Source organism: Saccopteryx bilineata, chromosome 4 (genome assembly GCF_036850765.1).
Source record: "Saccopteryx bilineata isolate mSacBil1 chromosome 4, mSacBil1_pri_phased_curated, whole genome shotgun sequence".
Lineage (NCBI taxonomy): Eukaryota > Metazoa > Chordata > Mammalia > Chiroptera > Emballonuridae > Saccopteryx > Saccopteryx bilineata.
Window position 1 is genome coordinate 255,732,187 of NC_089493.1, and position 144,179 is coordinate 255,876,365.

The window sequence follows — 144,179 nt, forward strand, 5'->3', positions numbered from 1 at the left end:
GAACTGAAGAGTGGTATAATCCTAATTTTAGGAGAAGGAGAACTAAATGGAAGTGAGGGTTTTAACTCAGGTACCCTCCAGCTTTAATTTTATTTTCTGCTGACCTGTGATCTTGTTTGGTTCCATATGACATCAATAGCGGCTGATAGAAAAGGATAAAGGGTAAGTGGTGATAGAATGAGACTTGAGTTGGGTTGGTGAACACATAATACAATATATAGATGATGAATTATAGAATTGTATGCCAGAAACTTATATAATTTTATTAATCAATGTCACCACAATAAATTCAATAAAAATATATGACATTAATAGCATATCAGGAACAGGTGGGAGATTAATATATGTCTGGAGTTTGGCAGTAGTGGTTGGTGAAGAGAGCAATGAAGACCAAGCATGACCATAACAAAGACTAAAGAAACATAATTAGACACAGATGCTAACTCCTGCAAGGTGGTCCTCTATTGACTGTCCAAAGGGCACATGAAATTCAGACATGGCTCAGGCAAGCTTTGGCACCAATATGGGCCTAAACAAAAATAGAATATAGTAACCCTGTAAGCCTAGTCAGTAGCCTAGAGTCTAGTCAGAACTGGGACTAGTGAACAATGATCTCAAGTCAGAACTGGGACTAGTGAACAATGATCTAAGCTCGTAGTTTCTCCACATTGGATGGGGTTTTGGGAGAGGCTACCATTTCAATTAGAAAAGGCAACCAAAGGAGAAGTACAGTGCTGCAGACTAGGAACACATTATAGAGGATAATAGATAGGGGAGTGGCAGAGTTGGAAGTCTAGACTCTAATGCAGAGCTATTACTTGACATTCTGCATCTACATTCAGAGAACTGTGTGATTCCTATAAGTGGGAGTTGATGAGACAGTCTTGGTTATATTCAGTTCATGAGCTGGAATGAGTTACTGAGGTAGATATTGAGGAAGTATAGCGACAGGGAACAAAAGAAGACCAGGGGAGGGAAAAATTGAGAAAAGACCAATCATTATGACCATCTCTAAATCTTAGATCTATGTCCCCAGAATTTAAGCTGTTCTTGAAACCATTACCAAAAAAAAAAAAAAAAAAAAAAAAAAAGAAAATTACAAGTTTAGCTAACTCTTGCATTTATCAGAAAATAAGATTCTTTGGAGAGCTGAACTTGCTTAAAAACTGCCAAAATTCAGGACTGCTAATGGAAAGAAAATTAAATTGCCTAGCAAGAGAGAGCCACTCTTTTTGGCAAGACACCTTTACACTATTCATGGTGTTTATAGTTTTCTCTTTAGATAATTTTCTTTATTTGAGTACTTTATCTTAAGAATGTATTTTTTCCCCTCTATGAGCCTTTAGCATTAATTTGTCCACAGTTGTCTTCCTTTATTGACATTCCATCTAACTTTTATATGCCCTATTATTTGACAATATACTCTCTACATAAAAGTATTTCATTGAAGAGTGCTATGGACTGAAGTATGTACCCTACAATTCATATGATGGCACCCTAACTCCTAATATAATGGTATTTAGAAATGAGGATTTTTGGATATTATTAGGTTTAAAAGAGGTCGTGAGGGTGGGGCCCTCATGATAAAAGCAGTGCCTTTTGAAGAAGAAGAAGAGGAAAAGGAAGGAGAAGGAGGAGGAAATGGAGAAGGAGAAAGAGGAGGAGAAGGAGGAGGAGAAAAAGAAGAAGAAGGAGGAGGAGGAGGAGGAGGAGAGTGAGAAGGAGAAGGAGAAAAAGAAGAAGAAGGAGGAGGAGGAGGAGAGGGAGAAGGAGAAGGAGAAAAAGAAGAAGGAGGAGGAGGAGGAGAGGGAGAAGGAGAAAAAGGAGGAGGAGGAGGAGGAGGAGGAGTTGGAGGAGGAGGAGAGGGAGAAGGAGAAGGAGAAAAAGAAGAAGAAAGAGAAGGAGGAGGAGGAGGAGGAAAAAGAAGAAGAAGAAGAAGAGGAAAAATTGCATGCATCTGAAAGCCTGGAAGATTGTTCTTATCAGAATCAGACCATGCCTCAACCCTGATCTCAGATTTCCAGACTCCAGAAGAGTGAGAAAACAAGCTTCTGTTGCTTAAGCCAGTCTATGGTATTTTGTTACGTCAGGTGAGCTAAGACAGAAGTCTTTAAGATGTGATTGTATTAAACATTACTGAAGATTATTATAAAACACTATAAATAAAAGTTACATGATTCTTGTACTTTCATTTTTTCCATCTATGAAATACTTATAATCATCCTTTCAGACCCGTATAAACCAGTGTTTTGACCATTTCTAGATGTTCTCATGTAACAATGTGAAGGAAAGGTTGCTTAGTGACAGCTTCCCCCAAACCTGATGTATCTGCATTCTGACTGGCTTTCTCCCAGGATCCTTCCTTTTCCTTCCCTTGACTACAGGCTTGACTGGGGAAGAGGTTATTTTCCTGGTTGTAGTGAAATATGTTGCTCTGTTCCCAGGCTCTGGCGGCTATCACAATGTCTCATTTGCAATCTTCCTGTTTCAACTTGCCCATTTACTTTTTCTTAATTACATCTTTCCTTCAGCTAGTTTACCTTAAGGCTAACATTGAAAAAAGAAAGAAATTGTTTGGTAATGCCTCAGGCTTTACCCTATGACAACCAGGAAATCTGTATGCTAGGTTTAGCATTACAGTTGAACAAAATATTCAGAAGAAAATGTTTCTTTGTCTTTATTTTGAAAAGAGTTTGTAAATATCTTAATCTCATAATTTTGGATTTTACGTTAACAGGTTATCATATCACATGATCTTGGGCAAGGCAATTAGTCTCTATGAAGCCATCATTCTTCATTCCTTACAAGGAAAAAAGAATAATAGCTGGTATGTTACTTCATAGGGTTGTTGTCAGAATCAGATGTAATAATACAAAGTTTATACAAATGTTGGATGTTACATTGTTAGTTGGGAAATATCTACCTGTATTTAACTCAGCCAGCTTGATACACTGCATCAAAGCACAGTAGAATGCTAAGTCAACCAATATCAACCTTTTCCATCTCAGGGCATATGTAAAGAAATTACATTCTGCAGCAAACCAAAAAAATATATTGTGTATTTTTTAACAACAAGAACAACAAAAAGTATACATTTGATTCATTCACACCAGTCAGCAATTATTGTGCTGGCTGTTGTCATTTTTTTATTTGACAATCTAAGAGAAGAGGTTAGTGCCTCTGACTAAATAGGTACTGTCTGTTTTAAAAATTCCTGTGACATACCAGTTAAAAATTTCTGTGCTAGATTAATCTTTGGTGCTTTGTTTTTTTGGGGGTATTTATTGACCAGTTAGTACAAAACAAGTTTGACAAAGGAGAGTATTTTAATAGTATAAACAAGGTACTCAGTGAAAAAATAATTATAGCACATATCTATATGTTAGTACTCTCATATTCTTTAATGGTACACTGGAAATGTACACATAGAAAGTTTCCCTTTTGACAAAATGCTTTCTTTTCATGTCCTACATGTGCTTTACTTGAGAAAGAATGTTGGGTACCTGGCCATTTTCCCTTTTCTGTAAGCAGTTAAGACCTCAAGTGGGAGAAAGAAGGAAATGGAATAATTTTCTGCTTATATCCACTTAAAGGCCTTAGACCTACACTCCCTCCAGTTTGTGTGTGTGTGTGTGTTGGCAGGGCTGAGTAGCCAAGATGAGCATTCATTCACAGGTGGGAGAGGGAGAGAAATGGTTTATAGAAATAGTTTGTATACAAACAGAATCAAAGATGTGAGGGAGATACTGGAACATTTACACTGTCTCAGATGTAAGATTAAAGGTACCCAGAAATTTTGCTCTTTTTTCTCTCTTCAAATTCCAACTTGATAAATTGTTTTTTTAAAAAGAAATCCATAATAGTCTTAGACAAAATATATTTCAAAGTAACTCCCCCTCATTTTAATAAAATATATAGGTAAAGCTTTCATTGCTTTTCACTCTTTAAAATAAAATAGACATCATTACAGTGTTGCACGTCTAAACTGTAGAACAGGTATTTAGTTATAGCTATAGATATAAGTTCAACAGAATGAAATTCCAGGTAATAAAAAATGTGAAACTGCTTTGGAAAACATAAAAACTATTAATAGAATATAAATATCTGAAGAATGGCAATGCTAGGAAACAAGAGGTGATACAAAAATTTAAGTGTATTTGATATACAAGATAGCATATGAAAAATGATGGTCTGACTGCTTATGTTGAGACATCATGCTACAAAACAGTTTTGATAGAGATGCCTATAGATTAGCTTTTCTTTTTTTTATGAAGCTGTTTTGATATTGCTGTTTTTTTCTTACAAATTAACAGAATGACATGAAAATTTCATTGGCTTCTTACCTAGATTACTTGCCAGTTTTAATCTATAGGAGCTTCTAGGCAAAATTTTAACCAAAACAAACAAACAAACAAACAAACAAACAAACAAACAAAACAAAAAAAAAAGAAAAAAGAAAAAAAAAGTAAAAAAATCTTTACTCAAGTGTTTAAAATGTAAAAATTAACTTTAACTCATATCTCATTTTAAAATGTGATTTGACCATATATTTATATATGTGTATTTCTTCACCATTTATCAGAACTTTGAGGAGTGGGTAGATATTTTTGATTCAAACTGTGCTTTTTGAGGTAGAGGGTATAAAATGGTTTGCTGGTTGTTGATGACAATATTTATAGAGTTTCGGGTATTGCAGAAATTTGTTCTTCATTTTGAGAGTAGGGTTAACTAAGTTTCTTGTCTAGTATTAGGTCCTGGAATAGATCAGAAACTTTGGGATGTCATTTTATCAGGCAAATTATTCTCAAGTCTGAGCATGCATAAATCTTTGCTCTTTTTGAGTTTCTAATGGAATGATGGTGGTGTGATCAATTCAGAAGCAGTGCTTTAATATCACTAGTCTTTTAAGACTAGTAATACCAGTCACTTAACCTTCAGTTTGGGAAAGAGGGTGGGGAAAGAGGTTAAAAAAGAAAGGCACTGTTGTACCACGAAAACAATACAGCATCCTTCCACACTAAGATCAGTCTGTTAGGACACAGAGGGAAAATGAGATAAAACTTTATTTTAAAGCATGTTAGATTCATTAGAAACTTTTAAGGTTTTCGTGTGTGTGTGTGTGTGTGTGTGTGTGTGAGAGAGAGAGAGAGAGAGAGAGAGAGATTTCTTGATAAAGTTAATGTATCAAAATATAAAAATGTTTGATAAATGAATCTTTAAACATAGCATCAGGCTATGATTCTTCTTCATGCTCACCTTAATGTTTGACCTTTGAAAGGACTTCAGACACAGGAATATTAAGAGGAACAATTTTTCAAAAATTAAAGTTTCAGAGTCCTCCACAATGTGGATCTATTTCCACAGAGGTCTTTCCAAAGACACATATGTTCACCCCAGTTAGCCAGCTATATGAGAGAGGAAGAATGTGATCTGCCTTTTCTTTGTGGGCAGAAAGGGCGAGACAGGGGAGTCAGAAAACATCGGTTTCAGCCTGCGTTCGACAACTTGATGACTTGCGTGGTTTGGCCTCTGGGAACTCCAGGAGGTTCATTTGAAAAACATAGTAACAACCACATTACAGTATATAGTTCAGAGGATTACCTGAGCTAACAAATGAAACAGCATAACTCCTGGATACCACTGGGGTTACCTAAAAAGTTGGCGAATTCTAACCAGTGACGTCACTCCTTTAGACGAGGGTCCTAAAATTCTTTGGCACCTGGAGGGCTGTGCTTCGCACACTCGGAAAAGCCTCGGCACCTTGACTTGGCAGAACGGCGCCCTTAGGCTCTGTTCACTAAAGCCAAGGAATTTTTAGTAGCCTTCCTAAACCACGCGTTTTTCTTCTAGTTCTCTCTATAAGCCTCGCCAAGCCTCTCAACTAGAGAAACACAACTACTCCACGTTCCCGCCCCCACGCACCTCTCGTAAAGAGGTGGGCAGGGAGGAGTGGTTTGGTCTTTATAGGCCTTGCCAGCCAATGGGCGTGCTGCCTCCCTTCCGGTCGGCGAGCCGACCAATCCGAGCAAGCCGGTGTAATCTTCGGCTCCACTCGGCTCTTTTCGCTGTTGCGGGCAGCGTGGGTGCCGCCGCCGCCGCCGCTAGAGAGAGACGCTTTCCTTTTTTTATTTTTTTTCCCGTGTGTTCACTTCCGGGTCCGGCGCCGATCCGGATGCTCGAGGCAGAAGGATGTTTGACCTCCGGATAAGCGAGGCGCTGGTGTGCATTCATTCCCGGCTGCATCGGTGGCGACAGCAGCGGCCCAGGCGGCGACTCTCCAGCCGGAGGCGGCGGTAGGAGGCACCGGCAGTAGTACAGGGACCCAGTCCGAGCCTAGCTGCGTTACCTCCAACGCTCGTTCCTTCCCCCCTACCTCACTCGCTCCCTCCCTGCGTGGCTCGGTTTCCTCCTCCGGCCGCGGGCGGGTGTGATGTGCCGCCGCCGCTGCCCCCGTCGCCGCTGACCGCCGGACCGGGGGCGCCGCCCGCGCCGGGACCGACCCCGCTGCTCGCGGCCGCGCCTCAGAGGTAAAGCCCCCTCCGCGGTGGCGCGGGGCCGTGTGGGCCGGCGGCAGCGTCTCGGTCGCCGCGGCTCCTTTCTTCCCGGGTGGGGCTGGGTGGGCTGGGGTCGCGGGCTGAGTGGGGCGGAGTGGGGCGGGGGCCTGGGAGGCGGGGTGGCGAGGGCTCGGCGGGGGCGCCCGGACGCGGGCGGGGGGGGGGCGCGGCCGGCGGGGGCGCGGGGACGCGGGGGCGCGAGGGCTCGGGGGGCAGGGAGGGGGCCCGGCGGCGGGCGGGCGGGCTGCAGAAGTTGCCCGAGTGGTGCGGCGCGAGTGGGGACTGGAGGGAGGTGGGGAAAGGCAGGGTCTTCCTTCGGGAGGGGTTTGGAGGTCTGGAGCGCAGTTTCTAGCACTCCTAGATTGAGTCCAGACAATTATCTTCGGAGTGGGGGCTTGGGGCAGGAGAGGGAAGGCGTCGGGCTGTTGGAAAAGGTGGTGTCAGGGGCCAGCATTCGTTTTAGGGGTAAACTTCCCGTTGGGGCGTTTGTTTTCAGGCAGCGGGGTAGGGATGTATCTGTTTAATAGAGCTCTTGATTTAGCTCAAAACTTAACCAAGGCATTAGTCGGAGTAACAAAATTACTCTGCTGGTTACTGTTACGGCGCCGGTTTGTTTATCCCACATGCAGGGGAAGTGACACACAGAAGCGCCGGTACTCTTGGTCCACAGCCCCCACATTTCTGCGGGGTGGTGATGGAGATGTGTGTTCTCCCGGGGTGGGGGTAGTTAGGTCTGTGTTGTGATCATTCCAGTTCTCCCAGGGAAGGAGGAAAAGTTAATGGATGGGAGAGAGTCTGTGTGGGAGATGGCTACTGTTGCTGGACGGTGAGAATTAGTTTTAACTCTGTTGTAATAAGTACCAAAGCTCGTCAGTAAGTGACTCCTTTTTAACCTTCTGTTTTGAATTGGGACATTTAAAACTTCCTGTTTTTTTTTTTAATAAACTAAGAAAATAAGTCAGTATTTATTTATTTTGCTTTTCAGTTCTTGTTTTATGAATGACATTTGCCCACAGATAGTAAATTATGGTGATCTAGGTCTAAGTTGGGATACTTTTTGGAATTAAAAATATCTAATTTTTAAAGCCACATATTATTTTTTGAAGATGTTTGCTTTCCTTATAAATAAATAAATTATGGACGGATAACATCACAAAAGTTGTAAGTGATTTAGAGTTGAGAGATCTGAGGCCAGATTAAGAAAACATTTTCCACCAAAAATCAGATCTGTTTTGTGATACTCTTTTGGGGGAGGTTGTCGAGAGATGTGCTTAGTGTATATTATAATTATTCGCAAACTTTGCCCCAGCTGTATTCTGAGCTAAGCTAAATTATCTTCATATTTTGTATACATTAGCCTTTATAGTTGCACAAAAGATGAAAACTGTATTTATGGGCATTATAAGAAAGATGTTATCAAGTAAATTGCATGGCTTTGACATAGATTATTAGAGTGTATAGACACTTTTGCTTTCAGGGAGTTTTCATTTCTCGATAAGCATCAGGTATACACATACCTTTCTGGGAGACAGAAAGGTTAATTTCAGTGTTGATATGTGTGAGACATTTTGGGGGGCTCTTGGAAAATAATTATCTTTACTGATGATTTATTGTGTTCATTGACCTCTTCAGTAATAATCAGCTTAAAAAATAATGCATTATGTAGTTATTGATGTTTTCATCATTATATTTGTAAGCATTAACTATTAATAAAATCTTCAACACATGAAAGTCATTTATTCCTTCAAATAAAAGGCCTGGGGTTAGAATCAAGGATCATTTTGTTCAACCTCAACCTTTAATCTGTGCAAAGGAGTTTTACTATGTGGTGAGGGTGGAAGCGTGGGTAAAATATGAAGATGAATGAGACCCAGTAGCTGCCTTCAAGGGTGAAGCAGACTTCCACAGATATATTTGCAACACAAAACTCTTATGGGCTTTATTAGATGCATGGGAACATGGTGTGTGTGTGTGTGTTACTTAGTTTTGACTGGGAAATTATGAATGAGTTTACAGCTGGTAATGCTCCATTTGGGCCTTAAAATAGTTTAATGAGCAAAATGGGTTCTGTGTGTCTATGGGGTAGTTTTCTAGGTGAAGAGATCAGCTGGAGCACAGACACGTGGGTTGGGTGCGATGGGGCCTGTTGAACTGAACATAAGGCTGCTGTGCCAGGAGGTCTTTGTGGGAGGGGAAGCTGTGAAAGTAGGTGGAGATGAGGCCAGGGAAGTTCAGAATGCCTTGTATTTAAAAATGAATCAGTTTGAATTATGAAGGTCTAAGTGTATAGATTCTATGCTGCTAGGGAGCAGGTAAGGCAAATAAGGATAGTAAATTGAAGGAAATAAATTATAGAAGGATACTCAACTTGTTATCATTCATGGTAATGGAAGAAAAGAGAAAAGTATAAAACTAAAATAGTTCATACATGGCTTGCCATATTTCTTTACTTGCATTTGAATATGGGTGTGTCTGGTAATTTGGTAATTGGTTTTATATGAAATAAATCCAGACTGTAAAAATGTGACTCAGGAATAAATAAAAAGTAGTATATTTATTTCTGTGTCCCCTCTATGCTGGGACTAGGCCATTATTCTGGTGTAGTTTATTGGTTCAGAGTTTTTTTAGAATGAAACGGGGTTGTTCAGTTTCAAAGGGCTTACCAAAAGGATGTAAATAGCGGGCATGCTGAAATATTAAATAACAAAACAAAATACAGTTCATTGAATAGTTACATTATTGTTAATACATTTGAAGGTGAGATTTACTATGGGGAAAATGAAATGTAGGGAGTCTACACAAGGAAAATTACTCACAAAAATTAACTGCTCACAAAAATTAGGGGGTTGGGGAATGTGTAGATACTTCAGCCTTTGTATAGTGCATTTTCACCAATGAAATAAAAGTTGATTTTGCATCTCATTTGCATAATGGAACAACTTTCTTTGACTTGTCATTTGCTTTTCTGATGTTCTTGTTTAGTAAAAAAAATTAAATGCTTCTTTTTTTCCTGCTTCATATTCATTTTGAAATATCCCCTAACATGATAAAATGAGAAACTTCCACTGTTCCGAATAAATATGTATAAAGTTTTTAGTCATCTTAAATAACAGATGACCCTGAAATAATTTAACCCTAAACTTGTTATCATAGTAATGCTTAGAAAAATTTCACCCTTGCTATACCAGTGTTTAAGTCCATGTAGAATCATGTTACAGTAAAGATTGTTGGTTTTTGCTATTTTCCTTAGTCTTCAAAAGGAGTTATATTATAGCTGAATTTGTATTATTTTGAACCTCCCAGTATCAATACCTGTTAAAATTTGTTAAGTGCTGCCTGACCTGTGGTGGCGCAGTGGGTAAAGCCTCGCTCCACCTGGAAATGCTGGGGTTGCCGGTTCGAAACCCTGGGCTCTCCCGGTCAAGGCACATATGGGAGTTGAAGCTTCCTGCTCCTCCCCCTTCTCTCCCTCTCTCTCTCTCTCTCTCCTCTAAAGTGAATAAATAAATAAAAATAATTAAAAAAAAAAAATTTGTTAAGTGCCTACTTTGTGTAGGGACCATAAATGCCACTGTTCAGACCCCTCGTTTTGACCATAGGAAACAGAATCTTCGGGGGTTTAAGCAACCTGTTTTATATCTTGGAAGTAGCGTGGGACGTATTTAAATTAGTTTTTTTGTTTCTTGCTTCAAAGTCTGAAACCACCAGTGATCTATTTTTTCTCATCTTCCATCTTTTTCTCCTTTTTTTTCTTTTTGTCTTTTCTCAAACAGTTAACACTCAGTGATATTGATTGGTGTTTTGTTTTTTTGTTTTTTTTTCATTTTTCCGAAGCTGGAAACAGGGAGGCAGTCAGACAGACTCCCGCATGCGCCTGACCGGGATCCACCCGGCACGCCCATCTGGGGCATCGCTCTGTTGCAACCAGAGCCATTCTAGCGCCTGAGGCAGAGGCCACAGAGCCATCCTCAGCGCCTGGGCCATCTTTGCTCCAATGGAGCCTCGGCTGTGGGAGGGGAAGAGAGAGACAGAGAGGAAGGAGAGGGGGAAGGGTGGAGAAGCAGATGGGCGCTTCTGTGTGCCCTGGCCGGGAATCGAACCCGGGACTCCTGCACGCCAGGCTAACGCTCTACCACTGAGCCAACTGGCCAGGGCCTGATTGGTGTTTTTAATATGTGTCTGGGTATTGGTTCAAGATGTAATTTCTTTGGAAATAGTGGTTTTGGGGCATCTGAAGTTCTCCAATGGTAGAGATTCTGTAGGATTAGACAGTATGGTTTTAGTAACTTAAGCTTCTTCAGAGTATCTCTTTTGTGCCGATCTGCAGGACAGAACTATTGTACATTTGCGATTCTTAATGTGTAGAAGTCAAGTGTGTATTATCCATTAATATAAGTGACTTTGGAGAGCCTGTGAACTAACAACAGAAAATATGGAATAAGAGAGAGATATGGGGACAGATAAGTTTTAGAGACACTGGAGACTGTTGTTTAGCCATGTTTTCTCCAGCTGAGTTTTAGAAACCGTAAATGTTTGTGTTTCCTATTATTTTGGGACCTTAAGGTGTGTAGTGATTAGTTCTTAAACGATAGTAAGTGATTGGTTATATTCTCTCATGCCACTTGCTGCTAATCATCTTAGTTATCAGAAAGATTTTTAAAAAATATTTATTTGTTTTAGAGGAAGGGAGAGAGCGAAAGAAGAGACAGGAGCATTGATCTCTTCCTGTATGAGCCTTGACTGGAAATTGAACCTGCAACCACTGTGCTTTGGAATGATGCTCTAACTAGTTGAGCTATCTGGCCAGGGCAGAAAAAATTTCTAACAGTGAACTTGAAGTGTTTATTTGGTAGATAAGATACTACACATTTTGGTTATTTTCTTTACTAATGATATAGCACAGTTATAATTTAATTTAATGAAAATCTCTAGTTAAGTTATGTCCACATCTGGCTAAATCATATCCACATTATAGCTTTCATCGGAATAAGGTAAAACCTCGTGAGAGAAAATCTTTTTCTTAAACACAAACATCTTATGCCTCTATTTGTACTGAGGTAATGTCAAAATTATTACATTTATTTAGCTAATTTATGTTGAACTACTTTCTGTAGCCATGAGGCACTGTTTTGTCTGGTGTATCTCAGGGGCAGATCAACAGCAATACACATAAACACACACACACAAAACACAACACATTTTTAAAATGAAAGGGAGAGGTTATTCTTTGATTATGCTCTTCATCATGACTGAGGAAATTCATATAAAGTGCCAATGTGTGATGCCTGCACGTAGTAGGCACTGTGTAAGTTTGAGAAGCAGATTCAGAAGTTGCCGATATATAATATATGAGTTACAGGTTGATTGGTGGGTGAAATAAGCAAGGATTTTTGGAACAGCCTTTTACAGAGGAATCTCTTTTAACTCACCTCTGCTTAACTCACAAGATTAAGTGATACTCTTCATTCATTTGCTGTTTTCATGGCGCAGGCTGCGTCACTGAATGGCAGTAGACTACCCTATAGCTTGTTCTAGAACTTTTATTCCAGTTATTGTATACTTACCAAGAATTATTTGTGTTTATGCCCAGAAAATTGTTAGTGCCAGTTGTACTTGATGTTGTAATTACATTGTTTAATGAAACATTTTTCAGTGAACTGTGAAGGCAAAGATGATGAGAAGCAGTGGCCACTTTGAAAACAGATGAGTTAGCTATAATTAATTAACATTTGAAACAGGTGTGAGTGAAATAACTTTAAACAATTAGGGGAACCCCTCCAAAATATAAAAAGATTCTGCAATAAAATTGCTTTTAAGTGTTTGTGAGATGTCTTTCCATGTTTAAAAAACTGAAATTGGAAATCACAGGTGATATACTATGGATGTGGTTTTTAGAAAAAGGAGAAATTGAACTACAATCCAGAGACCCTTGCTTAAAGAAAAGGTTGTGGCCTTGCATTAGAAGATTGTCTTATACTGTATATTTTAGCAATAAAAATTTTAAGGAATATAGTTTTATAATGAGTCCTCAGATACACTGATCTTTTTAATTGTCTTAATTTTTAAAATTGGGCTTATTAAAATTATTTACTTTAAAATTTAAAGTTGATATTGGACATGTGATACCTTTTGATACAACTGTGCTTTTTAAAATTGGTAGAGTTCTGAATATTTTCTAATTATCTATTATTTAAAACTTACTTGGTTTTGACTTGAGGTAGTATCTTTGGCAGTGTATTAGAGTACAGAATATTAGAGTCAAAGTTATAGTCAGAGTTTCTTTAGTAAAAAGGGAAGTGAATATGATTTTTCCCTTACACCCAGTCTGTGTCATGTTTATTTTCTATTTCTGTGAAATACTTATTTTATAGTCTAGTAATGAATACTTTCAAATGGCAGGCAAATAGAGTAGGTAATGTAATAGGGAGAGAAGAGAGAATATTCCTGGTATTCCACTAGTCTTACGGTGTGCAAATACATGGCTACAAGGCCTTTTAATACAATCCTAATTTGGCATGCAAAATAACTTAGTATTGTTTTGGAAGTGAAACTAGTAGGTATCAGTTGTTGATGACATTAAAGAAAAAAACACTGGGGTTTGCAGACTGATATTTTCATAAGATATCATATTTTCTCGTTTTATTCCAGAGATTGGAAAGTGATAAAAACAAAACAGAAATGTGTAAATTGTAAAAGTGTGAAATCTTGTAGTGCCAATTTTCATTTAAATGTGGTAGATTATTTACTGAATCCTTTTCTGTTATATGAATGTCAGGGCATATTGTGGCTAATTTTTTAATATGTTTGAGATTCTGAAAATATTTGTGTTTAATAAACTATCAAAATGTAATCAGCTTTTTAAAATCATTCTTTTGAGTATTTTCTGATAATTTGTTGAAAGTTGATAACTAGAATGCATTTTGTGTGTATATTGTATGTTCTACTGTTTATCTAAATACCCTGCTAATGAAGATTGTCTTTTGAAAACTCATTGGAAAATAAAATTCTGAACATTGGGAATGAGATAATTAAATAAGCTAAAATGAATTTTACTATATGAACTTGTTTAAAAATTTTCATTTGAAAATTAATATTTTTCTGTGAAAGTAAATGAGAGAAAAAGAGACAATTTTATTTTTAGTGATTGGTTGGTTTTAGAGAAAGAGAGGGAGAGAAATTGATTTGTTGTTCCACTTATTTATACATTCACTGGTTGATTCTTGTATGTGCCCTGAACAGGGATAGAAACTGCAATCTTGGTGTATTGGGGTGATGCTCTAACCATCATCTACCTGGCCAGGGCAAAAAAAATGGACAATTTTAAATGTAATCCTTGCAGTCTTTGTAGGGTTGGAGCGCTACCACTTACTAAAAGTCAGAGAAAAGGGTTTATGGAGAAGACAGCTTGTGCCAGGGATTCTCAGTCTTGAGATCATGTTAACATTTTTTTTCTAGGAATTAAAAAAAATGAAAGATACTTGGATTCTACCCATGTTAACGTTTGTTTGTTTGTTTTTTACAGAAATAGAGTCAGAGAGAGGGACATATAGGAACAGACAGATAGGAAGGGAGAGAGATGAGAAGCATCAATTCTTCGTTATGGCTCTTTAGTTGTTCATTGATTGCTTTCTCATATTTGCCTTGATCCGGGAGCTGTGTATAGCAGAGCAAGGGATTCCTTGCTCAAGCCAGCGACCTTTGGGCTGAAGCTAGTGACCGTGGGGGGTCATGTCTATAATCCCACGCTCAAGCGCCCACAACTCTGTGCTCAAGCTGGTGAGTTTACATTCAAGCCGAATGAGCCCGCACTCAAGGCAGTGACCTTGGGGTTTTGAACCTGGGTACTCTGCGTCCTAGTCTGACACTCTATCCACTGTGTCACTGCCTGGTAAGGCCTACCCATGTTAATATATGTTTGAATCTGGGGATGGGGCCAGGGCACTGGTGATATAGTTTAGTAATTTCACAGGTGATTTCAGAGTTAAAAATGACTGATTTCTCCTTGTTTTTATACACGTTAGATTTTTCTTTTTTTTTTCTTTTTCAGAGACAGAGAGTCAGAGAGAAGGATAGATAGGGACAGACAGGAACGGAGAGAGATGAGAAGCATCAATCATCAGTTTTTTGTGGCGACACCTTAGTTCTTGTTCATTGATTGCTTTCTCATATGTGCCATGACCGCGGGCCTTCAGCAGACCAAGCAACCCCTTGCTGGAGCCAGCGACCTTGTGTTCAAGCTGGTGAGCTTTTGCTCAAACCAGATGAGCCCACGCTCAAGCTGGCAACCTCAGGGTCTCGAACCTGGGTCTTTCGCATCCCTGTCCGAAGCTCTATCCACTGCGCCACCGCCTGGTCAGGCCTTTTTTCTTTTAAGTGACTTCTTTTTACGTTCATGTTCTCTGTTTAATTAGCAATGGGGATATGAAGATAAGAAATACCTAAGAAGTATTTGCAAGAGGATCAGATTAATGAAGTTATTTCTTTTTATAGTTTCATACTCAGAATCCTTGAGGCCTCTATATTCGTCGTTTATTAGAAATATTTGATAAGCATAGCACCAAAATTAGAGGATTTCTGATATTGAAAATTTGTTAAAGGGAAATTTATCAAGAATAAATAAGGGCCTGGCCAGGTGGTGGTGTAGTGGCTAGAGTGTCGGATTGGGATGCAGAGGACTCAGATTCAAAAACCTGAAGTCGCTGGCCTGAGAGTGGGCTCATCAAGCTTGAGTGTGGGATGTCTGGCTTGAGTCCAAAGTCACTGGCTTGAGCATGGATGGGATCACTTACTCTGCTATTTCCCCCCCTCCCCCACATATGAGAAAGCAATCAATGAACAACTTTAAGTTGCCGCAACGAAGAATTGATGCTTCTCAGCTCTCTCTCCTCCTGCCTGTCCCGATCTGTGCCTCTCTCTGTCCCTGTCTCTCTTGCCAAAAAAGAAATTATGGCATCAATTCAGATGACCCTGTGATTCAGTGATTAAAACAATTAACATCTTTAAAGTTTAAGTTATAAGAGGGCAAGAAGAATTGTTGCTATTTAAAATTTTTTAGTTTTAGGTTATATTTATCATTTACAGTATCATTGACTTGTATTTTCCATGTAACAGAAGGACAGAAGGGGCCTTAATGTTTTTTTGTTTAACTGCTCTTATACTGTTCTATTCTTTTTAACATTGTTGACAAGGAACTATGTTTATTTTTCCCCCTAATGGAAATAGTTTACTTTAGTTATAGTTTGTTGTGTATATAGTATATTGTGTAGTACATAGTCAGTGAATGTTTACATATAAATGCATCATGATACTAGGTTATCGTATCTTGTCACATGACATATCAGGGTTCTTTTTGTGACTCATTTGATGTTGGTTCATAAGTCAGGAACATCTTTACTAGTTACAGCATTTTTCTTGTGATAAAATGAGAGCAAGCTGTTTTATGAGTTTAATATGTTAAATTTTATTCAATGAACATTTTTTGCAATGTTGCAAACTTGGATTTGGCAGTTCTATAAACTTCAAGGGTTATATTTCTGCAAACTGCCTTAGTGTAGGAGATTTTGTGGTAGAAAAATTTAAGAGTGGTTAGAATTTGAAGACATGTTATGTGTGAACCTGTGGAAGACTTTTAAAAGTATTTGAGTTTATCAAAACACCACAGTAAACTCGGTACCATGGTAAAGAGGTTGCCAGGAACATTTGGCACATACACTTAGTAAACAGGACCATAATTCCTTATCAACAATTCTAACATTGAAAAATACTCTAAAAACCAAAAAATTTCCTTTTGCTTGGCACAAATTGATTTTTTCACAAAACCTGTTGTGAAATGTACCTTTATTTCATATATTTGTAGCTTTCACTGCAGAAATAGTGAATGTGTGGTTATAGTGCAGGGGTTGGGAACCTTTTGGCTGAGAAAGCCATGAATGCCATGTATTTTAAAATGTAATTCCATGAGAGCCATACAACGACCCGTGTACGTTACGCATTATCTAATAAAAATTTGGTGGTATCCCGGAGGACAGCTGTGATTGGCTCCAGCCACCCGCAACCATGAACATAAGCGGTAGGAAATGAATGGATTGTAATACATGAGAATGTTTCATTCATTTATTTATTTATTTAATTTTTTTTTTTTTTTGTATTTTTCTGAAGCTGGAAACGGGGAGAGACAGTCAGACAGACTCCCGCATGCGCCCGACCGGGATCCACCCGACACGCCCACCAGGGGGCGATGCTCTGCCCCTCCGGGGCATCGCTCTGCTGTGACCAGAGCCACTCTAACGCCTGGGGCAGAGGCCAAGGAGCCATCCCCAGCGCCCGGGCCATGTTTGCTCCAATGGAGCCTTGGCTGCAGGAGGGGAAGAGAGAGACAGAGAGGAAGAAGGGGGTGGGGGTGGAGAAGCAAATGGGCGCTTCTCCTATGTGCCCTGGCCGGGAATCGAACCTGGGTCCCCCGCACGCCAGGCCGACGCTCTACCGCTGAGCCAACCGGCCAGGGCGAGAATGTTTTATATTTTTAACATTATTATTATTTTTATTAAAGATTTGTCTGCAAGCCAGATGCAGCCATCAAAAGAGCCACATCTGGCTCACGAGCCATAGGTTCCCAACCACTGTTATAGTGTATTGTCCCAAACTTCTGTGTGCTATCACCACCTTTCTAGGGGTGTTTCAGAATATATGGCCTATGCACATTGCATCACTTGTAAAACCTCCCTAAAATTCTGAATTCCAAAACGTACCTGACTGCAAGAACTTGGGAAAAGGAACAGTGGAGCACATTAATTTCCTTCTACCCCTTTTTTCTTGATGGAAACAGCTCAGCATCTTACTCCTTTGACATGGAGTTTCATTAAAATGTTGATAAATTTCTTTTGCTTTCCCTTGTAAATATATATGTACCAAGACACACTATTTTAACCTGTGTTTGTTTCTTGAATAGCTATTGAAAACTTTTTTTTTTGTATTTTTCCAAAGTTAGAAGCGGGGAGGCAGACAGAGTCCCGAATGCACCTGACCAGGATCCACCTGGCACACCCACCAGGGGGCGATTCTCTGCCCATGTGGGGCGTTGCTCTGTTGCTGCTGGAGCCATTCTAGTGCCTGAGGTGGAGGCCATGGAGCTGTCCTCAGCGCCTTGGTCAACTTTGCTCCAATGGAGCCTTGGCTGCGGGAGGGGAAGAGAGAGAGAGAGGAAGAAGAGGGGGAAGGGTGGAGAAACAGATGGGTGCTTCTCTTGTGTGCCCTGACCAGTAATCAACCCGGGACTTTCACACGCTGGGTGGACTGGCCAGGGCCTGTTTTTCTTTTTCTTTGACACCAAGTTATTAACTCTGGTACTTGCGAGTCCCATTGTGGTCCCAGAAGCATTGTGTAGTTAGGATGGCTGAGATGAAAAATGGTTTGGGTAATTTTGGCATAGCTGAATGTTCATCACACACTCTCTTTAGTCCTTGAGGTTATATGATTTTATCTCTGTACATGATAACTTCATGCCAAAGCACCTGCAGGCCACCCTCTTTTTACATGTCTTGGCTTCCTTTTTCATAACAGAAAGAAGCAGGGGTGTGGTTCAATGCTTCTGTTTTAGTTTCCTTAAACTTCCTTAATTTGTTTTGAAGACTTCACTGCAAAAATCTTTATACCTATTTTGGTTGCTCCCTCACCCCCATCCTTTCTGTTGTTTTGTTTTTCCTTCTCCTTTTCTTTATCACTCTCTTCTCCTTTAAAATAATATTCCTCAGAGAAGTTCATAATTATAGTATTCTGTATCAGAAAAATGTCTTGCTTGTTGAAAAAGCAACAGAAATAATTCTGCATATTCTGGTATTTCCGTCACGAGGCCCTGACTGTCGAGAAGTGATTATTGTACTGCTTGTGCAGATATGGTGTTCAGTGCATGTGGTCTTTGTTTTCTTCCATCCTTAAACACTGAAGGGTGATAGGGTGGTGAGCATTGTGAGGCATACTTTTTAAACTGTGTTTTTGAGCTCACCATGATACCAGGCACTAGGTACAGACCCTAATGGAACATTCAGAACTTGATGTGGTTAGGTTCTGTATACTTCTGTGTGCCCTGAAAGCACTGTAATTCTCTTATAGTGTATATCACACTTTATATTATTAAGTGATGTGATGTCAGGAATTGTGATTGTCTTCTTTGCCATTTGTATTTCCAGTCTTTGGCACATAATAGGCCGCTTATGATTACTTGTTTGTTGAATACATGGATTAATCATTTTATCCTTTTTTTATATTGGGGAATATTGACATGGTACAATCTTGATTAAATTCCCCTCAGGTACCATGCTCATCCAAACCACTTTAGTTTGCATCGTTACAGTTTTATGACACAAATCTCAAACAAATACATTGGTCCTAACATAAATAAAATAATCACAGCATCTGACATAGTTACCTAGGCTTAACAGTAAAGAAATAATTATAGAGAGGTTTTTTTTAAATTGAAGAAGTTGAAATTAAATGCACTTATGGGCTATTTAAAGAAATTATTACATTCTTTGATTATTTCAGTTAACTATGATTTTGTTGTAAGACATTTTTATATTAAAGTTTTTCTCTTTTTCCTGTCTTTAAATTTTCACACACTAAAATTCTCTCCCTCCGCAATCAAGATACAAAACAATTCCATCACCCTAAAATATTCCCTCATGCTGCCCCTTTGTAATCAACCCCTTCTATTCCCAGGCCTTAGCAACCAACCACTCATCTATCAGTTCTCTGCCCTATAATTTTGCCTTTTCCAGAATATCATGTTTATTGAATCAGGTAGTATGTAGCCTTTTGAATCTAGCTTCTTCCACTTCGCAGAATGCATTTGAGATTCATCCATGTTGTAGTGTGCATCAGTAGTTTCTTTTTGCTGTTGAGCAGAATTCCAGCATCTGGACATCCCCCAGCATGTTTATCCATTCACCAGTTTAAGTATTTCCAGTTTTAGGCAATTATGAATAAAGCTGCCAAAAACATATGTAGGCAGTTTTTTTGTTTGTTTTCTGTTTGGTGACTCTTAAGTGTTCATTTCTCTTGGGCAGGTTTCTAGGATTGGAATTATTGGGTCATATGGCAAGTGTATGTTTAACTTTATAAGAAACTGCCAAGCTGTTTTCCAGAACTACAATTTTGCATTCCCACTGGCAAAGTAGAAAAGTTCCAGTAATACGCCACTCTTAAATAATTGGATACATTGAATGACTTTTTAGTAATTAGTTTGTTAGTTTGCACACCAAAATATCAGGACAATAACATTAATTCTAAACATGATAGTTTTATTGCTGGAGGTCTGTCATAGGGAGATAGTGATTTAAGGGAATCTTAGCCTCACTTTTCAGTGAATGCAGTCCTTCAGTATGTTTTGGAAGTGTTCTGTCTTGCTCAGGTAATGCAACCCTGATTGCTACATGTGTATATATGAACAGAGTAGGCCTTTAATTTCTTGCTCATTTTAGGGATTAATATACCTTTGGATAAATTTTGGTCCCTGTCTTCAAGCTACAGCACTTAATTTTGGGAAGGATTCTCTTGGTTTAGACTAGACAGAGGAAGAATTGGTAGTACTTTCAGCTTGTTTCTATCATTTGTTTCATTCTAGAATTTTGTAGAAGCCAACTTATATTTATCATTTACTGTCAGTTACACTGTTAACTCCTTTAATAAGAGTTGACAATTTTATGGTTGTAATTCAAATTTCCAAATGTTAATAGCTTTGAATAAACCTTTTAAATTTGTGACCTTTGCCTACACTAGACTATTACTTGTAATTATTTTTATAAATTAGGAAATTAGCACTGTAGCTAAGAAAAAAAATGTAACTTTTAAAATAAAACCGTGTGTGAAACAGTGTTGACTTTTCTGAGATACTTTCTCACTTATCTATCATTATCAGGGAGTGGCCTGTTAGATAAATTAGAAGATTGAATTTAAACAATTTTCTTTTTTGTTTGTTTTTAAGTGATAAACTTTATAAGTTAGTACTGTTTTCTTCTGCTGATTCAGGGCTCTCATTCTGAACATCGGTGGTAAAGCACTGTTATTCATAGTGTCTGAATTTTTTGAGGTATGTAAGATTGTCTTGTTTTCTGTCATATTTTTACTACTGACCTCACTTTTCCACTTTAAGTTTGATTTTTAGTATAAGCTTACTAGAATTATTTTAAAATTAAAGTAGAGTTTAGGAGGTCCTTGTTTAATGAACAGAATACGCACTTTGTGACCTCCTTTAGTAAAATTTTTTCTTCTGTCTCATAGCTATGTTCTGGAGAGTTGAAATTACAGTATAAATGACCATTGAGGTATGAGGTGTTATTCCATTTCTTGTAGTATCTCTTGGAGCCTACCTGTTCATACTTTTCTCTTTCCTCTATTTGAAAAAGAGATGATCATATAAATTACCATTCCTAAACCTCCAAGAGGTAGTTCATTTGTTCATTAATTCAATTATTTCCTCATTTATTCAGCAAATTTATAACCAATGTCTGTGTGCTATGGGCTATAATAGTTAATGGGGAAACAACTGAATAAAATATATTCCTTGATCTTGAGGACATCAGATTTAAAAAATGGGCTATTTTAAAGATAAACAGTAAAAACACTGTCGTCTGTCTTTTCTGTAAATTGGTAGTGAAATGGAGAGGTTTGACTAGATTCAGTTTTCACTTTTTATGTTCCACAGTAGGAAGATCAGAGGGGTTGTCTTCCTTTTTGTGATGTTAGCCGCAATTGAGGGTCCTTGCCTAGTTTCATTAACTCATTAGGAATTGCATAGTGATTACATTTGAATTCTTTAATTTTTTACTAGATGGAATACATTAAAGAGAAAATTCTCCCTATCAGGGTTGCTCCTCATAATTCCCAAATTCCGTATTTGCAAATTGCCTCCTTGCTACAGTTTGTGTTCCTGATGCTTTCCCAGTCACTCACAGACATGTGCTTGTGCAGAATGGCAAAATATTTGAGTCACCTGATGGGCAGGTTCCCAGCTAAAGTTTAACAAGGTGATGAAGCTCTGCCTTCTTGTTTTACTTTTGGGATCTATTAAGTTTTTTTTGTTTTTGGAGGGGGTGATTTTACTGTTAAAATGGTCCCCAAATATAGTGCTGATGTTCTGTTTACTGTTCTTAAACTCAAGCGCTGATGTGTTTTATGGAGAAAACGTGTGTTAGATGAGCTTTAGTTCAGGCATGAGTTATATTGGATGTGAGTTCAACGTTGATGACTCAGCAATACATATTAAATAAGGGGTCTTTAGACAGAAACACACATTAAAACAAGGTTCTGTATTGATTTGCTTATGAAAATGTGACCAGAGGCTTGCAGGACCCTAGTCTTGTATTTTTCCTAGGAGCAATGGCTCAGTGTTGGCTATTTCAATATTTGCCATAACTTTATGGAACCTAACTACTGCAAAACAACTGTTTTTGATTTTTGCTGAGGTCAGATGAGTATCCCCTTTTATTGATACAAAACTATACTAGAGAAAGCTGGCAGTCATGGAGGTAGGTAGTCATTAAGAGGGTTGGTGAGACCTTTTCTGGAGCAAGTTTATTTATTGCTCTTCCCAGCACCTTGGACCGTGTCTGGTACAGGCTAAATACTCAGTATTTGTCTAAAGAAAGTAGGTGTCCCCAAAAGGAACATGACTTTCCCTTGTGGCTTGGAGTTTAAATTTAATATTTCTGTGATTGGAGTTTGTAATCAAGTTTATGTTTATAGATAGTGAGAAGACCTGTGCATAGAGCTTGATATGATGAATATTTCAGTAATATAAATTGAGTATGGTCTCTGATTGATTTTTGATTCTTATTATACTTAAAGGAGCAGGAGATGAGGGTGATCTATGCTTTTCTTGGTGTACATACCATAACAAATGCTTAAGGGGCTAGATATTTTCAAATTAAACATTCCTTTTTTACCAAAGCTTTTTAATCCACTCATCCACGGACGGACACATATATACTTTGGAATACTACTCAGCCATAAGAAATGATGACGTTGGATCATTTACAATAACATGGATGGACCTTGATAACATTATACTGAGTGAAATAAGTAAATCAGGAAAAACTAAGAATTATATGATCCCATACATGGAACATAAAAATGAGACTCAGAGACATGGACAAGAGTGTGATGGTTTGGGGGGGGGGAAGGGAGTGAGGGGTGGGGGTAGGGGAGGGGCACAAAGAAAACCAGATAGAAAGTGACGGAAGACAATTTGACTTTGGGTGAGGGGTATGCAACATAATCAAATGTCAAAATAATCTGGAGATGTTTTCTCTGAACATATGTACCCTGATTTATCAATGTCACCCCATTAAAATTAATTTAAAAATATTAAAACATTTTCTTTTTTTAACTATTTACTCATTAGCTTTGATAAGGGGTATTATCAATGGAAGTATAAATTCACCTGTGAAAGTGAAAAGAGGAGGCACAAGACATTTTTAGAACCTTTGAAATCGTCATATCCTATTTACTGGCTAACAGCCAGATCTGGATAATTATAAAATTTATTTAATTAGACTTTCAGATTTATGTCTATTAAGAAAACATTTTAATAAAAGTTCTCATTTAAAAATTGTTATAACCAATTATAATATACTGTTTTGATGATACTCCTATGCTAAGTTGCTTTCAAACTTAGAAATATTTTTTTGACAATTCATGGAAATAAATTCACCACAACCTATAGAAATGTATTTTACATTGTGACCCAGTGATGTATATTCATTCATATAAATAACCAAAAGAAAATTGTATTAAATAGAAGTGTTTATATTGCATATGTGCACTCCATTTTCTTTTCTGTTTGAAATTATTTCATTGAAAAGAGCTGTTGCTTGGGACCTATTAAATTGGTTTAATGACCCACGAATAGGTAACTTTTAAAGGCTAGACTATCCTGGATCTTAATAGGAATATATAAGGGACCACACTCAAGTTAGGTTTCAAAAATGTAAAATGTTGTAGATGATGGTTACTAAATATTTCTGAGACAAAATAAGTTCTATAGGATGTAGAGAACTTGATCTCCATTTTTGATATTACAGTTAATGATTTAGCTTTTAAAGTAAGTGTTTAGTCTTTTCTTAGACAATCACAGTTGAGCTCATGCCAGAAACCAGTATCTGGGACACTTGCTGCTAATAGAAGCATGTGATGTAACAGCTAGCCATCACATTACAAATTTCCTTACTCATTTAAATTTAGGAGAATTGTAGGGACATGTATTGTAATATAATTTTTATAGGGACTGAATAAAACATTTGAAACAATAAACTGATCATTTCATATACTAAATATGGACTGTTTCATTTAGGATAACAAAGCAGTGTGAAATCAGTGCTTTGACAAGTAACAAAGAAAATTAATTTTAAAATTTCTATTCACTTGTAATTTTGTATTTACAAAGAACATTGAATAACATGCTGAAAATGAAAAGAAACCTACAGAAACTTTTAATATTTAATTTTAACAGGTACATAGAACAGTTCTATATTTATTGCAACAATAGTTTAGCAGCTAGGTCGAGTATTAATAATAATTTTTAAATTTGGAATTGCTCCTTAGTGTTTACTTGAAAGCTCTAGCTAGCTTTAGGTGGTTTAAGAGTTAGAATAATATACCATACTGATATGTTGTCTGACTACTTACTCTGTTTTATGTAGTTGCAACCTAAAGGAGGTCAGTTGGCTCTGTAATATCCTAAATTATTGGGCCATACAGATTAGAAAGTCTGATTTTCTAGTTTATGTTTTGAAGGTGGATCAGTGCTCATCAAATGAGAAGTATGCCAGTGGCCTACATTTCTACACATATAATCAGATTGTCTAATGTTTTTTGTATTTAACAGTTCATCTTTATCTTTTTTAGTGGATGTTACTACAGCAAAATTGTAATTGTTTATGAAAGCAAGGCAATTGATTATTCATATTTGTTCATCTATTCTCAGGATAATTTAAAAATGCATCCTTTTGATAAATTTAGTCTTTTTAACATATACTTTAATAAGTCAGTATGCTGAGAATAATTATAGAATCAAACGTAATTTATAAATGTTTTGTTACAATTTTTGCACATTCATGTAGTTTTATGCACATTAACTAAATGCATGTTCATTCTTTTTGGTTGTAAAAGGTTTAAAATTTTAGTTAGCAGTATGTCTTATAAAAAGTCAAATTTCCTTAAGCCATATAAATCACTATTTTATTGTGTTAGAAAAAATTATAAGCTACATACGTTTCTATGAAAACTTTCTTCCCTCAATAGTTTTTTAATTCTATGGATGCCTAATTTTTAAGTTTTCAAGCTGTATTTTTTCCATTAGTTTTGAATTTAAAACTTTTGAGAGAAACTTGATTGCATCTGTAAGTATAACACAATACTACAGATGATAATTACTGAATTATTAGTGAGTTTTTTAGCAGCTGGTGTAATTTTAATGGGCACCAAATCTTGTATCTACTTATATTTCTGTTTTTACTTGACTACTAGAATGAAGAAAAATGTGTTAAGTGCAGGTACTGTACTGCTGGTATTCATTTCGTAAGTTTATATAGTTTTATTTCCAATATTATTTTACTTCCCTCCTGATTTTCTTACTTAAAACTTTTCTCTGTCCTTTTGTATTGTGTGTGCCTTTTGTAAACTGCCCTAAATACTTTTCTATAACAAAGTTGGCTTTTAAATGAAGTACAGATGTTATTTAGTTTTTAGAAAAGATTGTTTCTAAGCATGTATTTATAAAGTAATTCAGTAAGAAAATCACAATATTCTTTTCAGTAGTTCTTAACTTTTTTAGGGTTATATAATATCTTGACAATTTGTCGAAAGCTCTGGATTTTCTCTTAGGAAAATGCTCAGGAGATTCATGAATTTCAGGTTAAGAACTCCACAACTGTCTCTAATATTGGTGACTATTTTTATTCAAAGCAAAGAAAAACAAACCAAAACAAAAACTATGATTTGTAGAGTCAATTAATACTTTAGTATTTAATCATTTGAAAGTGTTTTATTTTCTTTTAATTTATTTTAGGATGAAGATGACCAGTTTGTTCATAGAATTGATATTTTTATTAAATTAATGCCTATATATAGTAAAATATTAAAGTAATACAGAAATACCTATAAGCAATAGCCTCTTGTTTTATATATCCAGTCTTTGAATTTTTTAATAAAGCTACTTGTTTTTTGAGAGAACAATTAAAAATCTCTTTATCAGACCATACAAGGAGAAAAGAATGTTACTTTAGGATCATTTAATCAGGATTGTAGATAGAAGAAAATTTGATATTTAAAGGAATTATTTATATATATTTTAGTAAGAGAGAGACAGGAAGAGAGATGAGAAGCATAAATTCATAGTTGCAGTTATTATATTTTGGTAAGGAGTACTCTGAAGCTAAAAAGGAACTTACTAAGTTTTCACAAACTTTAATAGTTCTAAATTTATAGATTATAAAAACTCATGTCTAATTCTTTCTCTGAGTCTGAAGATGTTTAAAAATACATTTAATTATTTTTGGATTGAAAACTTCAGTGGTTGTTACTTTTATAACAATATAATGTGCATACACATTTCCCTGATTCTGTCATATTTTGCATTATGTTTTTAGTTTTTCTAATTTTATTCAGGCATAATTGACAAAGTTGTATATATTTAAAGTGTACCATGTGATGTTTTGGTATACATATGTTGTAAAATGATCACCTTGATCAAGTTTATTAACACATACATTGCCTGACATAATTACTTCTTTGAATGGTGAAACAGTCTATTCTCTAAGTAAACTTTTAAGTATACAATACAGTATTATTAACTGTAGTCACCATAATCTACATACATTATATTCTCAGAACTTACTGTTTATAACTAAAATGTGTCTTTTGACCAACATTTTCCTATTTCTCTCAGCCCTTAGCAAAGACTATTCTCTCTATATAAGTTGTGACTTATTTTTTAAGATTCCACAAATAAGTGATACTGTACAGTATTTGTCTTTGGTTTATTTCACTTAGCACAATGCCCTCAAGGTTCATTAATATTGTCTCAATGTTAAGACTTCCTTCTTTGTTATGTTGTAATCATGTTCCACTGAGCACACCATGTTTTCTTTATTCATTTGTCTCTTGACAGTTTGTTTTCATATCTTTGCTAATCTGAATAAAGTTACAGTGAATCAGACAGTGCAGATATCTCTTTGAGATACTTTTTTTGTTTGTTTCTTTGGATATGTACCTATATACCCAGAAGTGGGATAGCTGGATCATAGGGTAGTTCTATTTTTAGTTTTTTGAGGAGCATCCATACTTTTTTCTATAATAGCTGTACCAATTTACATCCCGTGAACAGTGAGCAAGGGTTCCCTTTTCCTCATATCCTTGCCAACATTTGTTATCTCTTGTCTTTTTGGTAGTAACCATCATAACAGGTATAAAGTCCTATCTCACTGTGGTTTTGATTTGCATTTCCCTGGTGATTAATGATGTTGAGCACCTCTTCATGTACCTGTTTGCCATTTGTATATCTTCTTTGGAAAAATGTCTATTCAGATCCTTTGCCTATTTTTATTTTATTTTATTTTTTTAATATTTATTTTACTGATTTCAGGGAGGGGAGGGAGAGAGGGAGTAACAGGAACACGATCTGCTCTTTTATGTGTCCTGACCAGGGATCAAACTGCTGGCAACCTCTGTGCTTTGAGATGATGGTGAGCTATCTGGCCAGGGCAGATCCATTGACTGTTTTTAAATCAGCGTTATTTACTTATTATTTATTTTTGCTGTTGAGTTATATGAGTTGCTTATATATTTTAGATATTAACCCTTTATCATAATCTTGGGTTGCAAATGTTTTATTCCATTTTGTAGTTTTCTTTTTAATTTTGTTAATGGTTTCATATTAGTACAGAAGTTCTACTTGTTTGTTTTTACTTGTGTAGTCTGTGCTTATGTCAAGAAGCTTTTTTCCTTATGTTTTCTTCTAACAGTTACATTTAAGTCTTTAACCCATTACAAGTTAATTTTTGTGAGTGATGTATGGTAGGGGTCCAGTTCCATTCTTTTGCATGTGGGTAGTATCTAGTTTAGTTTACCCAACATCATTTATTGAAGAGACAGTTCTTTGTGTATTCTTGGTTCCCCTTTAGTTGACCATATATGCATGGATTTATTTATGAGATCTGTATTCTGTTCTGTTGATCTGTGTGTTTATGGCAATAACATACTGTTTTGATTAGTATACTTATGTCGTATGGATAGAAATCAGGAAGTGTAATGCTTCCAGCCTTGTTCTTCTTTCTCAAGATTGCTTTGGCTATTGGGGGTTGTTAGTAGTTCTATACAAATCTTGGGATTTCTTTTTTCTATTTCTGTGAAAAAAACCATTGAAATTTTGATAAGGATTCCAATGACTTTGTAGATCACTTTGTGTGGTATAGAAATTTTAACAATATTAATTCTTTCAATCCCAGAATATGGGATATCATTTGATGTGTTTATATCTTTCTTCTTTACTTTCATTATTTTATTACAGTTTCACTGTAGAGGTCATTCACCTCCTTGATTAAATTTATTCCTAAGCATTTTATTCTATTTGATACTATTGCAAATGGGATTGCTTTTATAATTTCTCTTTCAGAGAATTCATTGTTAGTAATGTCAACCAAAATAAGGTTTAAGCTGTAATAAAGAATAAGAAGCATTTATTCGAGCAAATAAAATAAAAAATGAAAGAGGAGCTATTACAACTGACACTGCAGAAATACAAAGAATCATAAGAAACTACTCTATTATATGCCAACAAATCAAATAATCTAGAAGAAAAAATAAAGTTCTAGAAACATAGAGTGTACCCAGACTAAAGCAGGAAGAAATAGAAAATCAGAATAGACCTATAACTGAATTAGTAATAAAAAAAAATCTCCAAACAGAAAAACCCAGGACTGGATGGCTTTACTGGTGAATTCTACCAAAATTTAAAGAAGAATTAACACCAGTTCTTTCTAAACTCTTCCAAAAAAATTGAAGAGGAGGAAATACTCCTAACTCATTTCATGAAGCAAGCATTACCCTAATACCAAAGCCCCAGGTAAGGGCACTCAGGGCAAGACAAGAATATTACAGGCCAGTATCCCTGATGAATGTGCAGGGTGGGGAAAAGTAGGTTTACAGTTCGTACAGAAAACAGTATAACAATTAATAAATGATAATATAAGAATAAGCTCTCTGTTTTGTGTACTTACAACTGTAAACCTACTTTTGCCCCAGTTTGTAGGTATAAAACTCAACAAAATACTAGGAAACTGAATTTAGAGGAATATTTAAAGTATCATACACTGTGATCAAGTGGATTTCTCTCTGGGATGCAAAGATGGTTCATCCAAAAAATGATACAGTACATTAACAGAATGAAGAATAAAAATTGTGTGATAATCTTAATAGGTCTAGCCTGATGTGTGGTGGTACAATGGATAAAGCGTTGACCTGGAACACTGACGTCATTGGTTCAAAATCCCAAGCTTGCTTGGTCAAGGCGCATATGGGAGTTGATGCTTCCTGTTCTCCCACCCCCCCATGAATAAATAAAATCTTAAAAAAATAATCTTAACAGGTTCAGAAAAATTATTTGACAAAATTCAGCATTTTTTCAATAAAGAAACTCTCAATATAGAAGGAATGTATGTCAACAAAGTTAAGGCCACCTATGACAAGCCCACAGCAAACACTTTACCCAATGGCAAATGTTGAAACCTTTTCCTCTAAGATCAGGAACAAGAAAAGGGTGCCCACTCTCACCATTTTGACTCATCATAGTACTGAGAGTTCTAGCAGATTCAATTAGGTAAGAAAAAGAAATAAAGGGTATCCAAATTGGAAAGGAAGAATTAAAATTGTCTTTGTTCACAGATGCATTGTTTTAAATCTATACCTAAGAATGATGAGATTTTAGCACATATACTCCCAATTTCCCTTCTGTCTTTAAATGTTTGAGTGGTAATGTTTACTTCATCTATTGCTTAGTGAGAGAGGGAGAAGGAGAGAAAGGGACAGACAGGGACAGGCAGGGACAGTAAGGGAGAGAGATGAGAAGCATTGACTCATGGTTTCAGCACCTTAGTTGTTCATTGATAGCTTCTCATATGTGCTTTGACATGGGGGTGGGGAAGGTTCAGCAGAGCAAGTGACCCCTCGTTCAAACCAGCCTCCTTGGGCTCAAGCCAGCCACGTTGGGCTTCAAGCCAGCGACCTTTGGGCTCAAGCCCCGTGGGGCCATGTCTATGACGCTTAAGCTGGATGAGCCCATGCTCAAGCCTTTGTAACCTCAGGGATTTGAACCTGGGCCCTTGGCATCCCAGGTTCATGTGATGCTCTATCCACTGCGCCCCTGCCTGGTTAGGCTATTATTGCTTACCTTTGACATTTTAAATAATGTTCTTACATTTCTACTTTTTAGTTTTAACAAATTTTACATTATCTTTTTACTTTGTACTTAGTAAGGTACAGATATTCTTATCCCTATTCTTCCTTTTACTTCTACTCCCCCTTAATCAGCTAAGTGTCTGTCAACTGTAGTGTTACTTTAATTAACACTATGAAAGTTGAAAGAGTTTATATTCTCTCCTGTAACATTTCTTTTGCATTTTTTTGATATGTTGGATTCTAAAAGCTGAAAATCAATTAAGCATGTTTACTAAAACTTTTAGAAGTACCAGATAGTACAGGGGTCCTCCCTTGGGTTACAACATAGTTGTGTTCCTACGACAGTGACGTAACCCGAATTTTGGTGTAAGTTGAAACACACCCTAGTCTAAGTCACTTACCTATCCTAATACAGTTATAAAATCATAATCTAGAACATAAAAACACAACTAAGCCACAGAAAAAGAAAAAGGACATAAATATACTGTACTGTATACTGTACTGTAGGAACAGAAAAAAATGACAAAAAGTGAGTAAAAAAAAATCGACACTGATTGTGTAAACTGAAACACTCATATCTCAATTTTTTTGTTTTAATGGAATTGAGCCATGTAAACTCAAAATGTCCTATGTTGAGACTGTCAAAACCTGAAGACCCCCTGTATTCCTTCTTGATTAGTACTTTGTGGGTCCTTTTTTTTTCTCTAGCTCAGAAATATTTTCTTGAAAGTTTCTTATATTTTCTGTCTTTCCTATTAATTTCTATTATTAATTGGAAGTTGGAGGTATTGAATACCTTCTTTCTGCCTTAAATTTTTTTCTTTTGTTTCTTTGTATTTTTGTTTTACATATTAGAATTGTCCCACTTGTCTTTGGTTATCTCATTTAATGTAGCATTATTTCCTTAGCCTGTGCATAATTATTCTTCTCAAAATCTCTGAAGGGTTGTTTTTATTTTTTGTTGTACTCTTCTTATTTTTTAACGATCTGCTTCTTCAACACTTTTTTTTTTTACTTTCTTGCTTTTTTGGGATATGTTTCTTTCATATTACTAGCTTTCTTCACAAATCGAGTGATTCTTGATTGTTTATGTTAATGATAGATTAGGTTAATATTTCTGGGTAAATGGTTTTGGTTTTCTTTGCTGTCCTTTTCTTCATAAATCTCTTGGAACCCTTTGTATATGGATGGTTTTTTTTTTGACTAGCCATTTCATAGGGTGGGCACTCGGAACCAGTCTTTAAGCAAGGAGATTTTCAAAATGCCAGTTGCGACATATATTATTCTCTGATGCCAACATATAATCCTTCCACATTATTACTCATCTTCCCATTTTTTCTTTAGAACTTTCTTTGTTTTCTTTAGAGATTTGTTTTGTTCTTTTACATAGGAGGCAGTAATAATAGCCTCCCTTCCCTTTTCACTGCTATTTACCATTTCACCTGATTTCCTTTAGGAAGCCTTTCTGGACTTCTAACTGGCAGATTTGTGCCTTACTCAGGCCTGGTCTTCCCAGGCACTTAGTTTGGGCATTAGCAATCTTTATTGTTTCATCTGTCAGTACATGCTTCTTTTCTTTCCATCTTCCAAAAGTTTATTAATATTTCCTGTCTCCCTCTAAGTCTCTTTATTGATAATATATATAGCGAATTACAATTAACTGATAAGATATCCAGTATTGGCGCAGAAGAATATACCTTAGTAAGAACATATTGCAGTTTTATAGATTCATGACTTTAATGCTCTGTGTATGTGTGTGCGCGCCTGCATGGAGCTTGTTGACTGGGGGTCCCTGCACCCCACCCCCAGATTGGTTCTAAGTAGGTTCTGGCAGCACTGAGGTATTGTATTTATTTGTAGTACAGGCTGTCAAGGGGGTGCTGACTTAACAGAGATCTAGAGAGAAGGGCACAGTCCAGACTCTGGAAGGTCACAGAATTACAAGAAAATAACTAGAGATAAAATGGATAAGAATATGACCTCAGGAATATGACTCTTTGTAATCATATTCTTTTTGTACCACTTAATAACTTTATGATGCTGGTCAAGTGGAATAACTGTTCTAAATTTTAGTTTTCTTATTGGTAATATAGGGATTGTAATAGTACTTTATTGTGAGAATTAGTGAGTTAATCTATTTAAAGTGCTTAGTATAGTAAGTGGTTAGAAAAATGCAACTGAATAGATTTTATGTAAAATCAAGGTATCTGGATTTTTTAGAGAAAATAGAATATCCAGTATACCTGAATGGTAACAATTGTTTACAGCTGTGTAATATCTACCCCTTTTAAAATGGGGTATTTGCTTTCCAGTATGCCACAGCCCCCAATATTCCTTATTGTCTTATACTTTGCTTGATTAGTTGATTTATTGAATATTTTACCTGCCTTGCCTATTTGGGCATTTGTATTTATGACTGCAGGGCTACTGGTATTAGGTATAACTAAAAGAATATCTGTAGTTTTTAGAACTACTTTTCTTTTTTTTTTTTTTTTCTTTTTCATTTTTCTGAAGCTGGAAACAGGGAGAGACAGTCAGACAGACTCCCGCATGCGCCCGACCGGGATCCACCCGGCACGCCCACCAGGGGCGACGCTCTGCCCACCAGGGGGCGATGCTCTGCCCATCCTGGGCGTCGCCATGTTGCGACCAGAGCCACTCTAGCGCCTGGGGCAGAGGCCAAGGAGCCATCCCCAGCGCCCGGGCCATCTTTGCTCCAATGGAGCCTTGGCTGCGGGAGGGGAAGAGAGAGACAGAGAGGAAAGCGCGGCGGAGGGGTGGAGAAGCAAATGGGCGCTTCTCCTGTGTGCCCTGGCTGGGAATCGAACCCAGGTCCTCTGCACGCTAGGCCAACGCTCTACCGCTGAGCCAACCGGCCAGGGCCTAGAACTACTTTTCTTTAGTGTTAGAGTGAGTTAGTACAGAAGGCAGAAACACAGACAGAATTAGAACTGTAATTCAGTCAAGAGAATGGCATCTCATCCAAGAAATAACTTCTAGGAATACTTGTAGCTCATTGGTTGGCTCATTGGGATTTACTGATGTGCTTCAGGTGAATGAAGAGCCTGTTGTTATGGAGTCTGGTGATATGTAGCTGGGAGGGCTGTAGATAGGAATCATACAACTGAAATCTAGAAATGGTTAGAGATGGAAATAACTTATTTATGAATCTATAGTATCTATCTGCTATCCTAAGTGCCCAGTGGGGTACCAGGTTCAGAGATCACAGTTACATATAATAAGAATCCTTGTCATCAGATACAATAGGCAATTATTATACTGTGCATAATATAAGAATATCTTTAAAATCTCCTTGTGTGAACCTCCTATTATATTATTAAAATAAGCTAGACAGATTAAGCCTTGCCTAAAGCTTTGTAACTAGTTGGGATTCCAAAAGTTTTTTTCTAATTCTATGCTCTTTCTAGTATCAGACAGGCAGGCAGCATATAGAGGTCTGGAAGGAGATAGAAAGATCCCGGGATCTGACAGAACTGGTGTATCAAGGAAGGGTACAAAGATTGGGACTTAGGTATGAGAGGGCAGGGTATGTTACCTCATATGAGACATAGAAGATTAGAACCAGAGTTTCTTTTTATGGGGGTTTGAAGAAGTCAGTGTCCATGTCAGAGAAGCCCACATGGCAGGGAAGTGTAGGCAGCTTCTAGGAGCTGCAGGCACCCTGTGTGGGCCGTGAGAGGGGCTGCCACCTGAGAGCTAGCAGAAAGCTGGGCCCCGCAGTTGTACACTGCAAGGTTATGAATCTGCCCACAATCCAAAGGAGCTTGAAAGAGGATTCTTGTCCACTTTAGTCTCTGGATAAGAATGTTGCCTTGCTGATACCATGAATGAAGCCTGTGAAACCTTGAGCAAATGACTCGGCTGAGCCATGTCCCGACTTCTGGTCTGTGGAAACAGTGAGCTGATAAATGTGCATTGGTGTAAGCTGCTAAGTTTTTGATAATTTGTTATGCAGCAGTAGAATACTAATAATTTGTGTCCAACTACAATTTATTCTTTAGTGTCATTATATAATAAATACAGCACTTTGCCATCTAATTTAAAATATGTAATCTATACTCCACTGTGCTTAAAAGCGTGATGACCAATGCAGTTTATGGCATGCTGGGCAGTAGTGTGAAATGATGAGTGCCACCTGTGCCTTCTCACAATGACTTAACCTATAGCACGGAACAGCTGTAACAATGCGTAGTGGATTCCTTTTTATAAAAAAAAAAATTATGAAAATTAGACAATTTTCATGTGTCATAAAATATTATTCTTTTTCCCCCCAACCATATAAAGAAGTAAAGACCATTCTTAGTTCGTAGCCTGTACAAAATAGGCAACAGGCTAGATTTAGCCTGAAGGCTGGAGTTTGCTGACCATGGCTGTAGACAAACTTGTAGGCAATTCTAGTACTGTTCGATAGGTGCTATCATAAGGAGAGTCCTAGCACTATTTGATATTCTTAATAAGAAAATATTTTAATCAGAAATTAATTTGTTAAAAATATTTTTAAAACTTAAAATTTCTAGCATGTGATGAACTGGATGGAGTAAAATAGGAAACAGCTTCATTTCTCAATAACCAGTACAGTTGACCCCTCGAACAGTGCAGGCGGGAACTTACAAATGGACTTTTTTCAGTTAACCCCTGTAGTTCAATTTCTTTGTGCCCATGGAGGGCCAATTGTAGCTATATGCAGATTTTTGGCACTCCTTCCCTTCCCCGACTTCACAATGTTCAGGGGTCAGCAGTACATACTTTGATCATTTTTCCTTCTCCACTCATAGATGATATCCTAGTCAGTTCTGCCCCATTGCCCTTTTTCAATTTATTAGGACTTTAACAACTATTTAATAGTTTTAAAATCCAGTCTTTTAATTTCAGTATCAGAGCCATCTTGGAATCTGTTTCCTTTGTTTCCTGTCTGTGGGTACATTTACTGCTTCATTGCATGTCTGGTACTTTTTAGCTGTGTGCTGGACATGATGAATTCAACATTGTTGAGAGTCTTGTTTTTTGTCTCTTTAGGTATGTTGAATTACGTTCTGAATGCAGTTAATTTAATTGGAGCTGTCCTAAATCCTGTCTAGGCTTGCTTTAGGCTTTAGTTGGACCAGTCTATAGTAGTTCTTACTCCAGGTCAGCGATTTTTAACTGGTATGCTGCAAGAATTATTGAAACTTTTGTAATACCTGACACTAGTTAGAGGCATTGACCTCTTTTCCCTTAGATTGTCAAATAAAACAATGACAACAACCAACACAACAATAGCCATTTGGTGTGAATGAGTCAAAATTATACTTTTTTTTCTTTTTTTTGTCAGATTGGTAAAAAATATATTTTTTGGTGTGCTGTAGATTTTAGCAATTAGTTTATGCATGCCATGATTTGAAAAAGGTGGAAAAACACTGCCCTAGATCTTTGCTCTTAAGGCTTGTTTTTTGTGGTGTCTCAGCTGAATTTTTTGGATATTAATGAGATTCCTCCTTAACTAGATAGGAACTTTAAGGTCTTCCAGCATTGTATAGCTTTTAGTATATCTATCCTACATTTTATCCTATTAGTAGCCATTGTCTGCTAGGTATTTCAGAATATCATCCCTCCCATGTCTGGCCTAGCCTCTGCTCTCCCTCTCCCTAGTCCCCAAACTGCACAGCTGCCTCACCATCAGCATCATGTCCTGCAAGTTCCACTCACTTCACCAGCCCCAAACGCTGATTTGTGATTACTGTGTGCTGCCTGAGCTTCACCTTCCTCACTGTAGTCAGAAAACTCTCCCCAAGGTGTTTCTCTTTTCTTGAAGATCCCTCCCTGCGTGTTATCCAGTGCCTCATATTGCAAGTGCTCCATATATGTTGTCCAGTTTTAGTTATTTACAGCTGGAGGGGAATTTCAGTGTCTAGTTACTCTATTATGGCAGGAAACAGAATAAACAGTATATGCAAAACAATTCTGTTTTATATATATATATACAAAACAGATGCTTACAGTTTAATCTGCAAAATAAGAGTATGGTAAATATAGTAAAGAATGTATAAATAGGATTAATTATATGTTTGAGGGGGTTGCTGAAAATCTGAAAACAGTGTGTTTAAACCCTTGTTATGATTACATTATATAAAAATGATTTCTGAAATAGAAATAAGGCCTTTCTGTTGATCCTAGTTTTTGTATTAGGATCTATTGAATTCAAAGCTTTTTTTTAAATTTATTTTTTTATTTTTCCGAAGTGAGAAGCCGGAGGTGGGGAGTTTGGGGGGAGGCAGAAAGACAGACTCCCGCATGCGCCTGACTGGGATCCACCAGGCATGCCCACCAGGAGGCAATGCTCGACCCCTCTAGGGCATCGCTCCGCTGTAATCAGAGCCATTGTAGCGCCCGAGGCAGAGGCCATGGAGCCATCCTTAGCACTTTGGTCAACTTTGCTCCAGTGGAGCCTTGGCTGCGGGAGGGGAAGAGAGAGACAGAGAGGAAGGAGAGGGGGAGGGGTAGAGAAACAGATGGGCGCTTCTTTGGTGTGCCCTGGCTGGGAATCGAACCCGGGACTTCCACACACCAGGCTCACAGTATTGCTGAGCCAACCAGCCAGGGCAAAGCTTCTTTAATTGCAAATATTAGGAATCCATTCAGATTTTTCAAACAAAAATGGAAACATTTAAGCATGTAGATTTGCCACAGACTTGTGATATGTTTGATGGATGAAATTCCTAGAGAAGATGAATGGGGTAGATGCCTCCAAAACCTTGAAATTTCTCTTTGAGCTTCAGCTTTTCATTGGTATATTAGGAAATTTTTTTTTTTTAATAATTTTATTTTTTTAATGGGGTGACATCAATAAATCAGGATACATATATTCAAAGATAACAAGTCCAGGTTATCTTGTCGTTCAATTATGTTGCATACCCACCACCCAAAGTCAGATTGTCCTCTGTCACCTTCTATCTTGTTTTCTTTGTGCCCCTCCCCACCCCCTTTCCCTCTCCCATTCCCCCCTCCCCCCCGTAACCACCACACTCTTATCAATGTCTCTTAGTTTCACTATTGTGTCCCACCTACATATGGAATAATACAGTTCCTGTTTTTTTCTGATTTACTTATTTTGCTTCGTATCATGTTATCAAGATCCCACCATTTTGCTGTAAATGTTCCGATGTCATCATTTCTTATGGCTGAGTAGTATTCCATAGTGTATATGTGCCACATCTTCTTTATCCAGTCATCTATTGATGGGCTTTTTGGTTGTTTCCATGTCCTGGCCACTGTGAACAATGCTGCAATAAACATGGGGCTGCATGTGTCTTTACGTATCAATGTTTCTGAGCTTTTGGGATATATACCCAGTAGAGGGATTGCTGGGTCATAAGGTAGTTCTATTTTCAGTTTTTTGAGGAACCACCATACTTTCTTCCATAATGGTTGTACTACTTTACATTCCCACCAACAGTGTATGAGGGTTCCTTTTTCTCCACAGCCTCTCCAACATTTGCTATTACCTGTCTTACTAATAACAGCTAATCGAACAGGTGTGAGGTGGTATCTCATTGCCGTTTTGATTTGCATTTCTCTAATAGCTAAAGAAGATGAGCATCTTTTCATATATCTGTTGGCCATTTGTATTTCTTCCTGGGAGAAGTGTCTATTCATATCCTCTTCCCATTTTTTTATTGGATTGTTTGTTTGTTTGTTGTTGAGTTTTATGAGTTCTTTGTATATTTTGGATATTAGGCCCTTATCTGAGCTGTTGTTTGAAAATATCATTTCATATTAGGAAATTTAAAACCTACCTTCTCTACCTCATAAGGTTGTTACTTGCCAACATTTCTTAACCTTGCAAAATTACATTTATTTTTTTAAGGCCTAGTTCAAATGTTACATGAGAATTAATTGTTTTACTTGATAAGGTAGCAAGAATTATCTTTGTATTATCATTCTAAGCACCATTCCCATGTACAGCTGGTGGGTAAAAAATATTGAATAAATGAGGGTCAAATGAGGATGTATATTAGAAAGAAGCTTTGATAATCAAGTGTAGAAACATGTGGAAGATATTTTTAAGATCTTTTACTAATTATCATAGTATTTTCTTTTTCTGCTTTTAAATTGAAAATCTTGTATCAACTTATAGGAGATTTCTTAGTATTTTTTTAATTGAATGATTTTAAGTTGGAAGGTCCAGGTTAGTGAATGTATATTGGCTTATGAAACACTCAATATATTTTTGTCACTTTTTTATTTTTAAGAAGTAGCTGAAACCCTGATTTCTTTTGTTTTGTTTTTGTGACTTCTTTATATTATGGTATAGGAATAAAGGATGATTGTTTATTTGAATCTTATGTGGTTTGTTTTTGTGGGCATCAGTAAATAGCAATAATCCATTGCCTGAAATTTTGTTGTTATCAAAGATATTTTTAATTCCCTGAGTTGACTAATTTTCTTTTCTTAATATTTTAGCTCTCTATCAATATCAGTACGTACATCATTGAAAAGAAAATTTGGAAGACATGTTTTGCTGAAAAGACAATTGAGAAAAATTTTACGAATGGGATGAACACGCACCAGTTAATTGACTACCTACTGCAATTTGAATGTTAACATAACCCAGCTGGTACAGTTACCTAGTGATGTACCTGTTCTCACAATACCCTATTTCAGTGTGCTTGTCTTGATTAAAGAATTCAAAGTGGAGTACCGCAAACTTGATATGGATAATAAAAAGAAAGACAAGGACAAGTCAGATGATAGAATGGCACGACCTAGTGGTCGGTCGGGACACAACTCTCGAGGAACTGGGTCTTCGTCCTCTGGAGTTTTAATGGTTGGACCTAACTTTAGAGTTGGAAAAAAAATTGGATGTGGCAATTTTGGAGAATTACGATTAGGTAAGACTCTTTTGTTACTGCCTTTCTGTGGGAATCATTCTTTAAAATGAAAGATACCTTTTAATGAAAATGATTCATTTAATTGTTTATTTTGTTGTCATTTTAAAGAATATATATGTTGGAAGTTTATTATGTACTTATATATTCATTAGTAAGGAATTCTCTAATATATGACTATTTACTTGAGATTGACCATCTAGCATATGAGGAAAAAGAAAGTAAATTAAAAAGTCCCAGCAGGCTGAAATAGGTGCCAGGGAAACCTTTACAGTGTATTCCTTAGGAATGATATTTAGGCTACTTTTCCAGATTTGAAAACGTTTAGTAACTGATCACTTTGGGAGGATATGTGTGGCTTAAAGTCAAGATTATATTCTGAAATTCCATAAAAATCAGTAAAATTTACATTGTAGTAATTTATTCTTTTCCCCAAAAGTGTCCAGGCTGGGGCTTAGGGTCGGGGACACAAAGTCCTGATTCAGTTTATTCTTAGAATCAGGCATTATTTGGGAAACATTGATGTAATTAGACCTCCTAACTACATATAAGTAATTTGAAACGCAGTCATGGAAGGTTACTTTCCAGATGTCACACAGCAATTTGATGAGAAGCAAGAACAAAATTTAGGTTTTTAACTCACATTAGAGATGTGGCTGTGTTTACTGAACAGAAACAAGGAGGGCAGCATGGTTATATGGGAGTCAGTATTGAGCTATCTTGAGGGTCCTGGTCAATGGACCACCAATAGTGGGAATTTTAGAAATTAAAAGGAAAAACTTGGCTTCACCGGTTTTTTTAGATCCAGCCTTACTTGTTAGAGATAAATTCAGTTGTGTGTTTATTTACTTAAGTAGTTTTCCTTTTCATCTTGTAAAACACCCTGATTTGTAGTTACTCTTTCCATCTTATTACTGTTTTGTATAGTTAATGTGTAGTGTTAAATGAAGCAAACTAGTAAAGGGTAAGGACATACTTTGTATGTAGCTATAATATGATGTAACTGGCAGACTCTTGCGTTTTAGTAGGGATTCAAATATTTTAAAGGGTGAATGACGTATTTTATGGGTATTGAATTAGATATTTTGAAGTTCTTAAACTATGTATGATTTTGGAGTTAGAAAAACCATTTTATTTTCTTGTCTAACTTTGAGCACCATTATCCATCCATTCAAAATTTATTGCAGGTTTATCATGTATGAGGCATGATTAGGCACTGATAATATACTGGGAAAATATGAAAATTACTCCTGCTATTATGCAACACATAAGTCATTTAACCTTTTTGGGCTTCAAATTCTTCAATTTTAAAATGAGATCATTTCCACTTTCTAGGTTATTGTAAAGATTCAATTTAGATAATAATATAAAAAGGACCAGCAATGTGCCTGCAGATTTTAGGAAAACAGTGATTCGACTCCTTTAAAAGATGATGTCAAGATATTTGTTCTTTTTAAAAATTAAAATTATGGCATATTATATGTATATATTTTAAAATTTATATATATTAGCTCTACAGCTATATATTATGTTATACATATTTGTGCTAGATCAATTATGTGCATGACTTTAATACTGGAGGACTTTAGCCATTTTTATTTAGAATTGATTTCATAGAATTCATTTCATTTTTCTTTAAACTTTTAAAAAATTTATTGATTTTATATAGAGAGGGGGAGACATAGATAGATAGGCAGGAACATAGGTCTGTTCCTGTATGTGCCCTGACTGGGGATTGAACCTGCAACCTCTGTACTTCAGGACAACTCTAACCAACCGAGCTATCTAGCCAGGGCAGAATTCATTTCAAAATAACTACATGTATATACATATCCATAGTGTGTATGTATATGTATGTGTGTGAGCCATTTTAACCAGGGCAATATGAGAAACTGTATGTACCATATACTAAAACTATATACAGTGTGTCCGTAAAGTCATGGTGCACTTTTGACTGGTCACAGGAAAGCAACAAAAGATGATAGATAGAAATGTGAAATCACCAAATAAAAGGAAAACTCTCCCAGTTTCATACCTATTCAGTGCAGTTCGACGTGGGCTCACACACAGATGTTTTAGGGCTCCTTAGGTAGCTAACCCGTATAGCCTCTACAGACTCGGCACTGACTAATGGCCTACCAGAACGGGGTTTCTCCACCAAACTGCCAGGTTCCTTCAACTGCTTATCCCACCGAGTAATGTTACTCCTATGTGGTGGTGCTTCGTTATAAACATGCCAATATTCACGTTGCACTTTGGTCACGGATTCGAATTTAGCGAGCCGCAGAACACACTGAACTTTCCTCTGTACCGTCCACATCTCGACTGGCATGGCCGTGGGATGCTCTGCTGTATACACAGTGTTACGTCATCATCTGCGCATGCGCACATGCTACCACACCATCCTACAGAAACTGGGAGGGTTTTCCTTTTATTTGGTGCAGATTTCACATTTCTATCATCTTTTGTTGCTTTCCTGTGACAGGTCAAAAGTGCACCATGACTTTGTGGACACACTATGCTATACACGAAAAAAGTTGTTAAATAACTCTTTTTTTGCAGTCTGTGAATAAGCAGGAATAGGAATAAGATGATTTATTAATCCATCCATCCATCCATCCATCTATCCATCCATCTGTTAATCCAATATCTACCTATTTGTCTATCTGTAACTACCTGTTGGTATTTATTGTACTTTTGTATATGTTTATTTAATTATATTATCTCTATATATGTATCTGTTTTATGTATATTTATAATATGCAATTGACCCTTGTGCAACTACTAAATAAAGGGACATTTTACTGTTTTTTGAGGCCCCGAAATGATTTCTCTGTACAGAAAAAGTTATTATAAGCATCATTCTTCCTATACCTATATAATCATGCTCATGTTAAAAGCTGGTTTAGATTCTTAAAGTGCCTTTTTAAAAACCACATTAATATACTCATCTCAAACATTTGATTACTGGCACTAAAACTTTTATGATTAGTGTTGGGTAAAAAAGAATAGAAGGTATACATATTAAGGGTTTCAACGAAGGTGCTGTTGGCATTTTGGGCTGGACTGTTCTTTTATTTTGTAGAGGACTGTTTTGCACGCTGCCTGGTGTTCAGACCTCTTGGGCACTAACTAGGAATTGCACCTCTACACACAACCCCAAATAACTCAAGAAAAAACAGTGCTACTGTTGAAACTACTCTTAGGGATAATTATTAAAAAAAATTAAGTTGGGCATAAATTGGCCTTGAGAGTTTTAAAATATAGGTAAACATTTTAAACAATACTCTAAAATTAATTTTAGGTGAAGGTTTTTGCTATTTTAATCTACTTTTAATTGTAAAATGATGAATTAATGTCATTTCATCTTTATATATATTGGTGGTAGGGCTTGCATTCTGCATATTAGTAGATATATTTCTAGCTTAGACAATCAACTGAAATCCCTAGAAATGTTTTTAACAGGCATTGAATAAGACCAAATATAGTTAGCTAAAATATAGGGTTGTAGTGTATTTATATATATTTTTTCTACATATGTTTTATATATTTTGTGTATGGTTTAAGGTGCTTTGACATCCTGCTCAGCCTGTCTGGCTGGGAGAGATTTCTCTCCTGGGGCTAGCCAGTTCTCGGTTGAGAGCATGCCTTTGATCTGCAAACTAAACTGTCCAGAGCCATACTTCAATCTGGCTTGTTAGGCTCCAGGAGGCAGTCTTCTTTCTTAGTCATCCCAGGGCCAGGTACAAGACAACTAGAGACCGCCTGTATAGCCCAGAGGCCACCAGAATGATTTGCTATCAAAATGATTCAAACTAGCCAATTCTAAACTGTTTATCCTGCCCTCCTTGCCTTTCTTTTGGAAACCAAAGGCCTTGGACTAAGCTCTTCATTGCTCCTATCTTTTACCTCCTGACCAGAACATGCTTCCCGTGACCCCTCCTCTGGGACCTGTGAGCACTATAAACTTTCTTTTCCTGAGCCTCCTCTGTGTCCCCTCTGTGGCTACACCTGCTGACCATCACATAAAAAAACACAGCACAAGGGTATGATGAATTGCTTTAAGAATTACCATCTCTGAAATAAGATGTAACTTTTCACATAATAAGTGTGCCACAGGACTTCTGATTATTCCTGTATAGCTCATAACTTTTTTACTTAACTGTTTATATTTAAGAATTATTGAACATTCTGAAGGCCTTTACTATATGTCAAATAAACATGCAGATTTGAGTGGATCCATGTTTTTTAAATGAAAATTTTAATTAAAAAATTTTATTTATTGATTTTGAGAGAGAGAAATATCAATTTATTCTACTTATTTATGCATTCCTTGGTTGTTCCTTGTATGTGCCCTGACCAAGGGTTAGAATCGCAACCTTGGAATATTGGGCGATGCTCAAAGAAGGGATTTATCATTTTTATGTTTATTGATTTTTCTATTGTTCCTAACTGAAGCATATTATAAAACTTATCTGAAGAATATAATAATAAGGAAGAGACTATGATGCTATAGCAAAGTAGTGTTAAGCAAAATTGTTTATTTTTCTGTCACATAACACAACCTGGAGGGACAGCACCTAGGACTGTCAGGGTATTTCTGCATGCTGAATAGGTGGCTTCAGTCTCTGTGTGTGAGGTGATTGCTCCACAGCTAGCAGGAAGAAGAAAAAGGGCCACGAGAGCACACATTTATTCTAGAGAGTGGAGTGACATACCACATATTCAGAATTTAATCACATGGTCACACAGTGTGAAAGAGAGGCTGAAAATGTAGTCTCTGGCTGGACAACCATTTTCAAATTTGTATGTTCTATTCTTATAGAAGGGGAAGCATGGATGTTGGTGGCTAAATAGTAGTTCCTTCTATAAACATATATGTTATTTTTGTAGAACATAGTTTTCTATAATTACCATCCATTTACCACAGAATTGGTAAAAGCATCTTTTCAAGTTTAATATGCCTAAAATTCTATTGGGAATATCTTCTAAAGTTGGATTAAAACATCAGTAAACTGAAGTCAGTCTACTTTGAGCCTTGTCTTCTCTATATTTTCTCTATACATACTACATTCCTTTCTCACTCATAGTTGGTGTATCATTTGTTAATGCATATAACAAATACTGATGTAAAGTATAACCCTCAAAGTTCAGCAAAATCCCATATTTGAGAAAGGATGATTTAAAAAAATTTTTATTTTTTATTTTTCTGAAGTGAGAAGCTGGGGGGGGGGGCAGGGGGGAAGCAGACAGACAGACTCCCTCATGCGCCTGACGGGATCCACTCGGCATGCCCACCAGGGGGCGATGCTCGGCCCCTCTGGGGCATCACTCCGCTGTAATTGGAGTCATTCTAGCACCTGAGCTGGAGGCCATGGAGCCGTCCTCAGCGCCTGGGCCAACTTTGCTCCAGTGGAGCCTTGGCTGTAGGAGGGGAAGAGAGAGACAAAGAGAAAGGAGAGGGGGAGGGGTGGAGAAGCAGATGGGCTCTTCTCCTGTGTGCCCTGGCCGGGAATTGAAGCTGGGACTTCCACAGATTGGGCTGATGCCCTACCGCTGAGCCAACTGGCCAGGGCTGAAAGGATGATTTTTTTAGGATTTAGTGCTTTCTTGCTGTGATATAAAAGTAGACATTTGACCATATAAATGCCAACAAAAACTACTTTTAGGAGTATTTGGTATATTTTGGTTTTATAGAATCTGTATTTAACCTGATTTTTTATCCTGTGATTATTTACTCCTTGTATACATGCGGATGAATAACATATACAAAATAGTTATGAAAAATGACAATGTCTTGAGAAAAATACATATTCCATCTTTGAATTTAAAACAGACTTGTTCTCTTGTTAGATATCAATTCCTCAAGATGAAGTTACTGTACCATTAAATTATTCACTGTACACTTACTGGAAGAGGAAGCCTAAAATTTCATACATAAAATATTCTTAAAAATATATAGGAAGTTACAGCTAAATGCTAAAGTAATTGACTAAAAAATATGTTTTCTAATATTTTAAAAATATTTATGGCCCAAGATTACCAGAAGACAGCTTAATGTGCACCGTTCTTAGTACCCCTATTGAGTTCCATCGTTTGGCAAACTAGTGGGTTTATGAGACTTATGCTATTTAGTATTAGTATGAATGCCTTTTTCCCCCCTTTTCATTTATTTTTATAAAATAAGGATAAAATTCAGAAAAATATTACACTGTGTGTATGAATAAACATTTTTGTACAATGGTGGCAACATATCCAAGACTGAAATTTTGGCTAGAAGTTTTACGGCCGTTTATCAGCTGCTTTATAAAAGGAAGTCAGGAATGTTATGCTAGAAATCATGTGGGTTTAAGTTGATGTCTGCCTGTTCTGTGTTCAGTAGCCAGTGTGACCAGGGCCAGTTACTATCATAGGTGTAAAAAAAAAAAAAGGCTATCATTGTTCTATTTTTCTTATTATAAAAAATAATACATGCTTATTGAAAAAATACTAGAAATTCAGAAATCACACATTTATTTATTTATTTATTAATTATTAAGTGAGAGATGGAGAGGCAGAGAGACAGACATGTACCCCAACTGGGATCCACCCCGCAATCGCCCTACCAGGTGAAGCTCGGCTAATCTGGGGCTGCTGCTTTGGTTTGCTCAGCAACCGAGCTATTTTAGTGTCTGAGGCGAGGCCATGGAGCCATCCTCAATGTCTGAGGCAAACTGTTTGAACCATTGGAGCCATAGCTGCAAGAGAGTGAGAGGGAGGGATAGAGATGGAGAGAGAGAGAGAGAGAGAGAGAGAAGGGGAGGGAGAGGAGTGTAGAAGCATATAGTCGCTTATTCTGTGTGCCCTGATCGGGAATCGAACTTGGGACTTCCACACACCAGGCCAACACTCTACCACTGAGCTAACTGGCCAGGTTTTTAAAATTTTTTTAATGTACTTATAAGAAACATTAATTTATATATCAAATTGACTTCATGCACTTATTGCTTTAAAAATTTTTACTTGGGCTACAGATGCTTACTCACTGGGCCTTTTTAGATTATTTTCAGTTCACCATTGCAAATATTACTGTGATTTATTTGAATTCCTTACATAATGTATTAAATCTTTGTTCTTGTTTGTCATTTACGTGTTCTTTGAATATGGTAGATTTTTTCACTGTACAGAAGTTTAAAATATGTATTTTATGCAATCAAATCTGTATAAAATCTTCTAATCTTTTAATTTTTTTCTATTTTTTTTAGTATTTAGGAAAGCTTTAATATATTGAACTAAGAAATATTTTTTCTTAGATACATGAACCCCTGTGTTCATTGCAGCAGTATTTACAATAATCAGGATATGCAAATAACCTCAATGTCCATTGATAGATGAATGGATCAAGATGTGGTACATACACACCATGGATTATTACTCAGCCATACAAAAGAATGAAATCTTGCCTTTTGTGAGAATATGAATGGACCTAAGGGTATTATGCTAAGTGAAATAAGTCAAAGAAAGACAAATACCATATGATTTCACTTATATGTGGAATCTAAATAAACAAAGAACAGAAACTCATAAATACAGAGAACAAATTGGTGATTGCCATGTGGGGAGGAGCTGGGGAATGGGTGAAAAAAGGTGAGGGCATTAGGAAGTACTTATTGGCAAGTTATAAAGACAGTTATAAAAATAGAAGTGGGATATAAAATACAGAACAGTGAATATAGTCTAATAATGTTGTAAAACTTATGTATGGTGTCAGATGGGTACTAGATTTATGAGGGGATCACTTCCTAAAGTATATAAATGTGTAATCACTATGTTATACAGCTAAAACTGATAGAATATTGTATGTCAACTGTAATTGAAAAATAAATTTAAAAACTAATATTTTTTTCTTGTTTTGTGCCTTATATCTAACTTAAAATATTTTAAATTTAATTTGGTTATACACTGAAGTGCTAATAATAACTCTTTTCCTCAAGATAATTAGCTAGTTTATCTGAGCCAATTATTGAATAATACATTTTTATTTTATTTTTAATATATTACAGGTTTTTCCATGTATTTATTTTATTTATTGTATTACATATGAACCTTAGTCAGATTACATCCCATAATAAAGGTTCAAAATGAGGTCATGACTGGGAGAGGAATTTTGTGTTCTCGTTTTTATGGTATATAAGAGTTTTAGTTTTGAAATTTAGTTTAGCCTGTGTTTGACTATTGATTACTTTTATGAGTTATGTACAGTATTTCAACAAAATAAGTATCTTTCCAATTTTGTTGGTAGGCTGAGATATTTATTGTATCACTTTCTACTCTGAATCCAGGTGAAACACTAACTAAATATATTGAGTTGATCGTAAATTTAGTATTTTCTCATCTTTGAGGTTTTTGCTAAATAGTTGGAAGCAACCAATGCTTCCTCTAAACATATTATGTGCTTTTTTCCCCCACTCAGAGTGTGCTGTTACATAATGTATCTTTAACAATTACCAGTAGAATCTGACATTTTTTCTTTCTTTTTAAGGGAAAAATTTATACACAAATGAATATGTGGCAATTAAACTGGTAAGTTCATATGTCTTTTCCTTAATCCCTTGTTATTTTTTTTAATAATTAACTTACATTTTAGTTACTTTTTAATTTTCATATCATTTGTAACTTGAGTATTTTTTGGGAAAGTGATATGCATAACTAATCTTTTGTTATTAATCTCCTAGCCTCATCAGGCCTCTCAAGTATATGGTAATGTATAGGATGTCTGTGTCTTTCTGTACCATGAAAACTCAATCCCTTTACTTCGGCAGCATTATAGAATTGAATTTTTGAATTTTGGCCCTATTTTTCATTTCAGGAAGCTAGCATATTGACATTTTTAATTAGCTAAAAATAGAAAGCAAGGTTACTCTTTCTCATTCAAGCATTTGAACAGAAGTGTCCTTAGTATTTAGGATTATATTTTTGAAAGCATTCCCAGGTAGCTTCCAAAGTCTCCTCTTCTTTTGATGTTTAATTATATGGTAAAGCTGGTTATTACTTGACCTTCACAGATTTAGAAATACTCAACGTGAATGGAGGATAGCAAGGAAAGCAAACTCCCATGGAACTGTTCTAAAGTCCTCAATGTGTCCAGTGTGATACCTGTAGGGTGTCTCTTTTTGGAGGAGTTGGGATCTGGGAATTTTTATAAGATACAACTTTCTTTGGCATAACTTTTCTATCTGGTTTTCCAGCCAGGTTTCCATGAGGTTAATTGTGGCTTGGTTTTTCCAGTTTGCCTGCCATTTTTAATATTGTCCCTGCCAATATTACTGTATAGAGATGATTAGAGGAAGAGGCAAGTGGGACAAATACAATAGAAAATCTTTTGGGATGAACTAGAAAACTGTACTTAATTTTAAGGATATTTGTGAGAATAGACCAAATTTTAGTGCAACAAATATATCACTGGGAAGTAAGATGTACACTAACTAGGGTTGTGGTGCCACCAAGACTGGCTTCTGACTTGTGGGTTAGGACTGGCATTTTCGTAGAGGAATCAACCAATACAATAGAAAATCTTTTGGGATGAACTAGAAAACTATACTTAATTTTAAGGATATTTATGAGAATAGACCAAATTTTAGTGTAACAAATGTATCACTGGGAAGTAAGATGTACACTAACTAGGGTTGTGGTGCCACCAAGACTGGCTTCTGACTTGTGGGTTTGGACTGGCATTTTCGTAGAGGAATCAACCTTGATTTTAAGGTCTGGTCCTTAGATTTATGTCAGAAAATCTGGTTAGGTCATCTTATTAAGATTGTCAGTAATCAGAGGTAGATTCAATCAATTAATGTAATCAAACTCTCAGATATATTTAGGAAGAGTTCATTTCTAATTTTTTAAATTGAATTTTTGGGGTGACATTGGTTATCGTAATTATATGTTTCAGGTGCTCAATTCTACAGCACAGTTCTATACACTGTATTTATTATGTGTTCACACACCCAAGTCATCTTCATCCATCACCATTTATCCCTCCACATACCTTCCTAATTTTTTTATTGACTAATTTGAGAGAGAGAGAAACACTGATTTGTTATTTCACTTAGTTGTGCATTCATTGGTTACTTCTTGTATGTGCCTTGACCAGTGATCCGATTGTCTAACCAACTGAGCTACTTAGCTAGGGCTGTAATTTTATAACAAAGTATTTTTTACTCTGAAAGATTCAGAATTCCCAAATCAGCATAAATAATATATTTTCTTTCTATAGGCTGATCTACATAGAAAGCCAAGTTAAAATGACAAGCTTCCCTCATGAGCATGAAATCAAGACAAGAGGAATTTGTTTGTATGAATCACAATAGGGAGGCTCAGGAAACAGGGACTGGACAGTGTTTGAATGGGCATTGCTGACTTTTGTTTCTTTGGGATTCTTTCTTTTCTCATGTTCTATACCACTAAGTCTAGGTTCTAGACATTGTATGGTGTCAGGAATGGGGGTGGTGCACAAGAGTAGAAGTGTGGCGACACCCATATGCTGTGTTATTGATGCAGCAGCCTGCAGTGTGAGCAGGTCCACTCCCAGGAGCTGATATTTGATATTTATTTAGGCAGATAAACCATTGTTTCAAAATAGGAGCCATTGCACTAGGCTGACCTTTCCTTGTCTATTTTAGTCATTAAGTGATGTCCCTTAAGTCCTGTTATGATCAGATTTGGAACTTTTTTACCCTGTTGATAGTTCATGCCTTGGTAAACATTTATTTGTTGTCTTTAATCCTTATGTATACACACATATCATCATCATCTTTTTAGTTGATCTTCCTGTTGTATCACTGCCCCCTTGATCAAAGAATTATTTTTCTTGTTCTTTTGGACATTCTTTCTTTGTTTACCTTTTTTTAAAGCACAGTGATCAGCACTACATATAATAGTTGTGGGTATTCAGTGTTATTTGGGGGAACTGGGAATATTTTTGTATCTGTGTCTAGTATTTTGAGGCTGAATTATGGTATAGAGTCATATTCGCCTCAAGTTCATTCTACAATATATTGTCAGGACAGAAAAATTTTCACATAAACTGTTGAATCATAGTTTTTGGTATTAGTTTTACACACACACACAATCTATCTCTGTGTTCTTATATATTTTTCATTTGTATTTTTGTATCTGTTTATAACAGATAACAAATTTTATTCTGAACCTGTCTTAAAAATAATCAGTTGTTATGTTTGTTTACCTTCAGTATTGTTTGATTTTTATATTTTGGTATAAGTAAAGTAACATTGATAGCAGTGGTATTCAGAGAGCAGATTTCAATCACTACATCCAGCTGTGCTTTCTCTTATAAAGGTTGTTACATTTATTTAATGTTATTCTAGGTCAGATTGAATATTTGTTTCAGGATAGTTTGTTCATTTTACCTCAGTCGACACCCTCATATCTTGTTTGCACCTATATAATAATCTGTATTTCATGAATAATGAAAATGTTATTTTGTAGTGAGATAACTTTTGTTATATAGAGATATAACAAAGTTTTCCTACTAGTAAAGTACTAGAATCAAGTTGAATTGACTCAACTAAGTTATATCTGGGTTTCCATTTTTACCTGGGGTATATTAGAGACTGAATAAGTTACCTGTTTGTTTTCATTTGTGATTGCATAAGTGGGCATCTTTTATTACATCTATGGTTAAGTACTTCTATACAGTTAACTGAAGAATTATAGTTCATATAGCACTCTCTAGGTGGAAGGCACTGTTTTAAGTCATATTTATATGTGTATATGAGATATATATTTTTTTAGTTCATCTTCGTGCCATATTATGTAAATATATATGTGAGAATGATGAAGTTTACCTCTTGTAGATGAAGGTACTGGAAGGTACAGACAGGTTAAGTGACTCGCCAGTCACACAGCTAGTAAGCATACTATATTTTGGATTCAAACCAAGAACAGTTTGTTTCAGTGTCTGTGCTTTTACCTGCTCTGCAATCCTGCCTCTGAAGATCTAAACTGGTTGTTTTATTTTATAATCATCATCATGATTACAATTGTTCCACTGGGATTTTACTAGTTCCTTATCTGAAGATTTTACTGTTGGTCATAGTTTTATTATGATTTATGTTGGTATAATTTTTTTAAGTCATTCTATTTGGGATTCAGATTCCTTATAAATCTGTGGGGTTTTTTTCATTAATTATTGAATGTTTATAGCAGTTATTTTTTGATTTATTGCTTTTGTTCACTTTTTTGTCTGTTTTTCTCCTGAAAATCTTAGCAAATGGATATTAGACTGTCTCATTTTATTGTCCAGATCACTAATTGTTTTTTCTGTATTTTCCTTTTTTCTTCCTTTATAATACATTCTGTATAACATATAGATGCAGTCCACATAATTTTCTAATTCCATTGACATTTTTCTGTCTATATTTCAGTGTCCAAATTCTTTCTTCTTTTGGTTAATCTGCTGGCAAACTGAATGTTAAATTTTGGGTGTTTTAAAAAAAATTTTTTTTAAGTTTAGTTGATTTTATTTAAATTTTCTTACCTCATACCTTTCTGTTGGATTTTGTTCAAATTTTCAGGTATCTTTTTATAGTTTGCTGCTTCATACAAATACTTTCACATATTTTTTATTTATCTCTTGTACCTAAAAGCTATGTTGCTTCTGTTTATTTTGTCTCAGTGTATGTATCACTTATATGAAGATCAAAAACATAGTCAATGAAAGAAACCAGACACATAGCTAAAACACATACTGTATAATGTTATTTATATGAAAAACTGGACAAAACTGATCCAACGGTGATTCAAAAAGTGATTATCTCTGAGGGAAGGATGATAAAAATATTCTAAAGGTTTTTTTGAGGTGATAGTTACAAGGGTATATATATTTAACAAATATGGACCTAATTCTTAGGAACTTTGTGCTATATTGTAGGCTATATCCCAACTAAAAATTTTTCCAAATGTTTGTCATTACTGTCAAAACTTTTGTTATTCCCAGATTTGTTATTTTATACTTTCTATGACTTCAGTTTAGCCTAGAACTTTTTCATAAGAAATATACAATTCAGAGGTGAATTCCTGGGGACGAGAAATAGAGTAAGTGTCACCATCCCCATAGTCATAAATGTTTGGAGTATTCTTCAGAGTCAAAGAATCAAGCATATTTCTCTCATACTTGACCTAATAGCCACTTAATTTTACATACATTTATGATGTTAATTTAATTTACATTGATATAAATGTACAATTGATTTAACTTTAGAGAGAAAAAATGCATAATAAAATATTACATAAGTTGACCCCAAGCTTTATAACATTTGGAACTGGGGCCTAATGATCTTTTAATAACTTGTTGTTGTTTGTTTTTAATTAGGAGCCCATGAAGTCCAGAGCGCCACAGCTGCATTTGGAATACAGATTCTACAAGCAGTTAGGGTCTGGAGGTAAAGTCAATATTAATGGTAAAATTTGTAATGGATTGTCAAAACTCTTTGGTTTCAAAGAATAGTATTTAAGTTTAAAGTGAATTGCTTCTTAAGGTTATACTTGCTAGACATTTTCTTACTAGAGTCTTAATATTCCCTTTTTATTTTAAAAAAGGACAATTTTGAAACTTTTTGTGTTGGCACCAGTATGAGCAAGGGACATTATGAAAAAATTTAATTTGAGAATGTGAGATGCATATAGCTTCCATATTTTTGGTCATTGAAATGACTTTTGACATTGTTGGTATATTGAAAAATGGCTCCATAAAAGATACCCATATCATAATCCCTGGAAACTCTACATGTTACTTTAGAGCAAAGACTTAGCAGGTTTTATTAAGGATCTTGAGATGGGATATTATTCTGGATTATCTGGTGACCCCTGCATGTAATAACAAATGTCCTGTCAAAAAGAGGCAGAGGGACATTTTACATACAGAGAAGAGAAGGCAGCGGGGCTACAGAGGGAGAAATTGGAGTGATATAGCTTTAAGCCAAGAAATGCTGGTAGCTACTAGAAAAAGCTTCTAGATTCTCTGTTATAACCTCCAAAGGGAGTGTGACTCTGCCCACACCTTGATTCAACCTAGTAAAACTGATTTTAGATTTGTGGCCTCCAAAACTGTGAGAAAATAAATTGTTGTTTTGAGCCGCAGGTGTGTGGTAATTACAGTGCTGCAGGAAACTAATACGGGTATATTTTTATATAAACTCTAAATCTAAGTGAGTATGAATATATTGTGCCACTGGAAAAGACTAATGAGAAAATTTCCTATTTTATGTTGCATTTCCTTTATGTTAAAGTTTCTCACAGCACTACTTATTCTGTTTACTCCTATTCTTCCAACTTTAATAATTTTATAGGTATGGTTTTTTACTAGGTAGGGATATTTTGTTTCCTGAGATTTATATAATAAAATGAAATTTTTTTCATTTGTCTTTTTGTAAGTGCATGTTTACATTCTAGTTGGTATAGATGTCAGTGTCTTAATTCATTATCAGTTTTGCATTCTTCTTTTCTAACAGTGTACTTTCCAAATGAGTAGTCAGTATGGGGCCAGTAAGCTGATATTTTGTGTATTAATGTTTTCATCATTATAAGCTTCTTATAATGCAGATAGGCCTTCAGGAGTTATGAAAATGATCAGTGACAATGGAGATTTAAAGGATGGGGGATAAAACTAGTTATATGTGAAACCATATATATTAGGACTAGCAAGTGACAGAAAGCTCTAAAAAGCTAGGTGAAAAAAACTGTTTATTCACTCATGTATTAGAAATTTAGGGAAAAGACCTATATATCAGGCATTGTTGTATCCAGGACTTCAAATGCTGTCATCAGGACAATCTTAAATTTGTCACTGTGTTCTGCTTTGTGTGTGTATGTGTGTGGAAGTTTCATTCTCTGATAAGCCTTTTTATGAGAGGTGGTTACTAATAGCTTAGCAATTATAAAAACACCTCTTTCCTAAACTATCCAGCAAAAATTCTAGGACTGAATCTTACTTCTGTGCCCAGGCCTTTTATTGATTTAATTTTTTTTTTTTTTTTTTTTTTTTTTTTTTTTTTGTATTTTTCTGAAGCTGGAAACTGGGAGAGACAGTCAGACAGACTCCCGCATGCGCTGACCGGGATTCACCCGGCACGCCCACCAGGGGCGATGCTCTGCCCACCAGGGGGCGATGCTCTGCCCCTCCTGGGCGTCGCTCTGTCGCGACCAGAGCCACTCTAGCGCCTGGGGCAGAGGCCAAAGAGCCATCCCCAGCGCTTGGGCCATCTTTGTCCAATGGAGCCTTGGCTGCGGGAGGGGAAGAGAGAGACAGAGAGGAAGGAAGGGGTGGGTGGTGGTGGTGGAGAAGCAGATGGGCGCTTCTCCTGTGTGCCCTGGCCAGGAATCGAACCGGGACTCCTGCACGCCAGGCCAACGCTCTACCGCTGAGCCAACCGGCCAGGGCCCTTTTATTGATTTAATCACTATGAATTTGTCAACATAAAAAACTTCCAAACCTGTAAGAATTTTTAATGAATTTATTTGAACCAAACTGTCAACAACTGCTGGTAAGCAAAGTCTCAACGGATAAAGTGCTGTGGAAAATGGCAGTTTTACCACTTATTTTATATATCAGAATCAAAGACAAAGGCATGAGGGGGTGGGGAGAGGAGGGGAAGGGGTTACATGAAATTGATTGGTAATAGATTTTGGGGGCGGAGAAAGTAAAGTGGGGTAAAAGGGAATCTCTGGGATTGGATAAAAAAGTAAAAATGTCTCTATTGAAACATCTTTTACATAGGCAGGAGTTAAGATGGTTAACAGTTAACAATTTAACATGATAACAATAACAGTGAGGAGGTTTATTAGTTCCTTCTCTGGTGGGATGCCTGCCCTGAGGGGGGCAGGAAAAGAAGATTACAAGGCATGTTATCAGGTATGTTATTGTAGATGCAAAAGACAACAGACAGGCTTGATTAAGGCAAGCATTGACTTTTGCTAGAGAAAAATACCTCTCCCAGTACATGTCTACCCACCATGAAATGCTTTTAGTTAGAAAGTTTTAATTTCAGACCATCTTGTGTGGTCTGCAAGGCCACCATGCAGACTTTCCCTGAGCTTGTCAGGTTCAGCATGTGACTCCTTTTTCATCCACAAATTTGCCCAGGTTTAGATTCTGGGCTTATTCCAAGGAGTACCTGAAACTCAGGGACTGAAAATTGAGAGAGGTACTTGCCTAATAGGAAATTGAGGTATTATTGGAAGAGGGAGATTGGATTCTGGGATATATTAATTGGATAAGAGTGAATACATCAGTTTAGATTAGAACGTAGAGAGTCATTGAATTGAATTTCAAAGGTGTACTTTTTTAACATTAAAAATTATGTCAGAAATAGTAATCAAAATTAAACATATTTTTTAATACCTAAATGCCATAGAGATGCAGTGTTGCGCAACTCCAGGGACCACCATTTACAGCAGGGGTCCCCAAACTATGGCCTGTGGGCCACATGCGGCCCCCTGAGGCCATTTATCCGGCCCCCACTGCACTGCACTTCTGGAAGGGACACCTCTTTCATTGGTGGTCAGTGAGAGGAGCGTAGTTCCCACTGAAATACTGGTCAGTTTGTTGATTTAAATTTACTTGTTCTTTATTTTAAATGTTATATTTGTTCCTGTTTTGTTTTTTTTACTTTAAAATAAGATATGTGCAGTGTGCATAGGGATTTGTTCATAGTTTTTTTTATAGTCCGGCCCTCCAATGGTCTGAGGGACAGTGAACTGGCCCCCTGTTTAAAAAGTTTGAGGACCCCTGATTTACAGGGTAGTCTATATATATATACAAGGGTACTACTCCCTGAGCTCCTAGATTAAAATATGAATGGTATTGCCTGAAGGGGTGTCTTTGTGGTGACTCAGAAACATTGGCAAGTGTGGATATTGTTAAGTATTTCACATGTATCATGTGAAATTTCATTACTTATTAGTGTTGTTATCAATAACATTTTGAGTACCCTTATGAACTTTGTGGAAAAACTAGAGTTTATATGCGGAAAGACTGCTGACTAAAATAATCTGATTTTGAAATTGATATTTAAAAGGATTATATTTTCAGACTGCTCTTGGTCATAAATGGGCCGTTCAAGGTAATTTAACCTTCTATTCTTTTTATTGTGTTTTAAGTATTAATTAAGTAGCAACTTACCTGTTATGTTCTCCTTAGAAACAGAGATTTACTCAATATCAAAAATATATAACAAATTCATAAAACTCAACAGCAAAAATACAAACAATCCAATTCAGAAATGGGCAAAGGACTTGAGTAGACATTGCTCCAGAGAAGACATACAGATGGTTAATAAGCACTTGAAAAGATGCTCAGTATCACTGATCATTAAGGAAATGTAAATCAAAGCTACAAAAAAATGTACTTCACATCTATTGAAATCACTGTTAACAAACAAGAAACAAACCAGAAACCAGTTAACAGTTGAATGTGCAAAATTGGAATCAGGTGCATTGCTGGTGGGATTGTAAAGTGGTAGAGCTGCTGTGGAGTACAGTGTAACTGTTTCTCAGAAGTTTATAGAATTAATATTTGATCCAGCAATTTCATTTCTGGTCATATACAGAAAATAATTGAAAGCAGGGACTCGAGCAGATATTTGTACATTCATGTTCATAGCTGCATTATTTGCAATAGCTAAAATGTAGAAACAAACCAGTTATCCATGGATGGATGAATGAATAAACACAATATAGTATATATTTAATGGAATATTATTCAGCCGTAAAAAGAAAGGAAGTTCTGATACATAGTACAATATAAATGAACCTTGAGGACATTGTGCTAAATGAAATAAGCTAGTCACAAAAGGACAAATTCTCTGTCATTTAACTTATTTCAGGTACCCCAAATAGTCAGATTCATAGAGATAGAAAGCAGGATGGTGTTTGCCAGGGATTGAGGGAAGAGGTAAATGGGAAATATTGTTTAATGTGGTGGATAATGGTGATGGTTGTACAACAGTGTCAATATACCTAATTTCACTGAACTGTGCAGCTAAAAATGGTTAAAGTGATAATTTTATATTTATAATGTATCTTTTACCACAATGAAAACAAATTAAAAATAGATTTATTTTTAATTATTGAATGAGATATTTTTGAAAAAAATACACAATTTATCTAGTTCTACCTGTGTGGGTTTTGATCCTCCTAAAAGTCCAAATGTCTCTCTCTTTCTTTTGACTCCCCTAACAAATATCCCTCTTTTTTTTATTTTATTCACTGAAACTGTTATATACTTACAGTAGGGTAATATAGCTTACTGTAGTATGAATATGGGAGTCTGGCTCTTTATATTGCTTACCTTACCATAGAATTGGAATATTGTTTTATACCATTATCATTTCTGTGACACCAAAAAAAATTTAATGTATTGACTAGTCTTGTCATATCCAGTCAACATTTATTGAGTAAAATGATGATCTAGATTTAGGAGTTATCAGCATATAGGTGGTTTTTCAAGCTGAAGGGGAGTGGATGAGATCTCCCAAGGGAAATAATATGAGAATGACAAGAGAAGAGGAACAGGCAGGACTATGCTGACCACTGCATTGGGTAAAAAAGAATTTGTCATTAACAAAAATCGTAACAGCGGTAGCTTAAACAAGTACTAAAGGGATGTTATGTGAGGACGAATAAACAAGTAGGTCTGGAGGACGAATAAACAAGTAGGTCTGAAGTGGACAAGGTAAGGTTGTTGAGATTACGACTCAAAAGTATGGGATTAGGCTCTAATTTACCGCTTTTATTTTTAGTATGTGGCTTTCATCATTATGATCCTGGATATTTTTTACCAAGAGGAAGAGAGGAAAGGGTGAAATTACTGTCTATATGAAGATAACTTCCACTTCTTTATCTCCTATCTTCATTCTTAAATCTAGTTATATGTGTATGTCCCTCCTGGAATCAGAAATTCTAATACACCTAGATTATGTTCCCTATCATCTTTTCCATTGTTCTTCTCTCTTCCAAAAGGCCTGTTTTCTCTTCTGGATTATCTCATTCCATTAGTGACACACCAATTAAAGCTGAAAATGTTCATCACTTTTGATTTTGGCCTTTTGGGGTAATCAGAAAATTCTGTCAGCTTTGTCTTTTCTACCAGTTTCTTTGATAATTTTCTTTGAATTTGGCTTCCTGCTGTGCATCTCATCTTCTTCTCGCATTAGATTCCTCACAGAGGGTTACCATTTATTATAAAGTCCAAATTTCTTTTCTTTCTACTGATGCACTTTTTAGTTGCACTAAACTTACTATTCCTTGAATAGACCATATTATTTTCACATCTGTTTTCTTTTTTCTGGAATGTCTTTCTTTTTCAGTGAATTCCTTCTTTCTTCAGGCTCCAGCTAAATGTCACCTCTTTTGCAATGCATTTCCTGACATCTGTTTTTCTCTCTCCAAAGAAGCTTCTTTGACATGAAATAATTTTAAATTTATCTTTATTTTTATTATATCATATTATTATTTGATTATGTCTGTCTCTTCCACTAAAATTAGAACTATTTGAGGGCAGTGAAATAATATACTTACCTTTCTATCCTTGAAACTGAGAACAATTGATAAAATTGTAGGTCCTTGGTAAATGATGAAATGATAAATTCTTAAATAAGAATAATAGACAGTTTTATTAGTTGCAAAGTTGTGATGCAAAATCTCCAAAAAAATTTTTTTTAAATAGATTTTTATTAATGGTAATGGGATGACATTAATAAATCAGGGTACATATATTCAAAGAAAACATGTCTAGGTTATTTTGTCATTAAATTATGTTGCATACCCCTCGCCCAAAGTCAGATTGTCCTCCGCCACCCTCTATCTAGTTCTCTGTGCCCCTCCCCCTCCCCCTAACTCTCTCCCTTCCTCCCTCCCCCCACCCCTGGTAACCACCACACTCTTGTCCATGTCTCTTTGTCTCGTTTTTATGTTCCACCAATGTATGGAATCATGTAGTTCTTGTTTTTTTCTGATTTACTTATTTCACTCCGTATAATGTTATCAAGTTCCCACCATTTTGCTGTAAATGATCTGATGTCATCATTTCTTATGGCTGAGTAGTATTCCATAGTGTATATGTGCCACATCTTCTTTATCCAGTCTTCTATTGAAGGGCTTTTTGGTTGTTTCCATGTCTTGGCCACTGTGAACAGTGCTGCAATGAACATGGGGCTACATGTGTCTTCACGTATCAATGTTTCTGAGGTTTTGGGGTATATACCCAGTAGAGGGATTGCTGGGTCATAAGGTAGTTCTATTTGCAGTTTTTTGAGGAACCACCATACTTTCCTCCATAATGGTTGTACTACTTTACAGTCCCACCAACAGTGAATGAGGGTTCCTTTTTCTCCACAGCCTCTCCAACATTTGCTATTACCCGTCTTGTTGATAATAGCTAATCTAACAGGAGTGAGGTGGTATCTCATTGTAGTTTTGATTTGCATTTCTCTAATAACTAATGAAGCTGAGCATCTTTTCATATATCTGTTGGCCATTTGTATCTCTTCCTGGGAGAAGTGTCTGTTCATGTCCTCTTCCCATTTTTTTATTGGATTGTTTGTTTGTTGTTGAGTTTTATGAGTTCTTTGTATATTTTGGATATTAGGCCCTTATCTGAGCTGTCGTTTGAAAATATCAGTTCCCATATAGTTGGCTGTCTCTTTATTTTGATATCAGTTTTGCTGAGCAAAAACTTTTAATTCTGATGTAGTCCCATTCATTTATCTTTGCCTTCACTTCTCTTGCCATTGGAGTCAAGTTCATAAAATGTTCTACAAAAGTCCATAGCCTTTCTATATGCCAACAATGAAATATTAGAAAACGAACTCAAAAAAATAATCCCCTTCACAATTGCAACAAAAAAAATAAAATACCTAGGAATAAACATAACAAAGAACGTAAAGGACCTTTATAATGAAAATTACAAAGCATTGTTAAGGGAAATCGAAAAAGATACAATGAGATGGAAAAATATTCCTTGTTCTTGGATAGGAAGAATAAATATAATCAAAATGGCCATATTACCCAAAGCAATATACAAATTTAATGCAATTCCCATCAAAATTCCTATGAGATTTTTTAAAGAAATGGGACAAAAAATCATCAGATTTATATGGAACTATAAAAAACCCCGAATAGCCAAAACAATCCTAAGGAAAAAGAATGAAGCTGGGGCATTACAATACCTGACTTTAAACTATATTATAGGGCCACGATAATCAAAACAGCATGGTATTGGCAGAAAAATAGACACTCAGACCAATGGAACAGAATAGAAAGCCCAGAAATAAAACCACATATATATGGTCAAATAATCTTTGATAAAGGGCCCAACAACACACAATGGAGAAAAGAAAGCCTCTTCAACAAATGGTGTTGGGAAAACTGGAAAGCCACATGCAAAAGAATGAAACTCTACTACAGCCTGTCCCCGTGTACTAAAATTAATTCAAAATGGATCAAAGACCTAAATATAAGACCTGAAACAATAAAGTACATAGAAGAAGACATAGGTACTAAAATCATGGACCTGGGTTTTAAAGAACATTTTATGAACTTGACTCCAATGGCAAAATTTTCTATAGCTTTTTAACCTCTGTGATTGTATATTTAAAGTTTGATATTTTAATATTTTACAAAATTGTTATTAAATATTTAGTTTATATCTGACAAAGAAGCAGTCATACAATTTCAAAAAAATTTATTCAATTAATTTTATTTTTCTTATAGTGTGATTAGGTAAATTTAGCTTCTTATTTTAGAGATCTAGAGCTAGAAGGAAAAATCCAGCAATATTTTTGAAATTAATGGAAATGTTGAAGCAAGGAGATATGCAAATGGTTATTTAATTAACTAAACTGTACAATTCAGTCCTCTAAAAATAATAACTTTCCAGAGTAGCATAAGGTTTTAATTAGTAGAATCAGTTTTATTTTTTGACTTGAACTTGATGAAAACCTTAATTATTGTGGATACTTTATGAAAATGCTTGGATCATATTTGGAAATACATAGGGAAACTTTCTTTGAAGATCTATGATTCTGAGTGATGCTTCTTTATATTAAATAATTTTCTTGACGTCGGATGGTTTTTAACTAGGTGATACAGAGGGGGCGGGGGGACTTTGCAGTTATTTAGTTCTTGGAATTTCTTTATCAAGTTGATATCTTTATCACAGAAAATAAAATCACTTTTTCTCTCATAAATTATTGTTTATCAAAGGAAGTAAGATAATCTTTTCTGTTGTAAATTACTGTTCATGGCAAATCTGGAACCATAGAAACAATATTAAATATACTATCTGAGACCATGCATATTTTAAATCATTGTTTCTCAAATGAGTGGCTTGACTTTTTTATGTCCCCTGAACTGTGATGTTCTAAACAATATGTAATTTGATAGTAGTGTCAGTGGTTGTTTCTAAAATTATACTTCTGTATAATATTGCCTTCTAAGAGCTGTTAAAAGAGCTTCTCATTCGTCTCTATAATACTGAGTTCTCTGCTTGCTTTGGTTGTGCCATGTTAAAAGGTTTTATATGTTTCCTGTGTGTTTTGCTCTGGTTTATGGATGTCATTATTTTCCCATTTTTTCATTATTATTTAGCTCTGTCTGCTAATGAGTGTTGATAATTCCTAATGGATGGAAATTTTATCATTTATTGTTGAGAAAGTTTGTGTGTAATATATAGTATTAGCCTTCTAAACATTGGTGTAACATTCAGTAATAATTAAAATTCCTTTTATTCACTGAGTTGCCCGTAATCAGATCATGTAAAAAAAATTAAAGAAATTCTCCTTTTTTTATGGAGAAATGTCTGTTTGAGAAAACTCAAAAAAAATATTGTAAAATCCATGAATAAACTAATTAGAATATTACCTACTGTATTTTGGTATCAACAAAAATGAAGAATACTATGTGGATAGGTGATTAGTGCAGACTTAATCTCAGCCAAGATAAACAACAGTTTATGGAGCAGAGTATTAGACTTCCTTTTGTGTCTTAGCTTAATTGCTTTTAGGAGTCATCTTAAGTATATGTAATTTTTCTAATTCGTTATAGGGGACTCTTCTATAAGAGAATTTCTGTAAGTTATGCGTTAAACTTTTTCTAATTTATATGTAAACATAGTGCATTGGTACTAGTAGAAAAAAGTTACAGTATATGGAGAATGTGTACATATAAAGAACGCGATGCTCTGTTTTTTAAATAAAAACATTTGGTTTATATGGTGCAGGTATTAGGATAGTTGTATCTTATGTAGTGATTATAGTATTTTTAGTGATTATTAATCACATAAGAATTTTAAACAAAAAAACCTCATACTTTTTGAATAGGGTATGACTAAATGGAGATGAGGATTAAATTTTTTTAAATATAGCTCCATTTTTATAATTTTCTGTTTAACAGTAAAAGCTAGAAAACAAAAAGCCATGAAGAACAACAGCATGTTGGTTTTATTTTTCATTTTTAGTATTGATTTAAATATACTGGTACAAAAATTAGAGGATATTTCAAAATGAATATGAAGCAATAAAATATTTCCTAATTTTTGTGAGCAGCGTAGAAAGTAGCACATTATGGGAAGAAAAGGTTTGTAAACTTGAAGTTTGGAGTTAAAAATCATAGGATCCACTCTTTTCTTAATTATTTAGGCACAAAGAGGATATTAACTAAATAATGAATAATGGTATAATACTTGATATTCATTGAATATTCATTATAATAAGTACTTGTGATGTTATTTTTTAATGTTCTTTAAAATTTAGAATAATCTATAAGTGTATAAATCAAATTAACACAGAAAGGACTATTGCTTTTTTATAGTGGGGTGACTTTTTTCCTTTTATTTGGGGTTAACTGGTAGAATTTTACTACTAAATGTGGGTGCTGTGATATTTTAATGAAATAGTTGTTGCCAAGCCCGGAACTTATTGCACCTATTTGTTCATATCAAAGCTTACTATTCAGCTAGGACAACAATTCTCAAATTTTTGGTTCTCAGGGTCGTTTTATACTCTTAAAACTTTCTGAGGATCAGAGAGAACTTTTCTCATTGTGGGTTATAGCTATTGATAGTTATCATTTGATAACTTAAAACAGCTAAATTCTTATATCTTCTTCTGCATTCAGTTCATTGACAAATCCTGTCGTGTAGCCTCTGGAGAACTTGACTATTCAGTAATGAGAGAACAGAGTGAAAAGTTAAATAGCATTTTGGTGTTATTATAAAAATAATTTGATGTCACTGACCTCCTGAAAGGATCTTATGGACCATCCACCCCTGTCCTCAAGCATCTCCAGACCATATGTTGAGAACTGCTGAGCCAGGAGTATCAGCATTTGTGCTAAAGGTTAAGAATGCCTTAAAGTAAAACTGCCCTGGAAAAGAACATAGCTTATGTGATAATTTTGTACTTACTATTTGTAATCAGATTTTAGGTTTTCCTAACCCGATCTGTAAAGTTCCTAACAAGAATATTGATTCTTTTGTTCTAATCTCTCCTACATGAATATTGCTGAGCTGGAAATGGAAAGAAACATCACGATATTATTTCTTTTAATGATATGCTTAACTCTCGTCTACTTATAAAGAACTGATGTACTTCCATACCTGGCACAAAGTACTAAGTACTCTTTACGAGTGTTAGACCTCCTAATGTTGTTTTGTCACTTAAATGGAATGCTGAAATATAAAAATAATGTTAAGTAAAATTAATTTGGGTAGCATAAGTGTAAGATTGTATTTACAAATAATATGTGAGTTCTGTATTCTTCCCCATCCTTAAGTTTTGCTTGGGAAAAAAAAGATATACTTTATGTCTTGAACATTAGGAATGCTAATAAGCATCCCTGAAAAATACTGATGTTGGAAATTATCAGAACTTTGATGAATTCACAATGGGTGGCTTTTTATAGTAGTTTCAAAAATAATTTTAGAACAATAGTAATTGGGTGGAGTAAAAGTTTATAGCTGAAAATTCACTAGATATAAGAACAAATACAAAAACTTGCTTTTGCCCATGAATTGGATTGCATCCATGCAGTTCAGTAGCCAAACACTTCGACCAAGAGACATAGCAGGCCCTGGCTGGTTTGCTCAGTGGTAGAGCGTCGGCCTGGCATGCAGGAGTCCCGGGTTTGATTCCCAGCCAGGGCACACAGGAGAAGCGCCCACCTGCTTCTCCACCCCTTCCCCTTTCCTTCCTCTCTGTCTCTTTCTTCGCCTCCTGCAGCCAAGGCTCCATTGGAGCAGAGTTGGCCTGGGCACTGAGGATGGCTCCATGGCCTCTGCCTCAGGCGCTAGAATGGTCCTGGTTGCAACAGAGCAGCGCCCCAGATGAGCAGAGCATCACCCCCTGGTGGGCATGCCCTGGTGGATCCCGGTCGGGCGCATTTAGGAGTCTGTCTGACTGCCTCCCCGTTTCCAACTTCAGAAAAAAAAAAAAAAGACATAGCTGGTAACTTAACATCCTTCATTACTCTTCTAAGCCTTCTTTCTGAGCCTTTCTCTACTTTATAACCCTCTTTTCCTTCACCTCTCCCACTTCTAAAAACTCTCTTCCTTGTGGTCATGACTACCATGTTTATATTGCTGTGGTTGTTTTCTTTTGTTCTTGCTTAGCAAACATATGTACCAGCTACTGTTTGGTAGCTGGCAAACTTTTCTAATTCTTAACAATTTAATTGGTTTGCTCAGGGTCAGAAAACTACCCACACCTGTCCTTGTAAGTGAACTCCTAGCTTAGTTTTTACAGAGTTTGCTTTACGTTCTTGATTTTAAAAATTTATAACTCTTGATTTTATATATCAATGACATAAAATTTGTGTAGAAAAACATTAATAGTTACCTAGAATTCATTGACTCACAAAACAGTATGTACGTCAAGGAGTCATTCAGGGTTAGGCCATCTTTTTTTTTTTTCAGTAAAGATTGATACTGAATCATGTTTTAAGGTAAAATTATTTTTCATTATAAAGCTGAGGTATTTTTATTCATATTGGAGACTAAATGTCTATTGAATTTACTGACTGAAATGTAATGCTGTTTGTGGAATTTAGCCATCTTGGATAAAGTAGAGATACATAATTTTGAGATACTTTGAAACCATTAAAGAAAGGAAATTTTGGAGATAATTGAAGTAGTTCCTATTTGTTCCTTTACTGATCTTTTTTGTGTTGTTTTAGAAACACAAAGGTATAGCATGTATATTGCTTGATTTGAATGTACATGTTAGGTCTACAGTCTCCTCCCAGTAATGAGTTGGCTTACATGAAGTATAGCAGAGTTAGTTTCTTTATGCATACCTTCCCTTGGCTATGAGAAATTCTGTGTGAATAATTATGAATTTGGGTCATGCTTAATAAAGAGTTTGAAAAGAGGAGACCTGAAGGTTGGATAAAAAGACAAGTTTGATAACTGGATGGCAGAACTAGGGTAGAAATTTTTTTGAAATGCAACCTTAGAAGATCTCAAACCAGGTAAGTCAGAGTGAATCTGGGCCTTAGGATGGATCTGTGTATTTCCTCTGTTTAGGGAGGTGTGATGGGACGGGAGAGGAAGCCAGACTTACATTATAGAGTCTGAATAGTATACTTTGCTTTGTTCCTAGGAACTCTAAAATTAAGTTCATAGTAAGAGTAGAGGTAAGGCTGTATAACTTTGAACTGTTGGAGAAATACTAGCTCAGTTAACAATTAATATACAGATTAAAAATGTGGTCTGAATTTTTTTGTAATTCAAGTTTTTCTTTGTGGTCCCAGAAGAACTTAAAAAATGTGCATTTAATTCCTGATTGCAAAAATTGCATGTTTTTCATAAGGATTTGAAAAGTTTAAAAAATATAAAAGAGAAAGTAGAAATCACCTACCTATGCTTGCAAAATGGGTATGACATATAATGTGCCTAATTAGTCTAGGATTGATGGATGTTTAGGTAGTTTTCTATTATTGTTGTTTTTTACTGTCACAAGCAGTGCAACTTCAACGTGACTGCATGCATACATACCTTTGCTTACTTTGAAAAGGTTAGGGCAAAATGCCTCCAAAAATGTTCATGTTCTCACCCAACAAGGGTTTAAGTCACAACTTTGTAAACCTTGATTAATAAATTAACTTTTAAATATCATTTTGATACTACACCCAAACTTGACAGGTGATAGTTTCTTTTTTTCTTTTTTTTTTTGCATTTTTCCGAAGCTAGAAACAGGGAGGCAGTCAGACAGACTCCCGCATGCGCCCGACTGGGATCCACCCAGCATGCCCACCAGGGGGCGATGCTCTGCCCATCTGGGGCATCGCTCTGTTGCATCCAGAGCCATCCTAGTGCCTGAGGCAGAGGCCACAGAGCCATCCTCAGTGCCTGGGCCATCTTTGCTCCAATGGAGCCTCGGCTGCGGGAGGGGAAGAGAAAGAGAGGAAGGAGAGGGGGAAGGGTGGAGAAGCAGATGGGCGCTTCTCCTGTGTGCCCTGGCTGGGAATCGAACCCGGGACTCCTGCACGCCAGGCCGACGCTCTACCACTGAGCCAACCGGCCAGGGCCGACAGGTGATAGTTTCTTAAAGGTCATTTGTAATGTAGCATTATGAAAAAACTTTTCCTGTTCTCTCTTGCCATATAATTCATTATACTTTGAATAAATCAGTTTCTAGTGTGTGATTTTGTAAGTACACGCATTGTTGATTTGGATAATACTAGTTTACTAAGTTAGGCAGATATTTCAAATACTGACACTTTTCATTACTTCAAATTAAATTGTAATAGTTAATGTTATCAGAATTTCATCAGAAAAGGTTTATTTGTTTCTATAAGAGCTGGGAAGCTCTCAAGTTCATCTTGGCAGATATAAATTTTGAAAAATTTAATTTTTACATGAAAGCATGAATTTTATTGTTGGTAACAAGTAGGAATAATACTTTAATTTTTCTTAAATTAATAGATTCATTTTAGTTTTGAGAATGCCTTTTATTTATTTATTTTTTGCTTCATTGACTTATTGAATAGAAGAGGTGAAAAGTGGACATTCTTCACTTGCTCCTAGTCATAAATGGAGAGCATTCAGTTTTTTGCCTTCAAGTATGATGTTAGCTATGAGTTCTTCTTAGGTGCCCTTTACCAGGTTGAGGAAGTTACCTTCTGTTCCAAATCTGCTGAAAGCTATGTCAGATGCTTTTTCCTCATCTATTAAGATGCTCTTAATTATTTAAAAAATATATATATTGTGTTGTTATGGTGAATCACATTGGTGGATTTCCTGGTGTTAACCTAAACTACATTGCTGGGTTAAATCATTCTTGATTGTGGCACCTTGTTTACATTTTCTTTGTAATGCCCAGCCTGGATCTTAAAAGATATAATGGATATCCAAAAAGCATTCATTTAATTAAGACATGTATCATAGAAAGGTACTCTTGAAACCTATATGATCCTATTAACTAATGTCACCCCAATAAATTTAATTAAATAATAAATGCAATTGTTTGTTCAACAGGTACTTATTGAATATCTGTTGTATGCCGGGAACTGTTTTAGATGCCAGGGAATAAGGAATAAGCAGCTAAACAAGACAGTTTTTATTTTTTTAAGTGCAATTTATTAAGTGGTTTTCCATTTCTGGAAACCTTTGAAAACATTTGGAAAAAAATTAGTCATTTAATTAAAACAAAATATATTTCTACCGTATTTAGTGAGTGTTTCGCAACAACTTCAGCTATTAGAAATGTAGGTGGTGACTCAGAAGGAAGTAGAAAAGCCCTTTGACAGTACTTCCTTTGAAGAACTTCTGAACTGTTTACTTTTCCATTCTATATATAGTTCTAATAAGCTTGATGATCGGGTTTCCTTGCACCCACATCAGAAACAACAAACTGAAGAGTAGAAACGAGTTATTAGAGATTGCTTAATTAAGAGCTTAAAATTAAAATGTCTTTCTGTGGTATAGAGGGGGAAAGTCATTGTAGAAATAATTTAAAATGCTCAAGTAGCTGAGGGCTGTTGATAAGTCTTAATTGTTGCTCTAGACTTAATGTATAAAGCTTAGTAAAAGCAGTATTTCAGAGTTGGGATAAACATTAAGGATCCTCATACACTTTTACATATATGAAGGGTAGGTCTGACGTACATATGATAAGCGTGGCTCTGGTAAGAATAGCTCACACTAAGAGTGATTCTTGGTGGCAACGGGAAGTTTGTGTTTGTGTGTATGTGTGTGTGTGTGTGTGTGTGTCAGATGGAAAGAGACAGAGAGAGTAGGGAGACAGAAGGTTCAGGGAGAGAGAGAGATATGCGGGTGCTAATATATACGCATGGGGTGTGTGAGAAACTCTGTTTCTGGGGAGGAGACCATGTATACAATTTGAACCTGTCCTCCTCCCCTCAGCCCTACTGTGATTCTATTATCTTACCTTCTTATCTTGAGATGTTCTGCTGCCTCACTCACATTCCCATTTGAGAAAAACTGGTCTTATCAAAAGTAGTAATACTATAAGCCCGTCGAAGCCTGCTTGAGAGATTGAATGGTTAGTATTAGGATGAACTAAGAACCTACCTACATAGTTGTCCTGGCTTCTAGTTTGTTTTCTGTTCCGCCCCTGCAATAAATACTATTCAAAATAATAAAGTAAACAACAAGAATAAAGTTATGTTCCTCAAACTCTTTATTTTAAAAAGTATGAGAAGGGTTTATTCAAAAGATATTTTTCCTTCTAAAAAACCAAACCACTTATAAGTAAAAGTCAGACATTTAAGATAGAAGTTTGTTTCTTCATGATGACGAATAAATAGTAAATGCAGTGTTAAGATAAATTGATCACCTATTTATATTTGTGTAATGGAAGTCTTAGTTCTAAAAAGAAAATACAGATGATTCCTATGTATTTAGACTTTATATTTGGAATTTGATTATCTCTCAATTTCCATCGGTCAGAAGTCCAGTCATAGCTTAGTTGGGACCTCTGTTGAGGGTCCTGCCAGGCTGAAATCAAGATGTAAGCCCAAACTGCAATCTTACCTGAAACTCAGTCCTCTTCCAGACTCACTGGGTATTCCCAGAATTCAGTTCTTCATGGGTATGGGACCCAGCCCTTCGGTTCCTAGAGCCTACTCATCGTGCCCTGGAATGTGACTTTCTCCAGAACATGGTAGTTTGCTTCTTTAAGGCCAACAGCAAAGCTTCTCTGCTGCTTTGAATCTGAATGTCTCTGATTTCTAGACCCTCTTTATAAAGGGCTTACCTGATCAGGTCAGGCCCACCAGAATACTCTCGATTAATTTAAAGCCCATTGATAGGGCTGTTAATTATATCACCTTTGCCATGTAATGTTACCTACTCACAAGTGAAATCTGGGGATTTTGCCCAGACTTAGTAGAAGGAGATTATATGGGGTGTGTACACCAGAGGGTGGGAATCTTGGGCTTATTTTAGCATTATGTCTACCGCAGCATTATTAAAGAGAACAGTGACTCCTTTGTTCAGTAAAATTAAATCTTTCCTTTGTGTCAGGCATTTCTCTAGGTCATGGAAATATAAGGCCAAAATGCCCAGTTCCTGTCTATGACGAGGTGGTAGAAGCCAACAATGAAGCACTGTTTTTAATGTAGTTCAATCACACAGCTGCAAGAGAGGTGTAATCAGGATACACTGTTCAGTAGGAGATGGCTGGGTCAAGAAAGTTTATTGTTTGTATGGGAAATGTAAAACTACTGCTACAGTTCTTAAAACTACAAAATTTAAAAGTTTATTGAATTTTCTAGGAAGAAAACTTTGATATTGAAAATGAAATTATTAACATCCTTTTTTTCTTTTCCCCAGATGGTATACCTCAAGTTTACTATTTTGGCCCTTGTGGTAAATACAATGCTATGGTGCTCGAACTGCTGGGACCTAGTTTGGAAGACTTGTTTGATTTGTGTGACCGAACATTTTCTCTTAAGACAGTTCTCATGATAGCTATCCAGCTGGTAAGTAAAACAGGATGCTTTGGAGTTGTTTGAACAACTGTGTGGCTCTTTGGTTACAAATTTATATGAAAAGTTTCATGTTTTACTACATTATCTTTCACAACATCCAACTTAATAAAAATGTTTCTGCTTTACATCGTATTGTCTTTTTGGGATGCATATAACTTAAAAATAACTGAATCAGGTGTATTTTATTTTTATGAAAGAATATCTTATTGCTTTAACATCAGAATGCTCTGTTTGAGAATTAAGTTGTTTCTAGCACTTTTTATTTAGAAGATAAATACTTGGAAAAGAGAACCCTCAGAAACATGGATTCTAAATCTTGGTAATAAATTCTAATGGCCAAGAAAAGAGGAAACAAGCTAATGAGAGAGTCTTCTAAATTACTTAACTTGCAGGGAATATGGTATTTGGGGAAACAGCCTAAGAGGATGATTTTAAGGCAGTTCTGAAGTAAATGCTAATATAATTGTGCTGCACAGGCCTTCAAGTTGTTCTTACACATTGACTCGTTAATTCCTCTTCTATAAATTTTTCCCATGGAAGTATTCAGATGTATATAAAGCTTTTTGTGCAAGGATATTTGTAATAAATTGGGTAACAATCCAAATGTACAGAAATAACAGGCTTAGTTATTTCTAATAAAATAACAAAATAGTAAAGTATGCGTTTAAAGTAATACATACTTTTAAGATGAAGTATGTATTAAAAGAAAGTTTCATGGCCTGGAAAATGCTCATAATATATAGTTAATTAGAAGTATAAGTCATAGAATACTGTATATTATATGATCCAAATTTGATAAACTAAAATGGCCTGAATGACTATATGTTTATGTTGCATTGTCAACCATGATTATCATTAAATGATGCAATTTTATTTTCTAGTTTGTAATGTTCTATTTTGTGACAGTTTGTATAGTGAACGTTAATTGAGAATGTGTAAAACAATAAAAAGATATTATTAGAGTTATATTAAAATTCTTTCTGGTTTCAAAATGTTTCATACCTAAGGAAAAGAGTAAAGAAAAAAAGTTACCCCCCCAAAAAAAGCATACTAAAGGGTGCTCTGTTATTTGTTTATAAAATATAATTGTAAAAGTTGCTTGATTATTGAACTGATGAGGAAGAATAAATTGCAGCTTTGTGAATATGTTTATATTTTTGAGGTCAAGATTTAGTTTTGGTTACTCTTTTTGATTTTATGATACAGCATTATCTGAAAGTGTTGATTAAATCAGGCTTGCTGATATGAAAGAAATTAGTAAAATTCAAACACTCATTTATAAATTACTGTAATAGTAAAAGCAAAGATTTTTAAATCATAATCAAATAAATATATATTTGAGAAATTGTAGACTGATATGTTACTTTTAAAGGCTTGAAATAATTTTTGATTTTTTTCCTTAAGCTGTTTTTATTGTGAAAGTTGTCTTTGCTCTATTATGCTTTTTTATGCATCAAAGCCTAAAATAAAATTATCGTCTTTTATTTTTGAATCGAGATTTCTCGCATGGAATATGTTCATTCAAAGAACTTGATATACAGAGATGTAAAGCCTGAGAACTTCTTAATAGGACGACCAGGAAATAAAACCCAGCAAGTTATTCATATTATAGATTTTGGTTTGGCAAAGGAATATATTGATCCAGAGACAAAGAAACACATACCATACAGAGAACACAAGAGCCTTACGGGAACAGCTAGATATATGAGCATAAATACACATTTAGGAAAAGGTATGTGTACCTTTTGTTTGAATTCAGTAGCTGTGTTAATAGTGGGAGTTTTTATTTGTTATTATGGTCAGTGTTTTGCAGGTTACAATTGCTTTTATTATTTTTATTTATCACATCTAGCTACAGTTTTACTTTTATTTATATTTAATAAAACATTTTGAAAATAAGTTGCTCTAAAGTAAATGAATGACCTATCCTTGAATTCACTATATCTTTTTAAAATATAACTTGAAATACTCAACTTTGGTACAGGTAGATTGATGCATTTGATTATTTGTGTTAAAGGTTATGAGAGAATACTTAATTCTAACTGAATTTAGTGTGTGCAGAGATTTTTGATCGATCCTATAGTTTTTTGCTATAGTTAGCCAGGGAGATAACAAACTGTTTACTATCTTTAATGCTTAGAGTACGTACCTTTCTTAGCAGTACTATTTACTATGTACTGGATATATGACTTTGGTTTGCTTGTTTGTAAAAAGGATGAAATAATATCAACCTCACAGAGTTTATAGTTTTTTTTCCCCTCAGTCTAAAACCACACATTTCATTTATTTTTCATATTTCTGTAGTTTCTTTTCATCTGGAATAGTTCCTCTTCTTTCTTTATGGTTCATGGCCTTAGTATTTTTGTGAAGTACAGACTATTTTGTAGAATGCCATCATTTTGGGTCTGTCTGATACTTCTTCATAATTATATTTAGGTATGCATTTGTGGCATAAATGTTGTAGAAGTGATGTATTCTCAATGCATCGTGTCAGGAGGTACATGATGTCACTTGGCTTCAAGTAGCTTTGATCATTTGTTTAGGGTAGTGCTTGCTAAGTCTCTCCACTAAAAAGTTTCTTTTGTAATTAAAAAGTGTTTTGTAAGTAAATCTTTGAGTTTATTTAAATATGTTTGTTGTTCCTCATCAAATTTTTCCCACTAGATTTAGCATCCTTGATGATTTTCTATCCCCATTTCTTACGCAGTTAGTTGATATTCTAACATAAGCAAAAGCTTTCCCTTCCCCAGGTTATTGACATATCAGTATGGACTCATGGATTCTTATTGAATATATTATAGTGCCTTACTATCATTATTTAATTTGATGCTCAAATTATTTCAGATTTTGCCACTGGTTGGTCCATCAAGTTGACTCCTCTGTACTTTTGGCGTGTTCTCATGAGTATTTGAAAACTTCTCTATTTTCTGGTGCAACAAGTTGTTCCAGGCTCATTTTATAGTTCTTTTTGCTTTAACCTGGAAATGACATTTCTCCAACAAGCCCTGGGTTCTTTTATTGGATAATTGTATATAGAAATCAAGATTTGGCCATTAGGTATACTTGTTCCTACTGGTATGTTATTGCTTGTAGGCCCTTTCTGCAGCAGAAATAGGGAATATGTGTATGTGAATATATACTCATTTGGATATATATACACAAACATACACATACACCTACACATGTATATGCACACAAACTTATACATATTAAAAACCATGTGTTTATAATGATACTTCTTTTTTAAAATTAATTAATTAATTTATTTATTTATTTATATTAAGCGAGAGGCAGGGAGGCAGAGAGACAGACTCCTGCATGTGCCCTGACTGGGATTCACCCAGCAAGCCCTCTGTGGGGCAATGCTAGGCCCATCTGGTGCTGCTGCTGTGTTGCTTGGCAACCGAGTTATTTTAGCACTTGAGGTGAGGTCATGGAGCTGTCCTCAGTGCCGGGGACCAACTTGCTCGAACCATTCGAGCCATGACTGTGGGAGGATAAGAGAGAGAAAAAGGGGATAAGGAAGAAGAAGCAGATGGTTGCTTTTGCTTTGTGCCCTGACTGGGAATTGAACTGGGAATTGTTGACTCACACACTGAGTCAACACTCTACCGCTGAGCCCACTGACCAGGGCCTTATACTGATACTTCTGATTCCAGTCTAACACCAGATGTAAAGTGTCTTCCTTTCTGTAGCATAATTCCCTTCTCTAGTCTGTATTATATCTTACTTTGCCAAGAGTGAGAAATTTGGCTGCCTCCATAATATATTTACTTGTTTTTTGAAGCCTAGGACAATAAGAATGTAGTTTCAGAATTGGTAACTGAAAATACTTTTTAAAGCAAGCTTAGTAGATTTGCAATGTTTGTAATTTTTATTTTAATTGAAAAGTTCTTTTTAAATAGAAGTAAACTTTAGTCTGACCAGGCAGTGGTGCAGTAGATAGAGTGTTGGGTTGTGATGCACAGGACCCAGGTTCGAAACCCCCAGGTTGCTGGCTTGAGTGCGGGCTCATCTTGCTTGAGCGTGGGCTCATCTTGCTTGAGCGTGGGCTCGCCAGCTTGAATACAGGGTTGCTGGCTTGAGTATGGGATCATAGACAGGACCCCATGGTTGCTGGCTTAAGCCCAAAGATCACTGGTTTGAAACCCAAGGTCGCTGGCTTGAGCAAGGGGTCACTCGTTTTGCTGTACCCTACCCCCCACTGCTGTCAAGGCACATATGAGAGAGCAATCAGTGAACAACTAAGGAGACTACAGGAGCTGCAACAAAGAATTGATGCTTTTCGCCTGACCAGGCAGTGTTGCAGTGGATAGAGCATTGGCCTGGGACACGGAGGACCCAGGTTCAAAACCCCGAGTTCACCAGCTTGAGTGCAGGCTCAGCTGGTTTGAGCAGGGTTCAGCAGCTTGAACCAAGGTCGCTGGCTCGAGTAAGGGGTCACACAGTCTGCTGAAGCCCCCAGTTAAGGCATATATGAGAAAGCAGTCAGTAAACAACTATGGTGCTGCAATGAAGAATTGATGTTTCTCTGGCCCTGACTGTTTGGCTCAGCAGTAGAGCATTGGCCTGGTGTGTGAAAGTCCCGGATTCGATTCCTGGCCAGGGCTCACAGGAGAAGCGCCCTTCTCCACCCTTCCCTCTTCCCTTTCTCTCTGTTTCTTCCCTTCCAGCAGCCAAGGCTCTGTTAGAGCAAAGTTGGCCTGAGTGCTGAGGGTACCTCCTTGGCCTCTGCCTCAGGAACTAGAATGGCTCTGGTTGCAATGGGGCAGTGCCCCAGATGGGCAGAGCATTGCCTTCTAGTGGGCATGCCGGGTGGATCCCGGCCATGTGCATGTTGGAGTCTGCTTCCTCACTTCTCACTTCAGAAAATACAAAAAAAAAAAAAAATATATATATATATTGATGCTTCTCACCTCCCCCTTCCTGTCTGTTCCTATCTGTCTTTCTCTCTGTCTCTGTCACAAAAATCAATCAATCAGTAAATAAAAGTAAACTTTATATTGAGTAAAATTTACATTTACATGTATGTATGATTTTTAGAAATTGATAGATGCACACATTTATGTAATCCACAGCTCTATCAAAATTTAGAATATGATCATCACCTGTTAGACTTCCTTCTTGCTTTCTCTCTCAATCCCCTACTTCTCCAAAAGCAGCCAGTGATTTGATTTCTACCACCATAGATTAGTTTTGCTGGTTCTGTTACTTCAAATAAATGAAGTCATCTGACTTCTTTTGTTCAGTATAGTATGTATGAGATTTATCTATCTTATTGCAAATACTAGGACTTTAAGCTAAGTAGTATTTCATTGCATAAACATACCATAAACTGTTTATTCTAATATTGATGACCATTTTGATTAACAATTTTTTACCACTGAATAAAACTGATATCACTTTCTTGTAAATCTTTTAGTAGGCTTGCTTTTCCAGTTCTTTTTGGCAAATACCTAGGGTTGGAATTGTTGGGTCTTATGGTAGATATCGTTTAACTTTTATAGGAAGCTGTTCCCTAAATCATTTGTACAATTTTTTATTTTCACCAGCAGTGAATGAGAATTGTTTGTTTCACATTCTTTAAAAAATTTGATGTTGTCGCCTGACCAGGCGGTGGCGCAGTGGATAGAGCATAGGACTGGGATGTGAAAGACCCAGGTTCAAGACCCCAAGGTCGCCAGCTTGAGTGCAGGCTCATCTGGTTTGAGCAAGGCTCACCAGCTTGAGCCCAAGGTCGCTGGCTTGAGCAAGGAGTCACTCGGTCAAGGCACATATGAGAAATCAATCAGTGAACAACTAAGGAGCCGCAACAAAGAATTGATGTTTCTCATCTCTCTCCCTTCCTGTCTGTCTGTCCTTATCTGTCCCTCTCTCTGACTCTCTCTGTCTCTGCCACAAAAAATAAAAAAAATAAAAATTGATGTTGTCTTTTTCATTTTAGACATTCTAGTAGCTACGTAATAGTATTTTATTTCTCTATAGCTAATGATTTTGAACACTATTTTATGTACTTATATTATTCATTTGTATATCTTGATTATTGATTTATAGGAATTTTTAATATATTTTGGATATAGGTTCTTTGCCAAAAACATGCTTTATGAATATTTTATTGTAGCCTGTGGATTACTTAGTCATTTTCTTAGCAGTGTCAATTGATAAGCAAATGTTGTAAATGTTTATAAAGTCTAATTTATCATTTTGTCCTTTTATGATTACTACTCTTTGAATTCTAAGAAATCTTTACACCCCCTCCATGTGGTGAAGACATGTTTTCTTTTGCTATCTAGAATTAATTTTTTTGTATTGTGTGAGATAGGGGTAGAGGTTCTTTTTATGATATCATACTCTTTCCCATTGAATTACTTTTGTGACTTTCTAAAAACAAGAAGTTTTAGGTTATGTTTAAATGGTTTATTATTAAGTCTTGAGCTATGTCAGTTTACATATCAGAGGAAATAGAACTTAAGTTTCTGCCTTTAGATTCTATCTTCAACATCTCACTCATTTGGGAGAACAGACAGGAACATAAAAGCCTATCATTATTTATCCATCATCACTGCTCAAATGTATCTTACAATGTAGGATCATAATTTGTATAGGACCTTAGAAATCATCTAATCCAACCTCCAACTCCTGGTCTTAGCTTCAAGTCTCACTGTTCTCCCCAGATTTATAAGCTGTATACTGCATTCCCCTGCTTCTGCCTCTTTCAGAATTAAATAGCAGTTGATGTCTTCCCTGACAGCTTGCCTGATTGTAGGCTCATGGTATTTTTCTTTTCAGATGTCTGAAAATACCTGAAAAATGTAAATTTGCCTTTCTTTAAGAAAAGTAAGTTTCAAACATCTAAAATTAAAAAGAACAAGGAGTGTTCTGGTAGTATTTGGGGAAGTGCTTTTCAAGTAACACACTTTCCTGATAGATTTAAAACATGATTTGATAGATATATAACTTTCAAGACTGTGTCTCTGTTAAAACTAGGCATACTTGTATTTACATGACTAGTGTCTGAGAAATTTTATTTCATGGTAGTTGTTAACAGATTGTTTTATAACAATTAACAGAGGTTCACCATCACTTTATTTGAGACATGAAGGCACAGTTTCCTTATGGCTTAGTGTTCTTTATCAGAACAGTGATAAATTGAATAGCATTCTATTTGAAGGAATGGAATCTTGATATATTTGTACTTGTTAGGGAAAGCCTTCAGAGCTTGGGAAATGACATTAAACTATTGCATTAATCTCCTACTGCTCTTTTAGGAAGAAAACAAAATATTATTTCTTTGACAAGTATTTCAAAGAACAAAAGCTTTAATCCTTACTTTCTTCCATTTATAAAAGCCCTGCTGTTGATGTAGAACTTGGAAGTAGATGGATAATTTTAACAGGAAGAAATTTTGTTTGACTGATAATATGAGTTCCTGTTTATTAAAAAATTAAGAATATGCTAAGTTAGTATAGGTTTGAGTGTTGAAGAGTGAAAGCATTCTTCACGTTTGAGATGGCTATGAGCATGGAGTGGTGATTTGAGTTTAGAGCATTTGGCTTTATGAGAAATCAGGAATAGATAAAAAAGAAAAAGGAGCAGTGAAAATGTGTTCTTTTAATGGTACTTTTCATTTGTGTTTATAGATTCTTTTTTCCCTGCTTTTTGTCTGGATGTTGGTGATTACTTTCAAAGCTTTTTCATTCATTCATTCATTCATTCATTCATTCATTCTTTTGCATTCCAGGACTTCCTACTCACATGGACTTTTTAAAATACAGTATTTGGGTTAGAGCAACATTTATACAGATATATTAAGTATTTTGTTCTGTGTGGAGACTGACACTGTATCATATGTTAAAAAGGAAAAAAATTGTTCCTAATATAAGAGTAAAGAAGAATAGTATAAAATCACATAATGGAAGTTAGCATCTTTTTTCTTGTGGTACAGATATCTATTGATCTTACCTTAACTTAATGTTAAGTCAAGCTGGATGAGTTCGTGTTCAAGCCGGTGACAGGATTTCAAACTTGGGTCCTCAGTGTCCTAGGCTGATGCCCTATCCACTGTGCCATCTCCTGGTTAGCAGTGTTGCCTTTCCAGAGTGTCACATAGCGGGAATCATACACTATGTAACTTTTTCAGAGTGGCTTAATTCATGTAGTAATATGCATTTATGATTCCTTCATGGTTTCTCATGGCTTGATAGCTCATTTCTTTATAATGCTGAATGATATTCCATGGTCTGGATATACTATAGATTATTTATCTGCCTACTTAAGGACATCTTCGTTGCTTCAAAGTTTTGGCAATTAGGATTATTGCTGCTATAAATATCCGTGTGCAAGTTTATGTGTGGACATAAGTTTTTCAAGTCTTTTGGGTAAATACCAAGGATCTTAATGCTGGATTGTATGGTAAGAGTATGCTTAGTTTTTAAGAAACCCTCACATTGTCTTCCAAATTGGATGTGCCAATTTGCATTCCTACCACCAATGAATGAGAGTTCTTGCCAGCACTGGGTGTTGTCAGTGTTTTAGACTTCTATTCTAAGAGGTGTCTAGTGTTACTTTGCTGTTTTAATTTGCATTTTTTGATGACATGATGTGGGGCATCTTATATTTGTTTTGCCATCTGTATATCTTATTTTATGAAGTGTCTGTTAAGGTCTTGGTCTAGTCTTTGTCAGGTTGTTTTCTTATTTTAAAATTTTAAGAGTTCTTTATATATTTTGGATAACAGTTCTTAGTGAGATATGTCTTCTGCAAATATTTTCTCCCACTTGTGGCGTATCTTTTCATTCTCTTGATTGATATTTCTTTCATGGATCATGCTTATAGTATTATATCTAAAAAGTCATTGCTAAACCCAAGATCATCTGGATTTTTTCCTGTGTTATTTTATAGCAATTTTATGTTAGTGTTTGACACTTACGTCTGTGATCCGTATTGGTCTATTTTTTTAATTTTATTTTAGTGAGAGGATGGTAGGCAGAGAGAGACTCCCGCATGCTCTCCAACCAGAATCCACCTGGCAAGCCCAAAGGGGGTGATGCTGTGCCCGTCTGGGGCCCTTGCTCTGTTGCAACCAGAGCCAATTTTTAGTGTCTAAGGCAGAGGCCATGTAGCCATCCTCAGTGCCTGGGGCCAACTCGCTCTAATTGAGCCATGGCTGAAGGAGAGGAAGAGAGAGAGAGAGAGAGAGAAAGAAAGTGAGAGAGAGAAGTGAGAGGAGGAGGGGTAGAGTAGCAGATGGGCACTTCTCCTGTCTGCCCTTACTGGGAATTGAACCTGGGACATCCACATGCTGGGCTGACGCAAAGACTTGTACAAGAATGTTCATAACAGTTTTATTCAGAGTAGCCCCAAACTAGAGTTTAAACAAAGATCCTTCAATAGGGAAATGGATATATTGTAGTATACTATTTAGTAATAAAAAGTCACAAATGATTATCAATGCGTGCAACAGTATGGCTGAATCTTGAAAACATTATGCTGAGTGAAAGAATACAGATTCAAGGGTACATGCTGTATGATCCCATTCATGTGAAACTCTATAGAAAAGTCAAGTTTACTTAAAGAGTGGCAAAAGCAGGTAAGTGGTTTGAGGGTAGGGGAGGGAGAGAAGAACAGACAGGAGGCATAGGGGAACCTTCTGTAGTGTTAGAAATACTTCATGATTGTGGTGGTACTTAGGTGTGTGTGTTGCCAAAGTTCAAACTATACCTTTATAATAGATGTATGATATTATGTGTTATTATACTTCAGTGAAAGGAATTTTCTTTTATTAGTGCTTATCAAGTCTGACTCTTTTTCAGGATTATCTGCTAAACTTTTTAAAATGTACATTCTTCTACCCTTGTCATACCCAAAGAATCAATCTCTGGCATTAGGCTTGCTTATTTGATGTTTTTAAAAGCTATTCAGGGGTTGATTCTGATTCTCAGCAGAACTCCAGAAATATTTTTTTGTATGACTTTTTATTTTTAATACTATCAAGACATAATAAAATATAATTTCAGTAATAAAATACATTACTGATTTTTTTCATGTTATTCACATCCTGCTTTTATTAATAGCTTTCAAAAGAACTTTAAGTCTATTTTTACTTATATTGAAAGTTTACTGTTTTCAGTGGCATATATTTACATTGTTATACAAAAGAGAAAAAAAAGTCCTATTATACCACAGTTTTTGAGTACCCGAAGTGAGAAATTGAAATGTCCTGCCTAGTCCTCCAATCACCTACCCCTGAGTACTAATGATTAGATGCATATTCTTTTAGGTATTTACCTGTACTTATAAAAAAGGGGTATATATCTGGTATTATATATTCCAAATATTTATTTATGTATTTAAATGGTATGTGTTGAATTCCTGCTCTGTGGCAGCCATTATACCAGGTCTGAGGAGAAAGAACCAAAGGGTCACTTGGCCTTCTGTGACTTACTCTGTGGTGGGAGCACAATATTGATTATATGATAACAGAAACAAAAATTTTTTAAACTTCAGAACATGTTACAGAAGACAATTATAGAATGTAGTAAAAATGAGATTACATAGTAAAAATTTTCTGAAGCTTTAACCCTAGTTCAGGTCTATGGTTTGAAGTTCGCTTTTTCAAAAGCATTTAGTACTGATTAGATAGTATGATTATTCACTTTTATAAAACATCTTGTACATGACCCCTTTTATTACAGTATTGTTTTTCCTTTTATTTTTAGTCAGCATATATGTATTATTTAAAAAAACTAAAAAATCTTAAGCATTTAACTTCAGAGACAAATATTGAAAAATGCCCTTTAGCAAATATTTATAAATACCTCCCTAAGTCTTAGTCTGTAATTGTCACTCAGTTACATGCCATACAATGTTGTTACTAAAACAATAATAGCAACTTGAAAATTACAATTTGTTTAGCATATTTTTGAAGGGGCTATTAAAGTTGGGATGTGTCAAACACGAGTGTGACTTTTTTTTTTTTAATTTTTCCAGTGAGAGAGAGAGAGAAAGAAGCATCAACTTATTTCATGTACTCGTTCTGTCTAGTTGTGTAGTTATTGACTGCTTCTCATACATGTCCTGACTGGGGGTTGAACCTGAGACCTTTGGTAGGCTGGGTCGATGCTTTATCCACTGCTCCACCCAACTAGGCTCCCCAAGTGTTTTTTTAAAAATATATTATATGAAATACTAGGTGTGTTTAAAGTTAATGACAAGTTTGTGGGAAGGAAGATTTGTGCTCATATAAGTTTAGAAAATGCAAGGTTAAAATGGAGTTAAACATTTTTAGGGTTTAAAATTTAGGTTAACATCAGGTTAACCTTTTATGAGAAATCTCTAGTTTTTTTCAGAATCTTTGATATGTTACATTCTCATCTTTAAGAAAGAGTTACTGTACAGTGACTTATTTGACCACAGAACCTTTTCCTCTTTGATTTATATTTTTATAAATAGATATCTAAGGTGAGAAGTCCTCTATCATCTCAAGAAACAGTGACATATTTTAAAGTTCTATGATGATTTTAATGTAAAAACATTGTTTAGACATGATCTTGTCACTTGTAAGCACTGATCTGCATTTTGTGTTTATATACTGAACTTTTGGAAATTTATTGATTAATAAGAAAAGAATTAGTTCTCCATTCTTGCATTTTTACCTGAGAGAGGAAAGTGAAATTTCTGTTTTTCTTGTATTTCAGAACAAAGTAGAAGAGATGACTTAGAAGCTCTAGGCCATATGTTCATGTATTTTCTTAGAGGCAGTCTTCCTTGGCAAGGTTTAAAGGTAATTGCTTTTGTATTTCCTTATTGAATTTCCTAAGTTGTTAATATGTTAAGATCCTCTCTTCAAAGTATCAATATTTAATTTAAAAATTACCACTTTCTCAAAGTTTTTATTTTCTTTTTTAGGCTGACACATTGAAAGAAAGGTATCAGAAAATTGGAGACACAAAGCGAGCCACACCAATAGAAGTGCTATGTGAAAACTTTCCAGGTAACAAAAATGCCACATTGATATGTAGGCTCATACACAGAAAACCGCAACTCTAATCATTTTTTAAGTCTGTAAATACTTTTTTAAATGTTTAAAAGAAATGAGCTCAGAATATGATTTAAAAGATGTAGCATTTGATGCACAGACACAGAAGCAATTTGTATATTTACTTTATTAAGATGGTATTAAATAGAAGAAAATCTCATCTTTTAATCATGTTGACAAATACCAGCTAAAATAATATTTTCTTCAATGACTTAACTTTTAATAAGTTAAAATATTTGCTAAGAAATACCAACTATAAAATTTTTGTGTATAATGTTAGTCATTTTAGTCTTATTGCCAAACTCAAAGTAGGTATATGATGTCTGATTTAGTCTGGTTTTCGAAGTGCAGTAAAATCTTACTACTCTTATTACTTTTAGGTTAATTTTATATTGGAGAACTTTGTGAAAATAGTTTAGCTTTCATGTAGATTTTCACAATTCAAACCAACAGAAATTTATTTAAGATTTCAAATCAATTAAGAAATAAGAATTAAAAAAAGAATAATGCGTTGCTAATGTTTAAAATACCTGCTGTGATTGTGCAATAACATTGAGTGAAAAGAGAACTAAATTTGAATATAGAAGACTGAATTTATGTCTCATTTTGATATTCACAGGTTCTCTTTGTAATGCTGGCATTATTATTGTAATAATAAAAGTATAATTTCTGGTAGCTCTTTCTCAAGTTTGCTATATTATTCATTGTCAGCAAACTTTAATTATAGGTTTTTCTTTCTTAATCTAAAACTAGAGGAGTCAAAAAATATTGGTTAATAGTACTAGCAGTTCAAGTATAGGAAAGTTACAAATTTCTGCTGGAAAAATGGTGGTGCCAAAGTAAATTAGCCATATAATTAGCTAGAAAGTGGAATAGTGTCCGGCCAGTTAGCTTGGTTGGTTAGAGCGTTGTCCTGAAGCACATAGGTTGCTGGTTCGATCCCTGGTCAGCACTCACTCAGGAACAGATCAATGTTCCTGTATCTTTCTGTGCTTCAGGACGATGCTCTAACTAACTGAGCTATCTAGCTAGGGCTTCCTGTCTCTCTTTCATCCTCATCTCTCACTAAAATTAATAATAATAAAAAATATGTGTAATAGTGAGGTTCACCATGGGAGGAAGGTCACCAGGTGTCACTCTCATTGCCTGTTGAACTGTGTGTGATTCTATTCTTATTGGCTACAGTGAGTGATTTGGATCAGAAAAGCAGCTAGGTGTAACCTGCCATTTCGTATTACAGTGACATTTTGTGCTCTCATAGTGCAGCACTGTCTTGCTCACCATTTTGCCTAGTGATTTTCATGGCTTTTTAATTCTGGAAAGTATAACCTTTCTTTTTTTTTTTTTTTTTGTATTTTTCTGAAGTTGGAAACGGGGAGGCAGTCAGACAGACTCCCGCATGCGCCTGATCGGGATCCACCCGGCAAGCCCACTAGGGGGCGATGCTCTGCCCATCTGGGTTGTTGCTTGATTGCAACCATAGCCATTCCAGCGCCTGAGGCAGAGGCCACAGAGCCATCCTCAGCGCCCGGGCAAACTTTGCTCCAATGGAGCCTTGGCTGCTGGAGGGGAAGAGAGAAACAGAGAGGAAGGAAAGGGGGAGGGGTGGAGAAGCAGATGGGCGCTTCTCCTGTGTGCCCTGGCCGGGAATTGAACCCGGGACTCCCACACACCAGGCTGACAGTCTACCACTGAGCCATCCAGCCAGGGCCGAAAGTATAACCTTTTAAACATATATATATATATATATAGTGCATTTGGAAATTTTAATGGCATGCATGATTGTTAATTATATGACCAGAAATTAAAAGAAGAATTAAACTGAGCTCGAATGTTCTATTTTTGAGATATGTTTTAGATTTATTCTGCTAGGTCAATTGGATTAAATACTACCTATAGCCAAGATTATGGTCAGTTAGTTTGTGTCACTGGTCTAAAGGAATCCAGGAGGCCAGTGCATATACTTTCTTATATTTATTTTAAAACTTTTATTATTATTTTTTTTAATTAAGGGTCTTCTTTTTTTTAAATTTTTTATTTATTCGTTTTTAGAGAGGAGAGAGAGAGGAAGAGAGAGGAGAGAGAGAGGGAGAGAGAGGGAGAGAGAGGAGAGAGAAACAGAGAGAGAGAAGGGGGGAGGAGCTAGAAGCATCAACTCCCATATGTGCCTTGATCAGGCAAGCCCAGGGTTTCGAACCGGCGACCTCAGCATTTCCAGGTTGACACTTTATCCACTGCGCCACCACAGGTCAGGCTATTATTTTTTTAAGTGAGAGGAGGGAAGATAGAGAGACAGACCCCCCATACGGCCCTACCCGAATCCACCTGGCCACCCTTATCTGGGGCTGATGCTCAAATCAACCAAATTATTCTCAGTGCCTGAGGCTGGAGCGCAAACCAATCAAGCCACTGACTGCGGGAGGAGGAGAGGGAAGGGAAGAGAAATAGATGGTCGCTTCTCATGTGTGTCCTGACTGGGGATTGAACCTGGGCCAATGCTCTATCTATTGAGCAAACCGACCAGGGCCTATACTTTCATATATAAATCAATTCTTACCAATATTTAAAAAATTTTTAAATTTGTGAGCTGAGTATTTAATTGTTCTGTGATTAAATAATTATGCATTAAGTTGTTAATTCAACCTATGATACCAAGTTTTTATTTAAATAATTGTAAAATAAAAATTTTAGTCTTTCTTAATGAAATGAAGCGAAAGTAGTCATCTGTTAAATTAAACCTCATTTCTGTTTTGCACTTATTTTCTTCCTACTTTTCCCTTTTAAAATTTTTTAATTTTAAATTTATAAACTTTTAAATTGCAACAGAATTTTCCTTTTTTGTTTTTATAATTCTGTGTGCTTTAGACATTTAAATACTTTTATTATTAATTAGTATAGAAAATAATTAATATAGAAACATATAATAAGAATAACATTTATTTCTTTCTAGAAGAAATGGCAACATATCTTCGTTATGTAAGAAGGCTAGATTTTTTTGAAAAACCAGACTATGATTACCTAAGAAAGCTTTTTACTGACTTGTTTGATCGAAAAGGATATATGTTTGATTATGAATATGACTGGATTGGCAAACAGTTGGTGAGTACTCTGTGCTATATAATAAAAGACCTTATCATGCTGCTTTTCCACATTATAGATCCTTCAATGGGAAAGTTTGAGAACAAATACTTTTTGAAAAAGAGTTCAACTTATTTTTTTAGAGCTATTTCCAGTAACACAGTACTAATATTATTCTTTGAATTTTGTGAAAACCCTACATTTGAACTCTGCTTTCTAGAGTGATAAATTATTTTGAACTTTTCATTCCTGATTTAATTCTTAATGTGAAATATACTTGTATTGGTACAATATTCTGGTGAGTACTTTAACATATCAGCTAGTTTTTTACTTTTGTTTACTCAGCCATCTTTCAAAACATTTGTGTACAATGCAGTGTATATAGTTGATGTGTTATGGAGTTGTATACCTGAAACTGGTATGATTATTTACCAGTGTCACCCCAAATAAATTCAATTAAAAAGGAATATAAAAGGATTCAATAACAAAATATAATTTTTCTTGTTAAATTGGTAAAGATGAAAATTTATAATAACTTATTATGACTATGACTAGAAAGAGAAATGGACCTCATCGATAGAAACACAAATTATAACATTTCCAGAAAGCAAATTGGCACTGTGTGTCAAGAGCCTTAAATTTTGTTTTTACTTTTGCCACAATAATCTCATTTCTAGGAAGTAATGCTAAGTAAATAATTGTAAACAATAAAAGTTTTGTTTAAAAAATATTTTTTTCAGTTACTTTGCTAAAGAAAGTATTTAGAATTTACAGATATGTTTTAATCTAGCAGTTTTAAGTTATCTGTGGGAATAGATTGGTACTTGAAGCATGTTTAGGTTTTAAAACTGTACCTAAGTTTTCATAACTTAAAAAGTTATCTTCATTATAACTGTAAGATCATTGCTCATCACTTAGGAGACACATTATTATTTCTTTCCTTGAAAAAACAAGTTCTAAAAGATAAAAATATTTATTCTCACTAGTCTTTTAATAAGTTAAGAATGTATACAAGTTCTTTTTTAAATTGTGGTTCACTGTTAGCGAATTTTTATCCATATTTGGAACCACTAACCTGTCAGATTCAAGTGTTTTGAACAATTGACTTAAGCATTTATCTATATTTTTCTTAAATCCAAAGTGATTTGAATATATCTGGAATTTATGATGCAAATCTAAATAAACTTCTATTTAAATATTTATAGTTTTAATTGTATTGAAAATTAAAAATTTTTAAAGCCTCTTTGAGTAACAATAAGTAATTCTGTTAGCTTATTTAAAAAATTGTTCCCCTCATTTTAAAAAAGTAATTTATTCTCTTTATACATTAGCTTTGAAAATAAGAAACATGAACAAAACACTCATTTTTTGATATGAAAAAGTAAATGACAGTATTAGTAGGTCTTTTGTTGTTATAAAAATAAGTACTTGATAAAGCATTTAAATATTTTGAAAACAGTTTAAAAAGTAGCTATGTTCTCTTTGCATTAACTTGTTAACTTTAACAACATATTTTGTTAATGATGTTTTAAGACCTTACTTTCAGTGTCTTCTCTTTTTTTTTTATTCTTTTAAACAGCTAAATGATATTAAGTAAGACTTCTGAAATAGACTGTATTGATGCTAATTGTTATTGTATTGTAGCCTACTCCAGTGGGGGCAGTTCAGCAAGATCCTGCTCTGTCATCAAACAGAGAAGCACACCAACACAGAGATAAGATGCAACAATCCAAAAACCAGGTTTGCAGCCCTTTTAGATAAGAAATGTCTTAGTTTGCTTCTGTATTACCTTGTGACAATTTTTAAATGTATTTGGTGTTTTATCATGCCTAGATGACTGTTTTATATGTGTATGTATAGTTGCATGTGTGTAAGAGAGTGTTTACATACACATGTATGTACATAATGAAATACAAATTTTTTCTTCAGTAGATAAAACAGACTATATCCACACACATGCTAGGATTAAAAATATATATTTCCTTTCAATATTAGTTTAATCATAAGTTTATTATTTAGTGGTATAAATTAGTATAATTTTGAGCAACATTTGACATTCTGTTAGAAGTATTTGGATGCCCTGTTGGAATGAATTGAATAGCTGTTGATCTTTCTAACTAATAAGTCATTTACTGAGTGAGTTACTGGTATTTGAAAGTTACTATTTTATATGTTGCAGAAATGCAGAAGTGAGAAAACTTATATAACCTGTAAAAAATAGTTTTGTAATGAGTGGCTAAGAGCTCAGTCTCTTGAATCATTCAGACCTTCATACCTGGATCAGGTTTAGTCCTGGGCAAATTACTTAATCTTCAAAACCTTAGTTCTCTCATCTATAAAAAGAAAGTAATGCATGTTAATGCCTAGCATATAGTAAGTCTTCAATAAATCTCAACTCTCATGGCTGGTGTTACTGTTACCAAGATTATTACAGTAAATTCACAAATAACTATTATATGTTACAAAGCAGAATTAGTTCTGTCACATGAAGCATATTAATAAAGTGCCATGGAAGATCATTGGAATATGCAAGAACTATAAAGATTTTATGGAGAAGGTGGTTTTGAGATGAGCCTGAAGAATGAATGAAATTTTAAAAGGCAGATAAAGGAATATAAGGGCATTTTAGGGAGAGTGAACAGTATAAAATATGATGCAGACATTTAAAAATGTAGAGGTTGAAGAAGAGTGAACAGTTCAGTTTGCTTGGAGCAGAGAGAAAGTTTAGGCAGTGCATAGAAGATTGAGAGCGAAGAGTTTGTACTTCCTGGGTAAGGTATTTGAGGGCTGTTGAATTTTTGAACAATGTTTTCACTTTTTCCTCTTTTGTAAAAAGAAGTTTTATTGAAGCCATCTTTGACATAAAAATTTTTGCTCTCGCACTGAGTTAAAAAGTGTCTTTAGTATTTTTTAAAAAGGGTAGTACATTATTTTTCTTTTTACTTTTTCATCCCATCAGAGTTTGAGTGATGGCTAAACTAGAGATCAGAAATCATAGGAAGTAACACACCTTGTTAAAAATTATTGCAAAATAAAATGCTACATTTAGAGGATATTTAACGGTATTCTTTAAAGTACAGTCAATTTAAAAAGTTTAATTTTAGAATTTTGCCTTAGAAAAATTGAGACAATAAAGGGTCTTGTATCCAAATTAATTCAAAATATGAATTACAACTAGTTTTTAGTGTGAGTACTCCGATAAGGTGCTGTGCATAGAGAGAAATGGCTCAAAAGTCAAGATGTAGAGTTTGTGTTTTGTAAGTCAGAGGTAATTTCTCATACATACTTTGGAAGAAAGTCAATAATTCATGGTCTCTGAAGATTTCCACTTGAGCTCTTAGGTATTGATAAATGAAACTCTTATTGTTGAATTAAACTTAAATTTTAATATTTTAGAGTTTAACTGTCTACATGTTTCAGACATGTCTTACTAGCTAGATTGTGAGCTCACTGAGGGTGGGAACCATATTTTATTCATGTAGTTCTTGTTGCATTAAATGTAGGGACTCATTTTTTTTCTTCAGGAAATCCTATAATATAACTTACTCATTGAATTTGAAATCTGGATATGCAGACTGTCGTCATAACAGAAATGTTGTATATCTAGAAAAAAAGTGTTAAATATGTGTGAAGCAGCAAACAGTTTTAAGTTGTATGAGAAACCCATAGTTTGCAACCCCAGAAGGAAATGAAAAGTCAATTCTTTAAATGACTAAAATCTTTGTTATGTCCCAAAATAAACAATTTTTTTTCCAAAATAAATTTTTTTTTTCCCCAAAAGAAATCATTTGTAACCCAGAATCAGTGGTTGGAGTTCAGCGGCTCCTGAAAGTGTTGGGTGCATGTCAGTGTTTATTCTGAGGACACGTTGCATAGCTTTCGCTGTCTCCTTGTGGAGGTCCATATCCCCAAATGTTGCCTGTTATACTATGCTAGGCAACATTTAGATACTTGTCTCAACTTTAGCATCATTTTAATCTTCCATCCTGTTTAGATTTGATCTCATCTGATTTATTCAATTAAGCTACAAATCTGCTAAATTCTGGTGATGAGTTTAGGGGCTTTAGTGGAAAAGACATTATAAAACTATCATGATTTTTTTTATGACATTCTCCATGTTACAGAGAATGTAATTTTGCATTGTATCATTTAACTTAGGGAGTCTAGAGCTTGAATTTTTTTTTTTTTTTTTTTTTTTTTTTTTTAGTGCTTGAACTTTTATACATTATATCAACTTGAATTTAATACCTCTTCTCCCAGGAAAGGTTGCTCTGGCCACTGATATGCTTAGGCTCCCTGCAACTAATGTGCATGGCCCTACACAGCAAGATTTTCTTGACTTTGGTTGAAAAAGAAAGTAAAGAGCAGTGAAAGCTTTAGAACATAGGCAGTTGTGGACAGGAGCCTAGGTAGTATTATTAGAGGAGCAGTAGGCTGAATCTCTGCTTTACTTGTCACCTCTGATTTAGGGAAGTGTTTCACGTCTCAGTGTCTTCATCAGTAAAATGAGGATAATACTATCTCAAAATGTGATAACACATGCACAACACCTAATGCAGAACCAAGTGTGCCATAGAAACTTAAATATTGTATCTCTTCTCTTTGTTATTAGTGCTGCCCACATTTCCTGAAACATAGAAACTGACCCTTTCTAATTCTGTTGGAGGATTATTAGTCTGTAGTTATTGCCATGCAATATGCCAAGTCATCTAAAAGCATCAAGAAATACCAGCCTATTTCAGGGAAATGGGTTCTTTAATTTGAAACAGATAAAAAGAGATCAGTGAAGCCAAAGGATTCATAGATGTAGGATTGTTACTTTAAAAAAAATTGTTGTATTCTCATAGTATTCTGTATAGCATTTTTACTCTTCAAAGAACTTTTCTGTTTTCTTATATTATCCTCACAATCTGAAACAGAGTACTAACCAAGAGAGAAGAGTTTTCTAGGATCTTAAGAACAGCTATTTCTTATTACCATGGTAGCTGTTTCTCATCAGAAAATAAATGAGGACCTCTATTACTAAAATTTAGAGTATGGCTTTTTAGTTTGCTCATATATGATTTGGAGTGCTTTCTTGGGGACATCATTTTTATCTCCCCAGTTAACTTCATTTATAAAGTTAGAGGATGGAGTTTGTGATATCTAAATTCTTTTACTTCTAAAATTCTATTGTATTTTTTTCTATGATTGATTATTACATAATTACAGCAATTTAATTGAAATCTTTCCACATGCAGTATTATTGCATCTGTGACTCAGAATAGTAAAGGTATTTTACGATTTCCTTTTATAAGTTTGTTTTCTATATTATAAGGATGAGATGTTTAACATATTGGGTTTTTCTTCTTCCATCCATGCCACTTGCATTAAATAAATGGCAGTCGGCAGACCACAGGGCAGCTTGGGACTCCCAGCAGGCAAATCCCCACCATTTGAGAGCTCACCTTGCAGCAGACAGACATGGTGGCTCGGTACAGGTATTTTCTGACTTTTGCATGAGTGATTATTTCCCAAATTTATACAACTAACCCTTTTTTGGAACTTATGGCATGATTTCATATCCTAATGGAACACTTGTTGCTGAACTCTCCATAATTCTGTTCCTTTGTATTTAACCAAAAAGCAAAATTAACACAGTCTAGAAAGACCAGCAGGGATGCTAAGATTTTGCCTTTGTTCATTTTTGCAAGTAGATGCAACAGTATTTAAGTAAGTCATACAATAGTTTAGAAAAACAAACTGTATTCCTTTAAATATATGTTAAACTTGATTTTCCAACAGTAATCTCGATCTTTTTAAATAGCTTTAACAGAACATTTTTATATCTTTTCCCTTTCATTGTCATGCCTCCTTCCAACTTAAGTCAATCAGTTAAGTAGATATCTAGCCTTTTTCATTCTGAATATTCAGAATGTACTTTCTGATTAATTGGTTGAATAAACAAGACCCTAATTTTTATAATGGTATATTTTGTTTCTGCTTGTAGAAAATATCAGATGGACAAAATAATTTCAAGAACAATATTTATTAAATATTCTCAGTTTTCTGGATATTTACAGAAATTTAAAGCAGTTTCTTTATTTTTTGATGTTTTCTTTCCCTTTTCTTTATACTTAGAGAGATAGCTACTATTTTTATTCCTCTCATGCCCCCTAAGTTTTATTTTTTATGTGTATTGTAATAAGGAAAGGTTACTAAGTCTCTTCTTTTAAAATGTTCATTTAAGCTAATCTAAGTGCTGGTTTAAAATAATAGAGATTATAAAAGTTATTTCAATCCATTTTAGTTTAGAACCTTTTAAAATTTAAAAAATTTTTTCCTCCATGTTTCCATTTGAACAATTTTTAATATATATATTTAAGCTATTGAGTCAATGAAATAGATTTTCTTTCTTGATTTGAATTTTAAGTCAGTTCTTGGTTAACTCTTTTAAGTTTTCATTTTTTTGTTTACCATTAAATTTTAGAGGTAATTTAAATTATATAACCAAGCATTTTTATAGTACTTTCTAGTCTCAAGAGCTTTCATTCATGTATAAGAAAAGTATTTGAATAGTTCTGGAATAATTTAGCTTGAGGGACTCAGAGGCAAGGTTGTCTGAATTGTAAAATTTTTAATGGTCTGCATTCATATCATTGGAAAACTTAATTGAGCAAATTATATTTAATTTTCATAATACAAGATGGATTGTATCTGTATACATTTACATGTTTCTAAGTGTTGTAAGTATCATAGCAAGTGTGTTGCTGAGTGTTCAGGGAAATCTGCAACAATTAAGGCACTATTAGAAAGCTTTCCTGTCACTCTGTATGGTTACCACAAGCACTTAGCTGTTTCTTGCTCTATGGGATTCCCTAGGTGGTGTATGGGAGGGATCTCTTTGGACCATCAAAGGGTGAATGATATATTGGCTCATCACTTCACTAGTTTATGCGCTATGTTTTTAAAGAGATATTTCAACTCTGCTCATTTCTTATCATCTCTTTAAAACTGTTCTGCCTATAGAGATTCTGATTTCATTCTAACATCCAATAAGTAATTAATTTTACTTCTAGTAATACATAGGTAAAGCAGTACTTTGATTCTATTTTCACTAACTTCCTGATTATATTTTATAACATTAACTAACCTGATATGATGGACATTAAACAAGTTTGACTGGCATGAAAAATGTACTAGGAGCCTAAGTAAGATCATGCCTGAATCTTGCCCCAACCCAAAATATTGGCTGCATTTATATCTTATCCACTTTCAAATTTTGAAAAAATTATAATATGGCACTTGTTTTATAGGATTAATGAAATTGTAATTTAAAGCTAATAAGAGGAAAGAAAAGGGCCTAAAATCTAAACTAATGTGATTATTAAAACAATAACTGAATACTATATTTGCTTCTGAATGAATGAAGAAAGGGAAACAATATGTTCTGTAGCTCTCAAAAGGGAAAAACCTCTCACCAAGACAAAAGTATGAGGAGAAGTTGCCTTGAGCTTCTTTGTGTGATGGTCATTAAACCAAGTTTTGGACAAGTTTAAAGCAATGGCTTGAAAAATTATCCTCAATAAATACACGAAAGGCATAACATCAAATAATTTCTCAGGGAAGACATTCCATATGAGTAGATAGCTATCTGGTAATCAAGTGTGGTGCAGACTTAGGATATGCAAAAGCAGAATCAGCAGTAACCTAAATGAACCATTAGGCATCCATCCCTCATCGGCCTTTTTTTTTTTAATTGAGGTATAATTGACATGTAGATTCAGGTGTACAGCGTGATGATTTAGTATTTGTATGCACTGAGAGATGACTGCGGTTAGTCTGTTACCATACAAAGTTATAAATATCTTTCCTGGTGTGGGAACTTCTAAGATTTATTCACTTAGCAGCTTTCAGCATTATTTACTGCAGTCACCATGCTGCACATTCTCTCCCCATGAGTTATTTGTTTTATTGCCGGAAGTTTGTACTGTCACTGCACCCTTTTTTGTGGAACTAGTGAGAATTGTTCTCAATGTGGAACTGCTAAGGTGGTTCCAGTTGACACGCTCTGAGATGAAACCTCTTGCCATTTTGACCTACAGAAAGAACCTCACGTACTCTTTATGTCAGATGTGCTTTAATAGCAACTGAGTCATGGAGTATGAATTTGAGGGCCTTGTTTTTCTGAAATTATTATATATGTATATTACAGATCAGACATAGGTTATCAAGTTGATTTCATTGTGGCTAAGAGCACAAGCTCCAGAGTTAGATTTGAGTTCAAATTCTGTACCTCAGATTACTTAGATTATCCATCAGTAAAATGGAGATGTTAGTACCATTTCTACCTCGTGGTTATATTGTGTTAATTTAATTTTCCAAGGAAGTATTTAGCATAGAGTCTGGGTTTTAGGCAGTGTTAACTAGTAGAATAATTTATTGCTTTTACAAATTAAGAAACTTGACTAGTATTTTTATCCCTCTCTGGAAAAGTACAGCCAAAAGAAAGCATTGTCAAATGCTATCTCTTTCGGGAGACCATGTTAATTCACTGACCAGAAGGATACAGCTATACATTTAATAAACTTTTCCCACTCAGGAGACTAAGAATAATATTCAGATTTCTAAAGACTTTATTTTGAATCTGTTCTTGGCTCATATGTGTTTTGGAAAAACTAGAGGAATCAAGTGTGCCCCTCACTATTTCCCTTAGATTCATCGATAATAAATATGGCTGAGAAACTTAGACCCACCACTGTCAGCTGCTGGCTTGTCGTTATACAGCAAGTATATATAAATGTCTACTAGGGGCTAGGCACTGTGCTAAAGTGTTTGAATATAAGGAAGAATAACATATATGCCTGTCCTCATGGAACTTGCCATCAGTGAGGAAGGTTAATAAGCATTGCGATAAGTGGAGAAAGCTTAAGAAGAGATAGATACAGAAGAACTGAATAAAACTCAGTCGAGCTGGTGTGTATTGAGAAAGGAGACTGAGAGGTAGGCAAGAGGCAAGTCATGAGGCTCCTAACGGGTCTTGTTATTTAATTTGGACTCTATTCTGAGGATATTGGGTAACCATGAGAAGAATTAAATAGGGACTAACTTGATTATATTAGTGTACTCTAAAGATTTTTGTTGCTAGTGGTTAGATTGAAGGGTGACAAGCCTAAGGCAAGGACACAGCTACCAAGTCTGCAGCCAAGGAAAAGTGATGGACAGTAGAGATGAAGAGCAAGAAAAGGACGTGAAAGAGAATTAGGAGATAGAGCTTAGTTGGATGTAGGGGCTGAGGGGAAAGGGGAGGCTCGGGGGGGGGTTCAGTTATCCCTTTTTGATGTTTCTACCTGGCAAATCAGCATTCCTAAAATTAGATTTAAAAGGTACCGCTGGCAGCAGGCGCTGCTCATCTCTAACACAACCCCACTGAGCTCAGAGCCAGCTGAAAACCTGACCCTGTAAAGCTGAAAGGGAATTTCAAGCAGAGGGAGGGAGACAAGTATTAAGAACAACAACTACTGAAAAACTGCTTTACCTGGTATATAGTTTACGTCCTTATTATTTGAAACTGTAGTTGTACCTTTGGTTTGCATTTAAGGAATAATGTAACTCTGAGCACTTGGGGAAGAAAGGGCAGAATAAGGAAGCGTGCCAGCATGTTGGGCAGCCCAGCGCTGTTGATGAAAATAAAAGAATAGCATTGATGAGCAGTCTGACATTATAGTCAGAGTATCTTCAGAAACACAAAAAGCAGGTGATGATAACAGAAGAAGAATTAGACAGTTGTATCTTGAAATGGTACAATAAAACATAATGTAGTTAAAAGTGAGAGGAGTAATAGTTGATTATCTCAGTTCTTTATTATGCTAATTGTTAGTACTGACTTTTCTAAAACATTTTAAGTAAACAGTTTGTTTTCTCTATCAAATCTTTGGAATGGCACTAACAAGGAAAAAAATTAGTGATTAATACAATCATATCTTTCTATTCATAGTTTTCTGGGGCCCTGAAATCTGAAAGAGAAGGAGAGTATACTAGTTCCCATTATTTAGGGGGAAACAGCCCAACACCCCCAGTGGATGCTCAAAACCATGATAGTATAGAACCTACATATACTATTTTTTTCTATACATAAAGACCTATGATTAAGTGTAATGTATAACTTTGGCAAAGTAAAAGAATAACAACATAACTAGTAATAAAATAGAACAATTATACTGTAATAAAAAGTCATGTGAATGTGGTCTCTCTTAAAATACTGTATTGTACTGTACTCACCTTTTCACATACAGAAAGCAGTTTACAACTTCTCTTTGGCATGTCTGAATTGCCAGCATCACTACTCTTGTACTTTGGGACATTATTAAGTAAAATTAGGGTGACTTGAACATAAGAACTGGGATATCGAGATGGCTACTAAGTGACTAAATGGGAGATAATGTAAACAGTGTGGATATGCTGGAAAAAGGGATAATTCATGCCTGGGGTGGACAGTATAGGACGGCACAAGATTTATCATGCTACTCAGGCAAGCAATTTAAAACTTCTGAATTGTTTATTTCTGGAATTTTCTGTTTAATATTTTCAGACTGTGGTAACTGAAATGGTAGAAAGCAAAACCGTCGAAAAGGGGAGATTAGTGTAGTTACATACTTTTATTACAAAAGTAATTTCTGGCTCATTTCCATTAAATTTAGTTTAGGAAATTCCTTGTCTAGTTATTGGAGTAAATCAGCATTACCAGTTTATTTTGATATTCTTTTATTGTAACATTTATAGTAGCATCTTGAAAGGCAGGAACACTAAAAGATTATTGTGTTCTGCTTAATACTTCCATAAGTGAAAGTTAGACTGAAAATCTGTTTTGGTTTATATTTGTTAAAAGACACTAAGAATGTTCTATGCCTTTGGGTCATCAGTTGGAGTATCAAGAAAATCAGTTATAACGCTAGCTGTAATTTTTTAGAATACCTAAGAAAGTTGGTTTTATATAGTATGTGTGACCCTAGCACAAATAAACTCTTTGGAAATTACTCTTTTAAGTACATCTTATTAATTTGTGTGGTTTATTAGAGATAACTTTTAGAAAAAGTGGATTCATGAATAAAATACATAATGTTTAATATTTCTACTATATTTTTTTGGATAGATGGAGATTTGGTTTGGTAATATATTGAGCCTCTACTGAGCACTTGGTAACATGGTTATAAGAATGCAAATAGATATTAGGAAGATAGTGTAATAAATTGTATAAATTCATTATATTGGAAAGTACATAGTTAGCCTTTTCAAATCATTGACTACAAAGATACCATGTGTTAACTTTGTACTCAAAATCTATGAGAATGACGTTTTTTGGAAATAGATTGGGCAGGCAGCCAGTAAATGAATAATCATTTATCTCCTACACATAGCTGCAGCAGATTCCCCACCTCCTTCCCTTAAACCCTGATATACTAATAGTAACTCTGCAGTCTGGTTGCCTTATTTTTTTTTTTTTAATTTCTTAAAATAAGAACTGCACTAAGTTTCTTATCAGAATTGGAATTTCAGAAAAAAATTCTTTAAGGATAACAAAAACAAAGAACCCTGTAAGTTACCTGAATTATTTTTTGAAATGTCAAACCTCTAAGCTCCTGTCATTTTTATACAAACTTTCATTAAGGAAGCCTAATGAATACTAATATTTTAGAGACTTTCATGTTCTAGTTTGAGTTATAATTCTAGAAAAGTTACTTAAATGGAGTCATTCTTTTAATTTGGCTTATAAAAATATTTTGTATATTTGTTTTTGTTTGATGGATTGCTTATGTTTCCGGGAATATTGTGACACATTATTTATAATATTGTCTTTATTTTTTGTAAAATCCCTTTGCAAAAAGACCAGTAGTTTTCTTAGGTGAAAACAATTGTTTTTAAGATTAAAATTTTTTTTTATTAAGACTTTATTTATTCATTTTAGGGAGGAGGGGGAGAGAGAGAGAGAGAGACGGAGAGAAGGGGGGAGGAGGAAGAAGCATCAACTCCCATATGTGCTTTGACCAGGAAAGGCCAGGGTCCTGAACTGTCAACCTTGGCGTTCCAGGTTGATGCTTGTCCACTGCGCCACCACAGATCAGGCTTAAGTGAAAACAATTTTAATGCCATGATATATGCATAAGTCACTGGTGTTAAGTAGGCTAGCTTTACAGGAGAACTCTGTTACCACATTAATCCTGTTCTGATCCTGGGATATTGGCCTTGAATAAGAAGAGGGCTAAGGAATCAGGGAAGGCCAGGAAAAATTACATTTAAAAATTACATAAAGGAAGATGCTACTTCCTCTTGGTTTGGTCAGGTTAACCAGGTAGAATGGGATTTGAAACATTTCAGAAAAATAAGCTTTATTAAAGTTAGGTATGACATTGTGTGAATTGAAGTAAATCAGATTATATAATTATAATGCATATATATTTAGTTGCTGTTTGCTGGAAAGTTAGAATACCTGAGTTTTAAATTTTCAATCATGCTGCTTAAAGGGCACCATGTTAGAGGAGCTGACTATAATTCAAGGTCGGGTCCCTCCAGTTATTTCTCTAAGGCCAGTGAACAGAAAGGAAGAAAAGAAACTTGTTGACTATTATGTTGAGGGAAGAGCAATGGGAATTGTTCAATGAATTGTCTTCATTATCTACTGCATTCAAGACACTGCTAGTTAAAGGTAGTGGGGAATCCAAAGTATAAGAATTCTGTTTTTTAGTGCTTTTCCAATTTGGTGCAAGGGGTCTGACTTTTAAAAATTAAGAATAAACATCCAAATTGTGCTTTGAGCATTAGAACAAATTATTTTTAAATGCTTTTAGAAGGAGGGAAAAATAAAAAAAAATCAACAGAGAACTCAGTAAAAAGAAAGAAAGGAAGAAGGAGGTGCCCCCAAGAGAGGCAGTCTTGGACATGAGTGTTGTCCTCTCCTTGGGCTCTCTCTAAAGATGACCAGGAAAGTTTTGTCTGCTTTCAGCTGTAGGCACAAATGCAATATTCATTTCTAAGTACTTGTTCCATGTATAGTATAGGAAATTGAACTTCCATAATGCCTGGATTAGTGCAGATACTGGTTGATTTCTAGTTACTTTCCTTAAAGATTGGGAGAGGGGATTTATTTCTTTATACTATAATATCAGGTCCACATGAGCTGGGATGTTTATCTGTCTTGTTTACTATGGTATTCCAAGTACCTAAAACAATATGTGTCATGTGTAGCCTCTCAATAAGAACTTTTGAATTAAGTTTTAGAAATATACTCCTAAGTCTAGTAGACTTAAATTTTTTTTTTTTTAAATCATAAAGATATTAGGTAGGGGAAGTATCATCGGTTATTCTTAGATTTTGAGCCTGGCGGTCTGGGAAGGTGGTGGGACTTTAATAGAAATTGGAAATAAGAAGAGAAATGCATTTAAGAAAGCATGATATTCTGGTTTTAGAAATACTGAATTTGAGGTGGTAAACCTGGTTAGGTTCAGGGAATTGTTTACATAGAGGTGATAGTTGAAGCCATGCTTGTGGGTGAAACTGACAGTGATAATGATGGCCACAGTTTATTGAGCTCTTTACTACATGCCAGTCACTGTACTTTATATGTTGGTTTTATTTCATCTTTATATCAGCCTTGCTAAATAGGCACTACTGTTTTCCATTTCATAGTTGAGAACACTGAGGTTTAGCAAGATAGGATATCTTTACCATATCTTACCAACTAGGTTACGTAGCTGGTAAGTGGTAGAGCTAGGTTTTGAATCTGGACCCATCTTACTCCAGAGTCATCAGCTGGTGCCAAGTGATAAGAAATGTACAGGAAAATGAAGATTGAGTAAAGACCACTGAATATATTTTCTAGGAAACTTTGGTAAACTTCAAAAGAACTCTTACAGTTCTGGTGTAAGGATGGAGTACATATTGCAAGGAATTAAGGTATAAGTGAGTGGAAGATTTTATAAAAATGGAAATGGAAAGTGAACACTTGTTTTCAAGAAACTTTGGAGAAGGCAAGAAATAGTACAGTATAGTGACTTTGTAGGACGAAGTGATATGGGAGTTTTGCTATGGTTTTTATCTTGTTTTAAGATTTTATTCATGCATTTATGCATGCATTCAGTTATTTTAACAACTGTTTATTGAGTGCATACCCTGTGCCAGCTAGAGTAGTGAAATGTAGCAGGAAACAACACAAGGGTCTTGCTGTCATAGAGCTTAATTTTAATGGAGGTGGGTGTGGTTTTCAAGAAACAATCAATCCGGAAAATATCAACATGGATAAATGCTATACAAAGAGTTAAAAATAGAATGTAACATGCAAGAGAGTGTCTGCATGTAAGTTTTAAATTGTATGATAGAAAGGCCTGTTTTAGAGAAGTTCTCTGAGAATCTAAAAGATAAGAATATAGTCTCTAAGCAGGAATAGAATTCAGGCAGTGAGCATAGATAATGCCAAGGCCTTAAAGTAGGCATAGCTTACAATTTTACATAGATGGAGGCTATTGAGGAAAGGAGAAAGTGATATGATGTCAGAGAGGTAGGCAGGATTCATATCTTTGATGAGGCTTTGTGATTGGTGTAAAGAGTATGGATCTTTAGTCTACACGAAGTGGTACACTTGAAGAATTTTAAGCAGGGAATTATGCATAACTTAATTTACATCTTAAAAGTAGTACCCTGGCTGTTGTGTAGATAATACATTAATGAGGGAGGGGATACAAGTAAAAGCAGAAGACCGGTTAATAGGTTTTTGCTCTTATTCACACAAGAGATAATGGTGGCTTTGACTGAAGTCTTACTAATAAAGGGTAGGGGAGAACTGATTAGATTTGGAATGTGTTTCTGGGGAAGATATAACAGGACCTGCTAATGGATTAGATATGGGTTTTAGTCAAAGAAAGGAATCACAATGACGCCTGAATTTGGGGCTTGAACACTGGGTGAGTGAATGGGCACCATGAGAGGGAGACCTGAGCATGAATACACTGAAATGAAGGATTCACTAAAAGAAACAATACTGAAGTTTGCAAGGGATATAATTCATGATGAAACAAGGTACCAAAAGAGCACACAAGAGGGAAGCAATAAAAGAGAGATAAATGTAGGAGTTAGTCTTAAAAACCAGAGGGAAGGAGACAAAGGATAGAAATTTCAAGATGAAAAGAAGCTGAAAAGCAAATATTGGATAACCTACTCTTTAATAAAATGCTGGACCTATTACTGTGTTCACTTATGAAAAACTACATATTGTTTTATGTTCCTCATTTTAACTTTCAAATTACATATGTTAAGCTTAGTTATGTTTACCATTGTATAACCTATTTCATGTATATATAATTTTTTTGTTTGGTTTTACAGGTTGTAAGTTCTACAAATGGAGAGTTAAACACAGATGACCCTACTGCAGGACGTTCAAATGCACCCATCACAGCCCCTACAGAAGTAGAAGTGATGGATGAAACCAAGTATGTATTTGTTTTGCTTGTTTTAGTAACCTTTTGTTCTTAAACTATGCATGTTTGAGATTTATAGTCATGTACAATTATTTCAGGAATTTTTTTTTCAAGGAATAGATGCATGTGAAATAAATGGTATGTTTAATCAATTTTAATCAACAAGTATAGAAGAGTGCCATTTAAGTAAATATTTTAATAATACAGATATAGTTATTTAAGAGCTATACTCAAATTCTTATTCAGAATCAATGGTATATTTTTAGCTTTTTATTTTTAGGAGTGTTGATACATGAAAGTTTTTGCTATACTATAGATGCTCATTTCTGTAAGCATAAGAATAAATAATTTTTAATTTTATAGTAGGCTGCATGCATCAGTATTAGTTTTAATTTCATTTTTATGAATGTAAATTATAATAATGCTGCTTAGAAAAAAATTAAGCATGAGAAACAATGTGTTGATTTCAATGTGGGCTGTTTCTGATGATCTCTCTCTCTCTTTTTTTTCCTTGTATTTTTTTTGTGTATAGCTGCCAGAAAGTGTTGAACATGTGGTGAGTTCCCAAGTGTAGGCAGGCAGAAATAGCTCCGTTGTCTATTTCAAAGATTTAGCACCTATTAAAATTTTAAAAAACATACCTTTCAACATAGACATGATAATTCGTAAAAGTTGTTCAAACGTATTTGATATCATTTGTATTAGTTCTGAAAAGCAAGAAACAATTGTTTGAGGAGCTCTTTTGCCTGCTGCAACTTTTGCTTCAAGTAACATAGATTTGGGGGCACTTTATAATTCATTAGATACACCGACCCTGCTTGTGCTTGTGTGTTTGCAGAGGCTTTCCCTGCTCTTTCAGCTAGAAAGACGGGCTTTTGAGATAAGCTTTTCTTCCTGTTTGTAATTATTAACTACACATAATAAAGTCCTTACCCCCACCCCAATAGTATCACTAAAACAGTATTTCATTTACTAATAATACTGCCATTGTTAACACATGGTATATACTGAGAAATTTCACGATAAACTATAGCTGAGTATTATGAAAAATCCTCATCTAAATATTTTCTGCTATTTGCAAATATTATGAAAGATCATGTTTCTGTTATATTTCTATCAGTTGAAGTAATGTTGGACTTCACTGTTGTCATGCAGTGTCTTAAAATACTTCTCTCAGGGCAGTGTCTGAAGTAGCCTTGTAATACATTTTGGAAAGTTCTATTCAAATTCAAAAGGATCCTTACGTAATTTCCAAAATACTTCTTGTTTGCTGGGTGCAAGATGATGGACATTTTGTGGATATGTGTTTTTAAAGACAATGATCAAGTATCCATTTTATTGGTTTTGACTATAGGACTTATTGACAGTATGACTTGGTTTAGTGGGTTGCAGGATATAATTAGTCAGCTACATCCTTGTGCATTTTTATTTCAAATATAAAAACAGTCTATGCTCATTTGTGCAATCCTAAATACAAATGTAGGGTCGCAGCATGGCAGGTTAGAACGCGCCCATCCTTTGCAGTCAGACAGGCTGTAGAATCCTACTTCTGCCACTTACGTATGTTAACCTCTCTCAAGCTTGTTTTTTTTTCTGTTAAATGAGGCTAATAATATTGACCTCATAGGTTTGAGAAAGTGAACTGTGATAAAACACTGGCATTTGGCCTCGCAGATGGCAGGCACTCGGTGGTGGTTATCACCCCCATTTATCTCTCCACTTCCAGTTGCCTGTGGCCTTTCTCAGCTGTGTTCTTCCCCCATCACAGTCCCATGCTTTTACTTCCATACTCACAGCTCTTCCCTGAAACCGGCTGTTCTGTGTTCACATCCTCCTAGATACCTGCTCTCAACCAAATCCATTACATTTTCCATAGATTCATTCAACGATTACTTGGATTTCAGAAAGATCTGAGACCACCCTTGCCCTTAAGTAGAGTACACACCAGTAGGGAAGATTGTAATTGTAATGATAAATACTATGAAAAGGTATAAAAAGGAAAAGATTACTTCCTGATAGGATGATCAGAGAGTACTTTATGGAGGTGGCTTTGAAGAATGGCATAGTCATTTATTTAGTTGAGATGGGTGTGGGTGTATGTTTATGTGCGTGTTTATGGGTTTGGATTTCTTCATGTAGGTGTTGGAAGATGAAAAAAAAGGAAGTAAATGGTGGGAAGGTTATTCCTGAAGGAAGCGTCCCTGGTGCTTGGAGAATCAAGCCCAGCCTGCCTGGCTGGCCCCGGTCCTGCGGGGCTTTCCTCGTCCGGCCCCTGCCTGTCTTGCCCAGTTCCATTTTCCATTCGGAATTCTGTATTTTGTTGGTTCCATTCTGCCATCCATATTATTCTCTTTATCAATTTCCCACTTCTCTTCTTGGAACTTTTTAAAGTTCTTGAAAACAAGACCTTTTTCGTCTTTAGACCTCCCAATGCCTAAAACAGTATGCCTCAATAAATTATTACTAAATAATTGACTATAAATAATGTAGTATACCCATATAATGGACTATTAGTTGGTAGTATAAAAAAATGAAATTGAAAACAGTATGCTAAAAGAAAGAAGTAGACACAAAGGCCATATATTATATAATTCCATTTATCGAAATGTCCAGAAAAGGCAAATCTATAGAGACGGAAAGTAGACAGTGATTGCCTAGGGCAGGGAAGAGGAAGATGGGAGTGTCTGCTAATAGGCAGTGTGGTTTCTTTATAGGGTGAAGAAAATGTTTTGAAGTTCAATAGTGGTGAATATGGCTGCAATGTTTAAAAACCACTGAATCATATACTTTAAAGGGGTGAATTTTATGACATGTGAATTATATCTTAATAAAGCAGTTATTTTAAAAAATGGATAGCAATCCATGATTTCAGTAAAGCTTTACTCCAGATAGGTTATAGAAATCCTCAAAACTTGTCTAACTCTTCACTAGTTGAAAATACATACAACCTTGTCTTTACTTCTGTCAGAGTTATTATAACATTCCTGCAAGTTTACTATTGTGTTTCTCATATTTTTTTAGTCTGTGATTAAGTGGGAGTATGATTTCTTTTTTCTAAATTTCATCTTATGCTCTTCTTCTCTTTCTCACCATTTTATAGGTAGCTAGGAACCTGTTTAGAATTCCCTTTCAGAATTTCTTTCAAATTTCCTTTCTTTCTTCTTCCCTGTGATTGGCAGAGATCCCTTTCACCCCATCCCATTAATTAAAATATATCTTACAGAGGACACTTTAGTGTCTAAAGGTACCTAGAATGATACCTCATGGAGAAATATATGATTTCTGAATGATGGAAAATATTCTCTTCCCCCAAGTATAAAGGGATTCCTTCATTAGTCATGAGATTTTTCCTTTTTTACTGTAGTTGAGAATTATTTTTCAAGGCAAATGATACAAATAATAGCACGCTCATCATTCCTTCCAGGAATTAAAACAAGGCTTCCTTTAGTTTAGTTTTTTTTTTCAAGTACTGTGAAATCATCTTTTTTTCTTTTTTATTCTTTTCTTTCCATTTCTAACATTTACTGAACTGTTGTGTTTGGTAATGTGGTAGTTATGAAGAGCAATCAATGCCTTACGTTCCGTTAGAGAAGAGAGGAAGTCTGCCAGTGACTTTTACATAGTGGTTCTCCATTCTGGCTTCATCTCACAATCTTCTGGGGAGTTTTAAAAATCTGATACTACTTAGGCTGCACTATCAGAGTTTCTGATTTAATTGGTCTGTGGTGTGGTCTGGTTACCAGTATTTATAAAAAGCTTCTAAGCTGATTCTAAGAAACAACAAACATTGAGAATCATGGGTCTAATACAGTTATTATAGGATTAGCTATATAGCATACAGTGTTGTTGGAGTTCAGAGACTGCACTACTCACTTCTATCTGGGAAGATCAGAGAAGACTTTATGGGCAAGGATACATTTGTGGTTATTCTCAAAGATAAGTATGATCTGGCAAAGTTGATGGGTAGAAGTCAGAAGAGGCTGAGCAACAATGTGGAGCAAAGAAAGAATGGGGCAAGTTTGAGGAGTAACCTGTGAAGCTAGACAGTGTGTCAGTACCTTAATGGGAACTGGGATGGAGCAGCGATATGCTCGTATCCCATCTCAAAGGAACTTGGTAGCCAGGGTTAAAAAAATGGAACATTATCTTTCTCAGTACAAGAATGAAAGCTGTGTGTTTTAAGCCAAGAAAGAATATAATCAGATTGAACCTTAGGAAATTAATTTTGCAACAGTTTTGAGGTTTATGTCACTTCCTGGGATTCATCAGATTGCAGATCTTCCTTCATTCCTTGCATAGTTTAGGTTACCTGAAAAGGCAATGGATGATGAGACTGAGGGGAGAGGGGAAATAGGTTGGAACCAAATTTTAAGATGGTGTGGAACCATTGCTGAGATGTAAGAGGAAAAGGTATGCCATACTGGGTGGAGCAAAAGCAGGTTTATGGTTGTTCAGATGGAATACAATAGAGTAATTAATTAATAATAATATAAGGATGAACTGTGTTTTGCATACTCAAAATTATAAGCCTACTGTCCCAACCCTGTATTTATGATGGGGTAATTCTGAATGACAGATTGAAGAGTGAGGGGACTTAGACTAGCTCTTGGCAGTGGAGACAACAAGTTCTAACCTAAGCCAGCATAAGACAATGGGAAACATCTGAAAGGCATTTCAGACTTGGGGACTGATTGCATGTGGGTGGAGGGGAAGACATTGAAGATGAGGATGGGTGTGCAGGTTCCTAGATACCATAGTTCACATAGTTGTGTGGGTGCTTTTGCTTTCTGATCTGAACTCTGCTTGGTTAACTCACAGTTCATCATTTTTAACATCAGGAGACTGAGAGATAGGAAATTACCTATCAGGTATAAATTTAAAGGGAAAAATCCTTTGTCAAAGAATTAAAGATTAGACTTCATAAAAGGTATTTTCTGTATACTCATCAGCTCAGATAAGGAGAAGCTAGGTTCTGTAGCTCTAACTGGGCAGGATCTGGCAGGTTAGCAAGAGTCTGTCACCAAGGGGTGAGCCAGTGAGTCATTGTAGAGGGGACAGATAAGAACTTCAGAGCCAAACTGAAACGTGCGTCAGTTTCTGGGTAGATTGTGAGAAAGAAGTATATGACGTAATTCAAGAAAACAAGCCAAATTCTAGATGAAGACAAAGATAGCAACTAAAGAGGAAATGTGGTGTAATGTCAGTAGCAATGCCTTGGCCCTTACTCGTATGTTTTCTACATATTTTAGGACTTTGATCCATTATGGTTCCCTGTTTCCTACCTAAACAGTATTTAAAGCAGCAACCTTATAATTAATCAGAAGCAGAACTTCACATTTATTTCCAAAGAATTTAAGGTAGAGGTGTGACTTCAAAGCTTTTAGATAGCCACTTATGGTCTCGTCAGTAGCATGAACATGACTTGTGAGAGCATTCGCTTACTGGAACCACATAAGGAGTGGTCAAGAAAGAGCCAAGAAAAAGAGAAGTGTTGACAAGAATATGACTTAAATGTCTGGTGAGCTTAATCAGCTTCCCCAAGTAGTCGTCAGTAGTCTAGATCTCAGAACCCCACGAGGTACCAACTACGTATAAGAAAATGTAACCACTGAGCAGCAAGTGCAGAAAATATATTTAACATTTTAAAGATGTAAATAATTTTCTAAGACTAGATAATTGAATTTGTTGATATAAATAACTTGCTCACATCATCTGTGAGAACTAATGTATGTGCTAAATCCTAGAATCTTTGCTATTATTTCCAGTTATCATTACCAATAACTTTTTTCCCCTTTGAACTGTACCAAGTGATAAAATAACATTGTGTCTTTTTACTCGTTTGCCTGCATTCATATAAATTGATAGCATGATGTCCACTCCGCATCAGCTCATAGCATCCAGGCCATGGCCTCACTGGGCATGAGAGGCAGGAGTGTGACCTGGCAGTTGCATGGAGAAAGCAGCGCTTCTTGAGACTTGGACTCTTTTAAGAGTATAGTGCAAGCCAGTTTTTTTTCCTTCAAAAAAGCTCCCACAGGCACTAAAATCTGCATTTTTTGACGTTTCACAGGGCGCGCAGCCCATGGGTAAGAACTCTAACTTTAGAATATGCTATAGAATCTTGACTAGATTAGATTCCTACTTTAGAAGTTGCATTTATGAGGTAAATCACATATTCATTCAGTAGTATTTAATGGGTAACAACTTTGCCCAATTGTGAGATGTATCTGTGAGCAAGATCTTATGAAGCTTACATTCTGTGTGGAGGCAGATAATAAGTGAATAAGAGAAATTTAGATGAGTTCTAAGTACTGAGAGATAAAAACAGTCATGTGACAGAGTGTGGTATGGGAGCACAATGTTTTAGGTTGAGTCGTACTCAGGGACAAGAGACACTTGAAATAAAACCTAACTTACTAATACCAAGACTATAAACCAGCAGTTTTGGTAATGACTTTAAGAAATCAACCACAAGTTTAAATGCTAATTTTCTTTTTAACTTCTTTAAGTATATCATATCTTGAGAGCATCTCTTTTCTCTGTAGTTAAAATGAATTTTTATCACACAAAGCAATGCTGCTCTCTGGTGGTAGTCAGTTTAATAGCACTCCAGTTTTACTTTCGCAAATCTAGTTTAGGGATGTACTCTATTTAGTGGGGTTTATTTCCAATAACAATAGGTACCTTCTTTAGATTTATTTTGAATTTAAAATCCTTGTAAAATTATTACTAATTTGAAAATATTATTTATTCTCAAATTTGAGGGAGTTTCTTTTGATTCAATAGTTCTTACACAATTGAAGGGAAGGTTACCTAAAAAACAGGAAGAACTCATCTCTCAGATCTGAAAGCACATTAACGGTTCTAAAGATATAAAAGGAGCAAACTGAATTGCTCATACAAGTATGGAAAATCTAGGACTTGGACTTATTCATCAAAGCATGTATTACATTAAATTCCCCATTCCAGAAGCTTGTATGTACCTTAAAACACTTTTTCAGTAGAAATAGTTTTAGAGAATGTGTTTTGGAATTTGAATAGTCAAGTGACATTTTGGAAGAGAGAACATTATTAGTAGACTTGATATTAAACAAGTTTCCATTGAAATATGATCATCTGCTATAATTTAATATTCTAAGTATTTGACCTGTTTCTTCTAAATACCAAATTTTAAAAAAAATTTTATTATAGTGAGAGGAGGGGAAGCAGAGAGAGACTCCCACATGTGCCCTGACCGGGATCCACCCGACAAGCCCACTAGGGGGCAATGCTCTGCCCATCTGGGGCATTGCTCTGTTGCAACTGGAGCCCCTTTAGTGCCTGAGGCCAAGGCCATGGAGCCATTCTCAGCGCCTAGGGCCAGCTTGCTCTAATTGAGCCTTGGCTGCAGGAGGGGAGGAGAAGAGAGTAAGAGAGAGGGGCAGGGGTGCAGAAGCAGATGGGTGCTTCTCCCATGTTCCCTGACTGGGAATTGAACCCGGGACATCTACATGCCAGGCTGACACTCTACCACTTGAAGAATATTTTATTTTGCTTTTTAGTTTAGAAAATTTATATAACCAATTTGAGAAGGTATTAGGTAGCTGACAGTTACAAATATCTTTGACTCTTTTTTTTTAATCCAGGAAGTCCTTAGATTCTTCTTTTATAGTGGAAGCTCTTTTTTTATTTTTGTATTTTTCTGAAGTGAGAAGTGAGGAGGCAGAGAGGCAGACTCCCACATGTGCTCAACCAGGATCCACTGGCAAATCCACTAGGGGGCGATGCTCTGCCCATCTGGGGCATCGCTCTGTTGCAACCAGAGCCATTCTAGCGCCTGAGGCAGAGGCCATAGAGCCATCCTCAACTTGGCGCCAATGGAACCTTGGCTGCGGGAGGGGAAGAGAGAGACAGAGAAAGGAGAGGGGGAAGGGTGGAGAAGCAGATGGGTGCTTCTCCTGTGTGACCTGGCTGGGAATTGAACCTGGGACTTCCACATGCTGGGCCAGTGCTCTACCACTGAGCCAACTGGCCAGGGCTATGGAAGCTCTTTTTAAAGCCTTTGATTGACTAATTTATTTCTGTTTTTTCTGGTAGTCACCTCAATAAAAGAAAAATTTATAAAGATTGATAACTATACATATTTCTAGTTGAATCTTTTTCAGATGATACCTACAATTTTGAATTAATTCACATTTCATGGTCTAGTCATTAAGTGCTATTTGAGTGCACTTAAAAAATGCAGTGTGTAATTTGGTTTTGAATGCCCACAGAGATTTTATAATTATGGCATAAATCACAATAAAGGATCTGAAGTTATTTTTGATAATGTAGGTAGAGAGATTATGTGATTTAACTGGATAGAATATATTTCTGTTTACCAAAAGATATAAGCAATATCTAGCAATTATTTTATCTTCCATAGTCTTTTGCCAGGTAGATCACATGAAACTACACAGTCTATATTATGGGAATTTGAAAGTGTTGAGTTAATATCCTTTTTATGAAGGTGGACTGATAAGAATTACAAGAATATCTTTTTAAGGTCACCATATGAGGCTTTGAATTAGCAGCATTTTGTTGATGGAATCACCATGTATAACTATGTCTTTTATTACAAAATATGATGTACACGTGTACACCCCCCACCCCACCCCAGGACTTCAGTGAGGGAACAGAGGGAGGCCCTTTTTATGTGGTGGCCTGTCATCTTTATATTCTGATAGATTGGAGAGGTTGAATTTATTTTAAGTGTGGCAGGGGGAAAAGTCAAATTTTTAGTTAAAGGAACACCAGACTTTTATATATACATATATGTGTATTGTTTTGTTTTGTTTTGTTGATTACTAGTCAGTGACTGTTAGTTCCCACCAGCCTCAGCATTGCTCTGCATGTGTTTGCATGTGTTTTGTCTTCCCTGACTGAGACTTTTCCATGTGAAAAACTAGTTCTTTTAGGGATCATCTCTGTTTGTTTTCCACCTAGGAATAAAAAACAATGTATTTCCTTCATATACTACAAAATTGAATCAGTTTTCAAATATAACACTGAATCACCTTGATTGTGCTATTTTAAATGTTAACATTAATTTTTACCTTAATTAAAACAACATGATAAACTTCATTTTCTTTAACCCTTAAATTAAAAATTGCCAATTTTTATTCTATTTAATGTATTTCTCTCTTCCAGTTTGTAAATGTGATGGGAAATGTTTGCTGAAGAGTGTATTTGGGATTACTCTTTATTTTTGGAATCGAAACTAATTCTTAGTAAAAATGAAATCCCCAATATTAGGATCATGATGGCTTTTCTAACAGTGGCTTCAACAATCATATATAAATGCCGGGAAGAAAGGGGGAGAATTCATAGGATGTGTTTTATGAAAGCATGTCATGGCCAGAAATTAATGAGCATCCAGAATAATGTGATAGGTCAGTTAGGATTCCTAGGATGTGTTTTATGAAAGCATGTCTAGTGACTCATTTAATGTTGCTTAGACTGTCTTGCTGTTCCTAAAAGGCACATTGATAAAACAATAGTAACAACTCTGCCATAGGTTCACTAATATTTTTGCTTCATTGGCATGTTCACTGTTTATCTTGCACTAGCCTGTTGCTTTTTTGTGATCATTTAAACTAATATGGTAGAGTCAGCCTTACTTTGTGACATTTTAGTACTTTTATAATAAAAGAAGTGTTTCCCTCCATCTGCAGGTGCTGCTGTTTTTTCAAACGAAGGAAAAGGAAAACCATACAGCGCCACAAATGACTCTGGACGCAGACAGATCATGGGGAGTTGCTTATGTGTTCATCTTCTGTCTTGTGATTAAAATCATCTCTGTAGTGACCACATATATTTTCAAGGACTCACTCTCAGAAACAAAAATGTCATACTTTCGGACTTCATTTTGTGGTTGTCTTACATTCATTTTTTTTTTTCTAATTTAACTTTTGTGGAAGCTTTAAAGTTTTGTCAAAACACAAGTGCTTTGCCCATCAGTGAATGGAATGGACCAATGAGGTAGTATTGATGAAAACAGTTCTTTCTGTAGAACATTTTTCAGAAGCTCTCCTCCTGCCGTAGAAAGCAGTACAGTATCTTAAACGTCAGCCAGTTATATAGCTAATCTGGTTCTTTATAACTTCTATAAGAGCATCATCAAATAGCAAATTTCTCCCCAGTGGATAACACAACAAAGAAAACAGAATTGCCCAAATATTTAAAGACCTAATTCCTTGAGAAGTTCATTTTTGGTGTGACGTCTGCATTGATATCAGCATTACTGATGGTACTGCTCTTCATGAGTCATACTAACATTCTCTCTGTGAAATCATGGTACAGTCGCTGCCCAGAGGTACTGAGGACAAAGCTCTGTGGGATTGGCAGATGGTGGTGGTCACACGAGTCAAGAGTGACACGGTAAACAAGAACTCTGCTTGTGTCGCACCACTATGTGAAGTACAGTGCTGCCCAAGTGGCAAAAGCGCTTGTTTTAAAAGATGCAAAAATATTTGTGTAATATAACTATGCTTCCAGATAATGTATGTTAGACAAGAAGAGATGAATACTTTGAGAAATGAGATATGTGAGAGTTTTTTTAAAAATACACTAAGGAGAAGAAATAAATGTGAATCTGATTGCAACGTACAAGGTTGAAGTCAAAGGAGACCCACTGACACCCACTGCTGAATGCCCACATCCTTCCTCAGCAGGCAGCTTCGGACGTGCCGTTCAGTGGTGTCTGTTTATTAAATATTTGCTCTTTGATAAAAAAAGATCTCTGGTAATAAAAACTGGGTCACTTTATTGCCCCCTGTGCACATTAGTCTCTTCCACTTTGCTAGATCTTTGGACTGTTCCGACTTTTTTAGCCTGATTTTGATGATTGAAAACTATTTTGGAGAGGATGGGTCAGGTGCTTTGCCCGTAGTCTTTAAAGTGCCTGCGTCTGAACAAAGTTACGGTTCTGTAAAGAAGGAAACCCATTCCATGTTCAAGTGTGCTTTGTTTTAAGCCATGAAGACAGGTTTGCTCTCGTCACATTCTTCCAGCCAGAATTTTTAAGCAGAGTTAAAAGAAAAGGACTGGCTAGAAAGAGAATTATGTTTGAAAATCACATTCACCTTTCTCTTCTAGAGTTGTCGCTTACTCCTTCCATGCGCCCCCCCCCCCCCCCCCCCCCCGTTTGTCTTCAAGTGCGTGCCGCCAGGCGTGCTTATTTATTTTTATTGTCTCAAGGTAACATTTAAAATGTGTAATTAAAGTAAACAAATCTACATTTTTGACTTCATTATTGCATTTACAGGGATTTAATTGTACTTTGTAATTTATTTTTCTTATTAGCCAAAAGTTTGATGCATTGTTTTTGGTGAATTAGGCACCCATATGAATACCGCAAATATGGACTTTGTTTATCATTGTTGCTCTGAATTCTATGAATGATCGTTTCAAGTTCTTGATTTTAAAGACCTACACTCAGCCTAGAAAATGTTTGCTGTATAATTTGGTCAGCAGTTTCCATTCTATCTATTTGTATACTGTCATAATGTCTTAAACTACAAGAGTCACATACTGAGTTATTTTTGTTTGCTTTGAGCAAGGTAGATGGATGTTTTGGCCATTATAATGTGAAACCACTTCTTTCTTTACAGTATTTGACCAAATTTGTGTGTCTATGATATTTGTAAATACATGTGATATCTGTATTTCTTATCATAAGCCTATTTAGTTTTATTCTCAGTAGGGTTTTTGGACTGTACAGTGTTTATATGATCTGAACTCCTTATACATAAGAAGGTGTGTATATTAATCCAATTATGGACTTAAAATATTTTAAAAGTATAAATACCCTTATTTGCTGCAAAGACCGGTGTGTAGACATTTGCTTTTTAGCAATATTTTTAAGTGCTCCATTTTAATGCCAAGGAATCTTTTGGCAACACAAACTGGTCAATAATAGGTAATGCAGGTATGTTCAGGTTAAGCCAACAACGTTTTGCATTTTTATGCTTCTTTTCTGTCAACACTAATGAAGTCTACATTGCCTGAATGTCTGAATGAAACACATCCCTGTTTAAAAGTATGTAACTGAAAAAGAAATAAAAAATAAAGGTAGTTTTTTTAAACTTGCTCTTTCCCCTTTTCTCTAATCATGGATAAAATAATGCTACTCACTAATTTGAGGTAAGAATTTTGAAAATTCAGTTCATTGAGTGTAGTATATGGGAGAAACAGAGCATTAGGAATATGCTTTTGTTTTTGTTTTACTTTGTTGGAAGCCCTAGTGAAGAGCTCATACCAGGACGTATCTAAGCTTTCTTCAATGAAAGTTTAAACAAAATTTTTTAACACTTCTATGAACTACTTAATGGAGCAACAAATTAAAATTAATGCCACTAATAAACAAAGGATAATAAACAGAATTGTTTTATTTCTTTAAATTCTATTCTGTTCCCGGAAATGAAATTACTAATCCAACTCTAAGTGAATGACTGTCATCCAGATGGAGAGCATATCTTTGTGACAGTATCTCACAGTGTATCATTGTTCTGGGTGCTTTAGGGGGTTTCACACAGTGGTATTAATGCTGCTCTGCTTACTAAAAGCTGCTACAGGTAAGATAGGCAAAGCAACACACACTAAACCCCAGTATTGAGGAACAATGGAAAGATCTGGAGATAAAATGTAATGGTTAAAGACCCTGTCTAGAACAATCTGCTTTATGATTGGGGTTCAATGTGAGTGATTGCATGGTTGCATTAGTGAGCACCCTTTGAATTGCAAGTGATAGAAAACTGACTTGGCTAATGCACTAGCCCACTAAGCTAGAAAGTCAAATGGTAGAGCTGGCTTCCGGCATGCTCGATCCTGGTGCAAAGTCAGGAATCTATGTTTCTCCATCTCTCCGTTTTGCTTTCCAACCTGATGTTTTCATTGTCCGGGAGACTTTTCATGTGTGATGGTAAAATAGCCACCCAGCCTCTTCAGACTTCTCTACGGCCAAAAGAAGGGCAGTTTCACCTGGCAGTTCCAACAAAATCCTAAGACTAACAACATTTATTCCTTCATTGGTTCATATGCCCACCCAAGCCAATTACAATGAGCAGGGGAATGCTGGTCTCCCGCTTTGAGGGAACACACTGAACTGAGAAATGAGGTAGAGGACTGGTACCCAGAAGGAAACGAGAGTGTTACCATCAGAAGGTGAGTGAATGGATAAAGCATGGGCAGAATCAATAGGTAGCTTGTCATGATGAGGAAAATAAAGCGTAGATGCAGATTACATTGTTCTAAATTAGAAAACATTATTATTATTATTGAGACTTTTACTAATCTGAAGATGTTACTAGAAATCACTTTGAGTGAATATATTTGAAAAACGTTTGGACTCTGGAAAGAAGGTCATAAATTATTTGATGTGTTTTTGTTTTTGTTTAGTTTTTAACTAAAGGATTTTGTGATAGAGTTGGATTAATAGAGTTAAAAGTTTTCTACAAGAGTAGAAATAATAGAATATAAAACTTTGCTGATGTTCAACTAGTTTTCTTCTCTGCCAAGCTGTAATAGAGAGTCACATGTTATTTTCTTAGGAAATTTACTCATAAGAATACATGGGTCATAGCCAAAGAAAGGACTAAATATAGAAAAAAAATCAGACCTGACCAGGTGGTGATGCAGTGGATGGAGCATCGGCCTGGGATGCTGAGGATCCAGGTTCAAACCCAGTGGTTGCCGGCTTGAGCGCAGGTTTATCGGCTTGACTACAGGCTCACCAGCTTGAGCCCACGGTCACCAGTTTGAGCGTGGGATCATAGTCATGACCCTGTGGTTGCTAGCTTGAGCCCAAAGGTCGCTGGCTTGAAACCCAAGGTCACTGGTTTGAGCAAGGGGTCATTGGCTTGGCTGGAGCCTCCCAGTCAAGGCACATATAGGAAAGCAATCAATGAAGAACTAAAGTGCTACAACTATGAGTTGATGTTTCTCATCTCTCTCCCTTCCTATCTGTCCTTATCCCTCACTTTCTCTGCCCCTTGCTTAAAAAAAATTAGATAATATTGCTGGGCTATGACATGGTTCTGTTAGAAAGCATGATGGTTTATAGGGATATCTAGATGTCTGTGATTTCACTTAATTGGAAAAACACTCCTGCACTGCACCAGACTTGGGGTTGGAAAACTTTTTGGGGGTAAACACTTTGGACTGTGGGCCAAAGGCAAAATTGAGGCTTTTATATACTTGTGTAATGAGAAAGAAAAAAAATTCTATTAATTTTGAATTGATGAGATTTAACATGTTTACTGCTCACAAAAATTAGGGGATATTCCAAAATGAATATGAAGCGATAAAAAAAGCATTTGATTTATTTTTATTAAACAAGAACATCAGAAAAGCAAACGGACAAGTCAAAGAAAGTTGTTCAATTATGCAAATGAGATGCAAAACCAACTTTTATTTCTTTGGTGAAAATGCACTGTACAAAAGGCTGAAAGTACGGAGCATCTGCACATTTCCTGATCTAATTTTTGTGAGCAGTATATTTACGTTGTAATACAAGTTTTTTTGTAATACAGGTCTACTAATAACAATTGAATTATTTTGAGGGAATAATATTGTGGAGTTTAAAATCAATTGCAAATGAGTGTTCTGATCTGTGATACAATTTTATGTATTTCATCTTTGGAAATATCTTCATACAGATAGCTACTACTAAACACAAATCTTTATATAATTTTAATTGAGCATATTCATAATTTGGAATGCAGTTATAGAATTCCATTAGATATCTGCCTTTTGGCATATCATTCTATTGCAGATTAATTACTTCCTATTGAAGGATAGATGCTCATCAATTTTATGGTTAGATTTTTGAAATGTGGAAATTTCCTTTGTACTTGCATTGAGATCCAAAAATACAGCTGGAACTGTAGTTAACTTTGGAAAATATATCCATTGCAAATCCATGTGGGAAAATGGAGTTGCTGCTCATTTTCACTTGCCAGCAGGTGAAGTATATAAAGCAGCTTGACATTACTTGTAATTTAAACAGCATTAGTTGTCATCATAATGACTTTGTTCAGTGTAAGTTTCACATGCAAGTGTTGCTTTGTCTTACAATTCCAAGTTGATTTCAGTAAGAAACATTATCTAATATGCAGTCCAAGCTAATTTCCAAAGCCAGTCAGTTTTCATTAATAAAAAGTGAGGGTGTTCCTCATTCAGGAAAACCTTAGTCTTGTCGCTGAGCTGTCAAACTGCTGTGTCCATTGAGCAAGTCAGGATATTTAGTTTCTATTTCTGACAAAGCTTCATGGAAGTAATGATGATTAAAATTACAAGAGTAAATGAAATGCACCATTGGCTTTACAAGTTCAATAACATGACATACTTAAATATTTTCCACAAAATCCCTGCTGTTGAAATATATAAAGTATAAACAGTGACTGTAGTTATCTTAACATTTTCAGAAGTTTTGTAAATTTGCCCAGTAAAATTTTTCCTGCCCCACATAGATTTTCCTCACTCTCAATTGTAACACATCAGAGCAGATTCCACTTCAGTTTTCATTAAATTTGCATTTTTTCAAATTCTTTAAAAATGCTCTTGTAGTTGTTCCATGAGGACTATTCACAGAGGCTAATTATTGAGTCACTTCAAACTCAACACTGACTTTTCTAGTAAACAATAACTGGGCAGTATTGGCAGTGTTAATGTAAAAATAAAAGGCCTTTTAAAGTGAGAGGCAACACGTTTATTGAAATCAATAAGAATAGTCATTTGGGTGTTATAAATTCATGTGGAAGCCCAAATAATGTTCCGATTAGGAGATGAAATGGGTATTTATGTGAAAAGGAAGGGAAACATCAACAGAAGGAAGGCATTTCTATTGATGCAGGTAAAGTAATAGTGATATTAATTTTAAACTTTTTAAATTTAGTCCAGTAGTCATCAATTTAGTAGTCATAATAAGTGCTTTCTTGTTATCTTTGCTAACATTTTTTTGGGACGCATGGTTGCCCAGGCCCAGTCTGAAGATTATTTTGCCCTGTTTTGACATTCAAAAGATTTGAGACTTAAGACTGTGAAGCAGTTCACTCATACAGCAGGTAGGGCTTCATTTTTTTTTTAAGAGTTGTTTTGTTTTTTTTTTAGAATTTATTCACTTTAGAGAGGGGAGAGAGAGAGAGAGAGAGAGAGAGAGAGAGAGAGAAAGGGGGGGAGGAGCAGGAAGCATCAACTTCCATATGTGCCTTGACCAGGGAAACCAGGGTTTTGAACCGGCGACCTTAGCATTCCAGGTTGACGCTTTATCCACTGCGCCATCACAGGTCAGGCCTAGGGCTTCATTTTTAAGTGCTCCTTTTATTTTGTTTACATTTCTGTCTATTGTCACAGGCCAGGGAAAACGACCTGAAATCTGCCTTGTTTTTTAGTTGACTATCGCTGTCTTCAAGTGTCCTTGTTAAAAGCTAGTAGTCTTACACAGTTTATTTTCTCTGGACACACTTTCTGGCTGCTGCAGTCAAACAGTTAACTTTCACCATCAAGAAATAGCTTTCTTTGCTTGGCTAACAAATGAGCCGAGCTGCTTGGAAAAGTAACGTGGGTTGCACCCTCATTCTCACCTTTTTGTTTGTGAATAAATTCTACTATAATGAGATACTCTGTTTTAAGTTTTCTAATTGTTCTGACTGTTGCTTTCCTGTAGTTAGAGATATTGTGATAAGTGCTTAGTCTGGTAATGTCAAAATAAATAGTATTAGCACAGCGTAAGTGTCATTGCGTAGTAAACACGATACTTTGCCATATAACTATAATGACATAATCCAGGGGTCCCCAAACTATGGCCCGCGGGCCGCATGCGGCCCCCTGAGGCCATTTATCCGGCCCCCACCGCACTTCCGGAAGGGGCACCTCTTTCATTGGTGGTCAGTGAGAGGAGCATAGTCCCCATGGAAATACTGGTCAGTTTGTTGATTTAAATTTACTTGTTCTTTATTTTAAATATTGTATTTGTTCCTGTTTTGTTTTTTTACTTTAAAATAAGATATGTGCAGTGTGCATAGGGATTTGTTCATAGTTTTTTTTATAGTCCGGCCCTCCAATGGTCTGAGTGACAGTGAACTGGCCCCCTGTGTAAAAAGTTTGGGGACCCCTGACATAATCCGTGTTCCACTGTGCTTTAAAAGTGCAACACTCAGAGTGTTTTTTCTTTTTTTTTCATGGTTAGTATGCATCAGTAATAAAAAGTCATAGAATGTATAGCAATATGTGTGCCACTTGAAGTGCTGTTGGATTACCACGGCATTGCTGAGTTCTGGAGTGTGCTGCACAGCAGTGTGAAGATGAGAGGGCTACATATGGTCTCTGTCACAACTACTCAGCTTGGCCTTGGGAGCAGGAGAGCAGCCACAGACAGTATGTAAATGAGTGGGCACGGCTGTGTTCCAGTAAAATTTTATTTAGGAACACCGAAATTTGAATTTCATCTATTTCTTGTGTATCATGAAATATTCCTGTTTTAAAGCATTTATAAATGTAAATATCATTCTTCACTTGTGAGCCAAGTAGAAACAGGAAATGGGTTAGCTTTGACTTGCGGACCATAGTTTGCCAACCTCTGTTCTAACATTGGATGTTTGAAGTAATTTTGTTTTACCTAATCGAATGCAGGTAACATACCAAAAGAGAACTTTTCTTCCTTTTATAAATGGAAGGGCCATTTTGAAATAGCATCAAGAGTTACGGTAATGGTGAAGAAAATGTATCACATCACATAGGGGAGTTAACACTAAAACCAGTGAGTCTGGCTCTCACATAAACTTCGTTGTTCAAGCAGTGCATGGTTTTGGAAAGAGCATGAATTTGGGGATCAGACAAATGTATATGATTCTCAACTCCTTAACTTGGGAGGACTGTGGCAAGTCATTTGGCATGTTAGTTAGCATCAGTTTCCTGACCTCAAAGTGGAGAGGATGCCTTCTTTGCAGCACGGTTCTGAGGAATAGCGATACTATTTCGAATAGTTCTCAGTGCAGGGTACCGTTACCGTTACCCTCATAATAAAGTACGGTTTAAAGCTGAGCAACACCTTGATTTCTCACGCAGAGAGGATGCTTCTGCTTTTGGAAACTAGTATAAGGCCTAGTACCTACTAAATTTTGTCTTCTATTGGAGCCATTACTCCTGTTTAAAAATATTTTCACCCTGATTCTATTACCATGTGCAATTAGCTATCTTCCCTCACTTAGTGGCATCAGTAAGTTCAAAGTCATTAATTCTGCATCCTTATTGATAAAATGACAAACTGGGGAGCCAGGGCAAATCCCTGTGTCAAGCCACTAAATACTAGTTTAAGGTCAAGCCACTGAACCAATAAAATGATGGGAGAGTTCTAATTATGATAATACTCCACCACTTGAGTACCATTAACTATTTATCAGGTGCTTTGTTGAAATTCAGGTGAATCATTTAGTCCAGGGGAAGTCAACCTTTTTAAACCTACCGCCCACTTTTGTATCTCTGTTACTAGTAACATTTTCTAACCGCCCACCGGTTTCACAGAAAGGGTGATTTACCAAGTAGGGAAGTAACTTTACTTTATAAAATTTATAAGCAGAGTTACAGCAAATTAAAGCATATAATAATCATTACTTACCAAGTACTTTATGTCGGATTTTTGCTAAGTTTGGCAGAATAAATCTTTATAAAACAACTTACTATAGTTAAATCTATCTTTTTATTTATACTTTGGCTGCCCCACTACCGCCCACCATGAAAGCTGGAACGCCCACTAGTGGGCGGTAGGGATCAGATTGACTACCACTGAGTCCATTTCTTTGCATTTAGTCCATTTTCATTATCCTGCCAAAAAAATAAACTAGGTTTAGTTTGATGTGATTTTTCTAGTGAACTCATGTTTACTCCTAAAGGTCACTGTTTTAATTTACAATATTATAAATATCCTTCTAATAAATTCAGTCTAATCTTCCTTGGAATCAACAATCTGTAGTTCTATAATCCACCTTTCTTTCGTTTCTTTCTTTTGGTTCAAATAGAAATTTCATTTCCTGTCTCTAGTCTTCCTGCCTTGCTCTGTTTACCCCCTTCTAGGGTCTTTCACTATGAAATTTGTCCACATCTGGATAGTCAGTTGTTCTTATGACGGGCTTCATTTCCTTCTTGCCATTTACTTTCTTAACTTTCCAGGCTGAGGATTATTCTTTTTTTTTTTTAATATTTTATTTATTGATTTTTTTAGAGAGAGAGGAGTGAGAGAGAGAGAGAGAGAGAGAAAGGGTAGGAGCAGGAAGCTTCGACTCCCATATGTGCCTTGACCAGGCAAGCCCAAGGTTTCGAACCGGCGACCTCAGTGTTCCAGGTCGACGCTTTATCCCACTGCGCCACCACAGGTCAGGAGGATTATTCTTGATTTTAAAAAAATACAGAAAAGGTAAAGTAATTTAAAGGACACTAAGCCTTACATTTTCTCCATCATCTCTCCTTAATCTGGCTTCCACCTACTTTGGAAAACCATTTTTTGTTGGCTTGCCTTTTTTTTTTTTTTTTTTTTTTTAGAAATTCTCAACTAATTGGGGGTCTAGATTTTATACTTTCTCATTCATTTCCTATGCACATATTTCAGTTCTTGTATATATCTTTTTTTAAAAAGCTGAGCTTGTCAGAAGAGCCACTTATTTTTGCAAGCTTATTCCTTTTTTTTCTTATGAGGATCAGTTTTAATTGCAGAACTGGAATCACAGTCCGGAGGTCCCTTCAGCAGGTGTCACAGACCTTCAGCTGACATGTTCACGTTCTTTCAAGGGGCCTGACACTTCCGCTGTATCATTTCTGTCTTGCTGGTCATTTTTGTGGTCCAAATGGTTCAAATAGAACCAGGATAGTAGCTTCGATTGTTGCTACCTTTATTTTCAGGGAGATCAGTTTTTTGGCATTTGAAGAATTATCAGATGCTCTGGGGTTTTTTTTTAGGGGGGGGGAAGGGGAGACTGATGTCATTTGGCCATTCAGATCTATCACTATTAAATTTTGTTTCCTGATTTTGTGGTCTTTTCATTAAAGTTTATTCAGCAACTGTTTTTTGTTTTTGTTTTTGCTTTTTTTTTTTTTTTTTTTGAACACTTTGTGGCAGGCAATGAGCTCTATACTTAAATCTGTTTTTTCTTCTTTGGCCTGGACTTCTATATTTTCATAATTGTATCCCAATGTTTCTTCTCTTCTTTCGTCAAATATTTCCGACAGTGCCTTTTACTGTTGGCGTCCTGAATTTGACTGCAGGTGTGCATCATCCCAGTATACTTCCCTACACTGCCCTCCTCATTTGTGTGCATCCCAGTGAGAAATCAGCGTCAGTGACTGCTATGCCACACTTCTTGTGCTCCCTTGTTATCTAAAGTCTTCTTGTTTACAGCTCTTGTCTGTAAACTTTTGGGTATTGTTCTCAGACTTCCCGCTCAGTTCTCCTCTCCAGTGACTCACTCCGCCATCTCTAACCTGATGGGGTGTGTCGTAGCTAGTTGCCTGGCTTTTATCCTTTCCCCTTCATCTTCATTCCGTGTAAACATCACGTGGGAAAGTCAAATACACTCCTGCCAAGACCTTGTGAGAAGACATTATAGCCATCTTAACTTGTGCCTTGGATATTAAAATCTCAGTTTCAAATGTCGTATGGATAGGAAAATCACTTCTTTCTTGCCATTTCCCCCACTAGGGAATCCTTACTTATTGGCATGTGAGTGTCTTTTATCTGAGACTGTTTAATATCTACTGAGAAGATTTTATCCCTTACACTGAAAACTATTTGCCTAGTGTTCTATATTCGGTGGAGAGAAAGGGGACATGTCTTTCTTATATTCACTTACGAACCATCTCCCTGTTTTTAATCCATGTCTTACCCATAACCCTCTTTTCCTGGTGTCTCCACACCCCGGGATCTTAAGGGTTCTGTAGGATAAAAGAGTTCTCATCTTGTCTGTATATCTCTCTTTGGTTACTTAAACCTAAGGATAACTTCACTAAATCTAATTCTTTCATGTTTCCTATTCTACCAGCCTATCTGTGTGTTTTCATTCCAGCTCTCCCAGGTGAGTGAATCTGCTCAGTGCCAAAATACTCAGATGATAAGAACCCATTGAACAAGGCTGAGATAGATTTTTCCCTAGTATCCTTCTATCAGAAGCCTGAGACTATTCAAAAAGATGTTGGATACTCAGCCTAGTATAGGGCTTTACAAACAATTTTTTTTTCTTTTTTGTTTTTTAGTGAGAGGGACAGAGAGAAGGACAGACAGGCAGGAAGGAAGAGAGATGAGAAGCATCAATTCTTCATTGCATCTCCTTAGTTGTTCCTTGACTGCTTTCTCATATGTGCCTTGACTGGGGGGCTCCAGCAGAACTGGTGATCCCTTGCTCCAGCTAGTAATCTTGGGCTTCAAGCCAGTGCCCTTGGGGCTCAAGCCACCGACCATGGGATCAGGTCTGTGATCCCACACACAAGCCAGCAACCCCATGCTCAAGCTGGATGAGCCCGCACTCAAGCCCGGCAACCTCGGGGTTTCGAACCTGGGTCCTCTGCATCCCAGTCTGATGCTCTATCCACTGCGCTGCTGCCTAGTCAGGCACTTTTTACAAATAATTAATGCCCAATGAATAATTGCTTAATATTTGGTTCTATTGTTGGAGCCTAATGAAAACATTTTCTAATCTATGTAGGGAGTTGATATAAAGGGATTCTGTCAGGGTATGGGAGGAAGAAAAGCATTGATTGACATAAGTCTATTAAACAGGAAATACGATTTTTGCATTAATAATAAGGTGAAGCTGGGATAATAAAAATCAGATGGTAATTGGACTCTAATACATGACACTAATCGGTTCATTTTACAATTATAACATACCTATATTCTCTATTATACAACTAAAAATATATATTATAAACATTTAAATAACATATCAGTAGTGGGTCTAGTACTATTTAGTGAAATGCTTTAAAATTTCTGTTGATTTTTATAGCATCTAACCCCTAGAATCTTTACACTAAAAATGTTTCTGAAACTAGTGATTGTTCTGTTTTGTAAGGACAGTAAATGAAACCTGTAGGCCAGATAGAAAATGACAGGTCATTAACTTGTGAGAGGTTTTCAAGAGGCTTCTTGATAGGTAAACTGCATGTAAATTGCAGTGATACCCTAAACTCCTCTTTATTTATCCCTCACAAAGTGGAACATACCATCATTACATGTCTTTAAAACATACCCTTCAGCTGCAAAATGTTTTCAGAACAGAAAGGCTTGAGTGAATGGGTATGTCATTTTCCTTTGAACTTACACTGTAAGCTTTAATTTCTTTTTGGCTCAAATGAAGTTCATGTGAAATTAGGTCTTTAAGTTTACTCTTGGAGTGCTGAAACTTAAGGACTTACCACCAAGAATATGACAAAGCTCTGCCTTGTAACTGTGATTTATTTCCACCAAGCATCTGTATATTGATTAGGAAAATAAAATTTTCATATTCAACTGGGTCACAAAAAATTGTGACCAGATATCACCAGATATTTTTCACAGTTTATTCTATTTGTGCCTTGAACTCAAAGCATCTGGCCTCAAATAAAAGAGACCAGATTTGATGCTGAAGTAAATTCTATAATATCCTAAACCATATATATATATATATATATAAATAAATATATATATATATATATATATATATATATATATATATTTATTTATTTTATTATTTTTTATTTTTTGTATTTTTCTGAAGCTGGAAACGGGGAGACAGACAGACTCCCGCATGCGCCTGACCGGGATCCACCCGGCACGCCCACCAGGGGTCGACGCTCTGCCCACCAGGGGGCGATGCTCTGCCCCTCCGGGGCATCACTCTGTTGCCACCAGAGCCACTCTAGCGCTGAGGCAGAGGCCATAGAGCCATCCCCAGCACCCGGGCCATCTTTGCTCCAATGGAGCCTCGGCTGCGGGAGGGGAAAAGAAAGACAGAGAGGAAGGAGAGGGGGAGGGGTGGAGAAGCAGATGGGTGCCTCTCCTGTGTGCCCTGGCCGGGAATTGAACCTGGGACTTCTGCACGCCAGGCCGATGCTCTACCATTGAGCCAACTGGCCAGGGCCCATATTTTGTTTTTTAGACTATATGTAATGAGTATAATTTTTCTATCTTCACATCTTGGTGTTAAGATGTTAAGCCAGTGACCATAGAATTAACTCTTCACATAAATGTGTTACTGCAGTGTAATTTGTCAATGATGCCATCTATCTTTTGAGTTTGTGCTTTCAATTAATCAAGCATTTTATAACCTGAATTAACACTGCTTGTTATTTGTGCAGTGAGTCCATCATTACAGAGGCCCCAGAGGCCCAGGAAGTGCAGCCCAGCGCCCATCTTGTCTGGCTACCTCTGCTAGCTGGAGCTTTTAAGTAGCTTCTTATTAATCCAAAGAATAATTTATGACAATAGAGATCCAACTAGTACAGATGGTTGGTTGTCCAAGGAGAAGAAGTCTCCTTCTGATGCCGGGGACCCTGTTCACCAGACCTTCTCCTCAGAGGCAAACTTTGTTAAGTGTCTTGCAAATCCTGTATAGAAATGTTTTCTGATGAGTAAACTTTGTGTATTATTTTATATGTATTTATATATACACATATACACAGATATATATTAATATATTTCTGTGTAAAGTACAAACACACTGGGCATACTGTTTTTTACCTTGCTTTTGTTATTTAAAATGTCAACGTATAAATTATTCCATATTAACACAAATATTACTTATTAGGAAATATGTAAATTGGGCGTATTCCTAAAATTGGAATTGCTGAGTCAAAGAGTATGTGTATTTATAACTCTTAAAACTTTTGATCTACTTGGCATTTATTTTGATAGGAGTGGGGTGGGAATTTAGCTGATTCATTTCCATGTGGCTGCTGGTTTTCCCAGCACTCTTAGTTGGGGAAATTTCTCTTTACTGCTCATATATATGTATTATAATATAAATTCCATGTGTATATTCCATATATAAATTCCATATATATTTAATTGGACTGTATTCTGTCTGATCAACTAATATATTCAGCTTTTTAATTGCTATAGCTTTGTAATATCTTTTAATATCAGATTCACCTATTTTGTATGTTTACTTTTTGACCTAATATTTAAAATTCATATTGTACAGAAAATAGGCCTGTATCAGTTTTCTTTATCTTGGTTCAATTTATGGATTGATTTATGGAGAATTAAAATCAGTAAGAGTATTCCTATGTAATAACAGGGTATACATATTATTTTGATTTACCTGATTTTATTATTATTTGTATATCTATTAAGTTTACTTTTATAAGGTTATATTTATTGCTTGATTTATTAGCTTTAAACAATAACTGCTTACAAAATTAGAAAAAACAGTGTGTTTATATTCTTTATACCATGTTCTTTTATTAACATTTCCTCAATATTTATTAAATTATTTTTCAACATATTCATGACATAACATTTCAACTCTTTTTTTCTTTCTTTTTTTTTTTTTTTTAAGTGAGAGGAGAGGAGATAGAGAGACAGACTCCTGCAAGCTCCCTGACCAGGATCTACCAGGCAACCCTGTCTGGCGCTGATGCTCAAATCAACTGAGCTACCCTCAGTACCTTGGGCCGACGCTCGCACCGTTGAGCCACTGGCTGTGGGAGGTGAATAAAGGGAGAAGGCGAACAGGGAGGAGAAGAGAAGCAGACAGTTGCTTCTCTTGTGTGCCCTGACTGGGAATTGAGCCCGGGACGTCCATATGCCGGACCAATGCTCTATCCACTGAGCCACTGGCCAGGGCCAACATTTCGATTCTTTTACTACAATTTCCACAGTTTCTATATCTGAGTAGGATCAATTTATTTCACCAGTCCTTCAACTATTATTTTTAAATTATTCTTGAGTCCCCTCATGTTTGAGAATTTGTGTTATTTGCCTTTACTTTTGAAAAATAGCTTAGCTGGGATTAAAATTCCTACATCACCTCTTTGCCCCATGAACCCTCTAGACCTGCCATGTCCTAGAATCAAAGGCCCCACCAGTCTCAGCAGAGCTCGCAAAAGCCCCTCAGCTCTGGTTCTCCATCTGTACACCTTCTCCCTTCTCCTTTCTGCACAGACTGGCTTCTTCTTCAGCACCCTGCATTCCTCTCTCACTCTGCAAACATGGCTTCTCTCTGCCTCTTCTCCTTCTCTTCTCTCTACAAATCTCTCTGGATTGAAAACCTCTCCTCCAGCAAACATTAGCAAAACAATGGCCCTTCCCAAGAAAGAAGGCAATATGCAATGTCACAGACCACATACACCTGGCCCTGCCCAGCCCCCAATGCGAACTATAAGTGGGCAAACATAAAAATCATGCCATGTTAACTAAGCAATATCAGAATGATCATCTGAGAAGGGCATTCCTTTGAACTAAGCATTGCTGTCTCACTGTCGATCACCTTTTAGTCTGAAGATACTGAGTAAATGATATGATGACACTTTAAGTCGGAAACACTGGAGTCTGAATTTTTCATATTTTGAAGGCCATGGAGAAGTGGCAGGGAAGCAGGAGTGGAGGAGTGTTGCCTTGTCACTCCAGACACCGAGTCTCTCAGTGACAGCCACTGGTGTTTTTTTCTGAATGACTGCACTTCCTTGGTTCCGAGACAATCCTGAACAAGGTGAGACGTTAACAGTCTCAGACCCGCTGGTTGGTAAAGACCTGGGATTAGCAATGCCGTCAGATCAAAGGTAAGCCCAAGGTGTTTAGTTGGCTGACATATCACGGGAACATCTTCTTACTACCTAGCTTGTATTATTTGACCATACCCATCAAATTCTGGCCCCCATAAAATAGAAGCTGAGTGAATGAATGCTTTAACTCCCCTCTAGTACTAGAGTCAGGCTTCAGACCTGATGACTCATAAGGCTGCTGTGACTGTGCCTGACCTCCCATGGCCTTTCTCCCTGTCTCTATCTTCTTTTCTGTCTGTACCAAGGACACGTGTCACCGGATTTAGGGTCTACCTGGTGGGTCCCCCTTCCACTTAATCAGTATGATGTCATCTCGAGATCCTTAATTATATCTGCAAAGACCCTTTTTCCAAATGAGGGCAGATACATAGGTTCTGGGTGGATATATATTTTAAAGTCACAATTCAACCCACTATACTTGAAAAGCACATATTAAAGAACATTCTAATGTATGACAGACATACACATTCATCATTAGTAAGGTGACATACAGTAAAGTCATAAACTGGGATTTATGTGAAACTCCTAAGGAATTAGCAACAATTCCATCTCCTTCCCGCCCACTGAGCTCTAACATAATGATGAATTGCTGCAGTGGTGGATGAAAAACTAACGGCCGGTGCTAAGGCCACTTACAAGCCTAGCTTTGAAGATAGCCAGGATTTTACTTGTTACTGTGCCTCACCCACAAGGTTGGACTCCCCTGACACAGACACTTAGCCCAACCCCATCTAAGTTTGCTCTGTTCTTTTTGCATCTTACTTTGCTGACCCTGTGTGGGCACAAACTTGAACACTCTGCCTCTTCCGTAGAACTTCCCCTCCCACTCCCAGCCACATCGTGGGGTAATTTCCATGCACACGGCATTTTCAGTGAAGAAAATATTAGCAAATGCTGCAATCATATCTAGGCTCATTTTGCAAGGAGTAAGAGTGATAGAACAGGGTGCACTCAATTTGTTGAATGCAGAACAAAGGAGGTGATGTGACCTGCCGTGGTTCACACAGCAAATAGCTGGTAGAACTAAGTTTCTGGTCCAGGTCTCTCTGACTCCAGAGCCCATATATTCAGTCATTACACTGGAAAGCTCCACTGGAAAACAGCCACTTACACCGGGGACGGGCTTACATCTCCACTGTGTGCAAGTTTCATAGGAACCCAGCAATAGGAAATCTCTGTGAGATGTCTGACTCCTCACAATAGAGAAGAGAATGAGAAATTATTTTATCCAACAGATTAATTACTTGATCAAACAACTTTGCAGAACTCCTTCATGTATATAATTCTTCCCTGCTTTCTGGTAACAGAGACTGCTTTTAACTTAAATTTTTAATTCTGCACGTGTTATATAATTCCTATAGGTGGTAGAACATTAGAAATAACCTTGCTCAGTTAAAAAGGAATAGAAGAGAAGGCGGGGAGAACAATGGTGAACAAAATGAACTGAGGAACAGTCGAAGGCCCTGACATAAACAGCGAGAGGAGCATAGAAATTTTACCACACAGTCTAGAGACACAAAACATTTCATTTCCCTTTGCATGAAACTGGTCTGACCTTCACAGTTCTGAAATAACAGGAACTATTTCTCTGGTAACTGCACTGCATTTTAGGCAAGTGGTTAAGCAGAATGCTCAGCATGAATAAATACAGTTAGAAATTGTTAGGGAAGATTTCTATGAAGAGTGCATGTTAAGCAGTACTATAAATGTAAGAGCTTACCGCAAAATGAAATTCATAATATAAAGGTCAAACCTGCCTAAGAGAGACTTTTAGGTACACTATTGGGTTGAAAAACCGATTCCCATTTTGTTTTAATAGTAACATGTGGTGGCTGAGGTGATGCATTTTGGCTGAAGGGTCTTGTAGCATTATCTGTGCTTGATTCAGCAGAAATGCATGTGACTTCTGCTGGACCGTGAAAAATGATTGAATTTCCTCTTCCTGACTCTGAAATAAATGACTAGAAACATTATCAACAAGGCGGGCTGTCAAAAAAGAAAAAAAAAAGAATGTATGTACTTTACCTAGAAATGGTTATATTTTCCTTTAGATAAACACTGAGGATTTTATGGGATAGTTTAGAACAAAGTTATGTAATTTTAAGCCACAGTTCTAGCTAAGAACCACAGGTGATAAGAATCAGAGAGACTTACTATTATTATTATTCTAACCTCCTGCCTCATTTCTGAATTTGAAGGATATTATCTAGGCTTGTTCCTAAGTGAGAAGCATGACGGGGGCCTTGAGAATTTGGAGAAGCACCAGGAGATCCCTGGTGTCACATCTGTATCCCTGGTGTCACATTGGTACTGGTGGACCAGCCATCAAAGGCAGTCCTCACCCTTCGGGGAGTTTTGTACTTAACTAGTCCTTACACTGATGAACTGGTCAAATACAAACCAGCCACACTTGTAGAGGTGAAGCATGATGATGTTGGTCAAATAAGTTTGTAAAATATGATTTTTATGTTTGCTCACGTATAGTTCGCATTGGTGGCTGGGCAGCGCCAGGTGTATGTGGTCTGTGAAATTGCAAATTGCCTTCTTTCTTGGGAAGGGCCATTGTTTTGCTAATGTTTGCTAGAGGAGAGGTTTTCACACCGGAGAGATTTGTAGAGAGAAGAGAAAGAGAAGAGGCAGAGAGAAGCCATGTTTGCAGAGTGAGAGAGGAGAGAATGCAGAGTGCTGAGAGAGAAGCCATGTTTGCAGAGAAGGGAGAAGGTGTGCAGATGGAGAACCAGAGGAGAGGGGCTTTTGTGAGCTCTGCTGAGACGGGTGGGGCCTTTGATTCTAGGAGAAACCAGAGAAGATTCTCCTGGTTGTGGAACCAGAGAATGTGCCAGGGCTTTGTAAGCTCTGAGTGAAAGGGAAGTGTTTTTTCCCTGTGTATTTGCTCGCCAGCCAGTGCAAGGCTAGAATAAAGGAATGGCCCACCATTCTTTGGCTCCACTGTTTATTTACCGTCTACCAGAATCTAATGGGAACCTGCATGTGAATGGCCACAATGGTGGCGACTGCTTTCCAGGCTGTCAGAGAGGCTGGGTGGATGAACCGGCAGGCCCACCAGTCACAACTCCGAGTGCTGGAGTCCTATGGGAGTGCTGAGGGGGAGGAGAGGACTTCAGGAAAGCCTCTTAGAGAAGGTGCGTTTTGAGGGGAGGGCAGACGTTACTTAATCTCTGGGCCTGTTTCCTCTTCTGAGAAGTATTGAAAAACTACCATCTTTCTCTCGGGTTTAGAGTGCGGATTACATCAGACTGAGAATACAGGTAATTTCTCAAGCAGGTGGTTCTATGAAAGTCAATTAGTTGTTGATCATCAGCGCAACCTACCCAGACCAGCCGCCCCGATGCCGTCAGCTGTTGTGTTTTGGCTGCTTTTTATCCCACGGTATTGTGGCATCTGGCGTCTTTTTCTCTCTACTTCCTAGGCCTGGTCTCAGACTTGACAATGTACCACCAAGGTAGCCAGAAGTGGCACTGGGCTGTGGCCAGTGGGGAGCAGCTGGCACCCCTGCTGGCCGATACCAGCAGCAAATTCAAACGCAAAGTGGTGACAAAGAGGAAACTTCTTCCACAGGAGCCCATCTTGCCTGAGCCTCACGAAGAAATGACACTCTGCAAAGACCATGAGAAAAGATTTCTGGAGTTTTGTTCAGTGCTTAAACCAGCAGTGCCAAGGTCACTTGTGTGTACAGCTTATATGCATTTCAAGTGTTTTTCTCTTAATGCAGTAATGGAATGTCGCCCCTGGAAAATAAGGCTCACGTGTACATTTTTGGCCTGCAAAGTAGATGAATCAGTGTGTCGAGTCCACAAGCAGTTGGGTGCTCGCGGGAGAGTCCTCTCGGACAGGAGAAGGCACGTGAGCAGATCTGGGAATGTGAACTGCTCCTTATAGGCGACGTAATGTCCACCATTTTGCCCACAGCCTCATAGATCATTTGAGGGCTCTCTCATTGATTTAAAGACCTGCTATCCCATGTTGGAGAATCCAGACACTTTGAGGAAAATAGCTGATGGCTTTCTTAATAGAGCTGTGTTGAGGATGCACACCTTGTCCGCACACCTCGTCCGTTTGTCCTGACTGTCACTTTCCTAGTCCATCCAAAGTGGGGTCGCTACAAGTTATCAGGAAGTCTGATACCGAATGAGACCAGAACTTGCTTGTCACAGTTACTAGATACAATGAAAAGCATGAGAAACTTGGTAAAAAAAAATTAAAAAAAAATATACATGAAGCACCCAGATCTGAAGGAGCTGCTGATCTGAAACAGAAGTGGGAGGGATGTCACTGCTGGGCTTGTGCGTCACCATGAAGAAGAGAAAAGCTCTCCAAAGGAGGACGGCGCTGGCGGTGACCTGAGGTTCTCTCTAACCGTCTGAATTCATTTATCAATGCTGACAAAGCAACAGAAGGATGAAGCCCGCCTGGCATTTAAATTTATTTTAAGATGAGATAATGTGAAAGCATTAAAATATAATAAACTTTTCTATTTATTTAGAAGTGTTTCTTCTCAGGGTAGCTTTATAGGACATAAACCATTTTCAAAGGACCCAGAATAGTAGTACCTGGTTTGATTTTTCTCAGTTAGTTAACTGAAAACATTTTCAAAAGATTTTTTTTGTTGTTGTTTAAAGAAGAAATCAAATAATCAAATAAGCAGTCTTGAGTAGTTGTCTAGATAAAAGCCTTCAGTTGCTAAAGGGAAGGTTAGTAGCAAACTGTATGCTCTGTTTTATAATTAACCTACATAATTAGATTACCTAAGTGAATCATGTAAATGTGTTATAGTTACTAGGAATATTTCAGGTTAAACATACTTAAGAAGTTAAATTCAGATTCACAGAGTGGATATAAAAATTAAATGCACAGACTATAGCACCAAATTACTTGGGTGGGAATCATGGCTACTTTCACTTTGTGATTTTGAGTAAGTCACTAAGGCTCTCTGTGCCCATCTCCCAGGGTGACGAGGGGGGGGTGCATGATAATACCCACTCCTCATAGGGATAATTACAACAGTGCCTCTAATATACTAAGTGTTCAATAAAGGGTGGCTATTATTTTAAAAAAGTGGATTGGGGGCCCCATGCATGTCTAGACTCTAAGGAAAAGTATGGTGTTCATTCAGTGATCAGCTGTGTGTTCCCTGACGTCTCGGCCTTACTCTTCGGTCACCTCCAGCTCCTTCGATCCAGCACTACATCCCTGTTGTAGAGACGGCAAGGGATATAACATTCTCAGCTATTCTTACCCGTGGTAACACCCGGGACACACATTTTAAAACTTCACTCAGATATGATCTGTCAACGCATGAAAGTAGTGTGGATATTGTGTAATCACCTGTTAGAAACATAAAAGAACAGCTTCTTTTGCTGATTTCTCCTTGTTTTATTGGCTCCAGCACTCACCAGGAACCTGGTGGATCCGTTTTAGTGCAAAGGTTAACGTGAATTTACTTTTAAATGTTATAGCTTAACTAGAAGTAATTTTAAAAACTTGTGATTAAGTATCTAAAACTTTAATATTTATTTACCTATTTATTCAAACCAACCAGGATCATTTCTTTCTTTCTTTGAGCACAGAGCATATTGGTATTTTCAGCCATGGTTTTCTTTCTTCACTCATATGTCCAGTTTTGTGATATTCATGGTCTCTTGTGAACTTGTCACCTCTGTGAAAAATTTTCCTGCCTGTGTCCTGGTGGCTTTCTGTTTCAGCTCTAAGTTATGACCTACATCAGGGGTCCCGAAACTACGGTCCGCGGGCCGCATGCGGCCCCCTGAGGCCATTTATCCGGCCCCCGCCGCACTTCCGGAAGGGGCACCTCTTTCATTGGTGGTCAGTGAGAGGAGCATAGTTCCCATTGAAATACTGGTCAGTTTGTTGATTTAAATTTACTTGTTCTTTATTTAAAATATTGTATTTGTTCCCGTTCTGGTTTTTTTTTTTTTTTACTTTAAAATAAGATATGTGCAGTGTGCATAGGGATTTGTTCATAGTTTTCTTTATAGTCCGGCCCTCCAATGGTCTGAGGGACAGTGAACTGGCCCCCTGTGTAAAAAGTTTGGGGACCCCTGACCTAGATTGTCACTCTAGTCATTCCTTCCTCAGTAGGAAGACCTGTCACACCAGATACTGTGAAATGATATAGCAGTCCCTGATTGTCTTGTGATTCTTTTAATGTCAGAAACAGCTCATACATAGTTTCTATGAGTCTTACAGTTAGTTCTCCTAAGCTGCTTGGGCTAAAGTTGGAGTATATTTTCCTAGGGGACTATAACATAGCTCTTTGGAGTCATCAAATCACTTTAGCTCGTTTTGCAGAGACATTGAAGCATATTTTAAGTTATGCAAATGTAGAATTTTATATTCTATGGGTTGCCATCATCTTTTAGATAATTAAAAAAAATTTTATTTATTAATTTTAGAGGGGGGGCAGAGAGATAATTCCCTTTTCCTCTCTTTACCCTTGAGCCAGTGACATGACAGATAGTTTTAAAAAACTTTAAGAAAAGGGAAGTAACGTTTTCCCAAAAGCAACCCTGAAGCACTGCTATTGAATGAAGTAATCTTAAAAAATTTCAGAAGAGGCTCCTTCTCAGTTTACAATGACTTATGAGTACAAACACATGCAAGTTTACTTTTTAAAACTGCTGATGCTGTTGCATAAATGTTGTATGAGGCAGTGAGGTGTGTTAAAATTGGGCTATGATTTAGTATAATTATTTGTTGAAGTGTGGTTTCCTATTTTGGAAAGTGTCCCTCCTCTGGGCAGATGTGGGCTTCATCACCTCCCCTGGATGAGGGGAGGGTGAAGTCTCCCATCTCTGCAGGGAAACTTGTTGGGTTTCTGGCTCTTCTTTGACCAGCAGTTTTAAATCTGTATGTTGACCGGTTTATCTTTTTCTTTAAGCCTGAAATGGAAAAGTGTTGTCCAGTTTGTGTAGTATGGGATAATGAATTTTGGACTGGAGTGCAGAAAGCCTGGCTTCTATTTCTGATTCTAATATTAGCTTTGTGATCTTAAGAAATAAATTTACTTTTGTCTCTCATTTACTAAGATAAGGTGGTTCTTAAGCTTTAAGGTTGTAGAGATTATCTGTGGGATTTTTAAAATATTCAAATTCCATCCCTTCCTCCCTTGGAATTTGGATTCAACAGGACCACAATTAAGTCCAAGAGCCTGATTTTTTATTTTCTTTTTAAATTTTTAAAATTTTTCTGAAGTTGGAAACGGGGAGGCAGTCAGACAGACTCCTGCATGCGCCTGACCGGGATCCACCTGGCATGCCCACCAGGGGGCGATGTTCTACCCATCTGGGGTGCCGCTCTGTTGCAACCAGAGCCATTCTAGTACCTGAGGCAGAGGCCACAGAGCCATCCTCAGCATCCAGGCCAACTTTGCTCCAATGGAGCCTTGGCTGCTGGAGGGAAAGAGACAGAGAGGAAGGAGAGGGGGAGGGGTGGAGAAGCAGATGGGCGCTTCTCCTGTGTGCCCTGGCCAGGAATCGAACCCAGGACTCCTGCATGCCAGGCCGACGCTCTACCACTGAGCCAAATGGCCAGGGCTGAGCCTGATTTTTTTTATAAGAACTTCACACAGTTCTGTTGCAAGTGGACAGTTGACTACACTTCAAGAAATACTTTATGCCATAGGTTTTATAGAACTTTGAATGCCTTAGAACCAGCTCTTATTTTCAAAATTGTAATTAATTATGAAATGTATCTTTAAAACATGTTTGTTCAGGCCCTGGCCGGTTGGCTCAGCGGTAGAGCGTCGGCCTAGCGTGTGGAGGACCCGGGTTCGATTCCCGGCCAGGGCACATAGGAGAAGCGCCCATTTGCTTCTCCTCCCCTCCGCCGCCGCGCTTTCCTCTCTGTCTCTCTCTTCCCCTCCTGCAGCCAAGGCTCCATTGGAGCAAAGATGGCCCGGGCGCTGGGCATGGCTCTGTGGCCTCTGCCTCAGGCGCTAGAGTGGCTCTGGTCGCAATATGGCGACGCCCAGGATGGGCAGAGCATCGCCCCCTGGGGGGCAGAGCACCGCCCCTGGTGGGCGTGCCGGGTGGATCCCGGTCGGGCGCATGCAGGAGTCTGTCTGTCTCTCCCTGTTTCCAGCTTCAGAAAAATGAAGAAAAAAAAACAAAAACAAAAACAAAAACATGTTTGTTCATTGAGCAGTAATTAACTATTTAATAACCTGCATCACATAGAATATCTCCGAGAGTAAACATCTTAACTAGGGCTCATGATTTCACATGTTATTATATAAATGGAAAAATTAGTTTCTCATGAACATCATTAAAATGTGTTGATTAAAAAAAATTGCACATTTAAAAATATCAGGATTGGGGGGTGAGGATATATATTATTTAGCAATAAGTTACCCAGAGCTAAAAAATATTCACTTGCAGAGCATTATTGTAGTTTTTTGTTTGTTTTTATTTTTGGTTGGCTTTGCAGGCCACATTTTTAGCTTAGGTGCCATATAAAAACAGGCCATGGACCTGGCCCACAGGCTGTAGTTTTAAAGCCTCTGCTTATGATAAAAATGCCCATGAAGCTCTGACTAAGATTGATTTTAGGTTTTATACATTGTCTTAGTAATTCAGTTGACAACTTTATTTTTTGTTAGAGCAACTCTCCATTTGAGCACTTGATGGCAGCATTTACTATGTGCTAACATTGAACTTTTTTTTCCCCTCTAGGTTGTTCAGCCTCGTTTAACATTGGTAGTGGAAAAGATTGATAGCAATGCAAATGTATTTATAACCACGAGAGATAGTCACCTTCCACCCCAATTAGCCTTTGCATTGATTTACCGAGGAAAAACATCTATTACTGAAAAAAGTCTTACAGATTAGTGTTGCATTATTTTGTTACAGTTGAAATATGTAGGAAAAGTGATCTCACAGAAGATACACTTTAATCTAACTAAAAATGTACTTGCCCAGTAATTAAAAAAAAAAAAAAAAAAAAAGGAAAGAGAGATACATCATTGAGAATGCAGCTCTGGTTCCAAATACTGTACCACAATTTTCCCCCCTTACAGCCATATACTTAGTGATTTGAATATTTTCTAATAATGAGCTTGTGTCACATTTTAGATCTTTAAAAAGAGATTTATTCATGAGCTGTTGCTTGGATAAAGCCATTGATCTACCAAGAAGGAAAATCCCATTTCTGAATTTCTTTGTGAGAATATAATTATGGTTGGAACTAAAGTCTTTTTTTTTTTAAATGAAAGGCTTACTGTCTCCTGAAATACATCTTCGCACCCCCTAAAGAATGGAACTGCAGTCATGACTTTGTTCCTGCAGAGAAAAACCTCCAGTAATGATTACATAAACATCCAGGCCAGCACTTTTCAGGGGCCGGTTCACTGAGAGAACTCCTGTTTAAGATTTCCATGGAGCACAAATTGGCAGAGATTTACAAGGTAATTAAAATTTAGTGCTTTTGGCTTCAAGGAAGGGAATAGGTGTTCCGTTTGTTTGCTTGTTTGTTTTTAACCATCTCCTGTTTCCCCCCTGGTCCTTTAGTTCTCTTAAACAAACACGGCGTTTGTAAGTTTGGTGAGTTTTGTTTTTTGTACTATTACCAGAGAAGGTTTCCCATATTATAATTCGCTGCCATTTGAATTTGTACATCAGAGTAAGGGTTGTAAAGGAGGCTCTGCTGGAGTGTCCGGGGCTGCGGGAGTGGCAGGAAGGTAACATGGGTAGTCTCTGACAACGTGTTATAGAAATATCTTTGCGGGTATGTATAAATATTCTCAGGAGGCGATTCCAGCTCTTTTTTTCACACGGTTGACTTGATTTTCCTGAGCTCATATGTTTACTTCCATACAACTGTACATTTCCTTCTGTTTATATACACTTGGGTATTCTGGGGTCTATATAAGGAGACTTACGTTCCTTACGTACTCTTCCTGTAGCTCATCTTATGCTGGTGTAAAACAAATTTTATAACAACAAGAATGCAAAGTTACTGTAGAAACCTTAGAGTATATACGTAAGTTAAAAATAAATAAAAACATAGACTACCTGAACATGCTGTTCATTGTGTTATCTAATCCTCACTTTCATGTTGTTGTTTTTTTTGTTATGAGAAATGCTATATGGTGTGGACCCCTGGAAAAGGAGCTTTTAAATGATAACTGTAGTCAACCACCGGATCTGATTGTATACATACGGAAATTCCCACAGAGGACCCAACTCCAGATGGCCTGATGTCAACAGGGGATACTTTCAAAACTGTATAGGAAATTTAAATCTAGATTTGACAGGCATAATTGCTGCTATGTTCAGCCTCAGACAAAATCAATGTGGAAAAGAAAGGGGAAATAATAGCCCCGACAGCCCTCTCTCTCTGCAGCATTTGTTGTATGTTAAAGTGCTGTTAAATTCTAGCCAGCAGTTCAGAAAGGGAGGAAGAGCTTAAGTGGATGCGCTAGGGTCTGGTTATTCTTTCTGGCAAGCCCTGTTTTTGATTGGCCTGGTGCTCTGAAATACCCAGCGCCCCCCGCCCAGCGCCACCTCCCTCACGGATGAGGAAAGGTGCTGTGAACTATCCGTCCACAAATACCACCAGGGAGTCTGAGCAGCCTCGACAGTAGGCCTCTCATCAATGACATAGTGGGGTGTGTGTGTGTGTGTGTGTGTGTGTGCATACACACAGGAATACGTGTTCACACTCAGTTCCATGCATGCTGGCTTCTCTGGGTAGCACAACGCAATCAAAGCCTTGTCCCTGGTTTGGGGTTTGGGTGTAACCCACCTCCCAGTGTGCAGTCTGTGAACACAGGCTCCTCGCCTGACTGTTGTGAAGACGGCTCCATCCTGCTCATGTGTGTCTCATTTAAAGCAGAACAAAAGGGTCTCAGAAAAGAGAAGAAAACAGAGACAGTGCTGATGGCTTAGTCTTAGGGTATGAGTGGAGAAATGGTTGAAGTGATTGAGGGTATCTTACCTGCTGCTACATTTTGGGGATCTCCCTAAATTTTGAAGCAACTGTCCGATCTGGCAAATTTGCAAGCCTGGTCACCAAAACACCCTGTTTAGAACAGTTGAGAGCTCAGATTTGTTTTTCATTTTATTTGTTGTTTTGCCATTTGCAAATAAATGCTCAGTCCCTGTGCAATTTTGTCTGTGCAATAAAAAATTACCCAGAGAGTTGAAATTGGCATTGATTTTTAATTTATTCAGAAGTTATTACAAATATATATCAGTGTCAATTAAAACAAATTTCATTGCCTACAACATAGGAAATCAAATTTCCTAATTGCATTTACCGTGGTGGGTAGTGGCGCCGGTTTCAGGTGTCAAGGTCAGGGGCGATTAGGCTCTGAGTTTGAAGGCAATCACCTTACAATTTTTCCTTTCCCTCCTAGAATGCAAACGTGAGAGACAGGAAATATGAGAGTGGGTTAGTATGATCTAGTAAGAGAACTGTTGATTCCTGTTTTCTGTTGGCTTTCTTTCTTGCACACTGTGCTCTGTAATTGCTAAGATAACTTGCACATAACTGTTATCATTGTTTCAATAATGAGAACAATAATACCAATATGAGTAATAAGCTACAGATGGGCTCTGATTTACAAACAAGGCATGAATTAAAAAGGCAGCTCTTCTTTACTAATATATATATATATATATATAGTAACTAAAATAGTGTTCTCAAGTTCTTGTGTTCTCATTAAAGTTGCTTTTCAGAATCTTTCCCTAAGTTCTCCTTTCCCTCTTGACCTCCTCATTCTCCATCTCCCTTCATTACTACTAAATCTGTAGTTTCTGACAACTTTGCTCTTTTTATACTATATTTCAGTAAGAAAAAAAAAATCATTTCATTATCATTCAGTTCATTGCAATCAGTGATCTATCTGAGTGAGTTCTGGTTCTCAGGTCATCTTGAACCTGTCCATTCCTTAGGCCAAGATTTCTTCAACTGCAAAATGAGGGTGTTGAACTATTTGATTTCTATGGTCACTTTTTATTTTTAAATCCTGTGGTTCTTAATTTCATTGCCTCTATGAAAAAAATTTAGAAAGAGTTCAGTTGGCTTTCCACCTTTTTATTTTTAATAGTTAAGTACAGGGAGTAATCCCACAGCATACATTTTATCAATGGAAGTAGAAATGACATTTCTGTTTTCTTAGAGAATGTGATTTATATTATGCAAGATGATCTATGTCATAATGTGGTAGTGCCTGGAATGATGTTGTTGCAATGGTAACTCAGATGCTTTGAGTATGCTAGTTGTTTGCTCACGACTGTGGGCGATACAGGTGATGTAAAGCAGGTGATGAGCAGGTGTTAAGGAAGCTAGGCAAATGGAAACACTGGTCATACTTTCATCCTGGCCACAATAGGAAAGAAACCCCATTGATCCTGAGCATGAGCTAGTTGTAATTAAATTCTTGATTTGCTTTATGATAATTTGTATTTATAGTTATAGGAAACATCTTTAGAACAAAAATGTCTGGAGGACATTAACTGTATTATACTTTGTCTAAAGTTAAATAGTACAGAACAAAAGAAAAGCTGGTTTTAAAAGATATTTGAGAGACAAATGTCCTCCAGGACTAATCTAGACTAGACAAAAAGAGAGAAGAAAGAAGACAAAATACAGAAAAAAGTTCTAAATAATTCTAGATAGCACAGGATTGTAAATAATAAAAATATTGTGAAGAAATAGATGTGTACAGTTGAAGGCATTGATGAAATGGATAATTTCTGAAAATGCTGAAATGGGTGTGAGGAAAAGAGAGAGCTTGAATAAACCAGTAATCAATTTAAAAACAGCAATGGTGGTCAATGACCATCTGCCAGTAAAGCCTTGGACCCAGAATACTGCATAGACAAATTTTACCAAAAATTTACTAAAAACTTAAGAATCTCTCTATATTATCATATTGTTTCAAAAAATAGAAAAATATTAAAGCCATTTAACTCATTTAAAAGCTACTATAACCTCATTTAAAGCCAAGGCTATAGTATCAGAAATAAAATTATAAGCCTATTTTACATATGAGCCTATATGATAAATTCTAAGCAAAATATTACTTAAAAGAATTTAACAGCCTAATAAAAATGGCTGACATTAAGTCTAGCTACATAGAATGAAAACCTGGAAAATATGATATATCACAAATAAACTTATATGCATACCTGAGCTCTAAAAAAGTAAAAAAAAAAAATAGTAAGAATCCAAAATGGATGCTAAGAACCAGAGAAACAAATATGAGTTGATGTTGTGGTTGCCTTGGAGATGGGATACTGGTCTCCCTAACCAAGGGACTTGGTTTTAAGGGTCAAAGAAAACAAGCTCTGTGAGGCAGGAAATTAGGACTAAAAAAAGTGCTAAAAGTTTAAATCCTGAGTCCAAAATGGACTAGAAAAATTCTATCATTTTTCCAATCTTTTGTTATCTCAACAGAATAGAAGGAAAAGTATTTTTTTCATAGAAGAAAATGTTCTTCTCAAATAATTTTTAATTGCGGGTAGTTTTAATGCATATATACATTTTTAATTGACATAAAAAAGTCCTAAGTGAATACTATCTTTGGAGTGCTTGAAGAAAAAATGTAAAATCACATAAACATCATAAACTGGTTTATATTAAGTCCCTGCTAATAATGTATCACTAGAGGAGAGATTACAGCCTCCGAAATACAAAACACAAATGAAAAATCAACCATGTGTAACAATTGATGCCAGTGTGATTAGGCCCCCAAGAATTTCAGATATAATTTTTATGAAATTTATACAATGAAATTAACATACTTTAGATTCTTGAGGACCTAAATATCCACAAAGTGAGAAAAATAATGAGACTAAACAAATGAAATATTAGAAGAGCTAATAATTAAGTTCAGCAAGGTCACAGGATAGAAGATAAACATAAAAATCAATTGAATGTCTGTGTATTTGCAATGAATTTCTGGACCCTGATATTAAAATACCATTTACATTTGCTCAAGAAATATTAAATACTTCAGTGTAAATATAAGAAAACTTGTACAGAACTTGTATGCTGAAAAGCACACAATGCTGATGAAAGAAATTAAGGAAGACCTACATAAATGGAGAGAAATTTGTAATAATATATTGGAAGATTCAACATAAAAAAAGATGTCAGTTCTCCCCAAATTGGTGAATAGATTTAATACAAATCCTATTTAAATCCCAGCAGTATTTTTTATAAATACAGAAAAAGGTTATTCTATGAAAATTTATATGAAAATAAAAAGGAACTACAGTAGCTAGAACTATTTGGAAAAGAATAAATGGATGGAATTCATTTTCCAGTTTTAAGAGTTTTATAGCTATCATAATACTTACTATGAGGTATTGGTTGAAGGATATACATTTAGAATGTTGGATTAAAGTAGAAGAACCCAGAAATATACCCTTAAACACACAAACACATCTAAATTATTTTTGACAAATGTATAAAATCAATTTAGTAGAATTAAAGTACAGTTTTCAACAAATGATGCTAGAACAATTGAAAACCCATAGATGAGAAAAACACAAAATCTTCATTCGAAGCCTCATGCCTTATACAAAAGTTAAAATTAATCACAAACTTAAATGTAAAACACAAAACTATAAAGGTTTTAGAAGAAAATAGAAGAGAAAAATTTCAGGATCTGGGTCAGGGGAAATATTTTAATTTTGACACCAAAGCACAATCTATAAAAGGAAAAATGGTAAATTGGACTTTATCAAAATTTTAAAAAGTTGTTCTGTAAAAGACCCTGTTAAGAAGATGAAGACAAGCTGCAGATTGGGAGAAAACCTGACAAAGGACTAGCAAACCACACAGCTGACAAAAGTCTAGTATCTAGGGCAGGGGTCCCCAAAGGTTTTACACAGGGGGCCAGTTCACTGTCCCTCAGACTGTTGGAGGGCCGAACTATAAAAAAAACTATGAACAAATCCCTATGCATACTGCACATATCTTATTTTAAAGTAAAAAAACAAAATGGGAACAAATACAATATTTAAAATAAAGAACAAGTAAATTTAAATCAACAAACTGACCAGTATTTCAATGGGAACTATGCTCCTCTCACTGACCACCAATGAAAGAGGTGCCCCTTCCGGAAGTGCGGCGGGAGGCCTGATAAATGACCTCGGGGGCTGCATGCAGCCCGTGGGCCGTAGTTTGGGGACCCCTGATCTAGGGTGTATAAAGCACTTTCAAAAACTCAACAGCAAGTAAACATACAATCCAATAAGCACATGGGCAAGAGGCACAGACACTTCACTGACGATCTACAGATGGTAAATTAAGCACATAATAAGATCTTCAACATCGGTAAACCAAAGGGAAATTCAAACTAAAATTACAATGATAATACTACTAAGTATCGGAATGACTAAAACAAAAAACAGTGACAAATCCAAATCCAGGTGGAAATGCAGAGAAACTGGATCACTCACACATTGTTAGCCAATTTTCACCCCCAACTCCTCTCCTACACACACCCCTATCTGCTGAGATTTTGTTTGAAATTTCATTGAATCTATAGATCAACTGTGGAAATAGATATCTTTGTGTTAACTCAATATGTGAACGTACTACATCTCATTATTTAATTCAATCTTTTTAAATTTCTCTTAGTAACATTTTGTAGAGTTTTTGCATAGTTTTCATTAGATTTATTCCAAGCTGTTAGATGTTTTAGAATCTCATTATAATTGCCATTTAAATTCTATTTATTACTAGTAGTTAGATATAGAACAGATTTTGAATATTGTGCTTGTTCTTAATTCATGTATTAATTCTAACAGTTTGTAGAGTTTTTGGATAGTTTACATACTTATGTCATTTGGGAAAATGACAGTTTTAGTATTTTCTTCCAATATTTTTCTTGCTTTGCTTTGCCTTATTGCAATAGCTAGGCGATTAGAAGGTGACTAGAAGTGGTGACAGCAGATATCCATATCTTGTCCTCATTCTCAGAGGGAAAGCTTTCGAAATTTTACCATTAAGTATAATTTTTACAGTAGGATTCAAAAATAGCTTTTCACACTGTATGCTGTTCCCATCTATTTCTAGTATGGTAACAATTTTTATCATGAATAGATGCTTAATTTAATAAAAACATTTTCCTGCATTTACTGAGATGATCGTGTGATTTTTCTAATGTAATCCTTTGATGTAGTGAATTACATTGATCTTAAAATGTTAAGTCAGTCTTGTATCACTAGAATAATCCAAATTTGATCTTGATATATTGTCCTTTTTGTATGTCTTTGTACTTTGTTAATATTTTATTTAGGATTTTTACATCTTGAATTCTTATCTTAGAGTCTGCTTCTGGGAAAAACTACTGTAACACAGAGAGTGTATAATTTAGGATGAATTCAACTTCAAGTCACAAAAACTTAGCCATGCTTAAACAACGAGTGGTTTACTTCTCTCACATAACATAAAGTTGATAGAATTGATTCACTTGCTTATGATGCCATCAGGAATCTAGTTTCTTTCTAACTTCCTTCTCTACCATTTTATATTATTGCCTTTTTATCATTGTGCTTGTTACTTCATGCTGTAACTTAGAGCCTTGCCACCTCCAACTTTCCAAGGAAAGGGGGAATTAGGGTAAAGCTTTTCCCAAGTGAAGCTATCTATACATGAGGAAAGGAAGCCAGAATATTTAAGAAACCCCTATAAAGGATGGAAAACCAACAGAAAGATGGGTAAAGCAAAGACTATGGATTCAAAGAGCTAATCTGGAGAGCAACATGGAAATACTTGGTTTAATTTAGTATGCATAGGTCCCATGACCCATCCATTCCGCTACTGAGGAATGTGTATTCTGGTCCCCAAGAAGACATGTGTAAGAGTGTTTGCTTAAGCATTATTTTGTAGCGTAGGGTATTGTAGACAGTTATCTGTCTCTAGGGGAATAGATGGGGGGACTATTGTGAATACTCACAGAGGTAACAAAATAGAGATAGAGTTATGTGGAAAGATCTTTCATACGTGGTGTTGAGAGGAAAAAGTAAGGTAACAAGATCTATAACATGATTACTTAGGCAAATTTAAAACATAAACATAAAATAAAATAATATCATATTTCAGTCTATCTGCATTGTCCAAGAAAAATACCAAACACATCAAAGTAGGAATTGTCTACAGATAGAGGAGTAGATTGGGCGTAGAGATTGAGGATAAGGAAGAAGAATAAAAGAAGACAAGACTGGGACCTTGCATAGATAGTTGATGACTATGCCATGAACTTGTATGGCTGAGCAACTCAGTCCTCTGCATTTCAGGTAGGATGTTTACTGGATAACCCCTCTGATGATTCAAGCTTGCGTACTATCTCCTAGTTAAGCATGGCCACAGTTTTAAATATTTGTTGCCAAGAAAACAAAATGTTTAAGGAGGGACTTTCTTGTAGTTACTCAATTTGGAGAAGCAACTATACACCAATAAGAGTCCTAAAGACATGGTAAGTGAGTATCTTTTTCCAAAATCATACTTTTAAATTATTGATTGGAAATGTTGTCTCTTCCATTGTCTTGAAGACTTTGGTTTCCGGAAAACCACAATCAGTTTAATCTGTCATTTTACTCAATGTAAGTTTCATTTTGCTCTCTACTTTCTCCTCCCTCCTCCCCTTTTCTTATCATCAACAAATGTTAAAACTTTTAAAACTCTGCTGGGATAATGATCAGGTTTTCACTAATTGTCCCATTTTTTATGAGCATGAAATCTGCAAGGATGTTTGAAATAATCATGCCTTGGTCTGAAGACATTTTCTAACCGAATATTTCAGCTGGTAAATTTAAACCATGGCTCAAAGCTGATCATACTGCAGTCACTTGATAATAAGTTCTGAAATTATTCTGAGGCATAGGAATGATATTTTTTAATATAAACTTTCCACTTGAATTACTAGGGAAATGTCTCTGTCTCTTAAATAAACCAAGTTTGTTCTCATCCT

General features: G+C 36.2%; 1 protein-coding gene and 1 pseudogene across 9 annotated transcripts; both read left to right on the forward strand.

Moving 5' to 3' along the window:
- Positions 1–6,102: 6,102 nt before the first annotated feature.
- Positions 6,103–112,551, forward strand: CSNK1G3 (casein kinase 1 gamma 3). Of its 9 annotated transcripts, none has more exons than XM_066274202.1 (14): positions 6,103–6,527; positions 38,460–38,887; positions 47,406–47,446; positions 52,254–52,323; positions 69,729–69,877; positions 71,384–71,618; positions 81,583–81,668; positions 81,794–81,878; positions 84,874–85,022; positions 86,646–86,741; positions 90,386–90,481; positions 100,353–100,459; positions 100,980–101,003; positions 110,140–112,551. In XM_066274202.1, exons 2-14 carry the CDS (start codon positions 38,710–38,712, stop codon positions 110,192–110,194), a joined length of 1,371 nt encoding a protein of 456 aa, XP_066130299.1. In that variant the 5' UTR covers positions 6,103–6,527; positions 38,460–38,709; the 3' UTR covers positions 110,195–112,551. The 9 variants fall into 9 exon arrangements, with proteins under 9 accessions (XP_066130299.1, XP_066130301.1, XP_066130300.1 ...); XM_066274204.1 differs by having other exon boundaries at positions 90,386–90,475; XM_066274203.1 differs by having other exon boundaries at positions 84,877–85,022.
- Positions 112,552–129,661: 17,110 nt separating this feature from the next.
- LOC136335677 (cyclin-H pseudogene) lies at positions 129,662–130,529 on the forward strand (annotated as a pseudogene).
- The last annotated feature ends 13,650 nt before the right edge of the window (positions 130,530–144,179 follow it).

Coding starts and splice junctions, on each gene's coding strand:
- CSNK1G3 (XM_066274202.1), top strand. CDS start 38,710: ATGGATAATAAAAAGAAAGACAAGGACAAGTCAGATGATAGAATGGCA. Junction 47,447..52,253: donor AATATGTGGCAATTAAACTG/GTAAGTTCATAT, acceptor GTTTTTAATTAG/GAGCCCATGAAGTCCAGAGC. Junction 52,324..69,728: donor CAAGCAGTTAGGGTCTGGAG/GTAAAGTCAATA, acceptor TCTTTTCCCCAG/ATGGTATACCTCAAGTTTAC.